Source organism: Pygocentrus nattereri, chromosome 24 (genome assembly GCF_015220715.1).
Source record: "Pygocentrus nattereri isolate fPygNat1 chromosome 24, fPygNat1.pri, whole genome shotgun sequence".
Classification (NCBI taxonomy): Eukaryota; Metazoa; Chordata; class Actinopteri; order Characiformes; family Serrasalmidae; genus Pygocentrus; species Pygocentrus nattereri.
Genome location: NC_051234.1, coordinates 11,498,140 through 11,642,318, shown reverse-complemented (window position 1 = coordinate 11,642,318; position 144,179 = coordinate 11,498,140). Strand labels below are relative to the sequence as shown.

Here is a 144,179-nt window from a genome sequence, read left to right as displayed (position 1 = left end):
TGACTTTTCTTTCAACAAAAACATGTGAACATGCTGCATTTTTTTCCTTTGGCCACATCCTATTTGGTGTTGGAAGGCAGCTCTACAAAGAGAGAATCATGTGTATGTTAATATAAAATTATCTAGTATTTCAGTTGCTTTGATGTTTTTATTCAGTTTCTTAGCCCTGGGTCTGGAGTCGCCCCTGCCTGCACACCAACTTCAACCCTTGATAAGCTTCTTAAAGAGCTGATTAGTTGAATGTGTTGGGGGCAGGAGGACCAGGGTTGGAAACCACTCCAAACATGAGAAATTGTGTAAATTTGATTTTTGAGGAAACAATTGATCTAAGTAGTTTTACTTTGCTGGACATGCTAGACACTTTGCTTTACATAATTGAACATTATAAGAAGGTTTTTGAGCTATGAGTTTTGAGGAACCTGGCTGAAATCTTTCTTCATCTGGTCTCACTGTGTGTGTGTTCAGGAGACGGTTTGATTTGCAGAATCCATCCAGAATGGATAGAAACGTAGAGATGTTCATGAATATAGAGAAAACTCTGGCTCAGGTAAGCTTTCCATTGTCTACACACCTGAAACACCACTGGGCTCCAGATTAAAAGTCTGTATGAGGGGGTTGTGCTTCAACTTTAACTTTGCTCTTTAATCTGGTTTTATCCAGAACAACTGCCTGACTCGACCTGTTGTGTACATTTCATCTGATGTGGACCAAAAGCAAGCAAGCAAACTCAAAGACATCATCAAGAGACATCAGGTTAGACAGATCAGCTCTGCTCACAGCAGTAGGTTTGGGTGTTGTCCATCAAATATTTTAGGAAATGAAAAAGCGGTTGAATTAAATTAAAACAGAATTATTTTGCACGTTACAGCTATTCGTTTTGATTTTCTGTGCATGCATAACTTTTAACAGTGTGAATTGTACTCATACCACAAACACAACAATGTACAACCTACTTTTTTGTCATTCTGTAAGGCAATATAGTTTTTTCTTACAATGTTTTTGTATAAAGTTTAGCGATCTGAACCATTTCAAGGAATCATCAGTGTCATAATCAGCAAAATTCAGACATCACCTCACATTACCCACAGATCAGCCTTCAGTTTCAGGGACAGATTTTACCATTTTAATTTCTCTAATAATCGTTCTTGTTGGGTCTTCTCCAGGGCTCAATCACTGACGATAAGTCCAAAGCAACTCACCTCATCTATCCCTCCCCGTCACAGTCTGAGGAAGGTCAGTAACACAGCTGTGCAGCTCAGCATGTCTTCTCTCTTTCAGAAAAATTTTAAAATTAGTTTGTAATTTTACGTAGTAATGAAAAAATATGAAATAAGAGAAAAATAAATCAGTACATTGTTTTTGTTTTGATGTCGTTGCAAAAGATACTTTTTTTTTTTTGTGTTCTTCTAAAATCTATAAGTGCCATTTCATTTCAACCAGACCATATGCCTTTCCAAATTGACTTGCTTCTTTGAGATTTTGTATCTAAACTGAAAATTGTTCATATGTAACAATCACATAAGTCTGTTGTTGTTGTTGTTGTTGTTGTTGTTGTTGTTGTTATTATTAGCATTGGTATATTTTGTGTTCTAATGACTTTTTATATGAGTAATTTTGTTGTGACAGTGTAGTCTTTGTCATAGTAAGGCTATGTGTCCTGTGCTATATTTTAAGTGTTGCACCACTTTTATTTATTAATGTGTTGGGATGTTCTCTGTCACAGAGGAGTGGCTGCGTCCTGTTATGCGGAAAGATAAGCAGGTGCTCGTTCACTGGGGCAATTACCCAGACAGGTGTGTGAAATTGTGTGACACATTATGTGACTTGGAAAACATATCTAGACTAAAGGGAAGCTGGACCTGCAGTCACTGGATCTGAGGGTCCTGTTTTCAACTGTTTGGTATAATTAGATTCCTTCTGTTCCCTTTTTGGTTCCTCAGTGTTTAAATCTCTCAAGTCTGTGCCATTTCATTGTTTATAGTTACGATACCTGGGTGTCCACCAGTGACGTGGATGGAGAGGTCGAGGACCCGCAGAGCTCAGAGAAACCTTGGAGGGTGAGAGTGCTCAGACCTCAGACCATTCAGATTGTGGCCATGTTTGTGCTGTGGTTTGTAAATGTGCTGGTATGGGTTTCAAGCAGTTTACTTGTGTTGGTGTAAAATGCCTGTGATAGACAGACAGATAATTGCATATAAGCAGCATAACTTGCATGTAATGAGTTAAGAGTGGAAGGGTAAGTATTATTTAATAAGAATAAAATTGTCAATTAGTTACCATACTGAGCAAAGATCTAGACTGGCCCACAGTATTAAAGACTTTATTGTCTCAGGTACATGCCAAATGGGTGTTGGACACAGATGCATTCAATGAGTGGATGAACGAGGAAGACTACGAGGTGGATGAGAACAGGAAGCCGGTGAGCTTCAGGCAGCGCATCTTCCCCAGAGAAGAGGAGGTGAGTCAGTTCACTGATCGGCCTCTTTATGGGGCATTTCACAAAGCCGGATTTCTCAGTTAGCTAGATAACTCCAGCCAAAAGTGAAGTGTGTCCACTAAAGTTGGGGTTACGCTACATGAATTGTACCCTGATTTTCTGCTGTAGTCTGCAAATTTTTGTGTCCGAGTCGACATTTGAAAAGAGAATGGAGTCGTGATCTCTGAGAAGGATTCAGCGGGTGCATCCATGAATTAAAGAAAATTGGTGCACTCATTAGAGCTGCGTGATCTAGGGGAAATTTATAATTGCAATTTTTCTGGCCAATACTGCACTTGCAATTTAAATGAATTATTTTGTGCAAATTAAGCTCCAAGCTTGTACTGGTGATGTTATATTAAACTTCAATCAAGCCTAACTACAAAGGCATTTTTGCTATTGGGCTAAAGGGTTCCTTTTAGAATGCAAGATGTTATTGTTAATAGTATACAATTAAAACGGCAGCTGTTCAACTGGTGGTCTTGATTTAAAGCCCTGGTACCCGCACTTTCGTGGCATTTTTCAAATGTCAAACTGCAGGGAGTGTTGTGATAAATGTTTTTTGGGTTTGGTTTAATTTATGAGATCAAGATGGGATTAAATGTCAGTGTAATGTGTTGAAGTAAATGTATGTTCTTCAAAAGCAGAAGATGGAGAAATAGTATGTTCCTGTGCAAGAGTGATTGTATGAAATTCACATAGCGCTATAAACAATACAGAAAACTGAGCTGATTCAAATTAAAATATACAAAATACTTCTCCATTTTCAATGCTGCATTGCGGTCATTACACTCTAGTATTTTGCTTGTGCTTTGTGTCTGTTGCAGCATATCAGGACTCTTTAAATGTGTAGTATCTCTGAAGTGATGTATGTTTTGCCATGTTTCCCACCCTTTCTGAGCTCATGCTTTGTGAAGCAGCCCCCAGACCTGTAAATGTGTTTGTCATCTGTAGATGTCCATGTTTGTTAACCCACGCTCTGTAGCTCTTCCTTCCTCGCTCCACCCTTCCTCATCCTCTGCCCCCTCCTCCCCTCTGTCCCTTCGTCAGCTCCCCGTTCCCCTCCCGGCTGTGTGTGTAACCGTTCCATTCTCTCATTCTCGCATTCTCTCGCTCTTTCTCTCATCCCTCACTCCGTCACCGTGGTTACTGATCAGTCTTCCCGTACGCCCGATCGCAAGGAGCGAAAGTCCCTGGCCGGAGGAAAGAAGAGGCGGCGCTCTCCATCCCCACCGAGCACACCCGCTGAGTCCCGCAAGAAGGGTGGCAAGAAAGGGTAAGCGCCGTCAACCAGCACCAACACCTCTTAAAGCAAAATTTCCAAAAATGTAATTTACCCAAATTTCCCTTCTTTACCCCAAATATAGGTGACCAGTCAAAACATGTTTGGTGTCTGCTGCTGCTGCTGCTCTATAGCTATGAGACTAAAGTAGATTGCATCTGTTGGTCTTCTGATGATGTTGCAGCGGTGTTGGTGTTTTCTTTGACAAAATATAAACTTTCATTACTCGTCAGCGACTTTAGCGTAGTAGCTCCAGTGTAAAATCTATAGAAGCAGACTTCCAAACATGTACTGAACGTGTCTCTACAACAATTGTGACTACAATTTGGGTTGGTTCAGATGTTCCTGGTTGTTTTATTATGTACTTTTGCTCTGTGTTTAATTTAGATTGAGTTCAGATTAAGATTTGCTCACCTTTCCTGCTCTTCGATGTCAGAAATCCAGGGCTGCACTGGAAACGCCGTGGTCACCGTGATGACGATGAGCAGGATGAAGATCTCACCAAGGACATGGAGGATCCTTCACCTGTGCCAGGAATGGAGGAGGTGTCACTGCCGAAAAACGGTGAGGTTTTTACTCTCTGTTGTGTGCTTTCCTGAACATAGAGCAACTATACAAAACGTTCAGTTAGTTTTATAATTGGCTTAAAACATTTATAAAATTTGAATTCTGCTAAATTATTTACCAATCTTTGAAGGAAGGCATGGTCTTTTTTTTTTTTTTTTTTTTTTTTCTTTTTTTCCCCTTCTTCTTCTTCTTCTCCTTCTACGCCTCATGCCTTTACCAAAGCATGTTAGCAATGCTAGGGTCATTTCCAGTAAACAACATTTTTATGGGTGATTTTGATGTGTGATTTGTGCAGGCATTTCTTGCCTTTTAATTTTTTTTTTTTTTTTTTTTTGAATGGCACATGCATCTTGGCTTTCTGCTTAAGGCTTTTGTCTTTTGTAGCTGCTCTTGGTTTTGGTCATCCCCACATCCTGCTAATGTTTGCTGTTTGCTTGCAGTGAATCAGAAAAAAGACAGTGAGAATGCACCAGTGAAGGGAGGAACTGTGGCTGATCTGGGTAAGAGCGTCCCCTGTGTGTTATTTAACAATTTTTTTAGTTTGTTTTCTTGTTTTAATATCTATCCCCCCTCCCCAATTACTTGGTTGACTTTTTTTTTTTTTTTTTTTTTGTCAATGTCTCTTAGATGAACAGGAGGATGGCTCAGTAGCGTCTGGTGGCAAGGTAAGTGTCATATTTGTGTTGTCTTTCATTTCATAAATTAAAAGATAGACAGATTATCCTACACATGAAAGATGTTCAGTTTCCGAGCTCTGTTCTGTGGCTGGAAAGTAGGGCTGGAGGATTAATCGTTTTTATATCAATCGCAATTTAAGAGGTGCAATTTCAAATCGCAAGAGTTGCAGTTTACATTGTCAACAATGTTATCTTAAGTTGTAAGTGGGAACTATGTAACACACAGCTTCTTTAACCTAATAACACACAGCTTGTGAACTATCTGTGGAGTTGGATCAGTCAGAGGCAACCGAACCTCTGACATCACAACCACAACTTACTGCCTGTCTGGTACTCTATGTTCAGGGGTCAAGCTTTAAGCTAGAAAATGAGGACATTCTAGCCTTCTTGGCAAAAAAACAAAAAGAAACTGACTCTTAATTTATATAAAATAATTGCAGTTTAAATCGCATTCACAAAATAAGTCAGAAAAATTGCAACGCCTGGTATTCGCATGGTTTACATTTCAAATGTAGAGAATGAGCTGGCTGTCACTGGCAATTTCAAGGACATTGGTGACGAAGGTGTAGGCCAGTAGCTAACACCTTAGTTAATATAATGGGTGTAATGGTTATGAAAAACAGTAAGAACGAGATTAAAACAGTTTGTGTAAATGTGAAGCCCCCATTGCTCTCTTTTGAGCATCTCTGTCTCATGGAAACCACAGTCATTGATCAAAACTAGATCTCTGAATACAACCTATCAGAATAAGGAGGAGGGGTTGTGGCAGATGTGGACGTTCCACATGATTGTTATAGGGGTTCTGATTTTGGGGTTTTATTTTGCTGAAGGAATATTTGTAAACTTTTCGAGACTATATATAAAATCTTAAATCTGAACCTGAGCGCAGATGGAATAGTTTCCATTGTGTTTCAAGACACTTAACGCGAAAATGGAATTGAATTTTGACTTGATGCTATTTCATTGTTACTTAGTATTGAAAATCACTTATGAATATATTAATACACTCCTGTCCTATGATGTTACCAGTAAATAAGTTAACTTTTAAGCTGTTACGTTGTTTATTAATGTATATTCTGCTTGTTTGACAGGATGATGAAGAACAGGGTAAAACAGAGGTGAACCGCCTGATCGACTCTAGCGAAGACAACGTGACCGAACAAACCCATCACATTGTCATCCCCAGCTACTCCGCCTGGTTTGACTACAACTCGTAAGAGCTTCTCTCATTTGGTGTTTATGGTTATTGAAATTGATTAGAGCATTAGATTTTAATTTGAGGGATTTCAAGGGAAATCCTGCTCTGCTGGTACTGAATTTGGTTAAATGTGTCTTTCTCTTTTCTCTAGTATCCATGAAATCGAAAGACGGGCATTGCCAGAGTTCTTCAACGGCAAGAACAAATCAAAATCTCCAGAGATGTAAGTTCACACCACTAGATGAATTGTACTATGCTGCAGTATTTACCAGCCTTTTCTGTTTCAGCTGAACTCAAGCTAATTCTGTTTCAAAGAGGTGGTGCCTTATGTATTTGTTAATTATATTTATTTTAATGTAGTTTAAGATGTAAGCATGGACCAGGAAATGCACATTTAAAGTTTTAGAGCTTTAATTTGGCTGAACTTTCGGTTCAAATGATTTTGGTTCCACTTTAACAAATCTATTCATCAAGCTATGTTAACATATCAAAGCTCATCAATCTTAAAACATTTTTAAATATTTTTAAATTAAATATGCATTTTATTTATATATATATATAGTGTGGTGTAAAACAAAAGCAGGAGACATGCAGAGTGAGTTGTATATGGGACATGGTCTGAGAGAACCCCAACTGGAAATTTGGCCCTGACCTGGGCCCAGCACATTTGGAAAATCTGATCCGTTTGTTTGTTTAATCATCTCTCTGTGCCGCTGTTGGAGACTGTTGAATGGTTTAAATTTGTGTTGTATTTCTAAGTACTTGCTGTGTTTTTCTGTTTGTAACTGTAACTCTGCTGTTTTCTATGCTCAGATATCTGGCTTATCGTAACTTCATGATCGATACGTACCGGCTGAACCCGCAGGAGTACCTCACCTCCACCTCCTGCAGGCGCAACCTGGCCGGAGATGTGTGTGCTGTGATGAGGTACTTGCATATGTCTGTTATTCACATTATGACGTGCTGTAATATGCATGTTTTTATCTTTAGGTATGAAATGACAGGATTGTCCAAGGCATTTGTGTATATTTTAATCCGATCACTCTGACCCTGTAAAATTGCCAGTGTAAATATTTGTGTCCTGAAAGTGAAGAAGGGCCCCCTGGAAAACCCTGAAAACAGCTTTGTTTTTTACGAGGGAGAGACTGAAGTAGTGAATGTGGGCAGTGCTTTTACTCCAGGCACAACGTCTGATCATAAGTGTTCACTGGAGACACGTTTGAGTTAATCTAGGTTTTGATTTTCTTATCGTGTGTGTGTCAGGGTGCATGCGTTTCTGGAGCAGTGGGGCCTCGTTAATTATCAGGTGGATGCAGAGAGCAGACCGCTGCCCATGGGACCCCCGCCTACGTCCCACTTCAATGTCCTGGCCGATACTCCCTCCGGCCTTGTGCCGCTTCACCACCGCCCTCCGCAGGTCAGTCTTTTTGGAACTGCTTTGCATCTGTTAACTCGAATAGTTCATTTAAATGCTTTAAATGATCACTGCCACTTTGAACCACTCTGGCGGTGGACCTGTCAGGACCAAGTGGGAGAGTTTAGACACAGGAGTTCTAACAGTGCATTTCAGACAGAGAGGGTGAATAGAGATGAACAGTATGAGAAAGATGTTGTGTCTTTTTGGAATATTGAAGCTGTAAATCATTTCTGTGAAATCAAAGTTGTGTATTTATGAAGGCTTTTTTAATCCAGTTGCTAGTTGTGTTCTGATCAAATTCCCTTTTTTGTATCCACCAGGTCCCCCCTGCTCAGCAGATGTTGAACTTTCCAGAGAAAAGCAAAGACAAGCCCACAGACCTGCAGAACTTCGGCCTGCGAACAGACATGTACTCTAAGAAGAATCCGAAAGTGAGTAACTGTCCCAGGATTCCATCTGTAGTATAAAGACACTTTATACTACTTAACTTTTATTGTTACTGCTGTGGTCTGGAGTTTTAATGAAGTGTCTGTGTGTTCTAGAGTAAAGGAGGCAGTACCAGAGAGTGGACTGAACAGGAAACACTGCTGCTGTTGGAGGTAAGACATCTGACTAGCCAGAAGGTGGGAGGTTTGTGCTTTTTGCATGGTGCTGCTGTTATTAGAACGTTAGTAAAAAAAAAAAAAATCCCATTCAACGTAACAAGAAACTGTAGAGCACAGTATTTGTCAATAATAAAGAAATTAGTTACATTAGACCAGTAAGACATTGTAATCTGTGGTGAGAGTAGAGAGCAGGTGGAAGAGAATCTGGAGAGGTGGAGGTTTACAAGGGAGAGGAGAGGAATGAAGGTCAGTAGAGACAAGACGGAATACATGTGTGTGAATGAGAGGGAGGCAGGTGGAAAGGTGAAGATGCAAGGACTAGAAGTCGTAAAGGTGGATGACTTCAAATATCTTGGGTCAACCATCCAGAGCAATGGACAGTGTAGAAAAGAGGTGAAGAGGGTGCAGGCAGGATGGAGTGGGTGGAGACTGGTGTCAGGGTTGATGTGTGACAGAAGGACAGCAGCAAGAGCAAAAGGGAAGGTTTACAAGGCAGTAGTGTGTCCTGCTATGATGTATGGTTGAGACTGTGGCTCTGTCTAAAAGACAGGAGGCTGAGCTGGAGATGGCAGAGATGAAGATGCTGAGATTTTCGTTGGGAGTGACAAGGATGGACAAGATTAGAAATGAGCAGATCAGAGGGACAGTGAAGGTAGAGCAGTTTTGAGATAAAGCCAGAGACCAGGTTGAGATGGTTTGGACATGTGTTGAGGAGGAATAGTTGGAGATGGAGCTGCTGGGCAGAAGGAGAAGAGGTAGACCTCAGAGAAGGTTTATGGATGTAGTGAAGGTGGACATGGAGATGGTTGGTGTAAAAGTAGAGGAGGCAGTGGATAGGGCAAGACGGAGGCAGATGATCCGCTGTGGCGACCCCTAAAGGGAGCAGCCGAAAGAAGGCGACCAGTAAGTTATTATCCCACTATCCCACGTCAGCTGGGAGTGGATCATATGTCCATCCCCCCAAGGACCTCTGTGATGGTTCTTCTTTGTCCTACTCGAACTTTTGTCACAGAGCTTTCATCTGTCTGCTGCTGGTGTTGCTGTTGCTGCTAGTAGTAGTGTTGTGTTTTCATTTTAAAATGCTGTGCTACCAAACTGTCCTTTTGTTGTTGCTAATTGCAACTGGCAGGGTAGAAATAACAATAACATAGATTTCCTACAATGCACCATTTAAACCAATAGCTTAATTTTTTTTGTGTTTGTTTTTTAGTTGAGTTTTATGTACTAAGTAAATATCCTACTTGATTAGTTTGTCCGTACATTCATAAATGGTCATTAACTTTCAGTGTTTGGTTTTTATTTCTTTGTTTTTGTGCAGTCACATACGATGCATTTACCTGTATCTACCCAATTTAAGCCCTAATTCAGTTTAGCCCTGCCCATTCTTGCAGAAGTTCAAATAATACTGATTTAATCCTCTGCTGTATGTACTGTAGGCTCTGGAGATGTATAAGGACGACTGGAACAAGGTTTCGGAGCATGTGGGGAGCCGCACTCAGGATGAATGTATTCTGCATTTCCTACGGCTGCCTATTGAAGACCCGTATCTAGAAAATTCAGAGACGACCCTCGGACCTCTGGCCTACCAGCCAGTCCCTTTCAGCCAATCAGGAAACCCCGTCATGAGCACTGTGGCCTTCCTCGCTTCTGTAGTGGACCCTAGAGTGGCTGCTGCCGCTGCCAAGGCTGCCTTAGGTGAGTGTGTGTCTGTGTGTTAGTTATGGGTGATGTGAGATTACCCCAAAGAATTGTCTCCGCATGTTGTGGGAGCTCAGTGCTTCCGCACTCAAACATTTTCTCGTGAAAAGAAGTTTAGAAGACTCTTAAGTATTGAAGCTGTTTAAGGTTTTTCTTTGTCTTAACTCTCCTGTTATCCTCACACATTTTACTTGGGCTTAGTTTGACCCCAGCAGCTTAAATTACCAGAAAAATGTCTGTTATATGGTATTGATATTTAGTTCTACTATATGTGTGGTTATGTTAGGGCCCTAAAGCTGAGGAAAGGTTTTGGAAGATAAGTTTGTGTTAATGTGACCTCTTTATTTTCTTGTAAAAATGTGTATACACGGATATCCCCATTGAATTAGAAAAAGTCAATAGTTGTGAAGCAGTAAACATGTCATTTAGAGTTCAAAGTTAAATCAAATGCAGTCAAATTGATCTTGAATATGGGAGGGATGAATTGAGTTTGAATTTCTGTGAGTTTCTCTAGAATGATAAGCATTAAATACGACCAAACTGACCGTAAAGATAATGGGATGGTTGATTTTTGAGTTTGACTTTCAGTGATGAAAAGTAAAGTCTCGAACGAACTAGAACATCGGTCTGAATTACTTTTTATCATAGCCATTTGTTATGCAGAAACTGGTGGAATTCCCTTTGTAATTGCAATTCACAAAAGCATTTAAATGTGTAATTAAATGTGGGACTGATGGTGTGCCATCTCCATGCAACTTGTACGTGCAGAGGAGTTTTCTCGTGTGCGTGAGGAAGTTCCAGCGGAGCTGGTGGAGGCTCATGTGAAGAAGGTGCAGGAGGCAGCCAGAAACACGGGGAAGGTGGATCCATCCTTCGGCCTGGAGAGCAGTGGCATTGCTGGCACTGCACCAGAGGAGCCAGAGAAAACAGGTAGGTATTTGCATAGGTAGGATATTTGTAGGTCCTTAATTTAAATTGGCATGGCATATTCATTTTTTTGTACTTTTTTTGAGCTTCTTTCCATAGAGCATCTTTATTCAGCACTCATAACACTTTATGCTCCTAAATGTTTTCGATAGCAAGTTTGAGACCCTAAAAAGATGAATAAAGTGAGTAAGGAGATTATATGGGGCCTTGAGGGTTTCTGCAGCATTTGCTGTACTGTCTCCAACAGAGGGCAATAGAGCAGCACTTGTGGGGATTTATTGGTGAATAAAGACAAAGTGTACAGTACATGCATACAGTAGGCCAGTGTTTAGACATGGTGGCTGAGCAGAGACATTTAGGTCTCTTAGGGTGTTTTCATATATAGTTCTTTTTGATAAAAGTTCTGTCAATGTGAACTTCAAAGGGAACCAGCTGCAAATGGCCTCAGTGCTGTTTGTATTTGGAATGCAAGCAAACGTTACAGAGGGCTCTGATTCTCTCTGGTCCTTTTCAGCACGGATGAGGTCTCGGACCTGTTCTCATTCACACCGCAGGTACTTTCGAACTCATCACTTGTGGTTTGCGTAGCACTTACCAGTTGGGTAAAAAGTTGATGACACTCTGATAAAGCTAACCTTTCAGTTGGTGAATGGAGCTACCAGACACACCACATGTTTTCCTGTTGGCCTCGCTGACACTTGGCTGAGATGATTGTATCCAAATCTATATATCCATTCAGCGTTCAGTGTGAAACCAGCTTAAAACTCAGCATCAGCCTTTAATGTGGTAAAATCACCTGGGCTTTTGCATCTCATTGCTTTAATATATCAGCTCTGCTGTCTTGTCACAAGATCTCAGGCAGTCTTTATCCTGTAATTCCTTATATGATTTTTGGTAGTCTGTTTTACATGCTAAAGTTCTGGAAGACTGCCATTTACTGAGTTCTGTTAAAGTGAACCTGAAAGGCAACCAAATACACATCACCTCAGTTCTTTTTGGGTTCAGGATGTAACTGAACTAAAGAGGTCTCTTCTTTCTGGTCCTTTGTGATCTTGGACCGCTTCTTTTTCAGACCACACCTCCATTATAACTCGGGCCCTTTTCACTTCCCTCACGGTGTGTGCAAAGCTCGTAAGTGTGCAGCGTTCTGTGATAAAACTAACCTTTCAGGTTTGTGAGAAGAACTACGAGAGACGCCTGCTGCTCTCCTATTGGCCACGCTGGAATGTTTGGCTGACATGTATCACACAAAATTGGAAAAATGACCAAGTGTCTGCCACAGTTGGTTTCGTTTTTGGCTTGAGGCACGGCCTCAGTTCGATTCGTTTACAGGGTTGTTTAGAGGGGTCTGAGTTCATTTGACATGTTCATATATGCACAGAAAACCGTGACTTGGGAGCCTCAGAGTCCACTTCAGATGCTGAAACAGCCTGAGTGCCCTTTGAGTCAGGAGCCAGGATGGAGACATTTTGGGGTCATCTCTCTTTAGGGAGACGGTCCCTTAGAGTCAAGACGGAGATATTTAGGGTCAGTCCCTTAGTCAGAGACCTAATCTAAAGGACCTCGTCACCTCATCACTCTGAAAGCTACAAATGCCCACGTGGCATGATGACCGAGGGGCAGCGTGTGGTGGACTGTTTGGATTAGAGTGGAGCTGCCAGATGGGCTGTAGGGGGGAGGGGTTGAATCTGGGTCATTTAATGTAAGCTCTGTTTGGTTTTCACTGCACTTTTACACAAACATTACCATTACTATTACTACTGAGGCTGCAGCAGCCACACGTGCACAGTTCTGTCAGACTGTCAAAATAAAACTGTTTATCACATGCATCCTCCTGCACTGGTGTCCTTGTGCCTTCTGCACCGTCATGCTGTTTAACTTGTGGTGACGGATGTGTGCTGTAGGGAAGTCATTTGTCAAAGACGCGTCAGTCAGCCTCTGTCATGTAGGGGGGGGCCATGTAGCCTTACACTTCGCCCTACCCCTCTCTCAACAAGAATCGGGACACCCTACACCCACATGAGAACATGCAGAAAAAAAGGCTAAGTGGTAAAGGTGAAATTGGACTGTGGCTTAGTATCAGATTAAATATGCACGGCTCTGTTTTCTTTTCAGTCCTTTTTCTGTCTGTTTGTGCTCAGTCTTTGTTCTGGGTCCCACACAGTGCTGTCACAGAGAGTTTATCCTCAGAAACGAGCAGCTATTAGCTGCCTGATAAACTCTTGCTTGCTCTTTATTATTCCTTTACTACCAGTATCAGTATGAATAACTGCGGCCGGTGCAGCACAGCTCTTTTTCTGGCTCAGCCTGACTGAATTGCTCACAAAGCATTATTGATTAAACGCCGGATTCTCTCTGGCACTGAACCGGCTGCTGTTTCCAGCCTTCTGCATGCTGCTGTGTCTGCTTCAGTGGTCTTTTAGCCCTCATTCACAGTTTAAGTATGAGGGCAAAAATTCATCTGTTGTCGTCTGAATGTGGCAGTTTAGCTGCATTGTTTGCAATTAGTAAGTGTAATAATCGGTTTGTGTTCATTTAGACAAAATATAAGTCTCTAAGGAAAGACCCCCGCCCCTTATAAAGCAGTGCGTTTTGTTACAGCTGTGAGTAGATGAACACAGAACCTGAACATGAAAATGTGATTTCCAGACTGAGCAGTTACTAATTAGTTAGTAACTACTAGTAGTAATTAGTAAGTAGTTACAGTGTCTGCCTGTTCCAATGTGTGTATATCAGATGTTGTGTGTGTGTGTGTGTGTGTGTGTGTGTGTAAATAAAAAGGCAGTTTTTAAAGTGTTCCTCCTGGGGACATTGTAGACAAATTTAACAGCTCTCTCTCTCTCTCTCTCTCTCTCTCTCTCTCTCTCTCTCTCTCTCTCTCTCTCTCTCTCTCTCTCTCTCTCTCTCTCTCTCTCTCTCTCTCTCTCTCTCTCTCTCTCTCTCTCTCTCTCTCTCTCTCTCTCTCTCTCTCTCTCTCTCTCTCAGATTCATATATATATTATATTAGTCATATCATGTCATAAAAACGGTCAATACATTATCATATACATGATCAGTGAGCATGTCGTGTATGTACAGTCAGTGTATATCAAGTCAATACGTGTCCATATCATAAGTGTCATACTCAATGAGCATATACATGATATATCAGTCAGTGTGTATCCCATATATTAATGCGAACATCATATGTAGCATATATACAGTTATGGGTGTATGTATCATATACACAGACAAGACTATATATGTCTCTGTGATTGTGTGATCCCTCGCTCTATTCAATTAGGCTCTCAAGGGGATCTGAAGCTCCACCAAACTGCGGCTGCTTATTAGTTTGTTGCTGGTTAATTTATCCGTAGTTCTCCTGCAAGTGTCCAGTGCCACGTGCTGAATTAGCTGAAGGCTTCTCTTTAAAATAAATTTAAATAAGAGCTGCAATCAGGTCAGAATAGGAAAATTAGTTAATACATTGTTAATTTCACGCATGCCTAAAACATGTCTTAAAAATGATTCAAAATAAAATCAAACCAAAATAATTTGTGCTGAAATTTTATGTGATGACAATTAATTGTAAGTGCTAAGGTCAGAGGTTTTCACCATTACTCTGAGGTAAAGCGTATTAATAAATCTTGCCCGTGTCAGAACAGCCACATAATGTCGGGTGCTTTTTCCGTCCTTTCTCTTTCAGAAACAACAGAACCCGAGAAGATGGACGCAGATTCAGAGGCTCAACAGCCAGATAAGGTGAGTTGGGTCTCCACTTGCTGTCTGTTTGAAGATCCATTTTCATGCAGCTACAACCTTAGCTAACATTTTTTCTTATCTTATAATAAAAGGTAATTCAGACTCTTAAGAGATTACATATATGGACACACACTTTGAGCCCTCAGTTTGTCCATCAACCTGTAGTTCATGGGGTTAAAAGTACACTGTTAAAACACTGAGGTTTTACAAAGTGAAGTCTGAAGATTTGCTTTTGTTTAGTGTAATGCTTTGTGTGCTAGGCTGAGTCAAAAGATGAGGCAGAGAAGCCAAGCGATTCAGCAGAGAAACCAGTGGAAGTAGAGAAGGTAAAAAGCGAAACGGCAGAAAAACCTGAACGCGAGGAAGAAGAGGGTGAAGGAGGAGAACCAAAGGCTGCAGGAGCTGATGCTGGTAATTACACCTTCACTATCTTAAGATATTGGAACTAGATTGTTTCCCCAATAAGGTTACATAATGTAAGATGGATGCATGGACTGCAGATTCATACTGGATGAAATTGATGCAACAGTGTTATGGCCAGACTGTAAAAGCTGCCCACACTGCAGGTTCAGGGTTAAAATCACTCTTAGTACTGTCAGACTGTAATCTACTAATAGATTAGCTTCATACTGGATCACAATGACTCCACACTTGTTGGAATCAAACTACACGTCCTGCAGATTCATACTGGATTAAAATCACTCATCTTGTTGCTTAAACTATAGAATGTACACAAATTAACCTCAAAAAGGACTTTAGAGATTAACTAGATTTAGTGATTTAGAAGATTTATGTAGGAATATCATGAATGCAGTTTGGATATTCACCAGTGTTTGTTGTTAGTGGAGTTAACATTTCTCTATTATGTTTATTTCAGAAAAAGACAAGGAGGAGGCGATGGAGGTGTCTGAGGAAGGGAAGGAAGCTGAAGACACGCCAGAGGAGAGCAGGAAGAAGTTGGAGCTAGATGTGGGAGAAGGAAACATTGCTACTGCTGCAGCCGCTGCGCTCGCCTCCGCTGCTACTAAAGCTAAGGTACTGCCAAGGGTGAAGTGTTAATGGTATAAAAGTGAATGTGATGACATGGACTTCACTCTCAACTCCAAAAACAGTGAACAGAAAGCCCTGCATGCAAGTATTCTTTATTAAATGTAATCAGTAGTTATTTTGAAAAGATTATGATCACGTTAATAAGATGCTATCAGTGAATGCCATAATTATGTAATTATCATGATTTTTTTTTTTTTTCTGTATTATGTGATCTAAGGAGTTTTAAAATCTCAATCTCTGTGTCCAGCTTGGATCTTTTTTCATATTTAACCTGTAGATTGAGGCTTTTCTCTCCTCATACTGTCTTTATATAGCGGCAGTAAATATTTATTTCATACCCTCAGCAAACTGTTTGATTATTTAAGAGTTTCTTTCTCTCTGTCTCTGTTTTAGCACCTGGCCGCTGTGGAGGAGAGAAAGATCAAGTCTCTGGTGGCTCTGCTGGTGGAGACTCAGATGAAGAAGCTGGAGATTAAACTCCGTCACTTCGAGGAACTGGAGACAATAATGGACAGAGAGAAGGAGGCGGTGAGGATTTAACCCACTCTTTCAACTCATTGTGCCCTACTTCCTCACCAGCATCGTTCAGCCTGCACAGCTCTGCAGGGAATAAGCTATATTAAACCGATTGTTCACCTAAAAATCCATTTTTAAATATGGGCAGTGAGCTAAGATGTCCAGCGTGGACATGCTGTATAGAGATGTTATTGTCCAAAATGACAGAGTATGTGTCTGTAACATTGCCTTTTTTGATTACCATTTTGTGAGTCAGAACCCCCAGCTTTAGACTTGCTGGTTTAAAAACATGTTTTTTGGGGGCACTTGATCATTAATGCAGAGCGATGCTTTGTGGAAAACCATAAATAAAAAAAACTTGCAGAAAAAAAAAATAATAATAAAGAAACGTAAACTGACCAGCTAAAGAGAAGCAGATATCCTTAAGCCTGAATTTTGTCCATGTTTATACGTAGATAACAATGTCAGAAACTACATAATCAAGTCTAATCAAGTGTTATTTAAGCATGCAGTTATTGCCATGCCAATTAGTGGGGCATAAGCTTCCACTAGCTTTGTTAACTCAAAAACTGAAGAAGCACACTTCAGAGACCAAATGTCTTTTCTAATCGACTACATTTGATTACATACATGAGCATGGTGGATAGCAGATAAGTACCGTTGTAGGCCACACTGGAGGATGCAGCCTGTACGTGCAGTCTAATGTTGGCAATAGTCTCATTGTAATTGACCATCATTTAATGCATAATTCATTCTCTTCAACATTGTCTTGAACTGTTCTTGGAGGCCAAAAGCTCACAGTGCAGATACAGCAGAAGCTATTTTGGCTCGTCACCGTGTCAGATTCTATACTGGTAGCTGCACCAGTTAAGGAGTGTTGTGTATACTTATGTCGCTCTCTGGAGAGCCGCTGTCCTGACACTTTAACTCGATGAAGTAGCGCGGGATGTTGAGGTGTTGCGGCTGGAGTAACCCAGTTTAGCAGCTGGAAATAGTGCGTGAAGAATGGGTCTTTATATAAACTGCTCACAGTCGGTATGGTAGTGGCAGTGTGCATCAGTCTCAGATAATCAACCTCTTGGCTTTATTTTGGTATCAAGTAAAGGTGGGAATCTCTAGGCATCTCATGATTAGATTTTGTTTCGAACTGCCAAGATGCATTGAAAAATGTTGTATCACATCATTATGGACTTCAACATAACGGTACTCTGGAATTCAGCTTTAGATACCATTTGAGCATTTGGTGCAATTAAGCTCTATAGAAAAAAATGCTCAGAGTCTTCAGACAGTGTGTCTCACTCTGAACACACCAGCATGGTGGGTGCAGGGGGGATTAGAAGTGTGTATCATTATGCCAGTATGTTTTGTGCGGTCAGGCTATTTGAATTAATTCTTGAATTAACACTTTCTCTACAGCTCGAGCTCCAGAGGCAGCAGCTGTTGACGGAGAGGCAGGCGTTCCACATGGAGCAGCTGAAGTACGCAGAGATGAAGGCTCGTCAGCAGATGGAGCAGCAGGCAGCAGCAGCTGCAGCAGCTCAGCAGGGTGCTGGGGGTCACCATGGAGCTCAACCTCACGGACCTTCAGGCCATGGCCCCCCACCACACGGACCACCGCCCCATGGTCCTCTGCCACACGGACCCCCACCAGGCATGCACCCGGGTCACCCTGGTCATCCTGGGCCTGGGTATCCCCCAATGCACCACCCCATGGGACCCCACCACCCTCCACAGACAGGTCAGCATACACAAACATATGAATTTTATTGATCTGAGTCAAATCATGCTTTTATTCCTGTGAATACATGGAGAATCGAATCTTTCTTTTTTTTTTTTTCAATCTTGCCTTAAAGTTTTAAAAATTGTCTTAAAATTTGTCTAAACATAGTTAAACCACTAATTCTCAATCTGAATGTGGGTGTTTTTGTGTAGGACCAATGGTTGGACCAGGTCAGCCCATGCCAGGCCGCTTGATGCCAGGGCCTCCTGCTGGTGGACCGCCACCAGGCGGGATGCCCCCTTTGATGGGCCCCAGACACCCAGGAGCCCCCAACGGCATGTGTAAGTATTCCCTACATATATATTTCTCCCCTATTGTCAGCGTAGTGAAAGGGAGTACTTAAACAGCCCATATATTAATTTTGTCCACCTTTTTATATACCCAAGTCATCATTCATTTTTATATGCCCATTTTCCAACTTTATCTGCAAAGTGAACAGGTACCCTCATTATGATGCTCAGTGTAAGCCAATGACTCACTCATTTTGGCTGCTCTGTAACATGCCTTGTTGAAAAAGCAAAGTAGAAAAGAAATTGTTGCTTTAGTCCTCCTAAAAACATTGCGCTTAAGTCTGAAAACACACAGGGATAAAAATCTCTGCAAAGTGATGTCTAAACTGCTGTAGGGTAAATGGGTCAACATATGTGCATGTGTTTTAGGGCTGTGACATCACTGAATGCAGTATGAGCTGTTGTCGCTTAGTTTAGACTTTGGACAGTTCATTTGGAAACCTTAGCGGTGGTTGCACAGCAAATTTTTGCTTAAAAAAAAAAAAGACATTTTCACAGTGCATGACTAAGATTTCTTTTTTTTTTCCCCCTGAGGTTAAATAAGTTGGGGAGGGGGAAAAAAAGAATCAGTAATGTCATCTTACATGTTTCACTGCACTAAATCCAAATAAACAGGCTTGTTTGTAATGAAACTTGCAGTTGTTCAGCATTCTAGTACTGACAGCATCAGCGATATGCTTAGAAAAACATTGTAATTTAATGTATTGGAATTCAAATGATACACACCGTACAGCTCACCCCAAATCTTAACTTGTACCTGTTTTTTTTGTTTTACAGATCCTGGACCACCTCCTCCTGCACAGCCTGATGGGATACCACCGGCTCCAGTGTCAGCACTCCCTGTTCGCCCAGCTGACAACTAAAACTGCCACCTGCAAACACACACACACACACACACACACACTCTTCTTTCAGACATCTCTTGACTTTGTGACAGCTCTTTTATCCTGATATTGACCTGCTCTCTGAAATTTCTACTGATTGGCTTTCAGCCCCAAATCCCCCACACACTGAAATTTCACATACACATGTACAACGTGCGCAATGCGGTCTGGGCACAAAGGTGGACGTACTGTTTTTCCTGCACCTGCTGCCTGCACTCTGGCCTTTTGTTTCCTTGTCTGGCCTGTAGGGGGCACTACTGTAGAAAATGGTGTTACTCAGTTCTGGAGCACCTCTGTTCTTCTCTTTCTTATTTACAAGCCCTTCTTGAGCTGAACTGGCTGTGCTGGGGAGGGGAAAAGAAAAATACTGTACAGTAGGGCTGCACGATGGACATAATACTAGATTTGCAATTAGGATATATTAAAATTCATTAAGGATTGACCTGCATTAGTTCCTTCTGAAATATTTTACTTTGGTTGGATCGAATCTGTCCTTTCATCAGTGCACCCAAAGTACACAATGTAAAACGTTGCATTTGACTAGAGGGTGAATTTGCATAATGTACCTTTCTATCAATATTGCAAAGGCAAATATCACAGTAACTTAACTATTACGAAGTGCTGTATTGTGCAGCCCTACTACACGCAGTGAATGACAGGGGCCAGGATTCAGAACCACTCCGCTAATACGATTGTTTGATTTTTGGTGGGCGGAGTCAGAGCTGCTTGCGTTCGGCTTTTCCCTGTAATGTGAGTGGACTCGTATATGTGTATATTGTGCTAAATCTGTGTAAGCTAGACGCATAGAGGTAAAGGCGGTTTTATTAGCAGCCCTCTAAGCTTTTTCGGATTCACACTGTAGCAATGAGCCAGCAAGCAGCTTTGACCCCCTGCTGAAGCTCCTCCGGTGTGCGTGTGGCAAAAATGCGTGTGGAGCAGGTCTCTGCTGGCAGTCAAGTGGAGCTTCCTTTCTTCACCCTGTCTAAGAATCTACCTCTCTGTTAAATTTAGTCTTCTGGACCTTGTGTAGGTGGGCATTTCCATAGCTTTATAATCCAGCAGCCTGTCGAAGTGTGTTTTATGGAGCTCTGCTTGGTCGCTTGTGCTTTGCCCTGTTGTGCTGAGTCTAAAGCGGTAATCGATGAGGTCTTGAGAATGGATATAACTCACAGGAGCACATGTACATTCTGAGCTGAGGCTGAGTACAAAGCAGAAACTCTTTACCGTCTTAGTGCCCATGTGCACCAACTACTGCAGAGAACATGCATACTGGAAACCCCTGTGGTGTAAATATACACTCATACATGCATTTATGCTCATGGATCTGTGGCCGATAGCGATGTGCAGCACTTGAAATGCACCCATGCATGGTGAGCAGTTAGCATCGATTCATTCAGGTGCCATTTACATCCGACACATCTGTTTGGAGTGATCATAAGTGAACGTTGAGATGTAATTTACAGTTGGCATATCTGTGGGACTTGAATACGTCTCCAGCGAGCGTTATCGAATTTACTTAATTTGTTTTTAGACAATGTCACTGTAAATATATGAGCTGTTACAAATGCATAAGAGGCCGTTTGTCGGTGCATAGACAGTTTAGCGTTCACACTACCGACGTTTTGTCATATGTTCACCTCCAAAGGTGGATTGGGTGATAGTTTATACCTGAACTATCTCCTGTCAACTTATCACACATGTGTAAACAGGGCCATATGAGATCTGTTTACATTCCATTTCAGTTCTCTGTAGAGATCGGAGGCTGAGAACGGCTGTGCTGATGCTCATCACCCCCCCCCCCCCTTTTTTTTTTTTTTTAGGTTTAGCCATTGTTAGCAGAAGTACTGTGATTTCACATGCTCATCTGTATACATGCATTTCAGCCCTCGAGGCCGTGTTTTGTGTGGAAATGTGAACGTATCACTGTTTTAGAAAAGTGCCCATGTATAATGTTCACCTGGTTAATTTTAGCTGATCTTTTTAGCCATGTACTCAACTGCATTTTGCCATTTGATGCTGATCTGCAGCCAATTATGGTGAAGAAAAATACATATGTGCTCATTCACTTGGTTAGCTTTAGCCACTCACCATGTACTGGAAACTGCTGCGGTTAAAATGTAAGCGCATTTTGCTGTGCTGATCTGAGGCCAAGTTCACTGCAGAAACAAGAAAACAGACAGCCATGTTTGGAAAGTGCCCGTGCTCTGGATTTGCTTAGCTTTAGCATCTGTGCACACGTACTTAAGACCGCTGTACAGTTTTGAGGCCATGTATCATGCAGAAACACTCGACTGTTAGAAAAGTGCCCATTCACTTGGTTAGCTTTAGCTGCCGTAGCTAGCCAGTGTACACTCATTCAATTAGCTTTAGTTGCCGTAGCTAGCCAGTGCACACTCATTCAATTAGCTTTAGCTGCCGTAGCTAGCCAGTGCCCACTCACTTGGTTAGCTTTAGCTGCCGTAGATAGCCTGTGCTCATTCAATTGGTTAGCTTTAGCTGCCGTAGATAGCCTGTGCTCATTCAATTGGTTAGCTTTAGCTGCCGTAGCTAGCCAGTACCCACTCACTCGGTTAGCTTTAGCTGCCATAGCTAGCCAGTAACCACTCACTTGGTTAGCTTCAGCTGCCTTAGCTAGCCAGTGCTCATTCAGTTGGTTAACTTTAGCTTACATTAATAGATGCACTGCAGATTCTACTGTTAAACTGCTACTCGCACTAAAGAGGTGATGGAGGGTCATTTGTTGCTTATATTCGGTAGCTGCTGCTTAGTGTTCCTCCTTTAGGTGCTTTTACTGTAGCTGACCTGCCTCACTCTACCTCTCTCTCTCGCTCTCTCTCTCTCTACTACCTCTTTCTTTCTCTTTGTCTCTCTCTCTCATTCTCTCTGCCCATATGACTGCTGCATTACTGCTGTGTGGAGGCTGTTTGTCCTCCTGTTTTTCCTCAGGTGATCCGCACCCTCAGTTCAAACATGGCCCTCTACACTACATACACAACACACACACACACACACACACACACACAAACACACATTTGTGTGTATCTTCCAAAAATGTATGGGCTGTATCTTTTCATGAGACAGGAGCTACCCCACCCCTTATATATCCTTTAAAATTGCTTCGTTATTTTAAGGTAATGTATTTTTAAGAAAATAAAGTTTGTGTAGAATCAGATTTCACTGTTCTTTGGATCTTTGGAAGTTTGTAGTTTTGTAGCTTTGTCTTCCTGGGTTTTTCTTTTTTTTTTAAAAAAAAAAATAAAGTTTTAACTGGCACATTAATGGTACTGAGGCCTAAAATAAGGTGTATGTGGTTTATTTATCTTTATTTATACCGCAGTTTGTTCCGGCCACACGAGCTGATTAGTTTAGAGGCGTTCTATTTGTGCTGTTATTTCACTATATCATCACAGGTTTTTCACAAATGCTGTATCGCTCCGCAACGACTGACAGCTGTAGGAGACGCTCAAGCCATTTTAACATTTTTACTTCTTACTTTGTCACAAACAGAAAATGGACATTTAAGATCACATTTGACCGACAGCCAATTTGGTCCAACTCTGAAGATGAGACTAAACTAAATTCCCAAACTGTCAGTTGGGCTGTGTGGAGCTGGCTGTGCAGTGAGTGGATGGAGCTTGTTACACTGATGTAGTAAGAAGCTGCTTGTTAAGGAACTGTAATTTGGAGGAAGGAACTGAGAACATTAAGTGCTGCATTCACAAACTGCTGATTCAGCCTTATTTAAGCACTCTAGAGCTCAGTGAAGTCTTATAAAATGAAATGACTTAAATGCCTCTCCAGTGGCATTTTAGTCGGTTTGTGTCCATATTTAGTTTGTGAACGCTGCCTGAGTCACTTGTGCTGTAAAGGGGCTGAAGCCTAAGAAGAATATCTAATGCATTTGAAAAACCTTGAAGTTTTTTTTTTGTTTGTTTGTTTTGTTTTTTTTTTAATGCTGGCCCAGCTAGAGTCATTTAAAGGAATCGTTACAACTCAAAACAGTGACTCATGTACAGTTGCCTGCAGAAGTTTAGGCATCCCTGATCAGACGTGTTAAATGAAATTAAGTTCCATAAATATGGCTTGTTTATTTTTTGCCTGGTCCACACAACAGCATAATTGAGTCGATTTCGAGTCTGATTTGCTCCACCTGACAATCGCAGATGGCCTCTTGATATCAGGGTGATCTTAAACCAAATTATCTTGTGCGGTCTTTACTCCTCCAATTTGCTCCTCGTCCAGTCAGGGATCTGAATGTGAATCATAAATATTAAACATATTCAATGTTTGCGACTCACGATCCTGTGGTGTGGGGTGGCTAAGTCTCTGGTGTGAAACTTGATGCCTGAAAGACCATCAACCAGTAAGAGCTGAGCTGAAGAGGAAAACATCCGTCATGTTTGTCTAAAGCCATATTAGTTTCCAAGAAACTTTCTCAAGATTGAGAATCGGCGCGTCAGACTTGGTCTTTGTGCATAATCTGAAAGTGTGTGGTGTTAAGAAAAGTAAAGAACATGCTTCTATATAGGACTATGAACATTCAAAACGCTTAGCGTGATTAAAGAGTTCTTTGCATCATGAAAGTGTTCTTCAGATTGAGTTGTTTTGCATGGTTGTATATAGAACCTTTTTGAAAAGGGTTCTTCTATTGTTACAGGCTTAACATCGTAACAATAGAAGAACCCTTTTTGGTCCATCTTTTTTTCAAACCTTCAACAGGCATATTGTCCATCAATCTGAAGAAGACTAACGATGCTAAAAACCCTTTACTCATGCAAAGGATTATTTCAATGTTTATGGTTCTATGTAGAACCGTTTTCTTTTCTGAAGAGCCCTTGAAGAACCAGGATTTTTAGGAGTAGTGTGGGGACTTTGACAAGCAAGGCCACAAAACAACAGAGATGAGATTTAATTGGGTGGTGTCTCACGTTTTTATCATCGGTTATATATTTAAAGGCCTGTCCTGTGGGCCGGTCCTGAGGGTATTGGGCAGGGGGTGAATTTTGTGCAGTATTTAAAAACTCCAGCAGCGCTGCTGTGTCTAAACCACTCAGACCAGCACAACACACACTAACACCACCACGTCAGTGTTACTGCAGTACTGAGAATGATCCACCACCCAGAGAGTACCTGCTCTGTGAGGAGTTGATCATAAAGTTATGTGCAAAAGTGTGCTCTCCATACATTTACGGTATTTGGCAGACACCCTTATCCATAGCAACCTACAGTTTAGTAATTTTACATATGTAGGTGAAGGCAGTGTTGGGAGTCTTGCCCAAGGAGGGCAGAGGTGATACCCACTACACTATACCAACCACCTACAGAATATCCACAGAAGTAGAAGTGCCTTGTACTGTAAAGGGGCAAAACATGGTTTGTTCAGTTCATAGCAACAGACCATGTTTTATGTTTTATTTATTACCTCCAATGTGTTGAATTCATCAAAGAAACCAGTGTTTCTGATTTTGCTTTAAAGTGTCTGTTCTCTGTAGAGGATTTAAGCTTATTTTCACTTTCACCTTGACCGGGGTTGCCAAAACTTTCGCATACTGTGCATCCTCATGGACATTTCCATAATTGGTCCCATGATGGCGTGTTTAGAATCACTTCTGCTCTGATTACTTGCTTATACAGATTCGCAGCACTGCAGGGGAAAAAGAAAACGTTGACATCATAAAAATAACATCCGTGTGTAACTTAATCCCTAATCCCAACATCATAATCCTGCACAGGGTGTGTTTCAGAGCTCATTTCAGGGGCAGAGATGGGGCCGTTTCAGGATCCAGAGTGTGTTGATTTCCCTGATGGATTGTAAAAGGCTGAGGGGATATTTTTGTAGATGTTCATCACTCTTTAGAGGCAGCTCACAGTTTCAGATTAAAAAATGACTGGAAATCGTGATTCACAGAGAAAAATATACTCAATGACTCAATGTAGTTGTATTTAAGTCCAAATGTTGTGAAATGTCAGTTGTTTCATCTTACAAGGAGTGGGATTTTGGAAGTACTAATCACTAAAAAAAATGAAAAAGGCACAATTTGTTGGACAACCGTACAGAGTTTACACAAAATGGTGAGGAAAAAAAAAACACTGGTAGTTCTGTAAAATCTGTCCATTTTATCAGCTCCACTTACTGTATAGGTGCAGTTTGTAGTTCTACAGTTACAGACTGTAGTCCATCTGTTTCTCTGCATGCTTTGTTAGCCCCCTTTTACCCTGTTCTTCAGTTGTCAGGACCCCCATGGACCCTCACAGAGCAGGTACTATTTGGGTGGTGGATCATTCTCAGCACTGCAGTAACACTAACGTGGCAGTGCTGCTGGAGGTTTTAAACACCTCAGCGTCACTGCTGGATGGAGAATAGTCCACCAACCAAAAATATCCTGCCAACAGCATCCCATGACCACTGATGAAGGACAAGAGGATGGCCAACACAAACTGTACAGCAGCAGATGAGCTATCGTCTCTGACTTTGTGGACAGTGAGTGGACACAGTGTTTAAAAACTTCAGCAACACTGCTGTGTCTGATCCTCTCGTACCAGCACAACGTCAGTGTTACTTCAGGGCTGAGAATGACCCACCACCCAAATAGTGACTTGCTTATTTACTTACTTAAATACCTGCTTACATACCTACATATTTGTTTAAATACCTGCATACCTAAATACCTATGTACTTACTTATCTATTTACCTACTGTTTTTTTTTTTACCTATTTACTTACTTACCTACATATTTACCTACATCTTACCTTTTTATCTACTGACCTGTTTACTATTTTTTGTACCTCTTTATCTTCTTAATTACTAATTTACCTATTAAGCTACTTTCATAATTACCTATTTATGTATTTACTTATTGACATATTACATTCTTAACTATTTACCTGTTACATGTCTATGTACCTACTTATTTACTTTCTTATCTATTCGCCTTCTTGCATACTTACCTATTTAGTCACTTAGTTACTCACTTATCTAGAGAAATGCTAGTCATCTGATTTGAACAATGACTTGAAACGATTCTGTGATGGCTGCTTTTGACCAGTCAGAGGGCTGTGCTGCTCCACCCTTCCATCAATCTGCTTAAATATCTATTTACCTACTTACTTAAATACATACTTATCTGTATTCTTACTTTTCACCTACTTAAATATCTACATACCTACTTATTTAGTTGAATACCAATATTACTTCAATACTTCTGTACCTACCTACTTTTTTAAAGAAAGTAAGTAGGTATTTAAATACCAATTTACTTACTTAAATACCTGCCTAATTAGTTCAATACCTAGGTACTTATTTACTTACCTATTTACCTACTGATTTTTACCTATTTTCATACCTATTTATTTATCTACGTACCTAATAGCCTACTTAATTTACTTACCTATTTACATATTTACTAATTTTCTACACATTTTTACCCACTTATCTATTTGCTTACTTACACACCTATTTGCCTACTTAATGACTTATTGTAGTCTATTTACTTACCTATGTGTATCTATTTACTTGCATACTTACTAATTTTCTTACCTATTTAGCTACTTACATACTTATCTAGAGAAATGCTAGTCATCTGATTTGAGTGATGATGACTATGATGACTGTTTTTGACCAGTCAGTGGTCTGCACTACTCCTATCTTCATCCATCCATCCATTTTTGTTCTTCTTGGTGTCCCTGCATGAAAGCGTGACCACATTCAGCACAGATGCTCAGGTACAGGTGAAAATGAAGGCAGGTTTTAAAGAGTGTCACTATAGTGATGTTTGCAGTGTCTTGTGTGCAATGAATTCTGCGCAGTCCAACACCCGACAGCACAAATCACAATATTAAGCTTCTCAATTAACATAACAAACAGTGGCAGCTTGTCTGTGATGTACAGATGGCTCCAGTGTCTAGAGCTGCCAGAGAGACTGTGTGTGGTTTATTTTGCTGTGGGTTTGGATTCGACTGTACCGTCGCTCCCTGTTGGTCATCTCCCAGACTGAAGCATCTTGGCATGCTTCTCTGAGCGCGTTTCCATGGAAACAGCTCTCACGGTTGTGGGCCGAGCCGGTGTGTGTATGTGTGTGTGTGGGGGTTAAATCGAGTGCTGGCGCTTAGGCTGGTCCAAAGTAGGACGCTGCTATAGTGTCTCTATCATGGAAACAGTGTTTAGATCTTTGCCAGATAATGATAGTTAAAGCTTGTTTATGTAGGCAGTGAGAGTTTAGTTTGTTGAAAGAGCATTAATATTAGGAAGAAAAACACAAATATTAACACAAACGAAGAGCTCTGTACATCAGCTTAGCAAAGTCTGTCCTGGATCAGTACATTACACTCAGGGGTGTTGCTACAGGGGGCCTTGAAGATGAGGAACCCCAGATTTCTAATCATTAAACGTTCTTAGACGCCATTGAAAATAGTTGAAAATGTAAGGTCATCATGGAGGAGCTGTTTTCTTAGATCGTCATGAATTTTTTCCATATTAAATAAATAAGAGACTGAAAAATCTTTCCCTTTGATCACTGGATGCTATCACCGTGGCAACGCTCACATGGATGGATGCCACCGTCGCTCAGGTAAAAAGGCATGGAAAGGTGTAAGCGCAGCATCCACTGTTCCTCTTAAAGGCTGAGCTGTTATAGTTTTTAGTTATTTACCAAGTTAATGAGTAGCAATAGTTGTTCGTGGTAAAGACAACAAAGTTCAGTATCATGCAATAGCAACAAGGAAAATGCATTTTCAACCACTCGCTCTGTGTATATATCTATATCTATATATATATATCTATATATATATATATATATATATATATATATATATATATATATATATATATATATATATATATGGATAATTCTACTGAACTTCCACACCCTGTGTCTGTTACCCAACATGCAACAGAACTGTGAAAGTAGGCGGGATTTCTGGAGTGTCTATGGTGTAGAATTTCAAACCCTCGGGATCCAGGGAGCCAACCTGTTGTCTGTACAGTGAAGTATTGTTGCACGTGTGCACACAGACACACAGCTGGCCTGTAAGACATTGGGCTAACACAGTTATATAGCTGGACTGATGTGAAGATTAGACCCAGCTCATACAGGACAAGTAACAGGTGTGACAGACACGACCATATAGGGATAAACAAGAATAGACAGAAGAATATTCTAAATACAGCCACAGTACAGGCACACACAATACAGAATATGTAACACAGATATAGCACAATTCAAAACAATAAATTCCTTCAGTGGTGACTTGATTTTTCATGTGAATGTAGCATCAACAACAGAAGAGCTGCAAGTTCTGATTGACTTAAATGTATTTGGCTTTATGTGAACAGTCACAGACAGCTATTCTGATCAGCTACTTAGTTAAACACCTATTTACCAACTTACTGCATACTTACTAAAATACCTACTTACTTATTATTTACTGCCTGCTTAAATACCTGCTTACTACTCACTACCTACTTAAATACCTTCTTACTTACTACTTACTGCCTACTTACCTAAATACCTTCTTACTTACTACATACTGCCTACTTACTTAAATACCTACTTACTTACTACTTACTGCCTACTTGCTTAAATACCTACTTTCTTACTTCTTACCGCCTACTTACTTAAATACCTACTTACTTACTACTTACTGCCTACTTACTTAAATACCTACTTACTTACTACTTACTGCCTACTTACTTAAATACTTACTACTTACTGCCTACTTACTTAAATACCTACAAGAAGCAACAAGAAAAACACAGTTTTCAACCATTCACTCTATATATGGATGATTCTACTGAACTGGCTCAAAGAATTAATAACATATTTGGGATTTTAGAGTAAAATCATTTTGCTCTGAGTGACTCCGTACCTTAATTATGTTTATTTGATGAACATTCCATTTAGTGTCTACCAAAACAATCCTAACTCTACCAAACTGTAGCAAATGTGTCAGTAGTGACTGTTTTAGTGACAATTTTAGCTCATTTTGAGCTCAAAAACTCAGCCAGTTCATGACCATCAAATACAGCTTTGAACAGGTGTTCACACAGAAAATCATATTTTTCATTAAAACACTAAAAGTGCTGATCTGCAGAAAATATGCCGATTCTTAATGTTACACACTGATGTTCAGACTGTGGGACACACTTCAAAACAATAGGATGTAACTGCTCACCATGTGGCCATGAGGGACAGGGATGCAGCCTCACTTCCTGCTCTAAAATACTAAAATTGTGGCTCCGCCCACATAGTAAAACTTTCAGTTTTGTGTTTTAGTAATGGAAACATGGAAATGGACATGGAAACATGGCATAGCATTTTTTGAATAAAGACTCCTGATTCACCTAAATCTTTTAACTTCAAAAGAAATCAAAAAGATCACTGAAAACTGAGTATTGTTTGAAGATATGTAAATTTAGGGGTTAGAGTTTGGGACAGACACCTCGCAATACAAAGTCCCATCTAAATGATGACTTTGTATGTGCACTATATTGCCAAAAGTGTTCCCTGATCCATTCAAATAATTCAATTCAGGTGTTCCAATCACTTCCATGGCCACAGGTGTATAAAACAAAGCACCTAGTCCTGCAGACTGCTTCTACAAACATTTGTGAAAGAATGGGTTGCTCCCTGGAGCTCAGTAAAGTCCAGCGTGATAGGATGCCACCTGTGTAACAAGTCCAGTCATGAAATTTCCTCACTACTAAACATTCCACAGCCAACTGTCAGTGGTATTATAACAAAGTGGAGCAATGCAAAGCGACGAATGCAGTGGTGTAAAGCGCCGACACTGGACTAGAGCAGTGGAGACGTTCTCTGGAATTACGAATCATGCTTCTCCTTCTTGCATTCCGATGGACGAGTCTGGCTTTGGCAGTTGACAGGAGAACGGTACTTGTCTGTCTGTATTGTCCCAAGTATAAAGTTTGGTGGAGGGGGGATTATGGTGTGGGGTTGTTTTTCAGGAGTTGGGCTCGGCCCCTTAGTTCCAGTGAGAGGACCTCTTAATGCTTCAGGATCAAGAGGTTTTGGACAATTTCATGCTCCCAACTTTGTGGGAACAGTTTGGGGACGGCCCCTTCCTGTTCCAACATGACTGCACACCAACTCACAAAGCAAGGTCCATAAAGACATGGTTGAGCGAGTTTGGCGTGGAAGAACTTCACTGGCCTGCACAGAGTCCTGATATCAACCCGACAGACTACCTTTGGGATGAATTAGAGCCAGACTGTGAGTGTTGCGTAAAATGCGCTTCTGCAAGAATGGTCAAAAATTCCCAGTTTTAAAGTGAATCATATAAGTTCTTAATTCAAAGCCTGTGATGTTAATGGAGGAGTTGCTTGGACTGTTAGCTACCTTTTTGCCTGTTAGCCAGCTGATTAGCCTAGATCTAGTTAATAAAAATAAACCCCAACCAGGTTCTTAAGTTTCTTTACGCTTGGTGGTCCATGTGAGCAGCATTACAGTCAAATATTAGAAATTAAGATATTAGAGTTCACATTAGAGTCCATTCACACCCTAATATGAAATTCTGGCTGCCTTTTACAGCACAGAGAGGGGTGTCCTCACTTCTATTAGATTCACTCACAGTCATCAGCTCAGCCAACCAGAAAGGGTCAAATTTGGGACAGAGCCATGGGCATGTCTGCAAGTGACTCCCCAATTATGCTCCCACCCTCCCCAGGGTGTCTGCACCCCTCTTCCACCGCTGCGCTATCTTCTGCCTGAGAGGACTCAGAGACCTGAGGGGGTGTGTTCAGATGGAAAGCACTGAGATCCCTCTACCTCAGAGAGTCTACACTGTAAAGAACAGAGGAGAGTAGAAACACTCAGATATATGTGCTGGTCCTCAAAGCAATAACCACTTAGGAAGAATTTGAATTATCTACCAAACACCAACTTGAGTGTCAGGTTCAAAACCTCCTTAACCACTGAGATCTTCTATATTTGCACCTGCGTTGCTGATCAACCAGCAGTCAGCACTAAATCATCCTTCAGCTCTTAGCGGATCTTCTACAATACACATTTAAAAATGATGGTCTCTTCAATGGTTCTTCAATTTTTAAAAATGGCTATATATAGAAGCATGATTTGCATGATTAAAGGGTTCTTTGCACTGCAAAACTGTTCTTGAGATTGATGGAGAATGTGCATCAGGCACCATTTAAGGTGGGATGGGAAAATTCGAACAGGAATCTGGCGAATGAGCCTCGTAAAAAGTTGAACGCTGAGAAACATTTTACAAGAAACTGTTTTACTTTGGAGGAAAAGTTTCCTGCTAGAGATGCGACAAAAGCAGCTATAGCTGAGCTACGGCTTAAAGCAGAACAAAGTGAGTCTGTGTTTTTGTTTATATTAGTTTACTTTAATTTACTAGTACATTAACACATACTGAAACATAATTACAAGATGTTGAAATGTTACTTAAGTAAAATGGACATGAAATGTTGTGGCTCCCAAGGTGGTTAGATTTTTGTCTATATAGAACCATGAACATTTAAAGATCCATTTGCATGTTTAAAGCGTTCTTTGCAAGGTAAAATGGTTTTTCAGGGTTCTGCTATTGTTACAAGCTTGACATCACAACTCTAAAATGGACATGAAATGTTGTGGCTCCCAAGGTGGTTAGCTTTTTGTTGAAACATGACAATATGGCCCTTCTTAACATGTGGGTTGTGACCTCTGGGCTATTGCTAATCATCCGTTAGTTTTTACTGAATCTTATGGATCAAAGGTAATCATCCATTAGTTTGTACTGCATCTTTTAAATAAGAGGCCCAGTGCTATTCATTCTTTAGCTCACACGGCATCATCTGGACCAGAGGTCCAAATGCTAAAGGATGATTTAGCCGTAGCCTCTGGTACAGAAGACTGAGTAAGAACTAAAGGATGATTAGAATTTCAGCCTCTGGTCCAGAGAGTTTCTCAGAAAGCTGATCCAGGATCAGTCATACACTCTCTGTTGGTGTGGAGGAGCTGCTAAGAGAGATGGTAGAAAATTGATGTGTTTGGGTTTCTGTTGTTCCTCTCTGAGGGCTGAATGCTCTTAACCCACTGCCCCACTGCTGTTCTGCTGAGCTGGCTGACTCACAGACCCAGTTTCATTCCTCTGAGCTCCAGTATGACATCCTCTGAGGCAGCAACTGATCTGGCAGTGTGGGATTTTGAGGGATTTCACCTCTTTTCTTAACAGTGAGCCACTTCCAATTTAAGAACAGAGAACTCCTGAGGGAAGTGAAGCTTGTACAACTCGTTTCTTCTTATATTTTGGATCATTTTGGTCTAAAATCAAATGCTAAAGCTCCAAAATGAGAGATGCGGTCAACAGTAAAGAAGTTCCAGGTGCTGAACCAGCACAACAGAATGAAATTAAACCCCAAAAAAGAGAATAAGAACTAAATTAACGACTTAAATTTAACTGAAGGTAAGTAGATTACTCAGAGTACATGTTAAGCTTTGGGAGACACTTTGAAATCCATCAAAAATGTACTTAGGTAAATGGAAGTCCATCCATCCATCCATCCATTTTCTAAGCCGCTTCTCCGTCAGGGTCGCGGGGGGTACATGGAAGTGAGAAAGTGTAATAAGCTATGACTCCCCTCTGTTAGACTCAGAGCACTGAAACACTAAAAAGTTGGTTCTGCAAGCGTTCTTTAATAAAGACAATGGTTCTATATAGAACCATGAACATTTAAAGATCCATTTGCATGTTTAAAGTGTTCTTTGCATGGTAAAATGGTTTTTCAGGGTTCTGCTATTGTTACAAGCTTGACATCACAACTCTTTTTGGTGCTACGTAGAGCCATATTCAAAAAACACTCTTTTTAAATGGTGTAGGATCAGCTCTTTTTCTGATTATGATTATAGGACAAATATATTTACCAAATCTATTTTTGCAATATAGGAAAATGGCCAAAATGTATTTTTATGTATGTATATTTAAAATGTATTTATTAATATTAGTTATTATCTGTGTTGAGTTGTAATGAAGTTTACAGATGTAATCAAATGTACTGACTTCTGTGATCTGCACTGTACTTTACATTAACCATGTACGTCTGCAGTGAGACTCTCACACACAATGTATTTCACATAAAAAGATATCAAATCATAACTGCATTTTCACGGAGTATCAGTACCTACAACACTCGCTTCTGTCCTGTTAAAGGATCATTTGGTCATATTTAAAATGAAGATACTGAAACACGCATTCATTTCTAAAGGTATCAGTCAGGGACGAGCATCAGACAGAATTTTGGATATTTTCATACATTTTCAGATGGATTTGATAAACACATTTCCATACCCTTGTTTTTGTATGGAACATTTCTATGCGTAATATTTCCACATCCATTTTAAAATAAATGCATTTTAAAATATGTCGCTGTTGTTGGACGAAAAACTTGTATCTCCAAAATGGTAACTTTACAGGAGAAGGAAAAAACATACTTACCTTTTAATGTAAGTCAGTGGAACCAGAATTTTTTCCAAGTCATTTTCGGCTGTTTCTTTTGGAAATTTACACACAATGTATAGACCAATAGGTATTGTCAAAAATGTAAAAACAACAATGGGAATGAGGTTTTCTTCTGACAACAGTGATATATTGGGTAATCACTCCAAAATATTCTGAGACATACTTTAGTGTTTGGAATGTATTTCATGTATATATAAAAATACATATATTTTTTTTCCTTGTGATTAAAAACACCGGTTGAACATTAGATAAATTAGGCCCAGTCTGTGCTCACAGTATTTAGTGTGCAGTGTATAAAATGCTAAATGTTGTTTGGGTCTTGGTGCCTGTCTGGGTTTGTTATGATCTCTTTTTGCCTGAACTCGCTTTGCTAATGGCATTGGCGTGTGTGAGTGAGTCTGTTTTCAGTTAGTCCTTTTGTCCTTTTTGGCCGTCTAAAGTCAAACTAATGACAAACAGACATCTTAAGGCAAGTACGTTCAACTAGGGCACTGTTGGATGTGGATTTATGTGAAAAAACATGCAAAATGTAACTTTTTTTATTGCAAACATTTGAAAAAATGCAAACCTTAAATCTGTTAGTTAGTCAAAATACACTAAATTTCAGTACATTAAGTACACAAAAGTGCAGAACTAGACTCAAAACCAATCAATAAAGAAAACAATAAATATTAAGACAGAGTCAAATGTATAAAAATGTGGGTTGTTAAAAAAAGTACAGATCCTCAGCTGTGATTAAATGAAACAGAAACAACTGTGTAGATCAGGGGTTGAAACCCACAGAAGAAGAGCTATTTTGTCAAGTTTCAACAAAAATCTAACCATCTTGGGAGCCAAAAGATTTTATGCCCATTTTTTTGAAGTAACGTTACACCATCTTGGCTGTAAATATGTCTCAGTGTGTGCTAAAGTATAGACTAAAAAATACAAATGAAAAGTCAGACTTACTTTGCTCTGCTTTAAGCTTTAGCTCAGCTATAACTACTTTTCTCACATCTCTGACAGGAAACTTTTCATCAGAATAATTTCTTGTAAAATGTCTCTCAACATTCGACTTTCAACTGACTTCAGCCTCATGGCTTTTCAGTTTCAGTTTCCTGTTCCAGATTACAGGTATCAGTAAACCAGCTGGAGTGATTATAAACACAAATAAGTCCATTAATCTCCAAATTTTCCACCCTAGACTCGAGTGCTTCTTCTGACATGAAGGTTATTAATACTGGTTTTGTCCCCTTTTGCTGCAGTAACTGGGAAGGCTTTACAAGGCTTTGGAACATTGCTGTGAGGTTTTGATTGAGCATTAGTGAGGTCAGGTACTGATGTTGGATGGTCAGTTCTAGATCACTAACTCATCCCACAGGTATTGGATGGAGCTCCATCACTCCAGAGAACATAGTTCCACTGCTCCACAGCCCTGTGATGGGGGCTTTATACCCTCTAGCCCATGGTTGGCATCAGACATGTAGACCTTAGGCTTGTATACAGCTGCTCCAGAGCATCCCATTCTATTGGTCGATGCTTTTCTATTGAGATTTTATGGATTGCTTCATCCATCCAATCTGATACCATCCAGAACACTTGTGCTAACAGTCTAAAATTCCTGGTAGAACAAAGGAAACATTTAGAAGTCCATGGAGCAAAAACAGCTCCATCAGATGATCAGGATAGCGCGTGTCAGGCTTCATAATTTGTTCTGAGGAGTTATGTCTGCATTACTGACTGTTCCATTACTTGTAACTGAGCAGTCACCAGCAAGTTCACTCCTTAGAAGGACAGTGTATGTAAACAGCAGCGTTATGCATACTGAGTGTTTTCACTGTTAGTCCTCCAGCGTTTCAGAGGGACACAGAATCTTTCCGAGTGTCCCATATGAGCTCTGCTCTGTCTGCTTCGTATCGATGTGACAGGTTGTTGTGTGCGGCTGCATTAAAGGGGGTTCATTAAAAATGGAGCCTGTGAAAGTAGGCCACTGGCTGCCCCGGGGAAGATGGGTAGAGAAAGACCCTCCATCACCCCCTCCCACCACCACCTCCACATACAAAACTAACAACACCTACCATCTCTGTCTATTCACTGCCCAGGTGAGTAATTTCAGAGAGGACAGTTCAGCCATGCCAATTTCTTATTGAAATTGTTCCGTTCCACCTTAAATGCTGCAGCAGTGTAACTCTAACTGCTCCACCATTTAAGGTGGACTGGAACAGTTCAGATAACAAGCTGACTAACAGGAAGATAAACTTTGAGAACATGTTTGAGGCAAGGGTCCTGGACCCTCTAATTAACCGCTTGGACCCCCTGAATGTCTCAAAATCTAAATTCTGGGAGTTCCCTGAACTTGACATTATGCTATCCAGATTCAATGAAGCTGACTGTTTATCTGATCTTAACTAACTAGAGCTGCAGCACTGCTCTGCCTCAGGGTGGCGCTGTAGCAGACTGGTTCACCCAGTTGGTCCTTCATAGCCTAGAAACTGTAACTCTGCCCAGATTCCTCTGAGAAACTTTACAATGTGCTGCTGCAAATCTGAAAATCTGAAAACTAGCCCAGTTTCCCAAGAGTTTGGAGTGACACTGAAGCTTCAGCGCCGCTATGAAGAGAGAGTTAGCAGCCAGCCACACTGGTTAGCACCATGCTAATTGGTGAGGTTAAAGCTTTTATTACTTATTAGCTTCTTCAGCCTTGCAGCTCCAGTGTTAAAACTTTAGACAACTTACATGGCTTGGCTGGCGGACTACATTTGGGGTAATGGGGGAGAAAACTGTCAGTTTGAGTTTTGGCCAAATTATGGCTTCATCACAAATTACATCTCTGTTTTATCAAAGCCAGATTCACATTCCCTCAATTCCCTCCCTTTGCAGAGGATAGTCTGTTACTCTGAGATTCCGTGCCAGAGGATGGAATGAGTCTAGATAAGAGCTGTATGGCTTTCCTTAAGACAGCAGATGACTCTGTTTTTCCTCTCCTCCACTGTAATAGACCTCCTCTCCCTGTATTACCATAACATCTGTATCTAAATGTTGTGCTTCTTTAAATACTGAAGCATCATCATTGCACTGGGGCAGCTTAGATTAAACCTTCTCTACCCTTAAACCTTAAGCTAAACTGCCCATTCATATGTACGGCCATTCATCTTACAAATGTTAAGCCCCGCCCATTGAGCCTACATCTGTTTAGCCCAGCCCATTTAGCCTATAGCAGTTAAGCCAGATTCAATGAAGCTGATTCATTGAGCCTACATCTGTTTAGCCCAGCCCATTTAGCCTATAGCAGTTAACCCCCGCCCATTCGACCTACAACAGTTCATATATTATATGTAGCTTATATGTTTAGATAATCAAGAAAAATATTGTGCCTTTTGTTGAATCCATAAATCTTGGTTTACAGCCAAACAGACTGTATTAAACTCTTCATCAGTGAGCTGCTTATGTCTGGCTAGAACTAACATAGGCAAACATGTTCAACAGTGGCACCACTAGCATCCTGAGCCAACCCGGTTGGCCTGTAGAGTCTGTTTAATTTGCCCCCTGATGTTTGAGTGTGGATAAAGTTTGTATATTTAGTTCAGTAAACCAGCTGTAAACAGGGCGCTGTGTGTTGATCAGAAGGCTCTTGTTCTTTCTTGGTTACTCACTGAAATTGGAAAGAAAATCAGCTCAGCCACTGCACACAGACCGGGTACAGCTGCATAATTAAACGGCTAAGATGTAAACAGAGTCGCTCAGAGTGGTTTGGTGTGAAACTCTATTCTAGAGAAACTTACCGAGTCAGAATCATTCACAGTGGTGGTGGTAGGAACCAGTTGCCCACCTCTAAAAGCTCCCTCGCAGAAAATTATTACATGAAATGGTTATGAATTCACTGCCTGATGATTGAGACACTGTTTTATGATAGTTTCATTCATGGTGGAGGGATACACAATATGCATGGTGCTGTGAGGCAAAATAGTCCCCAAAGAAAACTTATTATTTCAGATTTTCCACTATTTTCCATCATCAACATTCCATATAAACTCAGAAGACATGTGTAGGTTCACTGGTGGTTTTAGATAGTAAATAAAATCCCACTAGAATCGAACACTAGCCTAAATGTTTGTATTAGACTGCCTGTTTAGGAATTTAGAGATATATATTATGAAAATATTGTCACTGTCCAAAAAAAAACAAGCTTCTCCAAAGTATCAGCTTTACAGGAGACTTTTTTTGTAAGTTAATGTAAAAAGTTTTATTCCAAGTTATTTTGGAGTGTTTTTATTGGTCCGTTCATCATCAAATATTTACACATTGTTAATCAGGCATGTCAAACTTGAAGAGCTTCTGAGCCAAAGTGCTGCAGAGATCCGTGTTTACCCTCATCTAACACTCTGAACTCAGTTCATGAAGGCCTTGCTAATCAGCTGATGAGCTAAATCAGGTGTGTTTAATGAGGCAGTGAGCTGAAGTCTGTGGTTTTGTGGCCTGCAAGGACTGGATCCTGAGACATGTGATGTAAAGGACAACAGCTGTGTTCAAAGGGAAAAAGCGATACAAATACATGAGAAGGTGGTTGCCATGGAGATGACCTGCATTAGATGGAGATAAAGCTGTCACTTGTGTTTACGTAGTATTAACGGCAGATGACTAGACAGGCATGTTGGTAAGAATTTGAATCTTTTCTGGATGGTCAGTGTTTTGGTCTGTCTTTGTTGGTCAGTGTGTTTTGGAGTGTGTATAATGGGGTGTTTTGGTGGCTGCTGTGTTTGGGATTATGCTGTAATCTGTGTGTTGTTTTAGGATTATGAACAGCCAAGCAGCAACAACAAGTACACAATACACAAGCGTTAATACGAATTTCAGCTCTTAAACTGCAAGCACACATTTGTTTACGTTGCCTTGTGAAATGGTCCTGACCATGAGGCTGCACTGAGCAACTGGTGATGAAAAAATCTTCTATTCTGGTAAAAAGCAAAAGTTAAGAAGCACTGCAGGGGTCACAAGGATGAAAGAAAAGGACAGAGTGTGGGTGCAGCACACTCAGTAAGGATTTCACACTGGGAGTGATGAAAGCAGTGCCATCCATCTGCATCCACAAGAATATACAAAATAGATCCCAGAGGAAAACAGTTCCTTAAAAAAGATACACTATATTTCCAAAAGTATTCACTCACCCATCCAAATCATGGATTTCAGGTGTTTCAATCACTTCCATGGCCACAGCTCAAGAACAGAGTAGAGAGCTTCACGGACTGGATTTCCATGGTCGAGCAGCTGCATCCATCTTACATCACCAAGCACAATGCAAAGTGTCAAATGCAGTGGTGTAAAGCGCCGACACTGGACTCTAGAGCAGTGGAGACGTGTTCTCTGGAACAATGAATCACGCTTCTCCATCTGGCAATCCGATGGACGAGTCTGGGTTTGGTGGTTGCCAGGAGAATGATAATTGTCTCACTGCATTGTGCCAAGTGTAAAGTTTGGTAGAGGGGGGATTATGGTTGTGAAGTTGTTTTTCAGGAGTTGGGCTCGGCCCCTTAGTACCAGTGAAAGGAACTCTTAATGCTTCAGCACCAAGAGATTTTGGATAATTTCATGCTCCCAACTTTGTGGGAACAAAAAAAGTCTGGGGAAGGCCGCTTCCTGTTCCAACATGACTGTGCAAAGCAAAGCAAGGTCCATAAAGACATGGATGAGCGAGTGTGGTGTGGAAGAACTTGACTGGCCTGCACAGAGTCTTGACCTCAACCCGATAGAACACATTTTGGATGAATTAGAGAGGAGCCAGGCCTTCTCGTCCAACATCAGTGTCTGACCTTAAAATACGCTTCTGGAAGAAAGGTCAAAAATTCCCACTCTTAAACCTTGTGGAAAGCCTTTCCAGAAGAGTTGTTATTATAACCGCAAAGGGTGAGTCGATATCATATTAAACCCTATGGATTTGGAATAGGATGTCGCTCAAGTTCATATGCATGTGAAGACAGATGAGTGAATACTTTTGGAAATATAGTGTATAATAAAGCAACAAGCAATGAGCGATTTTACCATGGGGAAGGGTGTTTTTAGGCATGATGCGAAGCAGAGTAAAACCTCCTTCCCTGTGATAAAATCACCGTAACGCATGGCCTCAAGTGACTTATTGCTGTTATAAAACAGCCTCCAACATGAAATATGATAAATTATTTTGTGAAAAACGGTGTATTTTTTATTATTATTAATAATAATCGACATAAACAAGTATTCCACCGAGAAATGTAGTTCCTTTAGAGTTTGTTATCATTGGCAAGCAGCCATGGACCGCTGAATGAGGAGAATATTCAGTCACTCATTGCTGTAGACTGCAAAAAAAAATTGTATTACATAATAATGCACATATGATAAAACAGCACTGTTTAATGTAGAAACCTTTGCTTTATATGAACTTTTTGGTCACCAAATTACCACCATAAGTCTTATTTAGCACCAATCCAGCGGCGCCCTCTTCTCACACTAGGGCTAAATCTCAAACGGTGCACTACGTAGGAGTTTAAATATTGGATCCTGCAGTCCAACAGGGTAAAAGACGAAATCCCTAAAAATGGCATTTGGGACTCAGACACATCCACACTCAGTAAATGATGCACTGTTTGGCTGCAGGCTAGAACACTATTTAGGGAGTACAGAGCCATTTGGGATTGAGCCTGGGTTTGACACGACTTCTGACTGAAACATGATCATTTGATGCGTGAGAGACATTCAGGTGACATTTTTATTCTTTTATACTGCAGTTTTACAGTTAATCACACTCTAAGTGCTTTAATTCAAGCCTGTGATATTAATGATGGAGCTGTTTAGGCTGGTGGTGCTTTAAGCCTGTTAGCTAGCTGACCAGTCTAGTTAAGATCATGAACTCTCAGCCCCTCAATTTAAACAAAAAACAGGTTCTTACTTCATCAGTGCACTCACTGCTCAATGTGAGCAGCATGGGAGTCGAAGGTTATTCATCAACAGCACAATGATTTTTCATGCCATGGCACAGTGATACAGAGTTCATTCGCTGTAAGGTGGTCATAGCCAAGGTATATAGGGGAATTTACAATGGCTCAGCCAATCAGATTTTTAGGACTGAAACTATCCGTTTTATAAAAAGCCTTTATTAATATGTGACGATGTATATAAAATGTGTCAATGAATTGCAGCCTAATCAGGCCTTCATGAGGACACAAACAATGGCATATCAGTAGTGCACTAGGTACGGAGCAGGGAGCCATTTCAGATTCAGATCCAGGTTGAGAAGAGGGGCTAAATACAACTTGCGGTGGTGATGTGATATGCAATATCATATGTTCATGATACGACTAAAATGAACATATGACTAAAAAAATTAAATAGCCACAATATACAGCGATGGGCGAACATTCTCCTCATTCACCAGTCCATGGTTGCTTGGCAACGATACCATACTCTAAAGGAACTGCGTTTCTTGGTGGAATACTTGTTTATGTCAATTGCTATTAATAATAACTCAAAACTATTTTCTGTGTACTTTATCATATTTTATGTTGTTACATAAAATGATATATTTTATCACAGGGAACACTTCCCATGATAAAATCACTGTAATGCACGGCCACTTATGGCTAATTGCTTTAATATAACACAGCCCCAAAAAGGGTTCTGCCATTGTTACGATGTCAAGCTAGTAGCGAAAAACCCTTTGCAAAAAAATGTTCTATATAGAACCATATATAACATATTCTCCATTAATCTGAAGAACGATTTCACCATGCAAAGAACCATTTAAGCATGCAATAGACCCATTCCCTTTACTAAAGAACCTTTGAAGAACCATCGTTTAAAATGTGCAGTCAAAAAAGTTCAGGTTTTGAGGCGTTCACAGCAAAACCTTCCACACACGTGGAACCACCATGCTTCATTTTTAATAGGATCTCCTGCTGGGGTCTATTTTTATCCCTCGTTAAACGCCTCTCTTGTGTATTTTCAGTAACACTGAATGAAAGGAATGCTCTGTTATTTTTCCTCCTAATCTCTGTCTGCTCTATCTGTAGCGAACAATCCATTTGCACAGTCACTCCAACATGTTCCACTGAAACCCAAATCCTGTTAACTAACCTATAATAGACGTCAGTGGGCAGATACTGAACATCATCAACAAGCATTAATCAGGTGTGTAGAGCACTTTCATGAATACTTCAGTTAAAAGTGTTTGTAAATTAAGCTGTAAATCTGCATATATGGTGCTTTCAGAGATGGGACTAGTAGTTATCCAGGCGGTACAACTTACCAGCGTAAAAAAAAGATGGTTCTTTACTAAAGAAAATGGTTCTATATAGAACCATTAACATTCAAAGAACTCTTTGCACGATTAAAGGCTTCTTTGCCTCATGACAGGGTTCTTCAGATCAACGGAAACTGTGCATGAATGTGCTATAGACGGTTCTACATAGAGCCTTTTTGAAAAGGGTTCTATATAGCACCTATAAGGGTTCTTCTATTGTTACAGGCTTCATATTGTAACAATAGAAGAACAACGTAACAACATCTCAGTCATCAAGCAGTGAATTCATAACCATTTCATGTGGTAACTTTCTGTGAGGGAGCTTTTAGAGGTGGACGTCTGGTTCCTATCACCACCCCTGTGAACAGTTCTGACTCTGTAAGTTTATCTAGAACAGAGCGTTTCACACCAAACTGCTTGAACCACTCTGTTTATGTAACCTTTTGGGGCTGTAGAACCATTTACCATGCAAAAAACCATTTAATCAAGCAAAGTGTTCATGAATCTAGAAAGAGCCATTGTCTTTTCTGAAGAACCCTTGAAGAACTGTATTTTTACAGTGTACAGTCATTAGTTTAAGGTCACAATTGATTCTCACATCCCAAAATGGATCGTCGTCCTCAGACCGAAGCCTTTTCCTGCCTCTATTCAGGATTCTGCAGCGCAGGAATAATTAACAGGCTCTTATTTTTCCCGAACACACTATATAATACCCATCTTCATAATGTGGTCGTGCAAGAATCACTTAAATCCCTCCCTCTCCTCCTCATAGTTATGCTAAGCACGCTATGGAGCAGTTCAGAAACGCAGCCAGAGCTGTGAAGTCTTCTTCACACATCCACCGGCAGAAATCCACATCTACAGCTTTCCCTCCGCCGTCCTCCACATCTTTCATCAGGTTCACCGTCTTAAAGGAACACAGCATTTTTCATCCCAATCTGCTGTGTGTGTGTCACATGGTGGATCACAGTATACAATAACCTCAACACCAGGTCGTCGTGGGCCAGTTGAATGGCCGCCAAGGTCTCCCGATCTGACCCCCTTAGACTTTTATCTTTGGGGTCATCTGAAGGCAATTGTCTATGCTGTGAAGATGCGAGATGTGCAGCACCTGAAACTACGGATGCTGGAAGCCTGTGCTAGCATTTCTTCTGCGGTGTTGTTATCAGTGTGTGAAGAGTGGGAGAAGAGGGTTGCATTGACAATCCAACACAATGGGCAGCACTTTGAACACATTTTATAAGTGGTCAGAAACTTGTAAATAACTCATGAAAGAATAAAGTTGCGTTAAAACCAAGCACACCATTGTTTTTCTTGTGAAATTCCCAATAAGTTTGATGTGTCACACGACCCTCTTCCCATTGAAAAAACTAAAGTTGAATCCAAAATGGACTTCAAAATGCTCTTGACCTTCACACCATCATCAAAACTCCATTCAGGATGTTCTCCGTGTGATTTCTCTCAGATTTCTCCATGTGGACTTTATCTGCAGACTGGACCTCTCAGTTAGAGTGTCTGCATTGTCTGCTGACTGACCACTTTAATGTCCTGCTGCTTTGTTTTTCCAGCAGTGAGAGAGTTGAGGGCGGTTTTAAAGCATAATAAAATGCCCTGTCAAAGAACCCTTTGCTTGATTAAAAGGTTCTTTTCATTGTGAAAAGGTTCTTCAGACTGATGAAGAACGTGCTGTTGATGGCTCCATATGTTCTAGATAGATCCATTTGCATGCTTAAATCGTTCTTGGCATGTAGAAATGATTCTTCATATTGTTTGAGAATGTGTTGCATATAGTCCTGTATAGAACCTTTTTGAAAATGGTTCTATATAGCACCAAAAAGGGTTCTGATATAGTTGTATTTGGTGAACACTGTGATAATCACTCTTAAAAAAGAAGCTTTTTAGTAAAGACAATGGTTGTGTTTAGAACCATGAGTTCATTTGTGTGCTTGGTTCTTTGCATGGTGAAACTTCACATTGATGCAGAATATGTTGTATATGGTTCTACATAGAACCTTTTTAAAAAGCAGTCTATACAGCAGCAAAAAGGGTTCCTTTACTGTTACAAGCGTGACATCATGACAGTAGAGGAACCCTTTAAGCATGCAAATGCTTATATAGAACTACAGAACCCTTCACGAAGCATCTTTTTAAAGACTGTATCTTATCCTGTCAACAAGTATATTTGTTTTTTTTTCTTTTTTGGGAAAAATACCAATAAATAAATGAAGTAAATAATAAATGTGAAAGTAACTTGTCTAGAACATCGGAACGTGATGTGAATGCGACAGTGTGTATCGTATCGTGAAATTTCCACACCCTGAAGAACCAGATATTGTGCAGTTTTCTGTTAAATGTATATTTTCTGATTTTTTCCTAACGCTGAATAATGAGTAGATTGAAATGATGGGTGGTCTCTGACTTCTGCACAGGACAGTATCCGTTTATCCATTTCTGGGGGGCTCAGTCCTGTGGAACACGCACCGCACCGTATGTTTTCCCGAGCCTTAATGCGGTTCCCATTTATTTCCTTCGCCTGGCTTTAGCACACGGACACACAAAGGCTCTGCAAAGGCGCCTGTTGTGGCTCTTTTTCTCTCCACAATGGTGCTTAGTGGAAGAATACCGCTGACCCCCACGACCCCCCAGCCTGGAGCATTCATCTCCCCATCACTCCATCCCTCACTCCAGAGGAGTGTTTCTCACTCCCCCTCCCTCCCACCTCTCCTCGCCCTCGCTCCCTCCTTTATTGTCTCCTTGCATACCATCACTCCATTAATAAGGGAAGAGTCCAGACAAATAGCGTTAATTTTCACTTAGCCATGTTAGCATGTCAGGTCAAGCTATATTTGCACCACACTGAGGATTTATGGGTAATGTTCACCATCATTGTACGTTTTCTTAGAGGATTCCCTTCTTTCCTGTGCACGCTCTTAAAAAAGGTGGTTCTTTATAAAGAAAATGGTTCTTTGAAGAACCATGAACACTTAAAGAATTATTAAGTGGTTCTTTGCATTGTTAAATGTTCTTCAGCCTGATGGTGAATGTGTTGTTGATGGTTCTTTATATGAAAATGGGTTCTGCTACAATGTCCAGCTTGTAACAATAGAAGAATCCTTTTGGGTGCTGTTTAGAACCCTGTTCTAAACAGGTTCTATTTTGAACCATCTACAACACATTCACCTTCAATCTGAAGATCCATTTCACCACGCAGAGACCCATGTAATAATGCAAAGGGTTCTTTAAGTGTTACTGGTTCTATATACACGTTTGCTCTATTAAAGAACCCTTGAAGAACTGTCTTTTTAAAGACTGTAGTCGATCAGCCGAGACATGTTTGGTATCTGAAGTTTGCTTCTTTAGTTTCAGCGCTGAAGCTGATGTAGCTCACAAGAAATGCAAGCTTATTCATGCAAATGAGCTGTGCTAACTGCTGTAAGCAGACCGTTGGAACCATCAGTTTTTTTCCTTTCTAATGGAAATTGGATGATGGTTGCCGTTATAGACTACTAGTTTCTTCTAGGACACCTTTAGATCCCATTAGGAAACCATCAAATACATCACAACACCTGTTAAACTTTTAGAGTTGTTTCCACAACCAGCTGAAAACATAGGAACCATTAAAAGTGCCTGTTGATTCCTGCTGGTGTCCAACAGTCAGTAATGGTATTCTGTGTTTTCCTGATGGGTTCACAGTGTAAAGGACTGGTTTAGCAGGTATTCCTATACCAGACACATTTGATGGTTTCTTAATGGGATCTAAAGGTGTCCCTAATGGTAACCACCAAACCAATTCTCATTATAAAGCAAAAACAAGTTTTAATCCTGATGGTTCTTTTTTCAGCAGGGTTAAATGTATATCTGGCAACCCAGCTCACAGTCAGTGGTTGTAACGGTCCGCTCCTCCTGAGCCGGTCTCGATGTGAATGTGAAAGAAAAGCGGTTTATTTGAGTGTGAACGCGAGGCTGGGATGCAGATCTGGAGCTGAAGGATGATGGAGGAGTAGTGTGTGTGTGTTGGAGGGTGTATTATGAGGGGTAAAGGGGCAGGGCTGTGGAGGAGGAGGGGCGTTAGTGAGAAGGAGGGGGGTCAGCAGAACCGTTGTTTTGGGGACAGAAACGCATCGTGGTGCTAAAAAGCTGTAGATTTGAGCGGCACCGCGCGCTCCGGGCTGCTCTGCGCAAAAACAACCAAAAAAACGCCGCGCGCGTCTCTTTGATCTTTGCGCCGTTTTATCATCAGTAGCGGTGCCATTTATCCGTTGTTGCTGGTGACGATGGGCGCGTGAGGGAGCGACAGATTCCATCACACAGAGCCCACCGCGAGCAGAGCGGAGAGCAGTGGCGCGAGAGGAAGAAGAAAGAGGACATGAAGAGAGCGCGCGGAGGAGAAGTGCAGTAACCCCGAGGCGCGCGAGCTAGAGCTTCCTTCCACACGGAGAATAACCGCGAATCAGACGTTCTGCTCCTCTTCCTCTTCTTCCTCTTCTTCCTCTTCTCGACCGTGTGTTCCAGCGGAACGATGGGCTCGTGGTCCGGATGCTGCGGGCGCGTGGCTGCGGTGGCGGCTCTGTGCGCGCTGCTCGCGGCTGCTCACGGTGAGGAACCCGCTTTGTTTTATTTTAGGATGAGTCTGGCGCGCGGCTGCGCGAGGAAAGCTGTAAAATAGGACAGTGGGTCAGTGGGGGGGCGCTGATGCCCCTCTGCCCTGATACTGCTGCTGCTGGTGGTGGTGGGGCACGATGTGGAGCCAGAGCAGGAAAATATAGGTTAAATGATGTTTGGAGGGGAGATAATAAAATAATTAAATAAATAAATACATTTCTCATTATAAAGGTGAATATGAGAGGCAATATTCACAAATAAAATCAATAAATATTAAGAACACACATCTTGGTAGGGTGTTCAGGAGTGAGGTATTTATAATATTGCAACTATTCAAATATTTGTTTATTTATTTACTACATTTGCTCATTTTTTTGTCATAAATGCTGTATAAAATGTATTTCATATAAATGTATTTTTCATCATAAATGATAGCAAACATGTGCATCTGCAGTGTTTTCAGGTTTTATTCTTTGAAAAACGTGTGAAATGAAAAATATTACATTCACTCTTAATAAAAAAATCTAAGGTTCTGTAGTTAAAGCTTTCATGAGTGCTATCTAGACCCATCTGCGTGCTTAAATGGCTCTCTGCGCGGTGAAATGGTCCTTCAGGTTGGTGGAGGATGTGGTTCTGTACAGAACCTTTTTGAAAATGGTTCTACGAGGGACCGAATAGGGTTCTGCTATTGTGTACGAGGTCAAGCCTGTAACAATAGAAGAACCTCTTTTGGTGCTGCTGCTGCTGCTGTACTGCCCTGTGCTATAGAGCACATTCTCCATCAACCTGGAGAACCATTTCACCATGCAGAGAAGCATTCAAGTACGCAAATGGTTCTACATAGGCCTCATGGTTCTAAACAGAACCATTGCCTTTACTAAAGAACCCTTGAACAACCATCTTTTTTAAGGGTGTGTGGTTTGCACTCGTTAGCAAAGAAGTCCCTCAGCTGCACGGCGTCTGTTTGCTGTATGTGTGAAAATGTGTGCATGTCCACTGGAAGCGTCTGAGCTGCATGTGTGCAGTGTGTGCGCTGTACAGAGCTCACTGTGTGTTGTGTTGAGCATGCAAGGCTGCAGGCTGCAGGCTGCAGGTGATGGAGGTGGACAGTGGTGGCGGCCGATGCTTTACCGTGCAAACGTCCACTCACAATTAATGTGCATGATTTTTGTATTACAGCCCAAATTTGCAGTGCAGTGTGTGGTCACAATGGCTTTTGCTCAAAGGCACAGTGTGCTTGGACAGATTCACCTGAACATCATTACAGATGCCCATGCAAAAAATGTAATATTGCCATATAAACAAACCAGTTTTTGCAGTTTATTGGCAAAAAAATTCCAATATATCCCACTTTCACATGGACGGGTAGTAACAGAGCCGACCATAATCAATGGAGCTGAGTGTTCTCACTCACTGTAGTTAGAGATGCACTGGCTGAGTCACAAATGGCTCCCTACTCCCTATACTGTGCACTACATAGGTGGTGAAGTATACGTCCAATAGAGACTCAGCCGTTGTCCAGCCGATTGGATGCTCTATTTCTGCACTCCGACGCCCAGCAACAGGAAGCAGACGGAAAACGTCGTGATTTTCATCTCAGATTGCACAAAGAAGCCACGAGAAGCCATATTAAGATGTTGTCTTTTGGCGCACCTTCATCTATACTGCTTATTTTATGTGAAGATTTGTGCTGAACCTTGGTTGAAGATGGCTTTTCTGAACTGAAGCCATTATGAAACATCAGTCTGTGCTCAGTTTTCCGAGTCCAGCCACGCCGGTGTTGTGTGCAAAGATGATTTTTGATGATTAATATGATGATTCTGTCTGCCACCTTCCTGCTCCTGCTGCTGTACTACCCTGTGCTATTGTCCTGGTCTTGCGACAGTCATAAGAAGCATTTCTGCCATTTTTCATTTTAGCTGTCATCGCCTTTCCCATCAGCACACGGCCAGTGAGAATTGAAGCGCCTACTGTCGTCTCCATCATCTGCTCCTCCTCTTCTTTTAGAGAACAAAAGGAGAAGCCATTTACATCCATTATTCATCCGCTGAGCAGATCTGACGAGGTTCTTTCTCCTTGATTTGCAAAAATTCAGCAGCCTTGATGGAAAGAAAGCAGAATATTTTGGGAAATGTCAGGAATTAAAATGCCATTATCTGGCTAGTACTGTCCATTTTCTGCGCCTTAATGTCTCGCCTGTCTTCCATCTGGGCAGTTTCACCTGAGCAGGTGATCCTTAAACTTGCTGTGGCTGGATTCTCCTCTTCTCACATGCACAAAGGGTTCAGCTAATTTAGGGACTTCCTACAAATGTCTTCAATCAGCCGAGACACATTTGGTGTCTGAAGTTCGCTTCTTTAGCTTTAGTGCTTGAGCTACGAGGCTAATGTAGCTGGTGAGTAATGGAAGCTTATTTAGCTACTTAGCTGTGCTAACCCTGCTGAAAAAATGATCCGAATAATTAGGATTAAAATGTTTGCTTTCTAATGGAAATCAGCTTCATGGTTACAATTAAAGACCACCAGTTTCCTGTAGGTCACCTTTAGATCCCATTAGGAAACCATCAGATGCATCTGGAATCAGAACACCTGTTAAATCATTAGAGTCCATTACACCGTGATATCAAAAACACAGAATACCACCAGGAGCCAACAGAAACTTTTAATGGTTTCCAGCAGGGTAGCTAAGCACTAAATCATAGAAACCATTAAAACTTTCTGCTAGTTCCTAATGTTGGTTTTGTATTTTCCTGATGGGCTGATATCACATTGTAAAGGACTCTAATGGTTTAACAGGTGCTCTGATTCCAGAACTAATGGTCTCCTACAGGAAACTAGTGATAAGCATTCACATTAGAAAGCACAAATTTGAATCCTAATGGATCTAGTGGTCTTTTTTTCTTCTGGCCAGTTAGAACTAAAGTTAAAAAAACACACTAGCTAAGTGTTCTAGATAGAACTCAAGTATACCTAGCCAACCTGCTAGAACTAAAGGATGCACTACCCAAGTCTTACAGTTAGAACTCAAGTAGGTCCCATTAGGAAACCATCAGCTGCATCTGGAATCAGAACACCTGTTAAACTGAGTCCTTTACACTGTGATATTGGACACCAGTCAAAACCAACCGAAACTTTTAATGGTTTCTGTATTTTTCTCAGCAGGGAATGTTCTTCAGACTTCTCTGAAGTCTGTAAGAGATGCTGAACAACTACACATGATCTGATTTAGGCATGCAGTTAGCATAATGCTAATTGGTGGGGTATAAGCTAACATTAGCCTCATCGTTCCGGTGCTAAAACTAAAGAAGCAAACTTCACACACTAAGCGTTCCCTTACAGAACAGCCATGTTAACACATATAACGTGTGAATAACGTGGTCACAAGTGACACCCCTGCTAGAAAAACCAGCATTTCACTGCTGTCAGAACAAAACCTCATATCTCCAAAATGGGATCTTCACAGGAGAAGGAAAAGGCCTACTTTACTTTTAATAAAAGTCCATCGAACCATCATATTTTTGGGCTGTTTATTTTGGTCCATTCATCATGAAATTTCCATACAATGTAAAGATCAACAGACATTTTCAAATTATGTCCAACAATTATGTCATTTGTTCCAACAGCAGCGATGTGTTGTGATTCGATGCTGGTATTCTGATCAACCAGTATGGTGTTAAATATTATTTTACTTTATTTTACTTTATTTGCTTTTATTAACTTTGTAACTCCTTTTGCCTTTTGTGTTAATCTCATTTGCATTCGGTATGTCTCTCTTGGTTGATGTGTGGGGGCTTTGCATGTTTTCACATGTGATCACACTTTTTTCCACTTGACTTACATTTTTTTAGCACATAAAGGTGTGAGGTATCTGAACACCACATAGAATTATTCACACATGAAATTCATGCGTTCTTTTCTGTGAAGTTCTGCTGATTGACTGCATTTGGGGTAAAGGAGGTGGGGAAACTGCTAATTTTTAGTTGAACTATCGCTTTAAAACTCATGGGCTGCACTACAATTCCCAGCATGCACCGCAATGTAACGTGTACTCTGACTCTCCCACCTCAATAACAGTCTACGGGACAGCAGACACACCCCAATTCTGCACAGTTCTGCATAATTCCACACCTGTCGTCTCACCTGTCATCTGCAGTTCAGATTTTCAGATTTTTTGCCCTAATGTGACTCAGATCTGATGTTTTCAGAGCTGTGTAGACACAAACCTGAGCCACTACGTTCACATTACAAGCCTCGTTGCTCAAATCCAATTTTTTGCTCAAATCTGATCTCTGACATGATGATTCACACTCGTTTAGGTGATTCATATCTATCAAAAAGTGAACGAGCTGCGTCCTAAAATGACCCTCATATGCACATCCTACTCAATAACGTCACGTGAGTGAATCACGTGCATCATCAGCACAAACTAACGAGGAGAACAAGCTTCACTGAGAAGATCATTAACTCTGATCAGCTCTCAGCTTCATTATTAGAGCGAGACGAAGGAGAAAAAGGTGAGATGAGCTACTTTATCCACCGTTTACATTTATGGCATTTGGCTGACGCTCTTATCCAGAGTGACTTACAATTAGATCATTTTTTACACAGGAAGGCGGTGTTAGGAGTCTTGCCCAAGGACTCTTATTGGTATAGTGTAGGGCACTTGCCCTGCTAGGGGATTGAACCCCAGTCTACAGTGTAGAAGGCAAAGGTGTTAACCGCTACACTTACCAACCACAGGCTTTAACTTCTGTTTGGTGCTGTTGCCATTGTAACGCTGAATGATGGCAGAGCACAGTGGAAAAAAGGCACATCAATTCCAATCTGAGCATCACATTAAGGTCGCATGGGCACGAATCGGATACGTATCCGATGTAGGACCACATATGAAAGTGGCTCAGGTCGGATTTTAAAACGGATTTTTTGTAATGTGAACGTAGCCTTTCACATGTGGTCCCTGTCTAATTTGAGGCCATGCAACCTTAATGTGAACGCTCAGATTCAACTGCAGTTCAGCCAGTATGAAAACAGCTCAGCAGCTCAGAAATGTCTTAATGAAAGTCTTAATGAACTTGCAGCAAAGAGAGGATGGCAGGTGTCTAGTTCAAGCAAACGGGGAGAGTTAATAGACTGAGCTCCTGGGGACGTTTACATTTTGAATATTTCAGTGTTCATGTAATATTTCAAGATCTACTGCATTTTACAATGGACAGTTCAGATTACAGTGCAACATTGATTAAAAATGAAATAAAAAACATTTTTTCTCTCTGAGACTTTTGTAATATGGCCCCTTTTACTAGTTGTGTTTGACACCTCGGCCTTAAAACAAGCCCAGTGTTTATCTCAGGTTCCTCTGGTGGCCATTAATGCCAGAGTAAAACATCTGCCCAGTGCCTTAAGCCTGTAAGCTCCAGTGTTTGGCGTGTGATTGGCGGGCAATAGTGTTTTGGTTGTGCTGTTTTGGCGTTGCTATTGGAAAGCCTAACTTATGCTACACTGCCAGTCCATTTAAGGGTCTGCTGTTCTGCAGCAGAAAGAGTAATGGTGGACTGATATGGGCTGAAGATGTTTGTTCTTTCGTCTGTTCAGATCCACAGAGGTTTAAGAAATGTCAGAGCTTTGATTTCACCCCTAATCAGCTAGCTGTTATGCTGTGAGTGCATATGTATTTTAACATTATATCATCCTAAAGGTTAAAAGAGTGTAGTTCAGCCTTTTTGACTGCTGTGTGCTGGAGCCGTAAACTAAATAAAAGAGCTTGTGTGTCATTTTGGCTTCAGTAGAGCTGCTTTAACATGTTAGCGTCCAATCTGCTGAGTGACAAAGGGAACAACTGCTGAACAGGAATGGAATCAAGCAGATAAAGAGATTAGAAGTAGCTTCAATAATCTGGTTAATTTGTGCTTGGTGACCCTGTGTGACCGTTATATGAGCTTCTGCTGTGCTGGCTGTAGGGATTTCTAATGGGAATTGGCTTGATGGTTACCATTATAGACCCCTGGTTACCTATCGAATACATTAGAAACCTTTAAATGCATCAGTCACAGGTCACCTGTAATGCCATTCCCTGTTAAAAAAAGCCCATTAGACAAGTCTGGATTAAAACCTGATGGCTGGGCTTTCAGAAATGTTTTTTTCTAATTCACTTAGGCTATGTTTACACTGCCAGGCTGAAGTGGCAGAAGTAAGATTTTTTGCTCTAATGTGACTCAGATCAGTTTTCAGAGCTGTGTGGACACACAAATCTCATCTTTTCAAATCCGACCTGAGCCACTTAAGCTACGTTCACATTACAAGCCTCGTTGCTCAAATCCAATTTTTTGCTCAAATCTGGTTCACACTCGTTTAGGTAAGTAATTCAAATCTATCATTAATGTGAATGAACCAGTGTCCTGAAATGACCTGCAGAGAACATCCTCCTCTGTAATGTCACGTGAATGAATCGCATGCGTCATCAGCAGAAACTAACAAGCAGAACGAGCTTCGCTGAGAAGATGATTAACTCTGTTCAGCTCTCAGCTTCATTACTAGAGCGAGACGAAGGTGAAAAAGCTGAGATAAGCTGCTTTTCCAACATTTACAGGCTTTAACTCCTGTTCGGCGCTGCTGCCATGTTAATGCTGAATGATAGTGGAAAAAAAGCACTTGAATTCCGATCTGAGTGTCACATTAAGACTGCACAGCCACGAATTGGATACGTATCCAGTCTAGGACCACATATGAAAGTGGCTCGGGTCAGATTTGAAAAGATCAGATTTGTGTGTCCACACAGCTCTGAAAACATCAGATCTGATTTACATTAGGGCAAAAAATCTGATTTGTTCCATTTCAGCCTGGTAATTTGAAGGTTTCTACTGTGTTTTTTGTGATATGAGCCACAATGCTCCAACTAGCCAGTAGACATTGTTACAAAACCAACAGAAATATTGAAAGATTTCTATGATTTGGGGTGAAGATTGCTTCTGTACTTCTGCACTAGAGCTACGAGACTAATGTAGCTAACAAAGCTAATATGACACTGTTGTTGGACCAAAGCCTTGTATCTCCAAAATGGTAACTTTACAGGAGAAGGAAAAAACCTACTTTACTTTTAATGTAAATCAATGGAACCTCTTTTCCAAGACATTTTGGGCCATTTCTTTTATTCATTTATCAAGGTACAAACAATATAAATGTTCCCTCAAAGGTACTACAGTAGTTTTAAGGTCCATTTGTGGACCTTTTCATAACCTTAAATGTTTTAAAATAATAAAATAATGATAACTCTTTAAAAAGATGTTTCTTCAAGGGTTCTTTAGTAAGGCTCCATTTAGAGCTATGAGCTCTACATAGAACCATTTTTATGTTTACGTGGTTCTTTGCATGGTGTTACCATGTAACTGGTGTTACCGTGTAACCAAAAATCTCTTATTTTGAAATAAAAGTCACACTGATGACATCACTTGACTTCCTTTTACCTGTTTTCTGAGGACCTATGAAGAAAAGCACATGGTCCACTGTGTCTTTTCAGTTTTTCAGATTTTCTCATTTCGCTCATGATTTCATATGAAGCTTTAAGCTGAAGTCACTGGTGTGACCTGCTTTATTCTGTGGTAATTTTGAAAAAATAGAATAGAAATGGATTAAATTAAACATTTTAGTAGATGTTCCATGATTGACAACATGTGGTTTGATGTTCTGTAGCAGTTATTTTGTAAAATGCATTTTTAATTAAAAATGTCTCTGGTGTTACCTTTATTATGTGTAACACCAATGAGGATCAGTAACACCAGTGACACCTATGGAGAGATAGAAAAAGTGGATGTTTCTGTAAAATAAGCCAGGTACATTTCCCGTTCATCAAGGTACAAACAGTGTAAATGTTCCCTCAAAGGTACAACAGTGGTTTAAAGGTCTGATAGTGAACCTTAAATACGTTTTTCCAGGTGAAAAGTTTGTATTTGTACCTTTACATAATCAATTGTTTTAAAACAGAACAGTAAAATAAAAGCCTGGAGACGAGACAGGTTGTGTGGAGTCAGTACACCTTAGAAAATATCATTTCAGTGGATTATGGTACAGTTATGCTCTCTGACTAAACATACTGAGATGGAGCCATGAGGGAACCTCCCCAGTAAAGAGGCCCCCCTCTTTACTGGGGGGGGGCTGACCCAGAGACAGTTTAGTACCTTTATTTCTGAGAGTGTAACACAGCATGAAGAGTGTAAATTGGAGCAGAAATGAAAGTCAGAAATGAATAAATAATGCTAAACACTATTTTACATCACAGTGCGGCTCTAGGTGGGTATATATGAGCTGTGGATTATGCCCTGTGTGTATGTGTGTGTGTGTGTGTGTGTGTGTGTGTGTGTGTGTGTGTGTGTGTGTTTCTATGCTGTACTTCTGCTGCGAGCTGGTTTCCATGGCAACACGTCTCTCCTCCAGCCCAGCACCTGTTGATTAGACTGAGGATCCAGAGAGCAGCTCGCGCTGAACACTCATCTCCAGAATTCACCAGCACTGAGGCGCATTAACCTTTAGATCTCTGCAGATATTATCATCATTCTGCTGTTCTACTCACTTCAAAAACAATGTTCCTCAAGGATTCTTTAGTAAAAGGGAATGGTTCTGTTTAGAATCATGAGCATTTCATGCTTAAACGGTTCTTTGCATGGTGAAATGGTTCTTCAGATTAATGGGGAATATGGTGTATGTGGTTCTATACAGAACCTTTATGAAAATCATTCTCTATAGCACCAAAAAGGGTTCTTCTGTTGTTACAAGCTTGACATTGTAATGCTCACTCTTAAAAAGGATGGTTCTTCAAGGGTTCTTTACTTACGGGAATGGTTCTATTAGAACCATGAATTCTGTATAGAACCATTTCATGCTTAAATTTTTCAGATTGATGTTAAATACAATTGTATATGGTGGTGAATAGTGAGGAAACGGAACTGAACATGTGATATACAGCAGGGGGCGCTCTCACAGGCGCTCTCACAGTATTCACAGTATAGCACACTTTAGTTCTATTTGATGTTTTCCTGTATTGTCGGTTGCTAGGCAACCGACATGAAAGTTGACGTCATGTTATCGACTTTCAACTGAGATTGATACCACACTCCCTCTTGTGTTCTGTTCTAGATAAAATTACTTACAAACACAAACATGATATGAATTGAAAGCTCAGTTGTTTCAATGAGCTACAGGTTAGAGTAAATTCAGATGAAGTTGCAGCCTGTTTTGTGAGTGCTGATTGCTGCCATATCAAAGGCTAAATATCCCAGTTTCTACTATTAGCTGATGCTGAGTTACTGAAGAGCTGTTGGAGTGATTTAGCCCCTGTCATCCTTTTAGAGCAGATGAGCTGGAATATTTGCTCAGTGATCAATTTCTCAGCCCTGTGTGGCTCTGAAGAGTGAGCAGCATGTGAGACATCATTTAGTGCTGACTGTGAGAACCTGAAGTGTATTCTGTCTACAATACATGGCAAAAAGTCTATAGACGCCAGAGTTTCTTCTGAAATGAAGGATGAGGATTTGATTGCCACAAGAGTAAAAATGAGGTCAGGAGCTTCATCACTCCAATTCTTCCCAGAGGTGCTCAATGGAGCTCCATTACACTAACTCATCCCAAAGTAGCTCAATAGAGCTTCATCACTTCAGCTCATCCCAAAGGTGCTCAATAGAGGTTCATCACTCCAACTCATCCCAAAGGTGTTCAGTAGAAGCTCATCACTCCAACTCATGGAAAGGTTCTCAATGGAGGTTCATCACTCCGGCTCATCCCAAAAACTCTCAATTAAATTTCATCAGTCCATCTCATCCCACAGGTTCACAACAGAGGTTCATCAGTCCAACTCAACCCAAAGGTGCTCAGTAGAAGCTCATCACTCCAACTTATGGAAAGGTTCTCAATGGAGGTTCATCACTCCAGCTCATCCCAAAGGCTCTCAATTAAAGTTCATCAGTCCAACTCATCCCAAAGTTTCACAACAGAGGTTCATCAGTCCAACTCATCCCAAAAGTTCAGAGTGCAGCTACATCACTCCAACTCATCCCAAAGTTTCACAATAGAGGTTCATCAGTCCAACTCATCCCAAAGGTTCACAACAGAGGTTCATAAGTCCAACTCATCCCAAAAGATCAGAGTGCAGCTACATCACTCCAACTCATGCCAAACGTGTTCAGTTGAGCTTCAACATTCAAATGAATTCCAAAGGTGTTCAGTGGAGCTCTCCACAAGTTAGAAAAAGTCACATTTATGAAAGTACAGTATACATCTAATATGTCTGGACTATCTCTTACTCTCTCTCTCTCTCTCTCTCTCTCTCTCTCTCTCTCTCTCTTGCTCCCTCTCTCTCACTCGTTCTCTCTCTCTCTCTCTCTCTCTCTCTCTCTCTCTCTCTCTCTCTCTCTCTCTCTTACTTCTGGCTGGACTGATTCATCGTCCCAGTTCATGACTGTCCTCTGCTGAGCCACACTCACTTACAGCCTGGCACACTAGCAGACTGGCACACTAACAGACTGGCACACTAACAACCTGGCATTTCCCCAGACAGCCTTACACAACTTGGCTCTCCTCATCCCTCCAGGCCTGAAAGAACCCAGACCGACCCTCTTTCAACACCAAAACTCCACTTTGGATCACCCCACTCTCTCCTGTATTCAGGTGCCTCTTTGCACTTTTAACTCCTCTAACTGCAGGCTTACACTGAGTGGCCAGTTTATCAGAAACACCTGCGGTGTTGGCGCACTGTGTAAGTGTACAGTTACAGACTGTAGCTCATCTGATACTGCTCAGTTTATCAGCTACACTCTACCACACTTACCGAAGTAAAGAGACCACTGTAGGACCACTGCTGACTTGATATCATTTGGGTAGTGGAACATTTTCAGCACAGCAATGTTGTAGTTTCACCTTTTTACCTGCTAAATAATCAGAATTAGCCATTTATAAGTTCATCAGCTAATAAAGTGCAGACAGAAGACACATCTCAAAGAATACAGAAGTGTAACATCTCAGAGCTCACAAGGTGACAGTGTTGTTGACACATTGTCTTATCATTATCTTATAAGACAGAAGCAGCTCGTAAGAAACATGTCTTCAGTGTAAGATATGGTGCAGATATCAAGGTCCAACCGATATATCAGTATTCATGTTAGGTGTCAGCATAAAACTTGCTGATAATCCCGTGTTGTCTGGCTGCTAACTGCGCTCTTCCTCACTTTAAATGAGATCTTCTTTGTCTTCTCTTCTGTCTTCATTGTCACTCTTCACTCCAAGTCTTTGGAAACTGGGCGAGTTTTCAGATTCTCAGATCTGCTGCAGTACATTGTAAAGTTGTTCAGAGGAATCCGGGCAGAGTTACAGTTTCTAAGCTATGAAGGACCAACTGGGTGAACCAGTCTGCTACAGCGCCACCCTGAGGCAGAGCAGTGCTGCAGCTCTAGTTAGTTAAGATCACCAGAGACTGAAGCTGATTGCAACGAACTTCACTGAGTCTGGATTTGAGTGTCTGTTTTTCACTAACAGACAGAATAATAGAGAATTTTGATTTTGACACATTCAGGGGGTCCAAAAGGGCCTTTAGCATTAGGATATTCATAATATCCCAGATGACATTCATATTATTTTGAAAAAAAGACCATCATGTAAATCAGTAAAGCAGTGTTTACTAAAACTTGGTATTTTTAGATGTTTTATTAAGCATTTCAAGGATTTTATGCACAGAAAGTGCATAAAATGATAAGTAATATGCTGTAATTGTTTATTCCCATACATTTTTGTCCATTTGTTTTGCCTTAAAATTCAGTCTCCACTTCTGAAATAAGTTGGATTTTGGATATTAATTCTATTAGAATTTAATTGTTGATGCTTTTTCATAGCTCTGTTCTTCAGTTTTGCCTTTTTCTGCATTTTCATTTAGTCTCCTACTGACTGACTAACAGCTGTGAAGTTGTTCAGGATGATCGGATTAGAATAATTTCTAATCTATATATATACAGACATATTCAGACTGTCTGATTAAAACACTTTATAAAACCATCATATTTCAGTATCACTGTAGTATCTAACAGGGGTTTCCAGGTATTACATAACAACGGCTGACCATCCGAGAGTAATCTGAGCACAGAGGGGCCTTTGTGTCCCCTCAGAGCCTGCCGAGCTGGGGGGCCCACTTCTGTTCTTTTGTACTTGGTGCTGTCTGGGAGCCACACAATTAGTCAGTGTGGAGAACCGTGAGGGATCATGAGCCGCCTGAGATCCAGGCCAAGTCTGTTCATTTAACCCATATCATCCACACTCTTAAAAAAAGAGGGTTCTTCAAGAGTTCTTTAATAAAGACAATGGTTCTATTTCAACCAAGTTCTATATAATCTACAGAATAATGAATAATGTGTTGTACATGGTTCTGTATGGAACCTTTTTGAAAATGATTCTTTGTAGCACCAAAAATGGGAACCATTAATACTAAAAGAATCATTTGCATGCTTGAACACTTCTTTGCATGGTGAACTTGTTCTTTAGATTGATTGGAACGTGTTGTGTATGGTTCTATATAGCACCAAAAAGTTCTGCAACTTTATAGCACAAAAAAGTTCAAGCTTCTAACAATAGAGGAATGCTTTCTTATGCTATGGAGAACCATTTTCAAAAAGGTTCTATATAGAACCATATAAACCATTCTCCATCAATTTGAAGGACCACTTCACCAGGCAAAGAACCATTTAAGCATAAAATGGGGTAGAATTCCCTTTCCTAAAGAACTCTTGAAGAGCCATCATTTTCAATGTCAAGCTTGTAATAATAATAGACCCTTATTTGTGGTATAGAGACCCATTTTCAACACATTCTCCATCAATTTGAAGAACAATTTTACCTTGTAAAGAATCACTTAAGCATGAAATGGTTCTGTATAGAACTCATGGTTCTAAATAGCACCACTGCCTTTACTAAAGAAACCTTGAAGAATCATCTTTTTTAAGCGTGATCATTACAATGTCAAGCTACCCTTTTTGGGTGCTATTGAGAACCATTTTCCAAAAGATCTCTAATCTGAAAGCAGTTTGATATAAAACAAACTTTTCTCAAACTTTGCTGATATTACTGGGTGGTTTTGCTCTATTTTTGGAACTAATTGACAAAAAATCTAATTCATATTATTTTCCACCCCAAACACACCAGCTACAAGGCTTATGTAGCTAATGTAACTAACCAAAGCTGATACTGCATTTAGCACACTGTATGGGCAGAATCCAGGCTTCCAGGTGGTTGTTAAGCTATGCTAATGTATTTTAGTCTATGTTTAGTCTCAGCGGAGTGACACAGTGTTTATCTAACAGCACGGTTAGAACGCTTCTCAATCAGCTCGCATGGGCAGAACAAACGGTTGTATAATAGAGATTACTTCACACTATTTAGGCGTATATTTAGCATCATGCTAATTAGTGAGTGTGAACTTTCAATATTTGTCTTGACCGATTGATTCCATTTAGTGTTCCGGTAAATGTGATGCTCTGACCAACTATTCCTTAAAAACTCCTGACTTTGAGTCAGTGCGCCTCGTTAGTGTAAAGGTGACCTCTCTGAGTGTTAAGGATGCAGCAGCTTCGTGAATTATGCTGTTCCGTGGGTTCGAGCCAGCTGTCTTCGCTGAGGGTGAATAGTGATTGTGCATTAAGGGCGAGCTGTAATTAAATGAAGCCTCAGCCCAGATACAGCTCGGCTTTCTGGCTCCGGATAAGTGACTGCTTCGTCTCTGAAGGTGGAACTTTATAACGTGATTATGACTGAAATAGATTGGCCACTCAGAGCGCAGATGATCTGACGTGCTTTTGGTTCATCACAACAGGTACAACGGAACATCAGACAGTTACGGAGGCACTGATTTGAGTCTTTATAGTCATGTTTGATCTCATGATTAGTCTCACAAATCCACCTCCTTGTATCTCCACTCACTGTCCACTTTATCAGCCACTGACTAAATAATGTCACTGTCTAGTTCTACAATTACAGACCGTAGTCCAACTGTTACTTTGCATACTTTGTTACCTTGTTCTTCAGTGGTCAGGACCCCCATGGACCCCCACAGAGGAGGTAGTCTTTGGATGGTGAGTCATTCTCAGCTCTGTAGTAACAATGACATGGTGGTGGTGTGTTGCGCTGGACTGAGTGGATCAGACACAGAAATATCCAGCTAACAGCGACCTGTGTGTAGCATCCTGTGACCACTGATGAAGGACTAGAGGATGACCAACACAAACTGTGTAGCAGCAGATGAGCTGTCGTCTCTGACTCTATTCACTGTCTACTCTATTTGACACTCCTACCTTGTCAGTCTACCTTGTAGATGTAAAGTCATAGATGATAGCTCCTTTTGAGATGGTTGTGCACTGACTCCAAGATTATTTAGCTTTTTTACTAGGCATTTTTCACTTTTTTCTACTGGTTTCAAGCACATTTCATACAACAAGCCAAATTATCTGCCAATATAGCGAGATAATTTTACTTAATAAAATGACTGAAAACAAGTGAAAAATGTCAAGTAATTAGGTAAATAATCTTAAATTTAGTTTCATATATAACAGTAGATATAGGATATAGTAGGAGAGATATTAGATTTATTGACTATATTTAAGATAATTTTTTGCTATTTGGTGAAGTATAAGCTTCCTCGTTAGCATCATTAGTCTCATAGGACACTCAATGAGCTAAAATTATCATCAGTTATGTCTGGGTTAAGGAGAGGATCATGTCTGGTTCTCTTTCCACCAGCTTTTAAATCATTGTACTGTTTTGAGACGAGTGCAGTTGTCATGGAAAATTGCTCACTTTCCTGATTAATAAGTGTGATTTGTTTATATATTGTAAGAAGCCAGTTTTACTGCATGAAGTCAGTCTTTTTTTCCCTCTCAGTTTCTTACAGCTTATTTCCTGTATTGTGGCCGCTGCCAGATGGCTCTCGCTGATCTAATTTGTTTGACAGGCCGTGCTGCGAGAGACGGTTTTAATCGAAAGATAATTTGTTTGTCTTTGCTGGTGTTGACAAGTGTAGTCACAGGTTCTGATGTAAACCTCGAAAAAATATGCATGAGGCTGACTGGTGTGTGTTTGAGTGAAACTGGAGTAATCCAGGCCGAAGATTCTTCAGCAGAGTATAGTAGCGTCAAAACACACTTTTGACTTTTTATCAGATGTGTCACTGAAATATGATGCTAGTGATTTACTTCCACTAATGAAACCCAGACCAGGCATGTCTGGACTCTAGAGGCTCTTTTGTCGCATCCAAGAAGCTCCTAGTTTATCTGCCTTTAATTTGAAAGGAACAAAATCGGCATGGACACATTCTTGAGAGCCAGTAAGGAGCTGAAGGACCTGATGGTAGTTGTCAGAGCAGCAGGAGTGGGAGTTAGCCTAGCTGTGGAGAACAAGTCATTACCTAACAGCGCTGTGCTAGACACTTAAACATCACACAAACAGCTGTTTGGATTAGGCTTCACATGATGCCTTTTGCAGAAGTGGAGAGTGTGCGTGCTGCTGGGCCAATCAAGAAGTTCAACCTTCTTCTCCAAAAGCCAAAAACAAGCACATCTGGCACATGTGTTTTATGCACAGTGAATGCTTGATAGACAATAGGCAGTAATACTGTCCCAGACGTTTTAGCAAAATCAAAAATATCTATAAAAGGAATGCAATATCTGACCGTCTGACCAGATTTGAGTTTCTGAGACCCAGAAAATATCTTGGCAGCTCCAGCTGCTCCGGTCCAGCTGCCCTTTTTGATAAACATGAATACTCTTGGATAAAAACCAGTAGATAGACCATCAAAGCTGCTTTAAAGGGCCCATATCATGAAAAACATGGGGAATTATTAAATTAATAACATTTTTATGTAGTAAAATAAACATTACCTAACTTTCAAAAACATATTGTTCACTCTCCGGTCAGTACAGTCCACAGCTACATATCTAGCCTACAGCAGTTTAGCTCTGCCCACTCACGCTGAACTTGTGAGAGTGTTTCAGTCCAGACTAATTTTTTGAATAAGCCGTACAGTCAGAACAGAGCTCAAAACTTCATATCTCCGAAATGGTAACTTAATAAGAAAGGAAAAGCCTACTTTACTTTCAATGTAAGTCAATGGAACCAGACTTTTTCTCATGTCATTTTGGGCCATTTCTTTTGGTCCTTTCATCATGAAATTTACACACAATCTAAAGAGCAACAGTTTTTTTCAAATTATGTCAAAAACTGAGAAACGACATGGAGATGGCAGCGATATATCAAAAGCAGCGACATATCAGTAGTTGACTTCGCTGAGTAGTTTCTCAGAGGAAAGCAATACTTCGCAAGGAACCTATGCTAAAGCCCGGGCTTATATACTAACTAAACAGGTCATGTGATATACCCACAGCTGTGGAACATTAGAACTCAGGCGATCTAGATCGCTGATAGGTAGAGGAGGAAATGTCCGGAGTCATGTGATGTTGTGGAGGATTCTGGGAATTGGAGTCTGAGTCCAGAAACAGTAGCAACGGGAATAGCTCCTCTTCATGAGTCTGCAACGAATTCTGGGTAATGCAGTTTTCGTCCATATGCAGACTGGCTGCAGGCGTGACAGTACCCCCTCCAAAGAGTCCTGGCGGGCCTTGGTACGAGGGCGACCAGGATGACCACTGAGCCCCCCACGGGATGTCTGAACAGGGGCATTCCCAGAGCTGCCGAGGTGCTGGACGGACGGGCTTCAACCATAAGGATTCCTCAACCGATCTGGAAAGAAGACAGGGAACCCCTTTCGAGGGTGACCACTGGGACACGAAGTAGGCTTCTCTGGGTGCTGGCTATGGAAATCCGCTATGAGCGCAGGGTCCAATACGTCCTTAGCCAGCACCCAAAACTGCTCCTCGGGACCATAACCCTCCCAGTCCTCCAGATACTGTAGCACACCATCCATGGGGCCCCGTCTATCACCACTGGTGGAGGTGTCCAAGGTGCCAAGGGTGGTTGGTAACCTAAACAACACTGAAAAGCAGTCAAGCAAATTTCAGAACTGGTCACTGAGTTCTGTGCAAATTTCTGCCCATGCCAGAAATCGACTCCAGTACACTGGGTTTTCGTGACAAAATACACGTAAAAACCTCCCCAATTCCTGATTCATCCTTATGCATGGTCTATTAGCTTGCAGATGATACCCTGATGTTAAACTGATCGAGACTCTAATGTGTTAAAAAAAAACAGCAGACCAGACCTGGGATCTAAATTGGGGTCCTTTGTCAGAAACAATGTCCTCTGGGATTCCAAAAAGTCCAAAATGTGGTTAAATAAAGCTTCTGCTGTTTCCACGGCACTAGGAATGTTCTTAAATGGAATAAATTGGACTCTTCGAGAAAAACAATCAATAACTGTCAAGATTGTACTGAATTCCTGTGATGCAGGGAGATCAGTCATAAAGTCTATGGCATTATGAGACCATGGTCTAGCGGGAACTGGTAAAGGCATCAACTTTCCTGCAGGTAGGGTCTTTGGGGTCTTACATTGCGAGCATGTAGAGCAGGACTGAACAAAGCAATGGATGTCTTTAACCATCGTTTCCCACCAATATCTATTCAACAAGAGTTGATGGGTTCATGTTTCCCCTGGATGGCCTCTAGTGATTGAGGAGTGCACCCATGTTATTAACTGATTACAAAATGGAGAGGGAACATACAACTTTCCAGAAGGACACAGACTAGGGAACAGGGTGTTCTCTAGTGCAGCTTCAATAGCTTCATCTATTTCCCAACATATCGAAGATATGTTGACTTCAGGGGGGAGAATGCTTTTAAGTCCTTCAGTCTTAGAACTAGCACTGTCTCGCTGATAGATTCTGGACAGCGCATCCACTTTTTTTGCGAATAGAAAGCTACCGGATGAAGTTTAGGCAGATTACTGATTCTCTGCGACAGAACAGCCCCAGTCTCAGATGCATCTACTTCCACTACAAACGGTTGTTGAGGATCAGGATGTTTAAGAATGGGTGCAGTGGTGAAGACCTCCTTAAGCCTCTTTAATGCCATCTCAGACTGCTCAGTCCACCAAATTTTTTTAGGAGACCCGTTGAGCAGAGAGGTGAGGGGAGCCACAATAGTACTGAAATTCCTAATGAATCTCCTATAGAAATTAGCAAAACCTAGAAACCTCTGTAACTCCTTTACGGAAATGGGAAAGGGCCAGTTCACTACAGCATCTGCTTTATGATCGTCCATGAGTACTCCCTGCTCACAAATGATGTATCCTATTGAAATCTACAGAGTTAAGATTCACACTTTTCTCTTGTTTAACGAACAAATCGTGCTCTAGCAAATGGTTCAAGATGGTGCAGACCTGCTGCACATGAGTTTCCATATCTGGAGAGTAAATGAGAATGTCATCTAAATATGCAATCGCAAACTGTCCCAACAAGTCCTGGAGCACCTCATTAATATGGGACTGGAAGACAGAGGGCGCTATAGAGAGCCCAATGGGCATCATGGAGTACTCGTAGTGCCTCCTAGTGGTCATGAACGCCATCTTTCATTCATCTCCCTCTCTGACTCTGATTAAATTAGTAGCATTTCTGAGATCACGGTTGGTGAAGATTTTGGCCCCTTTTAGTTATTCTAAGGCTACAGGAACGAAGGGGAGAGGATAGGGATAAGGTTTAGTAATTTGATTTAAAGCACAGTAGTCTATACATGACTGTAGACCTCCATCTTTCTTCTTTATGAAGAAAAAACTGGAGGAGATGGGAGAAGTAGAAGGTCTAATGAACCCTTGAGCTAATGCTTCCTGGATATATACATCTAAGGCCTTTTGTTCCTCTTGGGTCAGAGGATATACTCGGGCTTTGGGGAATGTAAGGTTTTCTATTAAGTCTATAGCACAGTCAAACACCATTTTAAAGTCCTTAAGAAATTGAACATATGTCATACGGTGATCCGATCCCAGCTGGCTGTGGCCCATTCTATTACTTTCTCAGATAACCTCAATACAATGAACGAAATTTTAGCTTGGTCATTACTAGCGGGGGAATTATCAAAGAACACGGAACATTGCAACAGAAAGCCCTGACATTTATCTGGGTTACTGTCGAACTTATCTTGCTTACTCACTGGGAAGGGAACAAATGGACTGGATGCAGAAGCCATAGGAGGAGCGATGTTAAGATCAAGTTCAGTCAGACTTACAGTTTGTAGTTGGCTACTTAGTCCCTTGACACTGGTGACTAGCTGAGCTAGCTGTGACTGTTGTTCCACTTGCTGGTGAGCCAGTGATTCTAGTGAGTGAGTAACGCCAGAAAGAACCTGCTGATGTCTGCCAAGTAGTTGTCCTTGCTCTGTCAAAGCTTTTTGAAAAGCTTCTGGGTCCGCTGTCTGCATGATAGGCAAAGTATTCTGTGACATGAAACCAGAAAGCAGATGCTTGCAGCTTAAGAACAAAAGTGAAACTTTACTTGTGGAATCGTAGATGCAGAGAGTAGTTAGGATACATGCATGGGTCAAATCCAGGAAACACAGCAGAACAAGAAAGGCGACCATAACAGGCAAGGGCAGTCAAAGGAAGTCAAAACACAAACAAGATCAGAACAGGAATAATGGGTAATGCAATTTCCGTCCGTATGCGGACTGGCTGCAGACGTGACAGAGAGGTTGAAAAGGGTTGTGTGAAAAATGTTCAAGTAATTTTTTTGGAACATAGAACCATGATTTTTTGGAAAAATAAATTGCAAGAAAAATACAGCATGGGCCAGTAATGCAATAGGTCACAAAATAAGCACATGGTCATCACTGCATGGACCCTCAAGCTGGAGTGTGCTCTTTTTTTCAGCTGGGCTTACTAGTTTGTGTTACACTCTGTCAATTTAGGGCAGGTTGAAGCCCAGTTGGGTAAGGATGGTGTCCGTCTCCTCAGCAGATCACAGTCTGACTCCCCATGGGGAACCCTGCTGCCGCTAGCTACCCATCCCTAATCCCTAATCTCAACTCATCGCCGGCTGAGTACATTAGTAAAATTATTACACTTAATCCAAGGCTTTCTAAAGAAGCTTTGGAAAGAAATCTGAGACTTACTCTGTTGGAAGTAATAGAAACACTTCATCTAGGAGTGCTAATGTGGCTAACAATGAAGGGAGAAACATGGCAGCTTGCTAATGGGTTAGCATGGTTGCTGTTACTTGATGCTAAGGAATATTTAAGATACTTTGTATTCATAAAATTTATTTGACTGCAGTTTTTTCTGTACTCTGTAACTGATCGTTTGCAAAATTCTGACCTACATTCATTTATTACCGTTCAAAGCTTTCAGCTAGGGATGCCTGTTAGCCTAGCACATGAGCCAACAGACTGAAAGGTTAATGAGCACAGAGGACAATCCCTGGTAGCAAGAGGATAGTGGACCACTGTTGGCTCACTGATGGCAGAGCTGGTGATCCACTGGCATTTTGCTCAGCATTTTCTGGATGGCCCACCAGTGGTGATGCAGAGTAATAGACAAAATCCTACTCATCATCGCTCATTTTCCATTTACAGTCCAATTTATTTATTCATTTCTTTTGTTATAATCTGTAAATTAGTTTAGTAAGTAATTTTAATCCAGCACAGCATCAGCAACATTTTACTATAAAATCATTTTATCTTAGGCCTAGTCATTATTCTTCTCTCTCAGTTGTTTGTAAGTTTATTTTACAAAATAAAAGTCTCTGTGCATTTCAAATCTGTTTGAGGAGATTACAAACTAGTTAGAGCTTGTATGCAGGACAGTAATCTGGGTAGTCTGAGGGTGGACCAGCAGTGGCAAACAGTCAGCGGGGTGCCAACCTTATTAAGATAGCGGACCGATATAAGCCGCTATCAGAGATGTAGAATCACACAGTTGAGTGAATCACACATGTGAAAACATGCTTCATTATTATTGAAAAATAAACTGGTTTTAGAAGATGTTTCATAAATAGAGATAAATTTTGACAAAATTCTGGACAACACAGTTATATGAAGACCAGGAAAATTGTGTAGCTGCTGGACATTGAAGTTCAATAAGTTCTAGTTTTTAGTGATGGGCGGTGCCCCTTCGGATGAGCCAATGCTAGCAAAAACTAGTACTATACTGAAGAGCACATGTCATCTTTTACCTCAGATCTTTTAGCAAACTTTAATGAAGCAATATATATGATGGCAAATGTACCAGTGTGTTAATTTTTATCTTGTAATTGCAAATACAAACACTGTACAGTCTTGATTAATCAGACTGTTTTATGCAAGATAAGTTAACTTATTTAGCTGAATGGTCTTAACATTGTTATATGACTTAGCTTACCTTAAAGCTAGCATGATTCTGCCTGTTGATGGTTTCAACATTAAGCTGTACAATTGAAAACTACTAATTTTGACTTGTTCCCTCTCTTCACAGCTAACTCAGTGATGGAAAACGGTACTGAGTCAGCCAGTGCAAGTGCAATGAATAGGACCTCGCTGCTAGCAGAGGTTGAAGAGGCGAAGCTGAATGAAATGACAGAAGCTTTCAAATCGGTTGGCAATATGTTCCTTCACCTCCGAGCTGGACGTAAGCCTAGAGATGGAGGTGAGCAGGGCAGTGGTGAGCCGTTAGAGGAATTTCCAGTGGTCACTTCCGCACCTGAAGAGACCACTGCAGAAACTGTAGACATGGGAAGTCCAAAAATAAGCCAAGATTCTGCAGAAACTGACCACCTACTGCCTCATGACAACTTCATGGAAGAGGAGGAACTGAGGCCGCATGTTTTCACAGAGTCATCCTGGCATGTCCCGAAAGTAACCATGGAGACCACTGTGGAAGACCTGGACCGCCAGGAGTCCCTGACCACCCAGTCCCCTGCTGCTCCCCCTTCCAAACCTGTGACCGTGAAATTTGACATCGACTCCCGCAAGGAGCTTTTCTCACCTTCCCCTTCTGCCCATGAGTTTCAAGGTCGTGACCCCACTGCCTGGGCAATGCCGGATAACTATGACTACCTCACTCCGTACGATGATACCGTGTCTTCTCCCTCGGACGAGTACAGTACCACTGCTGAGACATACGAAGATGAACTAACCACTACGCCTCCACCCAGACCCTTCCAACCTCGCTTCCCCAGCCCCTTCAACCCCACGAAGGAAGAAGGCCCACGTGTAGGAATCTCCAGCAACGGCGCTGACTGTCGGCTCGGCTACGTTCGCATTAATGGCACCTGCAGGTCGCAGTGCGACACACTGCCTAGCTACTGCTTCAACGGAGGCCAATGCTATGTACTGGATGGCATCGGAGTTTTCTGCAGGTAAGGCCAAGTAGACACTAGGACTGCAACCTATGGTTATTTGTATAATTTATTCCTGGCTCAGCTTGAGACGAGATGTTGCGCTTTGAAATGTTTATGAAATCTTCATGAAATCAGAGCAAAATCAGATCTTACTGTGTGGGGCTCCATTAGTACCATTCTAATGAAACATTTATTGTCAAATGTACACAGTTTTCCACTCAACCCAGATGTAGTTGATCGGCTGAAACATGTTTAGAGTCAAAATTTTGCTTCTTCAGTTTAGCACTGGTGCGTTGCTAAGACACTAGAAGTCAGTAGTCACCGAAACATGCTCAGAAACACTCCAGGTCTTAAGGTGGTGCTGACTTGTTGATGTGGTTTTGGACACTTGCTTTGAGCTATAAAACCTGATAAAACTTCACAGTCTAGCTGCGATGCTGCAGGTAGCAACTTTCGAAAACAGGTGTTGATGAATCTTAGTGAAGACCTGAATGTGGGTTGAGATATGTTTTGGTTATATTTTTAAAATATTTTTCTTGAAATTTTCTTTATAATGCTAACTTGACATTATAAATACCTGATCTAAATTCCAAACATATTTGTTATATGAATATGGTGTAACACCAGTGACGGTGACTCAGTGTCATTCAGGTTAAAACTGAGGATTCTGTAAATTGGCTGACTCATTGTAAATCAGGTGACCTTGTGCAACTATTTTAAATCAGTAATAAAAATGATATTTACGTCATTATTTTGACAAAATATTAATTACCCAGCGAAAGCACAAAACATTGGTGACACAAAAGTTCTGAGCTGCCTGAAAAACAAAATTATACATTTTTATATATATATATATATATATATATATATGTATGTATGTATGTATATATATATATATATATATATATACATAATTTACATATATAACTTGAGATGTTCTCTGATGAGTCTTGACCCAAAGAAGCAGTTTAATAGAGCTAAAAATACTGTGTTAAAATGTAAAATAAGAGTCCTGATAACACCAGTGAACCTTTAAACATCTTAAAAATACTGTTTCATGTAAAAAATGGTTTGAAAACTTTGTTATGAGCTGTTTTACAGATGCAGATTGACTATGAAACAGGATGAAAAAGAAAAATCTGAGAATCATGAGGGAAAAGTGTTATTTAATCTTAGCTCAACTGTCTACAAATGTACATACCAACTTTTAGACCTGTGTCTGATATTTTAAACCTCTTTTTAAGCCCTGAAACCTTTATTGCGTGGTTTCCCTCCAAATGGATAATGACCCATGTGTTTAATCTAGCTAATCAACCATTAACCATTACGGTTTCCTTTCTCTCAGTAGCACCATCAGTCAATAATTCACAGTTCAGTCTGTGCAACAAGACAATCTCCCAAATTTCTGAACTCACACTTGACAAGTGATGAGCTTGAGCACTAATTTAACTGCAGAGGGATTTGTCACAGATAAAAAAAATTGCCTGAAATTGAAAATTTGGGGCTAAAGCCATGTAGTGAGCACTAGAGTTGGGCGGAATCCATTTCTTTCATTCAAATGGCCTCTAAATATAATGGTATAATATGGTATGAACATGGTTTTCATATATTTAACAACCAATACATGTTAAACAGTGCTGCTAACTAGGAGAGATGAGCTGAATTATCTTAGCTAACTCTACTGACCACAGAACTTGTTGGATTCTAGCTAACTGAAGCACTGACACAAGTTCAGATGATGATTCAAATCTGAGGGAGTGAAGTCGAGCAGCATTTTCATATATCTGATATGTCGTTCCAAACTGCATATGTACCCCTCAGCAGTAATGGTGACTTCACTGATGTTACCCCTGCCATTGGCACTAATACCCCCACCTCCGGCTTTTGAACATTACACTGGTAACAATCTGGTCCATTTCTTCTTAGGGCCCAGAGAACACAACGATTATTTCCATAAACAATCATAAAGGTGGACTTTTCGGACCACTGTACACAATGTGACTGAACATCAATCCATCACAGATAAATTTTAGCCCAGAGAAGTTGGCAGTGTTTCTGGACATTGTTGATATATGAGCTCCTCTGTGCATAGAGGAAGTCATATATTAACAAGGGACAGAAAAGCCTGTAAAAGAGTCCCACACGCTGTAGTACAGGTTTGTTTCTGACTAACTGTCCCTGCTGAAGCAAGTGTAGATGATAAAAGCAAATGTCTGAAAAAGCAGAAGTCGAGTGACTGCCAGACAGAAAAAATAAAGCTGTTCTTTTTGGCTAAGCTAAGCATTTTGTCTAAGCTAAAGATAGCATAGTTAGCAGGCCAAATGTGCCACACACACACCACAGAATGAGCTCTGTTCCAGCTAACCGAAGCTAAAACAAGGAAAGTGTTTATTTGGTTGTTCAGATGTGGAATAGAAACTCGACATAATATTCAAATGCTGTAAAAATGATTACCGGTGGGTAAGAAAAACCCACATGCACTGGGAAATACCAAGAGGGAACCCCGCACTTTCCCACGTAGAACTGAAAGAGTTGAGAAGATAGATGGTGGTGTGTGTCAGCAGAGCAAGAACTCGCCGTTTTGGAGACAGAAAGCGACGTTTTCATGCTGCATGTGGTCACGAGTGGGAGATTCTGGTCTTTGCACACGGACAGGCAGCCGTCGTCACAGACAGAACAGAGAGCCACATGTTTTTCTGGAAGCTTTATGGAGAAACTTTATTAGGAAACGTTCCCTCGCTGCCAGAGAGGGGTTGAGTTCTGCTGTTTGGAACTGAAGCAAGTGACCCACACGCACACTGGGCTGTTTTGTTTACATAGTTCCAGCATAACATGAACACAGTCTGTCCATTTCCAAGAGAAAAGTAATAAAAAGGAACAAGCGAGCCGATATGGTTGAGTTACAGTAATAATAATGACAATAACGGCTCGTCTATAGACTGTTGATGAGGAAAGGAGCTCTCCATCCTATCACATGGGGCTCAAACAACTTCTGCAATAAAGAGGTCAGGTGAGGATAAGCCCCTAAAACTGGGCTAAGAGCGGACAGCTATGAATTTGAGTGTGTCAGGGTGAGGATTAGGTGAAATTAGGGGAGGGATGGGGGAAGAATGTGTCCTCCAGCTGTACCCTGGAGTTCATGTTGCACGTGTTAAAACTGTCAAAATGGATTTTTGGAGAGAAGAGAATCTGCAACTCTCCTATTTCTGAAAATATGCAGTCAGATTCATGTCGGATTTCCAGCATGGAGACCTTTTCTTTATCATATCAACAGGCTTGATCTTTGCTGTCACAGGTAGAAGACAAACGACCATCTTCTAGCTAGAGAGAGGACAGCTGTAAACAGTCTGTAAATAAGGGGGAATTTCTTGTGGTCATAAAAGCTCTTTTTTCATTTGTTAACAAATTGGGTCTCACTTCATTTGGATAGTCCACTATAGCCCCCTATAGATTCTCTACAGATGTTCAAATTGTTAACAAACTATCTGCTTAAACTCAGATTCTAAACAGTGATGGAGTCGGGGTTAGGGTTTGGACCAGGGGGAGGGTTGGGTTTAGGTTTTGGGTTGAGGTTAAGGTTAAGCTTAGAGCCAGATTTAAAGAAAATTATGGACAATTTAGTAGATATTTGGTTGTAACTTGAAAGTAAAAATTAATTATCTACAAAGCAATTTTAGTTCTATTGTTCAGCTTAGTTTTAATTAAGTTTATCCTAACCTCACTCTCTTACTCAATTAACCTCTTATTTTGCTTTTAAGATTATATTTTTGAGATAGTTTAGAAACAAAATGTAATGAAATGTTATGAAACACGTTTGCTCCATGTTCTTATTTGAACATTAAGTTTTTCGAAACAAAGGGGTCAAAATCTTTAAATGCCCAACCAAAACCTGTCCTATCAGTATTGTTTTTATAATCAATTATGTATGACTATAACAACTGCCCAGAGATGTAGCAAAGGCCACCAAATGGACAGACTTACATACAAACTCATTTCAAAAAATCTTAGGACAGTAACAAAATGTAAACAAAAACAGAGAGCAATGATGTGCAAATCCATTTTAACCTGTATAAAAGAACGACATATTTAATGTTTCAACTACTTAACTTAACTTCTTTTTTTTGTATATGTAGGCTTTTTCTAAATTTGTCGCCTGCAACATGTTCCAAAACAGTTGGAACAGAGGCATGTTTACCACTGTGTTACATCATGTTTCCTCTAAACAACGTTGAGTAATTGTTTGGGAAATGGAGACACCAGTTGTAGTAGTTGTGAAAGTGGATTTTTTTCCCCATTCTTACTCAAGATAACACGTTAGCTGCTCAACAGTCCCAGGCCTCTGTTGTTGTGTATTGCATTTTCATATCACTGATAAATACGTTGTCTAGAAGACAGCATATGTCATTCCAAACTGCATATGTACCCCTCAACAGTAATGGTGACTTCGCTGCCATTAGCAATAATACCTCCCCACATCATGACAGACTCTGGCTTTTGAACTTTATACTGGTAGCAGTCTGGATGGTCCTTTTCTTCTTAGGGCCCAGAGAACATGACGATAATTTCCATATACAGAAAAGTGGACTTGTTAGACCACTATACATGGTGTCACCGAGCATTAGTCCATCTCAGATGAGCTTTAGCCCAGAGAAGTTGGTGGCATTTCTGGACATTGTTGTTGCATGACTTCCACTGTGCATGGCAGAGTCTTAACTTGCTTTTGTAGATGCAGCGACAAACTGTGTTAACTGAAAAGGGTTTTCAAATTTGGAATTAGCATGTATTTACCAAATGTTTATAAAGTAAAATATTAAATAACTCTTTGTTGGGTTTGTTATGACTTTGCTAATACTCAGTAAAAGCTAACAGCCATCAATAAGCAGTGCTAAATCATGCTAATATCTACTTTTTTAGCATTTCTATGAAGCTATTTCCTTAGTGTAGGCAGGCTGACACATCTGTCCTGGCCCTCTGCGGTGCCGAAAGACCTTCAGACATTTTAGAGCAGGTAAACTGGATGCTACACTGGGCCTCCAGGTCTGGGAACGGCTCCTAAATATATGATCAAGGTCGTGGTTTCGCCCCCTTACTCATCCTCTTCTCTACCCTGCAGCCTTTAATGAGATTCCTATAGAGATAAATCTGCCTCTCTCCCCCCTCAGCCTGACGCGTGCGGTGATCCGGATGGTGACCCTGACCTCCTGATGGTGATATACGCGCTAAAGAGCTTCCGTTTGCTTACAACGGCGATGATCCGTCTCTTGGATTGGAGATGGATTAGTCTTTGTTTTGTTCTTTGTTTTGTTTTTCATTTTTGGGGTTTGGCTAATATGCCAGTGCCCTAGCCCATATATAGGGGAGAGCTTTTACCCTTTGAATCAAAATCCAGCCTTTCTGATTGGATCACAGTGATTCGTTTACTGTCCTATCAAGGCTCAGTCTCAGTCTACACCTTCCTGTCTCAGTGTCTGGATGTACACCAATCAGGCATAACATTATGACTACCTCCTTGTTTCTATGCTCATTGTCCATTTTATCAGCTACACTTACTATATAGGTGCACTTTGTAGTTCTACATTACAGACTGTAGTCCATCTGTTTCTCTACATACTTTCTTAGCCCCCTTTTACCTTGTTCTTCAGTGGTCAGGACCCCCATGGACCCTCACAGAGCAGGTGCTATTGAGTGGTGGATCATTCTCAGCACTGCAGTAACACTGATGTGGTGGTGGTGTGTTAGTGTGTGTTGTGCTGGTCTGAGTGGATCAAACACAGCAGTGCTGCTGGAGTTTTTAAACTCCTTGGTGTCACTGCTGGACTGAGAATAGTCCTCCAGCTAAAAACATCCAGCCAACAGCGTCCTGTGAGCACTGTCCTGTGACTACTGATGAAAGACTAGAGAGTGACCAACACAAACTGTGCAGCAGCAGATGAGCTATTGTCTCTGACTTTACATCTACAAGGTGGACTGACAAGGTAGGAGTGTCTAATAGAGTGGACAGTGAGTAGACACAGTGTTTAAAAACTCCAGCAGCACTGCTGTGTCTGATCCACACGTACCAGCACAACACACACTAACACACCACCACCACATCAGTGTTACTGCAGTGCTGAGAATGATCCACCAAATAGAACCTGCTTTGTAAGGATCCATGGGGGTCCTGGCCACTAAAGAACAGGGTAAAAGTGGGCTAAGAAAGTATCAGAGAAACAGATGGACTACAGTCTGTAACTATAGAACTACAAAGTGCACCTATATAGTAAGTGGAGCTGATAAAATGGACAATGAGTGTAGAAACAAGGAGGTGGTCATAATGTTATGCCTGAATGGTGTATAACACAAGGGCTCAGCCAATTGTTAGGCTGGCTGGCATTAAGGCCAACAATATTCATCTGTACCTGCGAAAATTATGCTGATAAAGTTTCGCTGCTATTAAAGTTACTTTAGAACGGAGTAATATTATATCAATACTCTTAAAAAAGAAGGTTCTTCAAGGGCTCTTTAGTGAAATCAATGGTTCTGACTCCAAGAATTTGCATGAATAATTGGTTCTTTGCACGGTGAAATGGTTCTTCAGACTCCTAGAGAATGTGTTGTACATGGTTCTATATTGACCCTTTGTGAAAAAGGTTCTTGTGGCATGTGCCCAATCCTTGGGCCCTGACAGGCATAGGCCACAGTTCTATGTTGAACCAAAAAAGGGTTCCTCTACTGTTACAAGCTTGGCATCATAACAATAACAGAACCCTTTTTGGTGCTACATAGGACCACTTTTAAAAAATCAACCATTTAATCGTGCAAATGATTCTTTGATTGTTTATGGTTCTATACAGGATCATTTTCTTTAGTAAAGCACCCTAGAAGAACCACATTTTTGGTGTGTTAATGTGAAGCAGATCTGAGTGGTGAGTTGAATAATGGAAACTGTAATAAATTAAACATAGAATCTTTTGGAAAAGGGTTCTTGTGGCATGTGCCCATCCCTTAGGACCCGTCTGGATTATTCATGCAAAGGGTTCTTTGAGTGTTCATGGTTCTATATAGATTGAACGCTTAAAGAACTATGTGTACAAAACCTTTCTGAAAACAGCTCATCTTCTTAAAAAGGTCCCATATAGAACCATAAACAACATTTTCCATCAGACTGAAGAACCCTTACAAAGACTATTCAAAGAACCATGCAAATTGAGTGTTCGTTCTTGCTGGTTTGTTTGTCAATGGGGCCCTGGAGATGGGCGTATACTACAGTTCTATATTGTACCAGTACTACAGTACTATATTGTATCGTTACAAGCTTGGCATTGTGACAATAACAGAACCCTTTTTGGTGCTATGTGGGAACATTTTCAAAAATCAAATGGTTCTTCGCATGTTCTTGGTTATAAAGTCATTGTCTTTACTGAAGAACCCTTGGAGAACCGTATTTTTAGAGCGTATGATCAGCGTTTAGCTGAACTCATCCCAAAGGTATGGGATGGAGCTCACAGAGAACAGAGATCACTCCAGAGAACACAGTTCCGCTGCTCCGCAGCCCAATGTTGGGGGGCTTTATAACCCCCTAGCCCACACTTGGCATGGTGACCTTAGGCTCTGTTCTATTGGTCTGTGCTTTTCTATGGAGATTGCTTGCACTAACTGCACATGTAAACAAACTCAGCAGCCAGGCGGTGCAGTAGGTGGAGCTTGATTGGTTCCGTACAGAGCTGGTTAGAGATTGTTTGGGCTTATTTTGATTCCAGATGTGGCTGCGGAGCTTGTGTGGACTCGCGTGCAGCCCTGGGCTTTTCAAAGTGGGTCAGTTTGAGCACAGCACAGCTGTGGTCAGGACAGGAGCTCATTCAGATGCGGCTATTCTGGACAGAATGGTCAGTTCAGTAGAGCAATTTGATTAGAGTGTGAATGCAGAAAGCGTATGTTTATAGTTATCTCTCTCTCTCTCAGATATCCCTCCTTTATGCCTACTGATGTCCTGTTCCACTCTTAAAATAAATGTTCCTAAATGGTTCTTGGCTTGGACATGCACTCCTAGCAATAACAGGTCTTTATAGTGCCAGTGGAACGCTTTTTTGTGTGATAAAGAACCATTTTCTATGAAGATTCTCCAGGATTTCCATCATAGAGAAGAAATTTTGTTCATGTAATGAACCGCTTATGCAAATTGTTCTATGTATTGTCATGAATCTATATATAAAAAGTGCATTTGTAAAGAACCCTAGAAGAACTACACTTTTTAAAGAGTCAATACTTCCTTAATCGGAGAAGAACCTTCAGATTGTACGGGCAGTTACAGTGTTTTGTTTTAAAGAATGGCTTATTGAAAAGTTCTTTAGGGAAAGAAAAGAGGTTCATGTAAGGTGTCACTCCCAAGAACCCACCTCTATGTTTAAGAGTGTACTCCAGTAGTTGTGTTAGTTTAGGTTCTTCTTGTTCAGATGGAGAAAGGTGATGCTAATATGCTAAAACGCTGTAGAAATGAGTGCAGTTTCCTTTTGAGTCTGTTCTATTGACATGCAGATCAGTGGAAAACAAAACCGTCTGGGAACAACCAAAAGGGAAAAATGTGGAGTTTAATGAGAAAAAGAAGGAGAGTGAGTCACACTCAGCACTGCCTGCCAGCGTAGAAACACAACAGGCCAGCCAGATTCTACAACATTCAAACGAATACAAGCTCCAGCAGTTTCAGGGACAACAGTCACTGTGTTGAAACTGCTGTAACTCAGTACCTACAACAGTTCTCAGTCATAGAACCTTGTGTATTATACATCTGGCACTTAAATACAGCATCCTATCAGTATTTGAGAATACTGATACCATATGGGTGGCCAATATAAAATTTTATCCTTGTCGTGATCATTTTTTATGTTTTTCACTTCTTGTTTTGCAGAATTCCTGAAATAATACCCTTTAGTGAATAGTTATATCTATATAAAATAACAAAATAATACAATCCCAATACAAATTATTAAATACTAGAGCTATACTAGAGCCCACAGATCTGATCTCACAAGGATTTAGTTCACTTATGATCTTTCATTTTAATTCAGTGCATAAAAGCTTAAATTTTGCCACAATTCGATTTGATTATCTTGGTGTGACTTATTGTTAAAAACACACTGAATATGCAAATGTAGGTAAAGGAGCTGCAAATATAGACAAGAACAATAAATCAAGCTTTTTATCCTAGTTCTTACATTTTATTATTACATAATAGGCGGAGGATTTATTTTACATTCATACTTAATTTAATTAATTTATTCCAAAGCTGATGCAGTTAAAGCTGTTTTATGCTTCTACCGTCAGGTAGACATGCATGTTGCAGGTTGAATTCAGGAGCGACTGTTACTACAGTGTCAAACACGGCCAGCCAGTATCAGCGAGGCCTGATTGGTGCTTTTAGTGAACAGGCTTTAGCAGATCAGTGGATAGATTGATCGCTGTTGTGACAGACGCAGTGGGGTCCGATTAATGATGACCTTTAATCCTGCCTCAATCCGCTCCATATGGGGATCACCCTGCCGCAGCACAGGGGGGTCACTGCAGGACCTGATGGAGCTGTAAAAGCTGAATGAAGTGTAAAAGGAATGTGTTAAAAATTGTTAAAGATGCAGCTGAATTTCTGTTTACAGTTAACTGAGTGTGAACTTTACTGTTACACTGACAAAAAGGATCACTCTTATAACAATATACAAATATATCACTTATAATAGAGGTTAATGGTTTTATAGATAGTAGATTGATTCAGTAGAGCAGTGAATGGCTAGTAGAGTGGTGACTGGACAGCAGAGTGGTGATTGGGGCAGTAGAGCAGTGACTGGGCAGTATAATGGTTACTGGACAGTAGAGTGGTAATTGGACAGAGAGCGGTGACTGGGATAGTAGGGTGGTCACTGGGCAGTAGAGCGGTGACTGAGCAGTAGAGCGGTTATTGGGCAGTAGAGCAGTGGCTGGGCAGTAAAATGGTGATGTGCATTAGAGTGGTGACTGGGCAGTAGAGCTGTGACTGGGAAGTAGAGCAGTGACTGGGCAGTATAATGGTGACTGGGCAGTAGAGCGGTGATTGGGATAGTAGAGCGGTGACTGGGAAAGTAGAGTGGCGATTGGGCAGTAGAGCGGTGACTGGGATAGTAGAGCGGTGACTGGGATAGTAGAGTGGTGACTGGGATAGTAGAGTGGTGACTGGGATAGTAGAGCGGTGATTGGGATAGTAGAGCGTGACTGGGATAGTAGAGCGGTGACTGGGATAGTAGAGCGTGACTGGGATAGTAGAGTGGTGATTGGGATAGTAGAGTGGTGACTGGGATAGTAGAGTGGTGATTGGGCAGTAGAGCAGTGACTGGGATAGTAGAGCGGTGACTGGGATAGTAGAGTGGTGATTGGGCAGTAGAGCGGTGACTGGGATAGTAGAGCGGTGACTGGGATAGTAGAGTGGTGATTGGGCAGTAGAGCGGTGACTGGGATAGTAGAGTGGTGACTGGGCAGTAGAGCAGTGACTGGGCAGTAAAATGGTGACTGGACATTAGAGTGGTGACTGGGCAGTAGAGCTGTGAATGAGCAGTAGAGTCAGAGACAGAGATGGAGAGATAGAGAGAGAGAGAGAGAGAGAGAGAGAGAGAGAGAGAAATGACAGAAAGAGGGAGAGAAAGAGAGAGAGAGAGAGAGAGAGAGAAAGAGAGAGTGCAAGCTATTAATCTGTGAGGAAATATTTCTGAGAGAGGTGTGTGTGTAATGGAATGACGTGCCATCACTCCACCTGAATCAGTCCCTGCTGAGTGGAGTTAAACATCCACCTCTACACTTCACACTCACAAACTCGCAGCCTCAGCTGGACCATCTGTCCAGCCTCCAGCCCTGAGCCCTGTTTTCGGCAAGGTTATTGGCTCAGACTCGGCTCAACCCACTCTGCCCTGCAGCTGCTCAGAGTGACCGTTTCATCCTCTCAAAAGGACAAGGAGGAGAAACTTCTCAGCAGTTTGAAAGCACTTGAATGAATTGAAACTCACCTATCATAGCCAGGCTCCGCCCACAAGGTCAGACAAGCTTTACAGAATGCTGATAAAATTAATTTGATCCTAATAAGAAACCATAGATTTATTTTGAATAACAGGGAATGGTGACACCATTACTGTAGGTTATTTTGAGCTTTAGAAATGAATAGAAGCTTAAAATCTATCCTGAATGATACAGGCAGGCAGTGCAATTCTTTAAAAGCGGGAGTGATGTGATCTCTCTGTGTTGTTTTTGTTAGGATGTTGCTGTATTTTGTAAAGTTGTAAAGCATGTATAGTTTTCTTAGGAAGTCCAGTAAGAAGATCATTACAGTGATCAACTCTGCTGTAACAAATGCAGAGTTGTGAGAGAAAAGGCTGAACTTTTGCGATATTTCTCAAATAATAAGCTACTTTAGTGTCTGTGTTTGCATGCAGGACAAAATAGGTTTCTACTGTAGGTTTGTTATATGAAGCTAAAGAACCAAGTTTCTCATAAGTCAATTTTATAAGATAAGATAAGATAAGATAAGATAAGATAATCCTTTATTAGTCCCACAGCGGGGAAATTCACAATATTACAGCAGCAGCAGAGTAACAGGAGTAAGGCACTCAGTAATAGAAATGGGAAACAGCATAAACCTTATCAACATTATAAATAATAAAAATTAAAGCTTAAAGCTAAAGCTAAATTAAAGCTAAATCTCTAGACTAAATAATAAAAATTAAAGCTAAATCTCTAGACTAGCTAAATCTCTAGCTAAATCTCTAGACTTCATGATTTAACTGTAGAAAATTTTGCGACATCCGCTGAGAAATATATGACAGACAGCTGGTCAGTCAGTCTACAGAGTCTTGATCTTCAGAAGGAATACAAATGTATAGTTGAGTATCGTCAGCATAGCTCTGAAAATGTATGCATCCTAATGACATCACCTAGAGGTAGCTTGTACAAAGAGAAAAGCAAAGGCCCTAAGACTGAACCTTTTTGATGAATGATTTCCAAGCGAAACCATGACCTGCCTATTACTTAAATATGATTTAAACTATTCTAAAACTGGAAATCTCAACTTTATTTAGTAACTCTAAGCAAACATTTTATGCGTTATCCAGAACCATTGAGCTACACTATATCCAGCTTCTCGTCTGGCAGAATTGGATTTTTTAAGCCTCCTGTAAAGCTTGTCCAGCCTCACAATAGTAACACAGAAGAGCACATTTGTGGGTGGAGCCTGCAGGGGTATTTGATGTTCATATTTGTGTACTTTTGTGTGCCTGTAGCACAGCTGGTAGAGTATTTGAATAGCAATTACACAATACACTGTGGTGTGTATATCTCACTCTCAGGGACCATATAAATGCCTCAGTCTTAACCTGTAATTGTAATGAATTCAGTTCAGACTTTGCACTGACTACTGTTGAAATCTGGTGTTCAGGGGTATCAAGTTGTAGCATTTTACTAAAGTATTAGTATTTTGAGATTTAGAGCAAGACCACGCATACAAAACAGGGCACTTCACAGGACTCACTGGCTCTGGATTACAAAGCATCTGCTAAATGAAGTGATATTCAATCGGGAGACTCAGTGAGTCAGAAATGCACTGAGAGAAAGAGAGAAGTTATTCCTTTATTCCAGAGCAGCAGAATGGAGTGATGCACACAGTGTGAGTGAGAGAGGAGTACAATTGTAAAGGTGCTGAGAGAGAGAGAGAGAGAGAGAGAAAGAGATTGTAAGGATGAATTTGAATGTGTTCTCATCAGCAGGCCTGTCACTCTCTGTCTCTCTTTCTCTCTCTCCCAGGAGTGAATGCCCTCTCTGGCATCGTGCCAACTCCTGTAACACACACACACGCGCACACACACACACACTCACACACACACACACACACACACACACACACACACACACTCACCCCCTTGCCCCCCCTACACGTTTGTTTTACATTCCTTGTGAAGACTTCCATAGACAAATAATACTCCACTTGCACCTAAACCTAAACCTAATCTCAGCGGGCAAAAGGCAGTTCTCCTGGTTTTCCCCAGGACATTGCAAAACTGCCATGTTGTCCTATCACTGAATAGAAAGACTGGATAGAAAGACATGCACACACACACACACACACACACGTTCCTCCACAGACGCTGTTTTGTAAAGAGGTTAAGCTGCCCCTCCTCATGTTGAATGAAACCTCCTTTCATTACATACATTCACATTCATCTGTGCGTCTGTGTGTGTGTGTGTGTGTGTGTGTGTGTGTGTGTGTGTATAAAGGATCTGTGTGGGGGGTGTAGAGAGATAGAGTGAATACATTTGGGAATGAGATATTCATAATGTGTTCTTTTTCTATTTCTTGTCTGGATTGAGTAGTTTAACACACACACACACACAAACACAAACACACACACTAAAAAAAACTGTTTGACATCAAACTGCAAATCAAATCGCTTTGCTTCATGCCTAGGAACTCCCTTCCCTGTGATACAATCACTGTAATGCATAGCCTCGAGCGGCTTATTGCTTTTATAAAACAGAGGCCAACATAAAATATGATAAAATGCAACATTTTTCAGAAAATAATTTAAATTATTATTATTAATAATCAACATAATCAAGTATTCCACCAAGAAATGTAGCTCCCTCATAGTATGGTGTTGTTGCCAAGCAACCATGGACTGCTGAATGAGGAGAAGAACGTTTGGTCACCCATGGCTGTATAGTGCAGCACGGACTACTTTTTGGTCACTAAATTACCAAGGCTTATTTAGGAGCAATCCAGCGGCACCCTCTTCTCACACTGGGGCTTATTCTCAAACGGCTCCATGCTCCCTACATAGTGCACTATGTAGGAGTTTAAATACTGGATCCTGTAGTCCAACAGAGCAAAATACAGCTAAGATATAGTCATTTGGGACACAGACACATCCACACTTGATAAATGATGGACCGTAGAGGCTATTTAGGGAGTATGGAGCCGTTTTGGGATTCAGTCTGGGTTTGACTCGACTTCTAACAAACATTTGAATCGCTTAAGTCATTCAAGTGACATTTTTAGACTTTTATTCTGCTGGTTTACAGTAAATCAAACTGTAAGTGCTTTAATTCAAGCCTGTAATATTATTGATGGCACTGTTTAGCATGTTTGCAATCTTTTAGCCTGTTAGCCAAGTGACCAGCTGAGTTCTAGTTCTCAATTTAAACAAAAAATGGGTTCTTACTTCAGTGCACTCAGTACTCAATGTGAGCAGCTGATTATTAATAGGTATTAATAGGCTTCAAATTCGGCTCAGCCAATCAGATTTTAGGACCAGATCTATCCATTTTATAATACAGCGTATTGTATGGTATGATAGCTAGGGGTGTAATGATTCTGAAACTGAGACAAAAACTGCAATACGAGTATCCACGTTCTTTTAACACAGATCCACCACAAGGCTAAAATTTTTTATGATGAGGCGGACGCATGTGCGGAGGTAAGCGACTTTTATTAAGGGCAAATCCAGGGTCAATTAGCCAATACGGACAGACATGACATAAACCAGAATCAAACAACAAACAGAGACCAAGACATCCATACAAAGACCGGCAAACACAAGAGGCAAACACAGGGCTTAAATACACAGGGATAACGAGGGTCAGGTGAAAACAATCAGGGCGGAGTTACAAAACCAAAACAAACGCACATGGACAAACCAAAACAAAAAGGCACATGGAGTGGGAGGAGCCAATCGTGACAGGTACATTTTAAGGTGGTTTTAAGGTCTGATTGTGAACCTTAAATAATTTTTTCCAGGTGAAAAGTTCGTATTTGTATGTTTTCATAACCAAATGTTTTAAAACAGAACAGTAAAATAAAAAGCCTGGAGATGAGACGGGGTGTGTGGAGTCAGTACAGCTTAGTAAATAGAATTTCAGTGGATTATGGTACAGTTATGTTCCCTGACTGAAGGTACTGAGTGACAAGAGGGGAACTGACCCAGTGACAGTTTAGTACCTCTCTCTCTCTCACTCTGTCTCTCTTTCTCTCTGTCTCTGTCTCTCTCTTCCCCATCCTCTCTCTCTCTCTCTGTCTCTCTTTCTCTCTGTCTCTGTCTCTCTCTTCCCCCCCTCTCTCTCTGTCTCTCTCTCTCTCTCTCTCTCTCTCTCACACTCTGTCTCTCTTTCTCTCTGTCTCTGTCCCCCCCCCTCTCTCTCTCTCTCTCTGTCTCTCTTTCTCTCTGTCTCTGTCTCTCTTCCCCCCCTCTCTCTCTGTCTCTCTCTCTCTCTCTCACACTCTGTCTCTCTTTCTCTCTGTCTCTGTCTCTCTCCCCCCCCTCTCTCTCTCTGTCTCTCTTTCTCTCTGTCTCTGTCTCTCTATTCCCCCCCTCTCTCTCTGTCTCTCTCTCTCTCACACTCTGTCTCTCTTTCTCTCTGTCTCTGTCTCTCTCTCCCCCCCCTCTCTCTCTCTCTGTCTCTCTTTCTCTCTGTCTCTGTCTCTCTCTTCCCCCCCCCCCCCTCTCTCTCTCTCTCTCTCTCTCTCTCTCTCTCTCTCTCTCTCTCTCTCTCTCTCCCCCTCCCTGAGCATTACAGATGGAGAGATAGAGGGAGAGTCTGACATGGAGAGAAAGTTTATGCTTGTTTGTCTCCGTGGTGACGAAGCCCAGATATAAACTCTAATATTTTTTCAAGCCTTTTTTGGTTGAGAGATCTTCAGAGCATCATCGCGCAGCCTTTAGCTGCTTCGAAACCAAAATGTCAGCAGATTGGAAGAGAAGAAACCTCATCTGAGGACTGTTTACATTTGTTTGGTTGCTATACTCTGGCTAGTTCTGCTATTGTTCCGAGTTATTGGTGCTACATAGAACCGTATACAACACATTATCCATCAGTCTGAAGAGCTATTTCACCTTGAAGAGAACCGTTTAATCATGCAAAGGGTTCTTTGACTGTCTTTACTAAAGAACCCTTGAACTGTGTAGAGCAGCTTCAACAAACATGTCTCTGGTGGAGCGCAGAAATAACGATAATAACATTAGTAATGCTAATAGTATTGATCAACCTTATTTATAACACATTTTAACTCAAGTGCTTAACGGAGAGGAAAGCAATCCTAAAAGAGAGATGTATCCTCTGTGGTTCTTCCTAAACAGGGAGATGTGCGGCCTCTTTCCTGTTTTTGTCAGGATCCGTGGGGCTGTAAGTGCTATAACCCAAGACTGAATAAAAGAAAGTAAAATTTGGCTGAAAAATAAAGAACATTCCAGTTAAAAGAACAACGGGAGAGAAAGAAGAAAGAAATCCGGAGGTGAAAGACACGCTATGACCCGGATGTGGGAATAAACGCTGAAAGCGGTGAATTTTAACTTGCCCTTGGCGGAGGACGAGCTCAGAGCTCATGAATAATGCAGGTGGCACCAGAGAGCATGTGTGGAATCAAAGCACAGTTTTGGCCAGTTGGAGAGGAACTAAACTGCCGCTTTTGAAGCATCTGCTGTGTATCCCGAGGGTCCAAGGAGGCTGGGGGTGAGGCACAGTTTAGTGTAGCACTGGGTAATATGGCCAATAGTATTATCACTGTATATCTTTCTGTATAATCACACATCAATAATCAATACACATCTCCTAGTGATCAGACTTACAGCCCAATCATTAAAAATCCTTGTTTTCTTTTTAATTATAGCGCAAAAGTGTCCAGAATTCAGCTACTTTAGGGTCACCCACTGCCTTACCTCTTTAGAAAAGCACTAACCAACAGAATGAGACACTCTGGAGCAGCCTAAGGTCTCCATGCCCAGTGCCCAGCATGGGCTAGAGGGGTAAAATGCTCAAACAGCAATGTTCCAACATCTAGAAGCCTTTCCAGAAGGGTAGAGGCTATTACTGCAGCACAAACTCAATATAAACACTTTAATTTCAGAGGTTTAGTACCTCTGATTTCAAGCTAACTGCTACTAAACTATGACCAGGTTGCTTCACTACCTTCAGTGAGGGAACACAAACTGTAACATATTCCATTCAAATTATGTTTTTCAATGTTGGATTGACTCTTCAGGCCACAACACATGTACAGGCTTTTGGTTTGTTCATATTTTTCTTTTAGACTTTAATGTTTTTTGAGATTTTTCCAAAATATACATAAATATATCACTGCTGCTGGAAGAAAACCATCTCCAAAATGGTAACTTTACAGGAGAAGTAAAAAAATCTACTTTTAATGTAAGTGAATGGACCGAGAATTTTTTTCCAAGCAATTTCGGGCCATTTTTTGGTCCCTTCACCATGAAATTTACACAGAATATAAAGGCCAACAGGCATTTTCAAATTATGTACAAAAATGAAAATTGCCAAAAAATTTTGATTTTCACAAGGTTTTCTTCCAAAACAGTGATATTAGTGATAGCATATATATATATATAAAAGAACATCACAATCAGAAAAATTCCTGTGGCTGCAAACTCTTATCAAAGGAGTTTTGTCATATGATTTTTGTCCCATTGTTCAATGGAAGGTTTAAGCTTATACCAGTTTTGTGGTTTTGCTTTTTTGTTGGTTGTCAGTAGTTTCCTTATTAAATATCTGTCATCATTCATCACCGATGATGCCTCAAGAACTTAAAAGCCCAGAATGTCTGGATCTGCATCATAAGCATTTTAACCCAGGCTTTTTATTTATTACTCTCTTTTAAAACATTAGGTTATGAAAAGATAAAAATACATATCTTACTACTAGAAAAAATTTTTTAAAAAGGAATTTTTTGAAGTTCCTTCATAACCCAGTGTGTGAGATGTAAACAGATTCAGGGTGGTTTGGTGTGAAATGGTTCAGATGTTTTTACAGTGGTGGTGATAAGAACCAGGCGTCGCCATGACTACAACACAGATATAGACATTTTATTTACCTTCCAAAACAACCAGTGAACCTAGTTACCACCAGTGAACCAGTGAGTCTTCTGAGTTTATATAGAATGTTGATGATGGGACAATAGTGGAAAATCTGAAATAACAAGTTTTCTTTGGGGACTGTTTTGCCTCCCTGCTTGTATCCCTCCACCATGAATGGAGTTTAAGTTCACAAAACAATCATAAAACAGCGTCTCAGTCATCAGGCAGTGAATTTATAACCATTTCATGTAGGAACTTTCTTTGATGAGCTTTTAGAGGTGGCTGTCTGGTTCCTATCACCACCACTGTACACAGTTCTGACTCAGTAAGTTTCTCTAGAGCAGAGCGTTTCACAACAAATGACTCTGAATGACTCTGTTTACATCTTAACCATGATGGTGTTAATGATGTAGAATTAAAAAGAAATTAATGTACACAGTTTGAACTTTGTCTATTATGAATCTTTCAATATCTACTATCAAATACTCAGTAACTAATATTAAGTAATACTTTATTGATCCCACAACTGGGGAAATTCCACCTCCGCATTTAACCCATCCATGAAGTGAAACACCACATACACACTAGTGAACACACACAAAAGGGGGCAGTGAACACACTTGCCCGGAGCGGTGGGCAGCCCTATCCATGGCACCCGGGGAGCAGTTGGGGGTCTTGCTCAAGGACACCTCAGTCATGGACTGTCAGCCCTGGGGATCGAACCGGCAACCTTCTGGTTACAGGGCCAGATCCCTAACCTCCAGCCCACGACTGCCCCCTCGAATTATTATTGAATTATTCAATAACTATGACTTATTCAGTATCTGTTATGAATTATTCAGTATCTACTGTGAAACTAATCTGTAAGTTCTGAATTTAGGTCAGTAAAGGTGTTAAAGTGTGGACCCCCATACAGACCCTTAAACTTTCCTGTCCTGTATCTGTTTTTTATTCTGCTCTCAGGTGTAACATCCAGGACTACATGTGGCACAAAGGAGCGCGCTGCGAGTCGGTCATCACAGAGTTCCAGGTGATGTGCATCGCAATCGGAGCTTCAGCCCTGACCGTCCTGCTGCTCTTCATGATCATCGTCTGCTTTGCCAAGAAGCTACACGTGCTCAAGACCGAGAACAACAAACTGCGCAAACGCAGGTGAGCCTCCGGCCTATAGGGGGGGCCAGAGAAGCACAGGTACAGGTACAGAACAGGTACAGAGTCATTTATTTGCAGGAAAAAAATCAATATATGTATATTTATAAATGTTTTATGTATAGATCTTTTATAAAAGTCCTTAATAGGAATGTAACAATTTACGGGGTGCACAACTCCATTTAAGGGGTGCACAACTCCAGTCCTGGAGGGCCGGTGTCCATCACAGTTTTTAGATTTCCCTACTTAAACACACCAATTAAACCTGCCAATTAACGGATAAGCGCAATCAGGTAAATCACCAAATTATGCTGGACAGCGGACTCCAAGGACCAGAGCTGACATAATTGATACCACAAGGCCGATACTGATTGATATCAATACTAAGACCTGAGAACCTTAAAAAGAACATAAGTAGTCCTATATAATAAAAAAAATTAAACATTGTGAAATATTATGCCTCGTTATTATTATTATTATTATTATTTTAGTACTTTCTAAACAAGGTACTACATGTTTTATTTTTTCTGTTCCAACTTAGTAAATCTTAGTTAAACCAAATATTGCATTTCGCTGCTGTCGGAAACAAAATCCGTTTTTCATTCTTGTCGTTTTTCATTGTTTGCCATAATTTGAAAATGCCTGTTGTTCTTTACATTGTGTGAAAATTTCATAATGAATATATAAAAGAAACAACCCAAAATGACTTGGAAAAAAAACTTTCCACTGACTTACATTAAAAGTAAAGGTTTTTTCTTCTCCTGTAAAGTTCGGTTTTGCAGATACGAGGTTTTGCTACAACAGCAGCGACATAGTGTATCATGAAAATGTCTTGACATATCAAAATATAATATTTTTGTCATATAGCCCACCTGGTGCCATATAATCAGTATTAAACCGAGTGCTTTATTTGCTCCAGTCTGTTGAATGTGTTGGTCGCTACCTGTGCGTACTGATTTGAGAGGCTCCTATTTTACAGTGCGATACATTGTAGTTGTCATTAAATACTGCTAGGCCTTCTGTATCCAGCATGTATTGTTAAATGCCGTTGAACCCTGATAAGCTGTGACATCATGCCAGACGCGAGGTCTTTGTGAACCGCCCTCGCTGACAGAGTGTCAACAGCAGCGTCAGTGACCAGAGTAAGATGAGCAGATAGAGGAGAGGAAATTAAAAGAATGAATGAATGAAGATTAGAAATGCTCTTGGCATGAACAGTTATGATGATGGAGAGAAAACAAAAGAAATAAAGGACAACACCGCAGCAGATAGAGCTCGACAGCAGTGTTTGATATTGTTGGATGGTTAGAGGTTTGATGATTTCGAGATCTGCTGCCCTCGCTGAACCTGATGGGGCCTGAAATAAAATAGTTTCAGTCCAGAATTGGGACGATTTTTCATGGGCTTGAGTCAGGCTCACGTTTGTTTTTTAATGTTGTTGATAGACACATACTCTCTCTCTCTTTCTCTAGTAAAGTAATGTCCAGAATAGCTCTGGAGTTGGAGGAGCTGATGAAGCACTCCTAAAACAGCTTAGCAGCACATCAGTCTCAGTCACTTCATCCTTTCTGCAGTAACAGCAGTAGCATGAGGAACTTTAGCACAGCGGGGCTAACAGGTGATCAGAGAAGAGTGGATGCTGTTCTCTGTCAGGTGCGATCAGCAATTCTACAAAAATAATGTAATAATATTCACTGCTAGCGTATTACTAACACCAGTTCATTCCAGCATGATGTGTTTTGTCGCTCAACTCAAGCTCTTAGAAACAAAGTAAAGCCAGACACATCAAACATGGGGAGATGATCATTGTTTAAAATGTGAATGGAAAAGTTTGTAATGCTCAACATGATGTCTATTTGAGCTCCACTCTTCATGAAAAAGAGCCACTCAGCTTGCTGGTTATGTCATGAGTGGAGAAGGGACAACGATATTGTGGTGCTGGGGGGTGGTGCTGGGGGGTGGTGGGGGGGTGGTGGGACCTGTGCATCTGCAAGAGCCAGAACAACCAAAAAAGTTACATTTATTATTCCTGAGCCAAATGCTACAAACTGTTTCTGAGGCTTTTATCAGATTTTTTTGTGAGTTTTTGAAATAGAAATTTGACAGTTTATGGTATTTTGGTCTCCCTGTTCAGAGGGAGAGGAGTCTGGTGTTGTACGGCTGACTTTCCTATGAGGACTTCAGTAAAGCTCAGTAAAAACGTCTATGATAATCCATCTCTGTTAACTCATGAAAGCGGGTACTGATTTCAGATTTCTTAGTACTGGTCCTGCATGATTGGGCGGGTCACAAAGTCACATTTTTGAGTTTCAAATTTATCAATACCATCCAGCACAATCAGGCCTGGGCTCAAAGTCATAGGTTTGGGTTTCAAATTTAGAAGTACCAGTCTGGCGTCATTGGACCAGGTTTCAAAGTCACATGTCCGGGTTTTAAATTTAGCTCTATCAGTCTGGTTGGGCTCAACGTTACATTTCTGGGTTCCAAATTTATCAGTACCAGTTTTGCCTCATTGGCCCGAGTCTCAACGTTAAATTTTTGGATTTTAAATCTATCAGTACCAGTCTGGCCTCATTGGACCAAGTCTCAAAGTCACAGGTGTGAGTTTCAAATTCAGCAGTACCTGTCTGGATTGGACTGGGTCTCAAAGTCACATGTTCAGTTTTAAAATTTATCAGTACCAGTCTGGCAGGGTCGGGCCGGGCCTTGAAGTTAAGTTTTCGAGTTTCAGATTTATCAGTTTCAGTCTGACCTGATTAGGTCGGGTCTCAAGATCACATTTCCAGGTTTCAAATCTATCAGTACCAGTCTGGCCTCATTGGACTGGATCTCAAAGTCACATGTTAGGCTTCAATTTTATCAGTACTGGTTCAGCCCGTTAAGGCTGGGTCTCAAAGTTCACTTTGAGATTTCAACTTTGACAGAACCAGTTGGGCCAAGTCAGGTGGGGTCAGAGTCGGATCATTTCAGATTTCATACCCATGTAGACCTCTGGTGTGTGTGTGTGTGTGTGTGTGTGTGTGTGTGTGCATGTGTGTGTGTGTATGTGTGAGGTGGATAGTGTGCTAAAGGTTAGCATATAGTGCTAACACTACTGAAACAGATGATGTCACAGCAGCTCCAGCTGAAAGTAGGCCAGCATGTGTGTGTGTGCGTGTGTGTTGGGGTGACCTACTTACTGCTGAGAGAGCAGTGAAGTGTGTGTGTGTGTGTGTTTAAATCAACCCCCCCACTCCACACACACACACACACACACACACATGTGCACACTGCTCTCTACAAAGGAGGAAGATGATGGTGAAGACGTTCACAGGAGAGGGAACAGAGGATGAAAAGAAGAAGACAGAGCAGACAGAAAGAGAGAGAGAGAGGGAGAGAGAGAGAGATAGAGAGAGAGAGAAAGAGGGAGAGAGAGAGAGAGAGAGAGAGAGAGAGAAAGAGAGAGAGAGAGAGAGAGAGAGAGAGAGAGAAAGAGGGAGAAGGGAAAAGGATCTGTGTAGATGGAGTTTGGTGAATATATGCCGCCCACTCCTCCATCTGCTGGGTGTAATTGCAGTCGCTCAAGAGCTGAGAGACGAGAAGACAAGTGGGCGGATATTAAGGAGAGAGGGAGAGGTAGAGGGACAGAGAGAGAGAGAGAGAGAGAGAGAAAGAGGGTTCTAAAGCAGTGAGAGAAGTGCAGGAGGGAACACACTGTGAGGAACATCACCTACAGAGCTCATTAAAAAAGCAAAATCAAATAAAAACTGAAACACAATCACAGCTGGAACAGAAACACTGAAAGCCCTTCAGCACTGACGATGAACATCTGCGTCTTAACCCGTCTGTCTGAAACAGCTGAGATTAAAGCTGCTCACTTTATTACATTCCTACATCATTGTTTCCCAGCCTCTCTTCAGACCTTACAGTTAAACAGGCTGTTTTTCTTACTGTGTCTTTAAGACTGGTCACTATACTGAACTGGTCAGAGCTGAGAACAGACTATTACTGACTCGGGCGTAGTCCACACGTACATGGGTATTTTTAAAAACAAGTTTTTCCTCCTTCATTTTTTTGACGAAACTCCCATGCACATAAGCACTGCTTTTAAAAAATCTCCATCCGCATGACAACATCTAAACACAGTCAACAGTCGGAGGGAGAGGAGTCTGGGGTTGTACGGCTGAAATAGCCGCCGAGTGAATAGACTTTCCTCTGAGGACTTCTGTAAAGCTCAGTAAAACCGTCTGTGATAATCCATCTCTGATAACTTTTGCAAGTGGGTACTGGTTTCAAGTTTCTCAGCACTGGTCCTGCATGATTGGACTAAGTCACATTTTCAGGTTTCAAATGTAGCAGCACCAGTCCGGAACAATCTGGCCCAGTCTCAAACTCACAGGTTCGAGTTTCAAATCTATCAGTACCAGTCAGGCCTCACCGGACCAGGTCTCAAAGTCACAGGTTCGTTTTTTAAATCTATCAGTACCAGTCTGGCCTCATTGGACCAAGTCTTAAAGTGACAGGTTCAGGTTTCAAATCTATCAGTACCAGTCTGGCCTCATTGGACCAGGTCTCAAAGTCACAGGTTCGGTTTTTAAATCTATCAGTACCAGTCTGGCCTCATTGGACCAGGTCTCAAAGTCACAAGTTTGGATTTCAAATCTATCAGTACCAGTCTGGCCTCATTGGACCAGGCCTCAAAGTCACAAGTTTGGATTTCAAATCTATCAGTACCAGTCTGGCCTCATTGGACCAGGCCTCAAAGTCACAGCTTTGAGTTTCAAATTCAGCAGTACTAGTCTGGATTGGGCCAGATCTCAAAGTTACATTTTTGGCTTCTCTCTTTGCATGAAAACATAAAAACATAGTGAAGCACAAGCAAGAACATGACGACAACAACAACAGCTGACAAACTAACGTTCTTCTGCAACAATTATTTAGTTCTCAAAGTTCCACCAACTAGAGGTCCAACCGGGTATCCTCCAAAACGGGCAACAGTTGCTGGATAAAGCAGTGACCTCTGTTCTCCAGTGTAGTGTAAAAGTGACTGTATATTTATGTGTAAACACGCAATGAGTCCTGTTAACGATTTTAACACCCTGCACAAAATCACTGCACAAAATTCTTAATGTTCCACACTGACTTTCAGATTTTTGGTACACTTCAAAACAATGGCATCTAACTGGTCACCATGTGGCTATGCAGCACAAGGATGCAGCCTCACTTCTTGCTCTAAAATGAGGGGCATGTCTAAAATAAGGCTCCGCCCATATACTAAAATTCTGTGTTTCAGTAATGACATGAAAATATGGGACAGCATTTTTTACTGAAAAGTTAAGCTCATGATGAACCTAAATGTTTCAAATTCACTTCTTTAAAATCAATAATAAATCAAAAAGATCTCAAACAGCAAAGCAGCAAAAAGCTGTACTGCACTATTTGTTTTGGGTCGAGTGGAGATAAAATGACCTGCTGACAGAAACCGACAGCAGTGAGAACCGTAAATGTGAAAAGGGTTCATTAAATTTAGTCACAGTGCAGCTCGACTGATGTGTGACTTACATTCCTGTTCAAGCATTTCCTGTTCTGAAAGGTAGTTTGGAGCACAAACAGCACAAAAACTCTGAATAAGGCAACAACAGCACCGAGACATCACGTTGTTAAAGGGAAATTCCACAGATTTTTCAAAGTTTTGCACATAATTTAGTATGTGAGATGTAATCAGAGTGATTCAGAGGGGTTTGGTGTGAAATGGTACAGATTTCTTTACAGTGGTGGTGATAGGAACCAGACGTCTGATGCCTTGGATATCAGGCAGCGTGTTCATAATCATATGATATAATAACTGTGTGTGAGGAAGCTTTTAGAGGTGGACATCTGGATGCGTGTAAATCCTGGTGTTAAATGTTCATAAAGTCTGCACTGTTAATGTGTTTATGTGTGTCTGTTTAAATGTCTGTGTGCAAACCTACACTAATGTTCTCTTTCTCTCTCTGTCTCTCTCTATATGTCTCTCTCTCTGTGTCTCTATGTCTCTCTCTCTCTCTCTCTCTCTCTCTCTCTGTCTGTCTCTCACTATATGACTATTTCTCTGTCTGTTTTTCTCTTTCTCTGTCTCCTCTCTATCTGTCTCTCTCTCTCTGTCTCTCTTTCTATGTCTCTGTTTCTCTCTATATCTCTCTCTGTGCCTCTGTATATATCTCTTTGTATGTCTTTCTCTCTCTCTCTCTCTCTCTCTCTCTCTCTCCCCTTTTGTTCTCCACCTCCTCTGTCTCTTTCTTCTCCTTGTCTTCTCCTCCTCAATGCATGGTATTTCTCTATCACTCTCTCTTTTTCCTTCTTCTTGCTTTCTCTCTCTTCTTTCTCATCTTGTTGCTCTTTCTCTCTCTATCACTGTCTTCTTCTTTCTCTTTTTCTCTCTACCTCTCTCTGCCACTCGTTCCTTCACCATCTCTTTTTGCTCTCTCTCTCTCTTTCTCTTTCTCTCTCTCTCTCCTACCTCTACCTCTGTCCCACTCTTTCTTACACCTTTTCTTTTTGCTCTTTCCTCCCTCTCTCAATTTCTGTCTCACCCTCTTACACCATCTCTTTTTGCTCTTTCTTTCTCATCCCTCTACCTCTCTCCATCATTTTCTACCATCTCTTTTTGCTCTCTTTTCTACCTCTATATCTCTTTTTTATAATCTTTTTTGCTGTCTTCGTCTTTTTCTTTTCATCACCCTCTCTGTGTTTCTCCCTCTCTCTCTTTCTCTCTCTCTCTCCTTCCCTCTCTCTTGCTCTCTCTCTCCTTCTTTCTCTCTCTCTCTCTCTCTCTCTCTCTCTCTCTCTCTCTCTCTCTCTCTCTCTCTCTCTCTCTCTCCCCTGCAGCAGTAAGTATCGCCCATCCTCGGAGCAGCACAATGATAATTTCTCTCTCTCCACCATCGCTGAGGGCTCCCACCCAAACGTAAGGAAACTCTGCGACACCCCCCCTGTCCTCCCTCATGCTCGTGCTTTGGCTTACTATGATAACATTATCTGTCAGGTAACGTGCTCTCGTCTCTCTCTCTCTCTCTCTTTTCCTCCATCCCTCCATCCTTCCTCATCCCTCCTCTTCCTCTCTGCATGGGCCTGAGAGGATCTCTCACGTGGGGGGGGCTGCTGAGGGTTTTTTTTTCTCTCAGTCCAGACAGGTCTGCTCTCTCACATCAATGCGTTCGGTTACTGGGGCAACGGCTGTTGCCATAGCAACAGGGTTCACAGAGGACGAGAAAAAAAATCTTTGCTGTTGCCATGGACACACATGCATGGATGGATGTACACGGGCAGGGATGCATACATGCGCCTAGCCCACCCTTCACTTAATTTATTTTTTAAAGCCATTAAGTAGAAATTATTTATAGGAGATATTTAGTCAGAGATTAGATACAAGATAAACCACCTGCATGACATCAAAGGAAAATAAAAAGAGTTTCCAAAACTGGAGCTCAAAAACTGATTAAGAGCTGCAGAGAAAATGGGGCTTCTAACAAGCACCTGGAAGAGCTGGTCGACCCCAAAACTGCCCCCATCAGATAAACACTACTTAAAGCTTTCATCTTTGAGAGAGAGGAGAAAATCCAGCTGCTTCAGATCTGAAAACATCCACAGGTGTTTCTGTCCATCCTTCCACTGTGAGAAGACGACTCAGTGCTGTGGGTCTGAAAAGATGTGTAGCTGTCAAGAAGAACCTCCCTGAGAAAAGGAGATGGACACATCAAACAAAGAAGCTAAACAATGGACTGACCACCCCAGAGTCCAGACCTCAGCATCACTGAATGCGTTTGATTACTTCAGAAAATCATAAACCAGCTTCTAAGAACTTTGGAGGTGTGTCTGCAGATTTCTTTCCCAGCTAGCAGGGAAAATTACCATAACTCAATGGAAACACTACCTCAATCAATCAATCAACCTTTATTTAAACTCGGAATACATTGATTTGAACAATACAGAAATCAGAGACTGAGAAGTTGTGTAGTAAAAAGAAATCAAATATTATAATAAAGTAATAAAAATCATAATAGTAAACTTTAATAATAAGAAGGTGCCAATAAATTGTTAATTCAATAAACCATTAAAATTACAATGTAGTAACCTAACAAGTAATATATCATATAAGAATAAAGAATAAAAACAAAACTGTATGAAACAAAATATAATAGAAGATGTAAGAAAATAAATTTACTTTAATAAAATGAATAAAAAGAATAATAAAAAGTAAAACATACCAAAAATATATATTAAAAGTACCTACAAGTTCTAATAATGTTTAAAGAAAACCTTTTAATGTTCAAAGAACATTTTAAGGATGTTTAGCATTTCAAATAATGTTCTTAAAAGGTTACAATTTAACTAAAACATCAAATTCTGTCTGAAAGAATTAACAAAACTTGGAAAACAGGATAAACATCTGACATGCAACATCTCACTGCCACCAGTAGGTGGCGAGGGGGTGGTTAGATGCCTGGCTAATGCGTCTGCAGCATGGGTAGAGCTAACATAGTTATCTTTTGAGGGACTGCAACATTTGGAGAATGTTTTAAGGATGTTGTCATGGCAACAGATTGTGTTACATGACGGTTTTTAGGGGACCCAGAACATTCTGGGATGAATATTATGAAATGATATAACATTTCTAGACAATTTCTGAAGTTATATTTCTGTGTTAGCAGATAGTTTTGGTTGTTTCAAGTGCATTTCTTAAAATAATCTGCCAATTTTACATTTTCTTTTACCCAGAATAAGTAAAAATGGAGATAAGAATTGAAATAAGTTGAGGAATATCAGATCGATCTTGTGGATTTAAGGCCATTTCACTTGGCAAGGCCATTTTTTCAGTGACGCTGTAAAAAAGGTAAAAAGTGGAAACACTAAGAACTGAAACATCTGATATATTTAGCTGTTGAAGCTCCTGCGTAAATAAATAATCTGTACTTAGTGGCCATTCTGTTGCTGGCTCTGCTAGAGATGGCCTATAATTAATTCACTCTTCGAATATCCCTGACCACCATTTAACAGTTTCCTGTCATCACGTCCAGCCAGCAGTGAGAGAGGGTTCCTCCAGAAACCCACCATATTGATCCCTCCACTGAGAATCAATGCGCAGGCAGAATTACACAAACGCAGGACTGAGTATCCAAATTCAATACCTTAATGGTATCGACTAAATTACTTCAGTACTACTGAGTATAGAAACATTCTGTATCATTCAAACAAATGTTCAGTACCTGAATCAACCTCAGCCTCCATGAGCTAATAAACAGGCTTCCTCCAAGATCTAGAGTAGCGGCTGCACAACTTTTTAAAGTCAACAGTTGATGAAAGTTGAGTCGACATTGACTGATGACGTCATTGATGATGTCATGAATAAGAGAGATTTAGAGCACTGTAACTCTGTGACAATAAGAGTAACTAACATTAAACTGTACAGGATTACAGGGCATTATGTTCCCTCTCCAATCACACAGGACTTTTTATTGTAGTTGGAAATAACAAGTTTAATATCTGGAGAGACAGAGAAATCGGAGCACCGTAACTCAGCAATAGTAAGAGTAATTTCAATCTTTATAGGATTACAAGCCCTTATGCTTCCTCTCCAGCCACACAGTACTTTTATTGAAGTCTTCAGGAAACTGGAGATAATGCCATTCAATCTTTTGAAGCTCTGCAGATCAGCAGAGACATGATAGAATGAAGCCAAACACCCTAGGTCAGTAGAGCATCATGTGTCTTTTGACATCAAGATTAAAGTGTCTCCATAGAGCAGTAAGTCGGAATGTCTGTGCAAGTTAGGCATATTGTTGACATCAGTGCTACACTGCAGTTCTAGTGTAAGTCACACCCACTTTCTGTTTGTAATTGTAAAAATAAAATTATTGAAAAAATATTATTTAAGAATCGGTATCAAAGTCAAGAAATCAGCATCGAAAAATATTAAACAATACCAACCGTACTCATACATTTACACACAGCTTTAACCCTTTAACAGCTTTAACCAGCTTTAACAACTAAGTTATGACCATTAATAACAATAACGTGCTGTAATTTTATCCGAATTATATTCGAATTACTCATACACTCTTAAAAATGTGGGTTCTTTAAGAGTTCTTTATAAAAAATGATTCTAAATAGAACCATGAAGCCTCAAAGAAACCTTTCCATGCATCTACCTTTACACCGGTAATTTTATGATAAATGTGATGTCTGCAGACTGACCAACACAGGGAGATGTAAGACCCCTCCATGCCCCTCATCCTACCCCAAAGCACCCTGCTGCCCTCCCCCTTCTTTCCTCTGCATTACTGCATGCTGAAATGCTCACATGCGCCTTCTAGTGGTCATGCGAGCCGCTGCTGCTTGTCCGCTTTGCTGCATCTGTATATATATATCTATATTTTTGTGTTTCGTTTCACTCGTTTATCCTGGTTCAGATGGATGGCGGGGGGGTGGGGGATGGGGGATTCGTCAAATTCTGTCTGAAAGAATGGACTAAACTTGGAAAACAGGATAAACATCTGACATGCAACGTCTCACTGCCGCCAGTAGGTGGTGAGGGGGGTGGTTAGACGCCTGGCTAATGCGCCTGCAGCATGGGTAGAAGTAGAGCTAATGTAGTTCTCTTTTGTGGGATAACCATGCTAGCGTCCTTAGCAGTGCTGCTAATGTGAAATAATACAACCTATCAGGAATTCAAGGCTTCATAGAAAATTCCTGTGGTCTTCAATGCTGTTTGTGTTACTAGATCACAACAAGCTAAGTATTCTGCTTGCTAATGCCTAGTTAACGCTAAACAGCTATGCTAACCATATAACTTGTTGTCCATGACTTTAACAATTATTAATGACGTCCTTAACAGGCAATTCATGTTAAACTGAAACTTATTTTCCATGACATTAGTCCTTCCTCACACACAGTCCTTCTTCATAACTCTGCTACATTTGCATATTAGCTTGTGATGCTAAAGCTTATGGGAGATTGACGTTATGCTACATTCAACCAAACCCAGAGGTGGGAAGTCGGAGCTCGGATCTTTCCCAAAGTGGGGAAAAAAAACGAGGAGTTCTCCATGAAAGCGTGTATTGTTAGTAATAAGGTAGCTAACACTACTGACATAAATGGAAATGAACGTTCATGATGGATCTACTGTCTCAAAACAACAAACTTTAGATTTAGTGTTATGGGTTTAAACAGCTGTTTTCAGCTGTTGACTGATCTAAAGTGGGAACCAAGAATTGTGTATAAATTCTTAGGTGGGGGTGGGGGGGCTATTAGCTATTATAGCTAATATGTGTTCATTTATTAGTTATTAACTTTAGTTGAACGCAGCATTGAAAAGATACATTGGTACATCTCAGGATTTGTTCTAGTCTCACTGGGCCAGATATGATCTCATAACAAGTTTTCACATCTGGGGACAACTGGTTAAACTTTTGCCCCTGGATTGTGGGGAACCCCACCGTTAACAAGAGTAAAACCTACCCCCAAATTCCTCACGTCTGTGCTCCATCAACGTCTGGAATACAATCGATAACACACACACTTTTCAGCCGTACTAACTGATGCTACGTCAGAGACGTTAGAGGGTGTCCCCGAGTGATTCCAAAATGAATTGGTTAAGATGGAGCATTTGAGCAAAATCATAGTTGATAAATGCTTTAACATTTTTTAACATAAAGTAATACATTCATTTCCTGAACACAGAACAGCGTAAAACGTTTTAGCACCGCTGTTATATTTTTAAGCACTTTTAAGTTCGAGCCATAGGAGTTTAAAACAGCGCCTCAGGTACATTCATGACATCAGCGAGTGCTAACAGCCAATGAGCTGCTCCGCTCACCAACCAGTCAGCACTCAGTTGCAGTAATGTTAGCGTTCTGCTGCCCAAAACCTGTTTGCTGTAGAGAAAGGAATCATACAGGTGAGTTTTCTTTGTTTTTTTAGCAAAATACATCCTTCTACTTTCTAAAATTAAAGGAAAGTTCTGGGCGAGTGATTTGAAACTATTTTAACTGTCCATTTTAGCTCCATTCACTCCCATTCATTGAGGACTCACTCATGGGCACCCTCTGCTGTTTAGTAGCCATGTTTTTGATATTACAGGGGAAGTGGCCGGCTCTGGCTACATCCATGTGCTAACAACAGGCTTGTTGTCCATCAGACAATGTTGACGAGCACATCAGCACCCCCTCCTGTCAGCTCCGCTTTCATGAGCGTTAGATTAGTAAGGTGGTTGGTTAGTGTAGTGGATAACACCTCTGCCTTCTACGCTGTATAAGATATAAGAGTCCTTGGGCAAGACTTCTAACACCACCTTCACCTGCCTGTATAAAATGATCAAATTGTAAGTCGCTCTGGATAAGAGCGTCTGCCAAATGCCGTAAATGTAAAGTCGGTGATCCCCAATACTAAGCCCAAAGTGTCTCAAGCTTGTCCCAGAGGTGCTTGTTACAAGATCACACTGCAAGTCTAAATTCAGTCAAAAAGGAGCTGTAAACTTCATGTTTTTGTATGTTCTTGTTGTAGCTGCACTAAAGATTTGAGTGTGGGTTCTTTCTTCTTTTCTTGATCCTCTTCTTCTCGTCTTGATGCTGTAGTGCTAAGTGTAGATTTCCATCCTTAGTAACCGTAGTAACTGCAGCCTCTGTACCAACAGTGACGTTTACACTTACCTCAGAGAGCACTACTCATCTGCATAAAGTTAGCTGCCCTTTTCTAGGGTTCATGAAACAGAGTCCATAGCTGTATTTAGGCACTGAGCCAAAACTAAACTAACCGCCATTACTGATTTGTCTTAATACTCTCTGTCAGACATGAGCTAAAGCACGAGTTGACTGTCCCTCTCTCTCTCTCTCTCTCTCTCTCTCTTTCTCTCTCTCTCTCTCTCTCCCTCTGTCCTAATTTCTGTTTCTCGCTCTCTGTGTCAATATACACTACCGTTCAAAAGTTTAGAATCAATGTTTTTGTTTAGAATTGATATTTTCAATAATATAAAAAAAAGTGATGACAGATAAACATGTATATTTAAAAACAAATAATAAATGACACAATAAAAATTAAATAAAGAAAGAAATTATTAGGTTAATATAAGGTTAGATGTGTCCAGAATCATGAACGGAGTAGAAGATTCTAAATTGACTCATTATGTTATAATAAAATTAACATCAGAATGTCTTGTATTTCAAAAGTGATATTCACAAGTTCATAAATTTTCCAGTTTGGAGTAACTGCACCATGGCTCCTCAGTGTAACCATTAGAGGTCTTTAAATCTGGACCATCATTCCAGTTAAGGGTCCTGGATTTTACTGGTACTTAACTAAACTGTTGATGTAACTGATTGACTGTAAAATCCAGGACTGGAAACAGGATTGAAGGATCGGATTTGGAGATGTTTCCAAGCACTGGCCCAGCCATTGGGAAGTTGCCAGTTCAAGTAGTAGTTTGTGTTCTCCTTCAAGCGTGTTGAGCTCCAATGATGTTGCATTATCAGCAGTTGGAAAAGATGCAGTGGAGCTTCACGTGTCTCAGAGGAAGCTCTTGCTAGCCATCATCCCATGAGTAGCATCATGTGACAGAGAACTGGGTAATGGGTGGAATTGGACGTGACTAAATTTAGGAAAATAGAGTAAAAACAAAATTGCACTATATGAGTTATTGTATGTATAATCACAAAAATTGTCCAGTCTTTTGAATGGAAGTGTATATACAATCTCTCTCTCTGTCTGTCTTTCTGTCTCTAATTTCTTTCTCTCTGTTCTCTCATCTGCTGTCGTTCTCCCTCTGTATTTCTCTCTCTGAGTGAGGTAAATGTACATAATGAGGTATAAAATTATACTCTACTCCCTCAGAAAACCATGAGCAGATACACCTGGGAGTGTAAGACCAAAGAGGAGTCCGGCTGTGAGGTAAGAACCCCAGCCCCGCCCAAGCCCCGCCCACAGCTCCACCCCAAGAGAGTAGCTGGCCTGTCATTGTGCCGTTACCCTGCCAGTCATCCTCTCTGAGCTGTACCGACCAATCCAAACATTTCCACCATCATTATAAAGAGCAACACCAACAAAATTTACAGATGAAAAATAACATGTTTGATTTGAATTAGCTAGCATCTTTCTACTGGTTTGTTTTCCTAGCTTATGATCACAGCTAGCTATATTAGCTAATTGCTTGCTGGCCAGCTATTATTTGTACTCTCCTGTTGAAAACTCAGCTAACAATAATGCTAACTGAGCTAACAATGTTACAGTTGTCCAGACAGTCTCCATGGTTGACCTAGACATGATTCTGACATGGTGACCAGCAGCTGTTAACCAGAGCATGTGAGCGGTGCGTGACTTACTGGAATTTCTCAACGATGATAACAAAGTCCAGACATTACAAAGAGTCAATCTAGTGAGGTCTATTTTGCTGCATGAATGATAAAGAAGACGGTGTTAAAAGCGTGTGTTTGTTTAACCTCGGCGGATTTCTAATTTGTGTTTGTATAGCACGAAACCAGTTTTTCATTTAATAATGACCATAAATTATATAATTAATTAGGTAAAGTGTGTGGTGTCTTGCCCGTACATTCAAGGCGTAATATATGATAAGAATGGACCATAGAGTGATTACAGAAACACTTTGAGCGAAGAATGGAAATGAATGAGGCTTCACCCCACTCACATGCTCTGCTGTTAACCCAGAAGAAGAGTAGAGTAGGGAGGCGTGGCTAAAGGTCTGTGGTGTTCCTCTTTAACAGTTTTACCTGTACAAAGTGCCAGTCCTGCAGCAACGTGATCCATGCAAAGTTCTCAGATCTTGCGAAAACGCCAAAATGGTAGTTAGAAACAAATGATGGGACCCAAATAGAACAGCAATCTAATGTAAATATGTAATCTAAAGTCGGCGGTGGTGGGGGGGGCTAAAATTAATAAAGCTAAAAAAAATAAAGAAAGGGACACTTAAACATTTAAACGTCATGGGTCTTACGACAACCATGTGCAGTATCACCTCTAGAGGGCAGCAGTGGGAAACTTTTGTTTACTTGACCTTGAGCCTTTTCTGTCCTCGGTTAGAAATTCTCCATGTTTGCTAACACTTAGACTTCTCTAACCTCTTAGACTTCCATCCAGCACAATTTAGTGCATTCTTTAGTCCAGGTCAGGATAAAGGCAACAAGCACTATTACATGATCATTAGTTGCACCAATATAAACTAGAATGTTCTACTGGTGTGTGATTAAGATGTCTAACATCAATGATTTTTAATGATTTTAACTTTTTTTAACTTTTTAACTTTAATGATTTTAAATTATGGCACCTCCGAAAACAATTTATTTATGCTGACAAACTTTAAGATAATGTGAACTAGTTCACCGGCACTTTAGCCAGCTAGGTAACTTAGGGGTTGCTAGCAAGCTAAAACTAGCCAAGCTGAGCAGCTTGGGGTTTAGCCTGCGAGCCTGCAGCTAGATATCACTTAGTGCTCTTTGACATCAAACGTTCTTGATATGCATTATTATCAAAGGCAATTCCAATTTTCAAATGTGAACAGAGATTCAGAGTGGTTTGGTGTTTACAGTGGTGGTGATAGGAACCAGGGGTCACCATGACTACAACACAAATATGGACATTTTATTTACTATCAAAACCACCAGTGAACTCAGTCTTCTGAGTTTTATATGAAATATTGATGATGGGAAATAGTGGAAAATCTGAAATAAAAAGTTTTCTTTGGGGACTATTTTGCCTCATAACGCATTGCATGTATGCCTCCACCATGAATGGAGTTTAAGCCTAAATTGTCTCAAAACTATCAACAGTGTCTCAGTTGTCAGGCAGTGAATTCATAACTCCTCATGTAGAAACATTCTGTGAGAGAGCTTTTAGAGGTGGACGTCTGGTTCCTATCACCACCACTGTGAACGACTCTGTTTACATCTTAACCATTTAATTAAGCAGAAAATTTGGAGAAATTGATAAGAAATTCAGAAAAATATGTTCATTATATATGTAAGCTAGTTAGTGACAATTCTACAGCCATGTGTTTGCTGAACAGCTACACAGCAGCAGGGCGAGAGCAGTAAAGAAAGTTTTTGTAGGGCATTCTAAACGTTCCCTGACCTTCAGACAGCACAGGATGCTGGAATCGATCTACTCTTCCACCCACTCAGAGGCCTGGCACTCATCATTGAAGGAAAACAGAGATGTAAATAAAAAGCTGTAGTGAATAGAGGGAATCTCTCCGGACAGGAAGTGGCTGTGCATCCTCTTTAAACCCGTCAGCCAAAAGCTACTAATCAATACAAGCCTGAGCTGAAGAGCCAGGCCTATTTACACTCTGTTTAACTCAAGAAGCATCTGGTGGAGAACTAATTGTGTGCATGTGAATGGGACGTTTGGCCAACAGGTAGAAATATTTGAATAAAACAGCTTATAAATTGACCCATAAACAGGTAAAAAAAAGGCTGAGAGTGAAGCAGCTGGTCAATATTCACAGTACTTTGCATGGACTGCACTGCAGCTAAGGGCAAACCAGATGTTTGCTGATGACTACAGTTTCAAATAGCTACTCATTTTCCAAAAAACTGAGGAAAAAATATATGTTTAACATTTAATATGTTTATTTTTATAACAAATTCATACACAGGCAGTCAGCTTCACTGCTTACTATATCGCTGTTGTCGGAAGAAATCATTGTATCTCCATAATGATAACTTTATAGGAGAAGGATAAAACCTGCTTTACTTTGAATGTAAGTCTATGGAACCAGAATTTTTTCTAATTAATTTTGGGTCATTTCTTTTAGTCCGTTCATCGTGAAATTTACAAACAATCTAATAGGCATCATGTATTTTCAAATTATGTCAAAAACTGAAAAACATCAAAAATGGAGATACAAGGTTTTCTTCCAACTGCATCAATATATTTGTTTAGAAACAGTTGTCAAGCATTTTAAGCATTTACTTTTAGATCACAGTGTCTTTATGAGAAACACTTGTTTAGTCAGGTTATTTTAAAATGTGTCTCTTATGAGATCTCTCCATCATTCATCATCACCCCAATATTTGACCCCCAAATCCCTAAAACCCCAAAAAGAGAAGAAAAAATATATATAAACAAACGTTTTCCAGTTCCACGCTGGAGGAAGAAAGGATGCCCCATACCCTGTTACCACGGAGACAACGTATCCCCACGTCCTGCCTGAGGTCACTATATAGGCCATCGCAGATAAAAGGGTAAATCTACTCCCATAAAAAGGAGACACGATCGTGCCTTAGCCACCCTGGCCTATAGTCGCATATACGCCCCACGAAACAGGGAGGGGTCTGACCAACATGCTCATCTGAGAGTTTAATTCCACTCAGTGCAGCTCATTAAATCAGTAATTTGGTAAAAAAAAGACGTCGACCTCTTATCTTAACCCAAATATGATCAATCAGTCAAAACATGTTTGTAATGTGAAGTTTGCTTTTTTTAGGTTTTATGAAGCTAATTTAGCTAACAGGTCATAAGCTGGCCCTGTGTGCAAGATTTCTATCATCAGAGATAAAAATATAAAAAAAAAAAAAAAATACACCCTGTTTTTTTATTTTTATTTAATATAATCATCATGCTATTGTTTTTAAACTTTGTATAGTAGTAATTCTCTTCAGCTTTGATTGGAGTCTTAAAAGAAGTCCAACAGAAAATTATCCAATCAGGATAGTTTATTTGTGGTATCTAGGTAGAAACAGCCGACCAAGCTCTCCCATTGGTTAGGACATCAGGAGCTGGACTGAAGGCCTTACACATAATATTAACTACCAATTTAGCCAGGAAGTGACAGAGGAACCAACCAATCATGCTCTGATTTATAATAGATGTGAGAAAAAAACATTACTCTGGTTCTGGAAGTTCTAGATATGTCACTGACTGATTAGTTGTAGTCTAAGCATGTTCCAGTTTGTTGTCAGGAATGTAAAACAGTTGGCAGCAGCTCGATGTCAGAACTCTACTGAAAGAGTCGCTGTAAAACTGACACATACAAGCTCACAGGTATATGATAATGTCTGATGTAAGCTTCTGATAAAATAAATGGAATGACTTTTACAAGCTTCAAATGTTTGTGTTTGATCTAGAAAAGCCGAAATATGTTAAGGTGAAACGCCATTAGCTTAGTGCTAATATATAGAATTCCCTTACGGGAGCATTTAGCATTATTATAGGTGTGGTTTTTCTCATTTTGATAAGTTTTAACGTCTATGGCCTGGCGGAAATAGTCGTAGTTCACCACTGAAAATAACCAACCACTGAGGTGTTCTTGTGTGACATGTAGATGCAGATGAATTTCAGAACTGAGGCTACAATGAAAACGTGGGAACAGATTGGTGTGTATCGGCAAACACACGAGAATATTTAGCTTCTTAGCTACTAAATTCTTTAAAGGAAAATGTTGATGGCATGAAATTTGCTGTTCATTGACTAGATCTGTGTGTACATCAGTGGACGAAACATCTGAGGCTGAGCCTATAATGAGCTTGCCTCAGTTTAATAACACTTGCCTCAGGTTGCCAGGTTAGTATACTGCCTGCACGTGATTTCTGTATTGTATAACACAGTAGCCACGCCTAATCTGTTAAAAATCCGACTAATATCTCAATCGGAATAGAAAACGTCCACATACACACCTCATTCGGAATAGTCTAGTCCTATTGATGCCATTCCGAAAACCATTTCTATCCGATTGATTGAGGTGGGTAATTCTGTAAATAAACTGGTCTGCAGAGGAGACACATGAGTAGGTTCTCTACTCATGTGTATAATTTAGGATGTTTATCTGAGTGTTGAGTAAAGTGAGACAAACACCTCAGTCTTCATCTGTAATTACAATGTACTCAATCAGATGGGAGAAACACAGATGCTGTTAGCTATGAACACTGAAGGTGTTAGCGTAGCTAAAAACAATAGCAGCCTGAACTTTGTGTGATGCTAACTGGTCTACGTAATCTTCCATGTATGCTACATTAGCTTCATAGCTAAAGAAACACCAAACGTGTCTTGGCTGATTGACTACAAGGAGGGCGGGGGGTGGGGGGGAGCAGGTGATGGACAATGCTAACTGTACTAAAGCTGAACTATCACAGCCTAATAGATGGTCCACTTTGAAGGAAATGAATTATGATGAACTGATTATTATAATGAAGTGAATTACTTTGAGCTGCAGGAAGAGCAGAGGGAGTGTTCAGCTGTGATTAAGCTGGGTCTGATGATGGTTATTCCACAGAGAGAGTCGACTGCTGTGTATTGCGGAGGAGCTGATCTCGCTAAAGGCCTCAGAACACTGGACATGGGGCTGTATGAATGCTGGGGGTTTGCATGTATGCATGATTTTGGGGGGGAGGGTTGCTTGCCCTGGCCTTTACCCCTTCATACAGCCCATAACCAGCCAACTGGACACAATCAAAAAAACAGCATTTGCATATTTTTAGTGTAGAAGCTTCTCTCCTGCAATACGATCACATTCCATGGGCGGAGTTATGAATGTGATAGCTGCGGAGCCCACTGTTTAATTTTCAAGCACTAAAGCACACCTGGATCCCAGGTATTATAGTTGGCTCTCACATTAGCATGCCTTTGAATATGCATTATGCATTTTTTAATGTACATGAAACACTAGAATTTCCCAGTGGACAGTGGGTCAAAGCTGCAGGTAAGAAGGCAGAACTGATGTGTAGGAATTGAGGAATAATGTGAGTAAATCTGGGTTTTGATGTGCTGCAATGTGTTTAACCGAGTAGGGGGATAATAAGGGGTCAACATAGGACGTGGGTAGGCAACAGGTCAGTTTTGTTGGGCCTAAAAAGGGGGGAGGGTAGTGGGTATGAGTATAAAAGTGCATCAATGCATCATCAGAAAGTGGTGATTTAATTGCTTAATGTGATAATCAATTATAATTATATAAAGTACAGTATGCACTAATTTTTGGGCTTTTTTGCTGTACAAAAGTGTTGCACTGAAATTGTTTATTCTTAATTTCCACAATGATAAAATATATTTTGTTGCCACTGTGTAAACAGTTTCTCAAATCAGTGTGTGTATAAAAATTATTCTGAATCGCACCAAAAGTATTGAATAAAATTGAATCATGATGAAATACAATAGTTCATGATGCATTGAATTGCTTTCTAAAGAATCATAATCAAATCAGATCGTTTTAAAATTTGAGATTTGTGTGATGCATTGAATCATTTCCAAAAGTGTCCTAATCAAATCAAATTGATCTGAATCAAATCATTTTGAAATGGAAGACTTTTTAAGATGTATTAAATCAAATCACTCCTTAAAGAACCATAATCAAAATGAATGTCTGATTCAAATCAGTTTGATGTTTGAGATTACAAATGACATTGAATTGTTTCCTAAAGAATCCAAATTTAAATGATTTTAATCTAATCATTTAGAAATTTTCATTTCATGATGCACTTAATCACTTCCTAAAGAATCATAATCAAATCGAATCTATTTGAATCAGGTCAGCTTGAAATTTGAGGTTTCGTGATGCACTGAATCTTTCTACAGAATCCAATATCTTTTAGAACCAAATCCATTTAACATTTGACATTTTAATATGCATTCAATCACTTCCTAAAGAATCATAACCAAATTATCATCAAATTGACTCTATCTGAATCAATTCAGTTTGAAATCTGAGATGTCATGATGCATTGAATCACTTCCTAAAGAACTAAACCTTTAAGAATCTAAATTGAATATAAACTTTTTGAATCAAATAATTTTTCATGATCCACTGAATCGTTCCCTAAAGAATCGACCCAAACCTTTGTGAGGTCTTTATCAGGGTTTTTTTGATTTTCTCCGTCCTCAGGATGACCCGAATGCCCAGAATAAACTGGAGGATCCGGTGAAGGCCCCCCCGCCGAAGGAGGACGAGTCACTGAACATCCAAAACTCGCTCACCCCCAAGCATGAGAACCACAAGATGCTGGGGGAGGAGAACTCCTCGGAGGTAAACTCCCTGCAGAACAACATGATGTGAGAAAAACGGGAAAAATAAATAAATAAAAACAAAAATTTACAAAAAACAACATGGCTCCACCTCCATCCAGCGCACCAACACCATCACAGCCAATCACAACACAGCAGGCCCTGCCCCCTCACCCCTTACACCCAGTCACACTCCACCGCAAAGCCCCGCCCCCTTTCCCCCTCCAGTCTTTTTCCCCATCGTTGTCCTACCCTCAACACCCTCACACGCACACACACACACACACACACACACACACACACACCTTCCCCTGCCTAACTGATCTACGGCATGCGTTGGTGTATTTTGTAAAAAGGAACAAACAAAAAAAGAATAATAATACATATATGGGGTTTAAAGTATAAAATGTTGTCATAAGAAGAAGAAGAAAAAAAGCTACTGAGAGGTTTTTGATGTTTGTCTGACTAATTCAGTGAGTATGTATAAATATATGACAAAATGCTTGGATTGATATAATGAAAAAAACACAGTGTGTCTTCGTTTTCATTGATGTGATTTCTAATCCTTTGATGTACTTGTTTTTATTTTGTACTTTTTTGGGAATACAGATTATGAACAGAAAAAAAATCAGACACTTGTTGAAATAAACCTTTTTAACATGAACCGCCTCGTCCCAGAGTGTTCCTGCTCGACCTTTCACCTCTCTTTTCTCCCACTCTCTCTCTCTCTCTCTCTCTCTCTCTCTTCCTCTCTTTGCTGCAGTAGCACTGCATGGCTTTATTATACCTTTGCAATTCCCTGAACTCAAACACTGATACTACAGATACTGATGCAACTTTCACAAACAACTGCTTATATTTACTAAAGCTACATCTACTCAAACTGCCATATAAGGCCAATTTATTGGAAACACCTACCTTGTGCTTCCACTAACTGGCCACTTTATTGGAAACACCTATCTTGAACTTGAATCATTCAAGCATGTAAATGGTTCTTTTAGTATTCATGGTTCTATATAGAACCATTGTCTTTACTAAAGAACCTTTGAAGGACCGTGTTTTTAAGAGTACTCAGGAGTCAGCGCTGCTGACTGTGTTTAAATGTGTCATTTCCCTCCATCTCCGTTTCTCTGCTCGCTGATTATAAATTCATACACAGATTTCTGACTGGATCAGACCGGCCGCTATCTGAAAGGCCCTCAGGAATCATGGGTAATTTCAGTGTTCAGTGACACAGAGTGCCGGTTACAGCCGCAAGACAAACACTCCTCCTTTTTCATCCTTCCTCCTTTCTCTCTCTCTCTCTCTCTCTCTCTCTCTCTGTCTCTCTCTGTCTCTCCCTCTCTCTCACTACATCTCACTTCATCTCTCTTCTCGCTACGTCTTACGCCCCCCCCCCCCCTACTATTACTGCATTTTTCCAAATTGAATTACTTAATTCTCCTCACTGGTTGCCGTAGTAACAGTGTTAGTGAGAGTATAAACAGTGTGAGGAGAGAGGGAGCGAAGGGAAAGAGAGAAAGAGGAAGGAGGGAGATGGAGAAAGAGACAAGAAAGAGAGAATAGAGAGTAATGAAGGCTCATTCTTACATTATTCACTGAATTACAGAATAATTCTGAACTGAATCTGTTTATTTATTACTTTCATCGCTTTGGTAACAGGTGATAATCACAATTCTTGCCAACAAAGCAACTTGAAATTCTCTCTCTCCCTCTCTCACTCTCTCGCGCTCTCTCTCTCTCTTGCTCTCTCTCTCCTGTGCTCTCTCTCTCTCTCTCTCTCTCTCTCTTACTTGCTCTCTCCCACTCTCTCTTTCTCTCGTGCTCTGTCTCTCTCTCTCGTTTCTGGTGAGATGGTGACTCTCATGTAAATGCTGTGCTGGAGGTGTTGTTACTATGGAAACTCGTTCAGATACTCTGGGTCATGAAGGACACACACACACAAACACACACTCATAAACACACATGCACACACACACACACACACACACACACACTGACAGTGTAACACCAACATATTTTTTCCACTGCCTTTATATACTCTCTCTCTCTCTCTCTCTCTCTCTCTCTCTCTCTCTGTAAAGCTGACCTAAATATGCAGTGGATCTGTTTTCCAGCTGTCACAGTGAAATATTCCACAGCACAAAATAAGCTCTGATGGTTTTCACTAACGCTGAGGCTGAGCAGAGAGTGAAAGAGTGAGAGAGTGAAAGAATGAGTGTGTGAGAACTTGGAGGATGTGTGTAATGCCCCACCCTGTGCATGCTGGGAATAAGGCTTCATCTCTGCGTGGTGATTGGCTGAGGATGCGGTGGAACGATGGCAGACAGATTCTCAGATGTGCTGCTATTGGCTGCCTGAGACACACACATAAGTTTGTTTTTATACAGTGTTAGGACGTGGGGTTATGCATGCATATGCTGCACCTATATGTAATAATAATTAACAATGTACCCGATATATATTACATACATACATAAGTAAATGTAATAATATATTCCACATGTATCTCATATAAACAAGTGTGTATACACACACACACACACACACACACACACACTTACACACTGTATATATAGCCAAAAGTATTCACCCATCCAAATCACTGAATTCAGGTGTTCCAATCACTTCCACGGCCACAGGTGTAAAAAAACCAAGCACTTAGGCATGCAGACTGCTTCTACAAACATTATTGAAAGAACGGGTCGCTCTCAGGAGCTGAGTCCAAGTCCAGTCGTGAAATTTCCTCACTACTAAATATTCCACAGGAGCGACAGCCACGTAAAATGACAGATCATGGTCAGCGGATGCTGAGGTACATAACACACAGAGGTCAGCAACTTTCTGCAGAGTCAATCACTACAGATCTCCAAACTTCATGTGGACTTCAGATTAGCTCAAGAACAGTGTAGAGAGCTTCATGGAATGGGTTTCCATGGCTGAGCAGCTGCGTCCAAGCCTTACATCACCAAGCACAAAGCAAAGTGCTGAATGCAGTGTTGCAAAGCGCTGGCACTGGACTATAGAGCAGTGGAGACGTTCTCTGGAGTGACAAATCGTGCTTCTCCATCTGGCAGTCTGGGTTTGGCAGTTGCCAGGAGAACGGTACTTATCTGACTGCATTGTGCCAAGTGTAAAGTTTGGTGGAGGGGGGATTATGGTATGGGGTTGTTTTTCAGGAGTTGGGCTCGGCCCCTTAGTTCCAGTGAGAGGAACTCAATGCTTCAGCAGACCAAGAGATTTTGGACAATTTCATGCTCCCAACTTTGTGGGAACAGTTTGGGGACGGCCCCTTCCTGTTCCAACATGACTGCACACCAGTTGCACAAAGCAAGATCCATAAAGACCTGGATGAGCAAGTTTGGTGTGGAAGAACTTGACAGGCTGCACAGAGTCCTGACCTTAACCTGATAGAACACCTTTGGGATGAATTAGAGCGGAGACTGCGAGTCAGACCTTCTCGTCCAACATCAGTGTCTGACCTCACAAATGTGCTTCTGGAAGAATGGTCAGAAATTCCCAGAAACACACACCTAAACCTTGTGGAAAGCCTTCCCAGAAGAGTTAAAGCTGTTACAGCTGCAAACGGTGGGCCGACATCATATTAAACCCTATGGAATGGATGTCACTCAAGTTCATATGTATGTGAAGCCAGACAAGCAAATACTTTTGGAAATATAGCACACACACACACACACACACACATTTTCTAAGCCGCTTGTCCCTCAGGGTCGTAGTGCTGGAGCCTATCCCAGCAGTCATCGGGCGGAAGGCAGGATACACCCCGGACAGGTCGCCAGTCCATCGCAGGGCAGTGTATGTATATATATATATATATATATATATATATATATATATATATATATATATATATATATATATATATTTCTGTAGAACAGACTCATATCACATTACCTACATTTAGAGTCAAGTTATTCATTCAGCCTAATGAGAAACTGTAGAACAGACTCAGTTTATATCACAATACCTACATTTATATTCAGTTATTCATTCAACCTAATGAGAAACTGTAGAACAGACTCAGTTTATATCACAATACCTACATTTAGAGTCAGTTATTCATTCAGCCTAATGAGAAACTGTAGAACAGACTCAGTTTATATCACAACACCTACATTTAGAGTCAGTTATTCATTAGGATACTAAAGTTAGTTGAGTGTGGATGAATGTGTGCCAGTGCTGGTGTGTGTATCTCCACAGGGCCGGATGACCATCGATGTGGAGCTCCATCTGCCCAAAAGTGTGAAGATTCTGCCCCCCAGCAGTCCTCTGGTGCATTATGATGTTTACCTGTACAAAGTGCCCAAATCTCCGGCCTGTAGAAAGCTCAGGAACCGGGTCACATGGAGTGACTCTGCCTCTAGTCCACTCAGCACACGCTCACTGCCTTCACTCAACCTCAGGAGGTCACGACCTCGCACCGCCACCTGCACCCCGTGACACCTGAACTGAAACCACAAAAACATACCGAAAGTGGTTTCCCCAAACATGGCAGATCAGCCAAGACATGTTTGAGGTCTGAGGTTTGGTTCTGTGGAATCTAGCACTGGAGCTAGGAGGCTAATGAAGCTAACAAGCAGGGTAGCTGAACCTCAAGGATTAGCATTGAGTCTCAAGGAATTAGCCAAGGCGTCCCAGAACAAAATAATATTCTTGTGATTTCTAGTTATTGCAATTTGTTTTAAATAACATAAATATAATTAGAGTAAAATACTAATATTTCTGTCTTTGACAAGAAAAACACCCATAATATTAGTAGATTCTTGTTCAGCTGCTATCTGGGAAAATCCTGTAAGTTATCAAATTTGTAGCCTATAATTGAATAATTTAGCATATTATCTAGCATCTGCTTGTTAGTCTATTATTTGATAGCCTTTGATTGGTTAGCTTGTAACTGATTAACCAGTGATTGGTCAGCCTATGATTGTTTAATGTGATTGGTTAACTTGTGTGATTGGTTAGCCTATGACTGGTTATCCTATGATTGGTTAACCTGTGATTAGTTAGCTTGTGTGATTGGATAGCCTGTGATTTGTCAGCCTATGATTGTTTAATGTGATTGGTTAACTTGTGTGATTGGTTAGCCTATGACTGGTTATCCTATGATTGCTTAACCTGTGATTGGTTAGCCTATGACTTGTTATCCTATGATTGGTTAACCTGTGATTGGTTAGTCGCATCTCAACTAATCGACTACATCTGTGATAAAGACAAAGTTTAAGGAAAGTTCTTGCTGAACTTTTCCTTCAAGCACAGTCACCTGGATCTTAATGTAGAAAAGAGAAGCCATTTGGGCAAAATGAAAGATGACCAGCATTTCAGCGTGGACTGTTCGGCAGAGCGATCATGATCAAGAGCAGCAACGAAAAGTTCAGCAAACCTGAAGTGCTTTCAGAAGAACTGATCACAGGAGTCAGCATACACTACAGCGGGAGATTCATAATCAATTATTCAATTAAACATACTGAAAAGATTAAGATTAGTGGATGAATCCTGTTCAATCACTCTTATTTCCAGTATAAGTTGGTCAGAGTGGATCAGCTATCGGCAGCTCTGTCTGAACATCCACAACAGTAGCTCACATTACTGCTAAGCTACCAAAAAAGCTGACCAGCTATCCACAATCATTAGCCAGAAGAAAGAAAATAGTGTCTATATCAGCATTAGTACATTAGCTAATGTTGGCTAATGAAACACAAGTTTTAACAAGTTAAACAGGCTAGCAGTTTACATGGACGTCATGGCAACCCAAAACATTTTTCTGGAGATATTTTAACCACAGATATTACTCTTGTCTATATTCATAAATGATCCCAACAACACATGATGAAGGGCCAAATCAAGTTCTAGATTCATTTTTAAGTGAATTTTAAGTCAATTTCACAAGTTTCTTTCACATGGTAGAAAAATAGGCACATATATTTGCTCATTATAAAATATATGTGCTATACATGATGTTTTATCTGATGCTAAATATGTTTAAATATTTAAATACATGCTTATATATTTTGCCATGAATGTAATAATTATATGTCAAAAATGTGTAAATATCCCAGAAAGCAGACAGTTTTGGGCCGATTCTGGCTTTCCTATGTGAGTGTTGGTTGACTACCGGGTAGATGTTAGGCATACAAGCCAGAAAAGGGCCAGATCTTGAACAGGTTCATACTGTTTTTCCTTGTTTCTACATTTGTGGGATAATTCTAGTGTGAATATTGTGGACCAACAGTTTAGTCGGGCCTGATTTGGGCCATATCCTTTAGTTCTATTGACTTTACAGTGTGCAGGCCACATTTGGGCCGAGGACCCAGCCATATACTGGGCCAGATAAAACAAAGGATGTGGCCCACAAGTGAGACAAATTTTGCTAACTGGGATATTACAAACTTGACAAATCATTTTAAGAAATATGTAAATATATAGAGGACCATTCATCAGGAGCTTATCATCCTCCTGGATATCTAAATAAATAACATTTTTTATTCATATTAAATTAACATTGAGTACAATATCCTGTGTGTTTGTGTGTTTGGTTGTTTGTTTATCCTCCAACGTCCACTGATCCTGGTTACGGTGAGTGAGATAAAGTTGTTAATGAATAATCTTTGGCTCTAATGCTGTTGGCATGGAGCACCGAGTGTATTGATAAAGTAAAAACCTGTTTTCTGTTTAAACTGAGGGGCTGGAGACTTATGTTCTTGTCTAGAACTAGGCTGGTCAGCTAGCTAACAGGCTAAAGGATAGCAAACAGCCTAAACAGCTCCATTATTAATATCACAGGCTTGAATTAAAGCACTTACAGTACGATTAACTGCAAAACATCAGAATAAAAGTCTAAAAATGTCACTTAAATGTCTTAAACGCTTCAAATGTCTGTGTTTCAGTCAGAAGTGGCATCAAATCCAGGCTTAGTCCCAGGTCTTAGACTCCATAATCCCTAAATAGTATTCTAGATATTAAAGTTTAGAAATTATAGCTTCTACAGCCAAATAGCGCATCATTTATCTAGTGTGGATGAGTCCCAAATGACTATTTCTTAGCTGTATTTTGCTCTGTTGGAGCAGGCAGGAGGCTCCATGGACCATGATGTTTGCAGATGACATTGTAATCTATGGTGAGAGTAGAGAGCAGGTGGAAGAGAATCTGGAGTGGTGGAGGTTTGCACTGGAGAGGAGAGGAATGAAGGTCAGTAGAGACAAGACGGAATACACGTGTGTGAATGAGAGGGAGGCAGGTGGAAAGGTGAAGATGCAAGGAGTAGAGGTCGTAAAGGTGGATGACTTCAAATATCTTGGGTCAACCATCCAGAGCAATGGACAGTGTAGAAAAGAGGTGAAGAAGAGAGTGCAGGCAGGATGGAGTGGGTGGAGACGGGTGTCAGGGCTGATGTGTGACAGAAGGACAGCAGCAAGAGTGAAAGGGAAGGTTTACAAGACAGTAGTGCGTCCTGCTATGATGTATGGTTTGGAGACTGTGGCTCTGTCTAAAAGACAGGAGGCTGAGCTGGAGGTGGCAGAGATGAAGATGCTGACATTTTCGTTGGGAGTGACAAGGATGGACAAGATTAGACATGAGCAGATCAGAGGGACAGTGAAGGTGGAGCAGTTTGGAGATAAAGCCAGAGAGGCCAGGTTGAGATGGGTTGGACATGTGTTGAGGAGGAATAGTGGATATATTGGGCAAAGAATGTTGGAGATGGAGCTGCCGGGTAGAAGGAGAAGAGGTAGACCTCAGAGAAGATTTACGGATGTAGTGAAGGTGGACATAGAGATGGTTGGTGTAAAAGTAGAGGAGGCAGTAGATAGGGCAAGATGGAGGCAGATGATCCGCTGTGGCGACCCCTAAAGGGAGCAGCCAAAAGAAGAAGAGGAGCAGCAGTATCCAGTATTTAAATCCCTACGTAGCGCACTATGTAGGGAGCAGGGAGCCGTTTGAGATTCAGCCCCAGCATGAGAAGAGGCCGTCGCTGGAGTGGTGTTAAATACGACTCGTGGTTGTAATGAGATGACCAAAAGGTTCTTATAAAGCGAAAGTTTCTGTACCAGAAGTGCTGTGATATCACATGTTCATTGTTATGAGACAAATTTTTTTTAAAAATCATGAAATGACCACAACATACAGCAATGGGCTACTGAACGTTCTTTTCCCCATTCAATGGTCCATGGTTGCTTGGCAACAACACCATACTCTAAAGGAAGTACATTTCTTGGCAGAATACTTGTTTATGTAGATTATTATTTATAATAACTTGAATCATTTCCCTGTGATACCATGGCAGTAACACATGGCCTCTCGTGGATTATTGCTTTATTACACCACTTTAGCTTCTTAATTAGATTCTACTGTGCTGTGTTCATCTCTGTATTTACAAAGAAAAACATGGTCTTTATTTTGTCTTATATTTGTTCTGAACCCTGCGTAGTAGATGTACAGCTGAAAATTAAAAGGCAATCACGCCAATTTTTCTAAATTCCTGCTACCTATTTCAGTGGTTGTGGTTTGGTGTGAAATGGGTCACTTCAACTGTAATTCTGTTGCTGACCTCTAGTGGTTCAGATTTATAATGCACTCGTGGAAGGAAGGCACTTCCACTAACTAGCTATTTTATCAGAAACACCAAGCATTGTGCTTCTACTAACTGGCCACTTTATCAGAAACATCTACCTCGTGCTTCCACTATCTGGCCACTTTATCAGAAACACTTACCAAGTGCTTCCACTATCTGGCCACTTTATCAGAAACATCTACCCTGGGCTTCCACTAACTGGCCACTTTATCAGAAACATCTACCTTGTGCTTCCACTATCTGGCCACTTTATCAGAAACACTTACCTAGTGCTTCCACTATCTGGCCACTTTATCAGAAACATCTACCTTATGCTTTCACTATCTGGCCACTTTACCAGAAACATCTACCTTGTGCTTCCACTATCTGGTCACTTTATCAGAAACATCTACCTTGTGCTTCCACTATCTGGCCACTTTATCAGAAACACTTACCTAGTGCTTCCACTATCTGGCCACTTTATCAGAAACATCTACCCTGGGCTTCCACTAACTGGCCACTTTATCAGAAACATCTACCTTGTGCTTCTACTATCTGGCCACTTTATTAGAAACACCTACCTTGCACTTCCACTAAGTGGCCACTTTATTAGAAACAACCACCTTATACTTCCACTAACTGGCCACTTTATTAGAAACACCCACTTTGTACTTCCGCTAACTGATCACTTTATTTAAAAAACCCACCTTGTACTTCCACTTTATTGGAAACACCTACCTTGTGCTTGCACTAACACGTTGACCACTTTATTGGAAACACCTACCATGTGCTTCCACTAACTGGCCACATAATTTAAAAAAACGCCTTGTACTTCCACTTTATCAGAAACATCTTCACTGGGCTTCCACTTACTGGCCACTTTATTAGAAACACCACCTTGCACTTCCACTTACTGGCCATTTTATTAGAAATTCATACTTTGTACTTCCACACACTGACCACTTTATTAGAAACACCTACCTTGTACTTCCACACACTGACCACTTTATTGGAAACATCTACCTTGCATTTCTACTCCCTGGCCACTTTACAAGAAACGCCTATAGTGTGTGATTTGGTGTCTCCAGAGCAGCAGGGGGCGATAATGAGCAATTTCCTCGGAACTGCAGAAGCAGAAGGAGACGCTGCAGTAGCGGAGCCGTGTGAAACACCTCAGTAACAGGTACAAATATTTATTACTTTATTTTTATTATAAATGTTTACGAATTTTTCACCTTATAAACATTTGAGTCAGTGGCGAGGCTGAGGTCCTATTCGCCAGCTTCTTTTTCGAATTTCCCGTTCCACCTTAAAAGGTGCAGCAGTGACACTCTCTGGCGCCTTTAACTGCTGCGCCATTTAAGGTGGAACGGGAAAGTTCTAAAAAAAAAAAAATGCAAACTTGAAACTTTTATAGACCAAATGCTATAAACTCAATGAAAAAAGGTAATATTTATATTTTTCATTAAAAAAAAGAATATTAAATAGCAAAAATGGCCTCATGGATTAATTGTAGAACTTAAATTATGTATAGAGGGTTTTTGTCTTTTTTTTGCCACCAACAGATATATTGGGAGGTTTTGCAGATGCGTTTTACACAAATTAACCCATATAGAGCATTTGTACTGTTTTTTTCTTCCTCTTTTCCTTTTGTTCTGAGTGAAAGTGCTGTGTGTTTCCTCCTGATAAAAGAGATAAAGACTGACACTTTATCAGAGGACTCCCATATAACCGCTCTGCTCACACGCCCTCTACTCATTTACCCCAAACACTCACATATGTTACATCTTAATCTGCACAGCTATAAGACAGAGAAGTTGTGTTTCATTCATTCTCTAGTCAAAGTACAATTTATTCATTTTTCAGTGTCCGGGAAAAAAAACAGAGAACACATTTTAAGGGAAAATCACACAACAACTAAATCTACTCTCAGCTGTGTGAGGGTCAGTGAATCACTGTTTCCCTTTATTCCAGCTTCCATTCTTTTCAGGAGACTCACTTTCAGCTCCTTAAAGAGTCTGCAGACACACCTCCAAAGTTCAGTCTTAGAAGCTGGTTGATCATTTTCTGCTTCTCAGAATTAAGTGTTTAAGATGTAAACAGAGCGAGTCAGAATAGTTCACAGTGGTGGTGATGGGAACCAGACGTCCACCTCTAAAAGCTCCCTTGCAGAAAGTTATTACATGAAATGGTTATGAATTCACTGCCTGATGAATGAGACACTGTTTTATGATAGTTTTGAGAACTTCAACTCCATTCATGGTGGAGGGATACATGCAGGGAGCTGTGGGGCAAAATCATCATCATCATCATTGTTGACCGCTTAATCCAGATAGGGTCGCGGTAGGCAAAATAGTCCCTAAAGAAAACGTATTATTTCAGATTTTCCACTATTTTCTATCATCAACATTCATATAAACTCAGAAGACTCGGGTAGGTTTGTGTCTAAATTTGTGTTGTAGTCATGGCAACCTCTAGTTCCCATCACCACCACTGTAAAGACATCTGAGTCTGTTTTTGTGGTTCAACAATTTGGTTAAAATATCTAATTGTGTTTTTTTACTAATATTGCAACTGCAATTTAAATTGTGGTTGATTTTGTTGTTTTTTTTTGGGGGGGGGGTTGAGACTTGACCCCTGAAGATTGCCAGAAAGTTGTGGTTTTGATGTCACAACACATGGAGGTTTGGCTGGATCTGATTGGTCTGACTCATCTACAAGCTGTTCACGAGCTCTGTGTTACGAGGTTGAATTTCCTCAACTTAATGTGAGCTCTAACAGTCAAATTGCAACTCTGGCTATTTGAAACCACTTTGAATGACTTGATTCACATCTCAAACACTGAATTATGCATAGAATTCCCCTTTAAGTGCTGGTTATCTGATGGGGACAGTGTTGCAGATGGCCGATCTCATTTTCTCTCCAGTTTTTCAGTTTCCAGGAATTCTTTTCTTTATTTGATTTATTTATTTATTTATTTTATCCCCCCCCCCCACCCCCTGTTTGACTCCCGCCTCCCGCCTCCCCTATGTGAGTGGATTATGTGATATCTAATCAGAAATATCTCCTTTAGCCATTTTAGCTGCTCGAGAGACAAATGTATGAATTGTGATGAGTTTGACTTGCTGTTTTGCATGAATGTTAGTGTCTTTTTAAACATAATGTCAGTGAGATCTTTGGGAAGATTTTGTTGGAGGACACATCTGGAACTGGTTAGGTTTAAGATTGGAAGAGTTAATGTGTGAATCGAGTGGGCAGAATTAAATAGTGGAGAAATAAATACTGATAGATTTAATATAAAATTTATTCATTGAGGCCTCTGTCCTGATCGTGAGATAGTCTTGTCCTGATGGAGCTCTCTGTCTTCACTCTGATGTGTTTTAATCGTGTTGATTCTTTGTGTTTGCAGGTGTGTGTGAGCGTGAGCTGAATGCAGAAGACGGTGGCTGTCCTGGGGGGTGGTATCGGGGGTCTGTCCACCTGCTACCATCTCAGCAAGAGCATACAGGTGTCTAAGGTAAACAGAGCTGTAGAGATGATGGAGCTTCATTTATATCCATTTTATCCGTTTTTGGCTCTGTAGGATGCTTAAAGTGATAGTTCACAGAAAATCGGATTACCCCTTCACCACCACTACCACCTACCCCAACCGAGACATGTTTGTGTCTGAAGAGCTATGCAGCCAATATCTTAGGGTTTCAGTTACATGATTTTTCTTTTGTGGCTGCCAATTTCTGGCTTTGCTGCTCCACAGGAGAGGTGAAAGATGGCCAAAATTACTCTGCTTACTTTGGAAGAGAAAAACGTTACCTCATTAAAATAGGCTGAGATCCTTATACATTTCCCCCCTGAATGCCTGGTCCCACTTAAACTGGTAGAAAGCTACCAAATTTGTGTTTTCCTGACATCTATATTTATCTTATACTCAGCCCCTCTCTCTGTTCTGGAGAGTCCTCCAAGCATTTAAGCTCTTTATGTCAGGGTGGGTGAAGGACTCATGGTGTTGCCTAAAGAGGAGGAAAACTCTGTGATCATAGGAGGGTAACGACATCGGCTAATTAACACAGATGAGAACTTTAGCTAATGTTATCAGCCAAGAGATAAACAGTCATCCCCCTAACGGAGCTGCAAACAGCTGGTATACTTCACTCTGTTTCTGGCGATTTAAATGACGTTTGAATTTAGAAACATTAACTTTAAATTTCGGACTGAATGTCGTGGGTCAGAAAACTCTGTCATGTTTCTACAGACGTGACTCTGTAAGTTTGCTAGTGCAGTTAGTTCAGGGTTCAGCTCCAGTGCTGCAACCCCTGCAATGCATAACTGTGGTTTCCTGGTTAAAATACCTGATATTATTAGCTACTTAATCCCTTGAGCTGAACGAGGTGAGAACCACAGAGAGAAACACTAAACTATACCATGCAGGGGCTCCAAGCCTGGAGTGAAGGTCCAGGTCTATGTGTCTCTCGTCTTTCGGCTTCTGTGGAGTCTTGCGTGTCAATCATTCACAAAGCACAGCAAGTTAAAGGTATCGTGCAGCTCAGTCACTCCCTGATTCGGTCCTCAAAATGGCGGTGTCTAGACAGCGTTACATGCGAAAGACAAGAATAGCTTACAAGTAGTGGAGGCTTATATCCCACCAATTAGCATGGTGCTAACTGCATGCCTGAATCATCTCTCTGTGTGGAGTGGTTCAGTATCTCTAATGGACTTCACTTTGGGTGAATTTCTTCTGTGTTCCTTTAGGTGGTGCTGTTGGAGGCGAGTGGGCGCTGTGGTGGCTGGGTGAGCACCACACGGAGAGAGGATGGAGCTGTGTTTGAACATGGACCCCGGGGGGTCCGACCGGCCGGGACCACGGGGAAATACATCCTAAACATGGTATTTATCATGCTGCATTTACACTGCAGTGTTTATATTGATGTTTATTTGAAAATGTGTACTAAAAATGTATTTAAACCGAGTTCATAAAGTACTGTGCAAAAACAGACCCTTTATTTACTTAATTTACAGCCAAAACGGCTTTTAAGTACAAGTTATCAATTTTCCAGGAGGTGTTTGTGAGGAGATTACATAAAATAATCCACTTGCATGAAGAAGGAGAAAGTCAAAGTGAAAAAACAGCAGTTCAAGAAATGATTTACAGAGAAAATGTGAGTCCTTACAACCACCTGGAAAAGCTGGTAGACCCCAAAACTGCCCCCATCAGATTAACAGCACTTAAAGCTTTCATCTTTGAAGAAGCTGAACGATGGACTGACCACCCCAGAGTCCAGACCTCAACACTGCTGAATGTGTTTGTTTACTTCAGAAAATCATCAACCCGTTTCTGAACTTTGGAGGTGTGTCTGTAGATTCTTTGGAGAGCTGAAAATGAGTCTCCTGAAAAGAATGGAAGCTGGAATGAAGGTGAAGAGAGACTCATTGTTAAATTTTTTGTTAAAAAAAATTTTTCCTGACACTGACAAATGAATAACTGGTAATGATGGTGGTTTTGACTCAAAATTAATCAAATAAATGGTCGCTGACTTTTGCACAATACTGTAAACAAATATCTTTTATTATTTAAACAGGAAGTGGTAAGATATTACATTTTAAAGCATTTATTGTTGCTATTTTGTTGCCCTATTTAAGTGCAATTATATCATTTTTATATTTGTAATTACATAAATTATTTACACTTGCTTTCCACAGTTTTCTTTCCACAAAACAGGACTGCACACACAATAATAACAACTTTTTATCAGTTCAAAAATCCCCTCTTCTACTTGTTTCAATGAGCTATGAGAAATAATCAGTGGTGGACAGTAACTAAGTAAATATAATTAGTTTTCATGTATCTGTACTGAAGTTTTTCCATTTTTGCTTTCACTCCACCACATTTCAAAGTCAAATATCTTACTTTTTACTCCACCACATTATGAGAAATCTGTCCTTCCTTTTGGTTTATGTGTGTATAAAAATGTAACATGTCAAAACAAAAGATGTGCGAAGCAAGAGCACCAATCAGGGCGCAACTTTGTTTTGAGCTTGTTTTGACCTGTTGGTCATACCGACCCAGTGCAGCACACGGTTCAACGTCAGTGCAGCAGTGTAACATTTTGGGAGAGTCTACCAACTTTGTGTAAATAGTCCACAATATAGAAATATGTCCACACATGCAGTCGTGACTGACGTGTCTTTTTTCTGAATTTAAACAAACACTATTTCATTTTATAGTAAATTAGTTTGGGCTGGTTTATGTTTATGAACAGAGGCCTACAGATCAACATAGTAAAGGAGCTCATTTGTGATCCTGAGTTTAAAGCAAGTTTTTATTAAACTTGTAACTAAGTTGCAAATAAATCTTAAACTGACACTTTGCTTGTTTGTAAAAAGTGATTTCAGAGCCACTCGGTTCTCCCTGATGGAAACTGTTTACCTTCAGTGTTTTGTGCTTATGATCATTTTTAATAGACGTCAGCGTCACTAATTAATGACGTTCTATTAAAAGACTGGTTTACCAAGAGAGACGCTGGAGGATTTTCACCTAAAATGAGTTAATGAAGCAAGTGTTTTTACATAAATGATAATAAGACATTAGAGCCATAATTAATCTTTCAGTACTTTTACTTTTGATACTTAAGTACATTTGAGGGAAAATACTTTTGTACTTTTACTAAAATGGAGGCCTGAAGGGAGGAACTTCTACTTTTACTGGAACTTTTACTTTTACCTTGGCTATGTCTACTTTAACAAGTACATGATTTGTGTACTTTGTCCACCACTGGAAATAATTTCTGTTGAAATTCTGCTTTTTTATCCCTAATGTTCTCTTCTGTGCTGTGCAGCTGACTGAACTGGGTTTGGAGAGTGAGATTCTGCCCGTTCCTCATCACCACGTGGCATCTAAAAACCGTTTCCTCTACGTAAAAGGACAGTTGCACAAGATGCCGTCCGGACTCGGGTACAGACAGTCCTCTCAATCCTTCATCTCTCCAAATATCTACACTATCTGTCCTACTGAGAGAGTTCAGCTGTTTTAAGGTCACCCACTGCTGGCCCAGCTTGTATAATGTCCATAGGAAAGCACTGATCAATATACTGAGACACTAGAGCAGCTACGCATAAGTCTAAAAGCCACTGATCACTGGATGCACCATCCAAATGTTTAAACCCACTGTTTTTAATGGAGGTTCACGTGCTGGCACTTAAGCACTGTTCATTTTGCCAATTAAATTACAGCCATGTTGAGAGCATGAGAGCACATAGAGACAGTAGATCACATGAGGCTTGAAATTTACACAAAGACAGCCAAATAGATAACAGATGCTGATGGTAAGTTAGCTCAGCTAACATTACTAGTCTAGCCTTGGTCAACTAGGCACAGTTCTTTTATTGAAGATCAAGTCTTTCCAAATCCACACTTTTTATACTCTTTTTGGGAAAAGATGAGTCAACACAGGCTCCTCCTTGCTCTTCCCAAATATTTCTAACTTTCTGACTTAAAGACCTTTTATCTCCAAAGTCTGTATTTTTACCACCCTTACTTCCAAATCAAGTAGTAAAATTTTTTTGAAATTGCGGCAGACCCAGGCTGCTCTCAGGCCCAAGCCTTCATGCTTTATTTGCTTCCCAGCACTGAGCTGTGGAGCAGTGGAACTGTGTTTTCTGGAGTGATGAAGCTCCATCCAGTACCTTTGAGATCAGTTGGAGTGACCCAGAACTGACCATCCAACATCAGCACCTGACCTCACTAATGCTCAATCAAATCCTCACAGCAATATTCCAACTTCCAGTGTAAAGTTTTCCTAGAAGAGTAGAGGATGTTACTGCAGCATAAACTCACAATTAATACCCTTCGTTTTAGAAGAAACGCTGAAGTCTACAGACTTTTGGACGTTAAAGGACCCATATCCTGTTATTTCTAGTATATTAAAAGAATTAGATTTTTTTCCAACTGGTGTCAGTGGAATTGACCATGATATATTTTGTTTTTCATTTGAGTTTGTGACCAAATAGTAAGTCAAAATATTCAGTAACTGCATGAAATAAATGTACATTTTTATTTTATTTTATTATTTATGTATATGTTCCCTTCAAATGAACATAGTGTTTTATGATCATCCATATTGCTATATGCTTACTGCTGAAAGCCAAAAATCTCAGACGCTCTTTGTATTATTTTATAAAAATATTTTTTACAGAGCAGATGACTGAAGAGACGCCGTCTGTTTATAGTTAATAGCCCAGATTTGTGGAAAAATGGGTCGACTTTCAGTAGAAAAAACATTGGGAGTTCATCTTCTTTTATTATAAGGGTTTAAAATTACATCACCATCTATTTGACTGGAAAGAACACAGTTACAGCCTCATACAACACTCACCTTTTGAATGTAGCTCATGAAATATGAAAGTTATGAAAAATATGACAGTGCGTTTTGGAACAGCCGGTGGTCCCAAGGAGTTGAAGAGGTTAATGAATAAACAGCCATATTTTATTTCTACATGACCAATTTCCAACCTCTCCTTATCCAATGCTGTTTTTGTTACTATGCCTTTAAGATATATGTAAATGAGCTGTGTTCTGATTGGCTGCCCTGTATTATTCCGCAAACAGAAAGCAGTCCAGGCTGAAGCACTCCCTATAATGTCAGCCTGAGTGAGCGAAGCTAAACAGCTATAGGTTGATATGGAAATGTGTTGATTTTCGTGTCATCACAATAACAATGAATTGAAAATAGGCTGATTTTGTAGGAATTAATGGACTCAAACTACACCAGACTAGATTTTCATGGTATATGGTCTTTAATTTTACCTCCTGAATGTGTTCCAGTGGGGTTGTGCGCACCATCCCTCCCTTCTCCAGTCCCATAATGCTCAGCGTGCTGAAGGAAGTTTTGGTCAGCAAGGGGACACAGGAGGATGAGTCCGTTCATGCGTTTGTGTCCAGAAGACTGGGCTCTGAGGTGAGTAAGGGTCATTAAAGGGATAGTTTAGCAAAAAAAAAAAAAAACTCTTTCCACAAAGTGAGTTGATCAGTCACGTCCCATTTGGTGTCTGATGTTTGCTTCTTTAGTTTTAGCAATGAAGATAATGTAGGCGACGCACAATGGAAGCATACACCCCACCAGTTAGCATGGTGTTAACTGCATGACTAAATTGTCACACACTTGCTTCAAAGCATGTAGAATGTCAATGCATTGTTTAATATCTCCAACAGGCTTGATTGTGGTTTCAGACACTGTAGCTGTGTCCCAATTCAGGGCCTGCATCCTTTAAAGGAAACAATCTATGAAGGCGTGTCCTTTGAAGGCTGTGTAGACCCCCAAAGGCTGAACTGAAATGCAGCCTGATCTACAGCGGATTTCCAGCACAGCTGTTCCTGCCCTTACTGCTGCATCACAAATATTATTACCGAATAGCCGAATATTTTGCATCAATAATTTCAAACTTTCTGCATAATTCAGTGGTTGAGACTTAAACAGAGATTCAGTGTGGCTTGGTGTGAAATGGTTCAGATTTCTTTACAGTGATAGTGATACAAATATACACAAATATAGACAGTGAATCTACAGTCTTCTGAGTTTATATGGAATGTTGATGATGGGGAATTTCTAAAATGGAAAGAAGTGGAAAATCTAAAATAAAAATTTCTTTGGAGAATATTTTGGATATTCTCAAAACTATCATGAACTATCATCACTTGGAAGTTCTCAAAACTATCATGAAACAGTGTCTCAGTCATCAGACAGTGATTTCATAACCACTTCATGTAGGAACTTTCTGTAAGGGAACTTTTAGAGGTGGACGTCTGGTTCCTATCACCACCACTGTGAAGAATTCTGATTCGGTAAGTTTATCTAGAACAGAGCATTTCACACCGAACCACTCTGACTACATCTTAACTGTAATTATGCAGACATTTTTGGTGGAGTTTCCCTTTGAGAGATTATTTGTGGTGTATGTTGTGTGTGTTCAGTTAGCAGATATAGCGATCGATGCTCTGTGTCGTGGTGTGTTCGCGGGGGACTCCAGGAAGCTTAGTGTACGCTCGTGTTTCCCACCGCTCTACAGTGCAGAAAAGGCCCGGGGGTCCATCCTGCTGGGGATGCTGATGGGTTACGGTGAGTGGACCTTTCACAGAGGAGTTGATAGACTGTACTGTTGTTAAGCTGTGGGTGGGTGTGAACATTGTGCTTGTATTAAAGGGCCCTACAGCCCTCTACAGCGAACTAGAAAAGCCTGTTTATTTCTCTGTTAAATGTCTGATGTTGCAGAAAAGCGCCCCCCGGTGGTCCGTTCAGCACTGTTGCAACGGGCTCAGAAGGAGCGGTGGGCTCAGTGGAGTCTCAGACGGGGCATGCAGGCACTTCCCGAGGCTCTAGAGGAGACACTGAGGGGGCATGAGAGGGTGGAGGTCCATTACAATGCCCCCGTCAGGAGGCTGGACAACACAGCAGCCGGCTGGGAGGTGAGACACATGCATTAAAGAGATAGTCTGGCCAGAAATCATATTTACACATCTTACCTAACTGTAAATACAGTCAGACAGGACAAGTTAGCTTTTTAATTTTAAACTGAAGCTCTGAGGCTAATATAGCTAACAAATGGGAGGTTATGTACACTAATTAGCATGGTGCTAACTGCAGTGCGTAATCTCTAATAGACTTGATTATGTGGTTTCTGACACTGGATGACACACTTATCTATAATCATAATCTAGCGTATGTCGGTGTGAGGCATACAGTTGTTACCATGCTAATTGGTGGGGTTTTAGCTTGCTCCAGATTAAAGGATCAAACTACAGACACCAAGCAGGTCTTGGCTGGTGCTACATTCAGGATAAGAGGGGGAAATAAAACAGTATTGTGTGAATTTTTGTTGTTGATTTCTCAAACAGATCAAGCTGGAGGATGGAAGCACGTTGAAAGCTGATCATGTGATTTCTGCTGTACCTGCAGCAGGTAAATGCTCAGATAGCACTGCTGTCATGCATGCAGTGTTGGGGCTGCATAATATAATAATATGCGATTTATCACATATCACTGTCCAAAAAAAGATCTCCAAAGTAGTAAATTAACAGAAGAAGGAAAAATGTATTTGTTAATTGTTACGGAACTGGCCATTGCCATACTTTTGATGTACTGATATGAGCCTCTAACCAATCACAGACACTCCTGATGGGTAATCTGTAGATATTGTGGTCATATACAAAAGTTTTAATGCCTCTGGTTAAGTCCTGTAAAGAGAACACACTTAAACATAGCACTTTTCTGCCGACCAGGCATAACGTTATGACCACCTCCTTGTTTCTGTGCTCATTGTCCATTTTATCAGCTCCACTTACTATATAGGTGCACTTAGTCCATCTGTTTCTCTGCATACTTTGTTAGCCCCCTTTTACCCTGTTCTTCAGTGGTCAGGACCCCCATGGACCATCGCAGAGCAGGTACTATTTGGATGGTGGATCATTCTCAGCACTACAGTAACACTGACACAGTGGTGGTGTGTTACTGTGTTGTACTAGTACGAGTGGATCAGACACAGCAGTGCTGCTGGAGTTTTTAAACACCTCAGTGTCACTGCTGGACTGAGAATAGTCCACCAACCAAAAATATCCAGCCAACAGCGTCCTGTGGGCAGCGTCCTGTGACCACTGATGAAGAACTAGAGGGTGACCAACATGAACTGTGCAGCAGCAGATGAGCTATCGTCTCTGACTTTACATCTACAGGGTGGACTGACAAGGTAGGAGTGTCTAATAGAGTGGACAGTGAGTGGACACAGTGTTCAGAAACTCCAGCAGGACTGTTGTGCCTGATCCACTATGACATTAATACAGACTGAACTAGAGAACCTGAACACAATACACCATCATTAACATAATAAAAACTGCATGTATATGTGTCCAAACCTATACATTAGCATGAGAACCTAAAATACATAACATATAACAAAAGCAGCTCCACGAAGAGAACTGACAAAAAATGAGAAAAATAAGATTTAATTAGCAAAAACAAAACCACAGAGAATCCTGGGTAGCCCCACCCCCAGTGCTGCAATATTTATATTAGTCTGTGAGTTTCTGCTGTTTATTGCAGTTTAAGAAGTGACCAATGACAATTAACAATAATATCCATCAGTAAAGCAACATTTAACTGAAACTATAACACTATGAATTATTCAAAACATGTTACATCAGCCCATATTATCAGTAATTGTATTTTTTAGCTCTATTAAACTGATATCAGTGTCAACCACAATGTTTCATATCCATTTTCATATCCATCCAGTGTTCATAAATCATATTTTGTCAAAATTATAAAGGCCTTCATCAAGTTGTTTTCAATATATTACAAGGAATATCATAATCACCATATATAGCAAATACAATTGTAATACTGTACTTTGTCAGGATCATTCAGCCCTGTACAAGATGAAGATAAGAAATTCTGTTTTCTTTTTGTGTATATGTGCAGCTTTGGCCGCAGTGCTGCCCCCTGCTGCCCAGCCTCTGTCACAACAGCTGCGAGGGATTCCCACAGCGACCGTAGGGATGGTCAACCTGGAGTTCAGCGGCTCTGTGCTGCCAGTAACGGTCAGTAGAATCACCACTATACATCATAATGCTAGAAAATGAAAGGGGAGGGTCACAAAATGTATTTTCACCCAACCTATATCATTACACTCACCACTGTTTGCAAAGCAACGGCAGTTGTTGCATTACTCTAAAGGCTGCGTCCCGATGCTCAGGGCCAAAAATTCACATTGTTTTTCATGAAGATATAATGAAGACACCGATTTCCAGAAGCATCAGCCTAAATGTTTGAGTCTCAGCAGCACAGAATTGTGACAAATGTCGAGTTGAACTGACGTGAAAGCTGCAATCTGGGTTTTCAGACTCAGCCACACTGCCGTAGATCGGATATGTATCTGATTTCAGTACCACATATGAAAGCGTCTCAAGTTGGAATTGAAAATATCAGATTCAGTGTGTTTATCTGTTCACACAGACACACAGTCAACTCTGTGTGTGAACAAAGCCTTAAATAAACAGATGCTGATGGTAAATTACCTTAGCTAATGTTTCTAGCGTATCGTTTTTTAGCTTGTATCTTTCAGCTCAAAAACAGCCAGTGTGTGAAGAGGCAGTAAACTGATACCAAACATGGTAAACTGTTTTTTTTTAATTTATTTTTTTTATTGCATTTATACGAGTAGAGCATGAACCTGGTGTTTAATGACTGCCAGCATTCTATAGGAAGATTCGATGGTGCTATATGATACTGCACTGCGCAACACAGCATGTGTGGTATGTGCAACCTTAAGCTGCTGATATTGGAAACACACGTTTGAAACAGTGTTCTTACATCTTTTCAAATACAAAATTATATTAAAATTGTAAGGTAAAGCTGTAGAGCATGGTGGGTTATGGTGAACTGTACATAACTGTGATGACTTACTCTATATATATATACACACACATACATACATACATACATACATACATATGAGACACACACACACAGTAGTGCTTGAAAGTTTGTGAACCCTTTAGAATTTTCTAAAAACCTGAAGTCCTAAAAGTAGATAAAGTGAACCCAGTTAAACAAATGACACAAAAACATTATACTTGCTCATTTGTTTCTTGAGGAAAATGATCCAATATTACATATTTGTGATTGGCAAAAGTATATGAAACTTTACTTTCAGTATCTGGTTTGACCCCCCTGTGCAGCAATAACTGCAACTAAACGTTTCCAGTCACTGTTGATCACTCCTGCACACAGGCTTGGAGAAATTTTAGCCCATTACTCCATACAGAACAGCTTCAACTCTGGGATGTTGGTGGGTTTCCTCACATTAGCTGCTCGCTTCAGGTTGTTTGGTAGAACGACTTGTGTGCTTAGGGTCATTGTCTTGCTGCATGACCCACCTTCTCTTGAAATTCAGTTCATGGACAGATGTCCTGACATTTTCCTTTAGAATTCTCTGATATCATTCAGAATTTATTGTTCCATCAATGATGACAAGCTGTCCTGGCCAAGATGCAGCAAAACGAGCCCAAACCATGATACTACCACCACCATGTTTTACAGATGGGATAAGGTTCTTATGCAAGAATGCAGTGTTTTCCTTTCTCCAAACATAACGCTTTTCATTTAAACCAAAATGTTCAATTTTGGTCTCATCCTTCCACAAAACATTCTTCCAATAGCCTTCTGGCTTGTCCACATGATCTTTAGCAAACTGCAGATGAGCAGTAATGTTCTTTTTGGAGAGCAATGGCTTTCTCCTTGCAACCCTGCCATGCACACCATTGTTGTTCATTGTTCTCCTGATGGTGGACTCATGAACATTAACATTAGCCAATGTGAAAGAGGCCTTCAGTTGCTTAGAAGTTACCCTGGGGTTCTTTTGTGACCTCGCCGACTTTTACATGCCTTGCTCTTGGAGTGACCTTTGTTGGTCGACCACTCCTGGGGAGGGAATCAATGGTCTTGAATTTCTCCATTTGTGCATAATCTGTCTGACTGTAGATTGGTGGAGTCCAAACTCTTTAGAGATGGTTTTGTAACCTTTTCCAGCCTGATGAGCATCAACTGCTCTTTTTCTGAGGTCATCAGGATCGGGCCATGATACACGTCCATAAACATGTTGTGAAGAGCAGACTTTGATAGATCCCTGTTCTTTAAATAAAACAGGGTGCCCACTCACACCTGATTGTCATCCCATTGATTGAAAACACCCGACTCTAATTTCACCTTCAAAACTGCTAATCCTACAGGTTCACATACTTTTGCCACTCACAAATATGTAATATTGGATCATTTTTTTCAATAAACAAATGACAAAGTATATTTTTGTGTCATGTGTTTAACTGAGTTCACTTTTAGGACTTGAAAATCTGATGATGTTTTAGGTCATATTTATGCAGAAATATAGAAAATTCTAAAGGGTTCACAAACTTTCAAGCACCAGTGTGTGTGTGTGTGTGTATATGTATATGTATATGTGTGTGTGTGTGTATATATATATATATATATATATATATATATATACATAGTTTTATGTATATGTTTGTGTGAATATGTGCATATATAGTACATATAACATGCATATACTTACATCGAATGTAATGTATGTTTTTTCTGTAAAGTTAACATTTTGGAGATACGAGGTTTTGTTCCGACAGCAGCGATATATAAAATATATAAAACCTTCTATCTCCATTTTTGTTCTTTTCCACTTTTTGGCATAATTTGAAAATGCCAAATGTTGCCCTTTACGTTGTGTATAAATTCCATGAATAATGGGCCAAAAAAAAAAAAAACAACCAAAAATTACTTGGAGAAAGTCTTTTTCCCTTGACTACCTTTAAAAGTAAAGTATGTTTTTTCCTTCCCCTGTAAAGTTACCATTTTGGAGATATGGGGTTTTCTTCCCACAACAGCAATATGTACATTTTCTCATTGTAGCAAACAAACACTGATGAAATTGACATTTAATGAAACTTAATTTGGAACTGAATCTTTCATATATTGTTCTGCTCATATGTGAGTTTGTGTGTTCTTTGTGTTTTCAGGGTTTTGGTCACTTGGTCCCCTCCTCTGAGGATCGGGGGCTGTTGGGGGTGGTCTATGACTCCGTCCCGTTTCCAGAGCACAACCGTGCAGGAGAACCTACAACCAGACTGACAGTGAGACAATAAACATTACACAGAGAGTCACTGGCCACTTTATCAGAAACACCTTCCATACAGGTTTACAATTCTGTAGCTCATCATTACTACACAATGTTTACAAAATCCAGGAACAGACGCTGGATTCGAGGACTAAATTTGAAGACCTCTGGACTACACTCTTAAGGGTTCTTTAGTAAAGAAAATGGCTCTGTATAGAACAATAAACACTCAGTGACCCTTTGCATGACTAAAGAGTTCTTTGCATCATGAAAGATTGATGGAGAATGTGTTGTAGACGGTTTTACATAGTATGCTTTTGGTTTCTTTATACATTTTTGGAGCCCTTTATAGCACCGAAAGAGTCCTTCTATTGCTACAAGCTTGACATTGTTGCAATAGAGGAACCCTTTATGGTGCTATATAGAACCAACTGCAGCACGTTCTCCATCAGAACTATTTCATGATGATATATTTTATGTGTCTATATAGAACTTCCCTTTCTAAAGAACCCTTGAAGAACCATCTTTTTGAAAGTGTAGAGAGCAGGCAATCTAGTCTCTAACTGTACACCAGCAAGGAGGAGCTACAAGGCTGGTGTTTCTGATAAAGTGGCCAGTCAATGTACAGCAGACTTTAGTGCACAGTTTCTATTTATTTGTCAGGGGCACTCAACTGTATGTGTAGATAAGCTCTGTTTTGATTGGCTGCCCTGTAATGTGCCTCGTTCAAAACACTCGGCTCTGTATATGTTTGGAGTGAGTGGGTGGGGCTAAACTGCTGTGAGCTTAATAGAGGTTATATTTAAATATGATGATTTGGTGATACATTATATATCAATATTTCACAATATGCATTTCTGAGTTACTGAACACTAAACGGCTGCATGATTCATTACAGAGAGGGCATAAAGTCACTAAGTGTGTTTACATGCACTCAGTAATCTGATCATAATCGGATTTCTGTAGTTATTTCATTATTTAAATGGTCTGTAAACAGCACACTCTGATTTCTTAGAGTCTAGAAATCTTATGAAATCTGATAAAGAGGCTAGATTTGAGCTCAGTAATCAGATTTTTCAGTGTATGTAAACTCTTTCTCTGATTTCTTTCGGGTTTCTCAGTCTGCACATGTGAAAACAGATGGCACTGATTACTGTCTGACTCCTGTAGACCTGGAGTTTCCCCATTATGTAAACGTGTTGATCAGATTACTGACAAAATCAGGGGGGTTGGGGGGGGGGGTGAGCACACATTACGTTGCAGTGCTTCCTGGGAACTGTAGTGCAGCTCATTGTGGAATGGGCTAATATTAATAGAAAATCACTTGCGTGACCCACGGGCCTAATGTTTGACACACAGGTCATATATCAAATGATTCTTTAAGTGTCTTGATTTTTCATTTTCCCACCTCTGACTGCAAAGGCTTTGTCTTTGCAGTAGCTCTCATTAAAGACAGGCGTAGTAAGAAATAATGCATGCTATTGTTGTAAATCTTCACCCGCACTGTCACAAACTCTCAGACTCAGCCTCTCTACCTCTGTCCCAGTCCATTTGTTAACAGAAGGAAATGCGTTAAACAAATGTTCCGCTCAACTCTGGCCATTAGGAAAAACATGAACAGAGCAGAAATAGCCTGCAGCACCACTACAACCACACAAAACCCTGAATAATTCACTCCTGCTCCACTTAAATCATGATTAATGGAGGAGGAAAACGCTGAGAACGGCCTTTTTCCTCCTGCAGAAAACAGGAGTCAGACTGGAGGGGCAGCGCAGTCACTCAGAGACTCTACACTGCCAACCTGCCAGACATTATCAACCGCTTATTAGTTATTGAGATTATAAATCATGAGAATATGGATGATGCTTTTAATAATCCTTTTATCTTTCTTTGATTCTTTTCGTTCATGCAGTTCAGGAATTAAAAAAAGCGATGAACGTTTCAGCTTCACAGCGTCCTCACCTTCAGATTCACTGAAGTTGATACACATGCATAATTGCATATAATAAGGAATGGTAATATAGACATTCCTTTAATAATCCCACAAGCTATTTTTGTCATTTTAGTGTGTAAAATTATATCAGCATGTTTTCTTATTTGCTTGTGCAGTCTGCTAATTTTCTCCACCCAGTTATCTAAGAAAATCATTTTAATAAACTCTGTGTTTGTTTGTTTTGAGATAATGATGGGAGGCTCTTGGTTTGAGGAGGTTTTCGGCCAGCCAGACCACGTGACGGAGCAGGAGCTGCTGGATCGGGCCGCTGAGGCGCTGAAGACACACCTGGGCATCACTGACGCACCTTTATGGAGTAAAGCAGCTGTGCTGAAGGTTAGTCTGTCTTTTACCTGCTGAAAACCAAAGCAAGATTTCTCAGTTAACCAGATAGCATAATCCCAAACTCAGACCTGTCCAGTAGGAGAGGAGGTAGGGAACGTTCCCATTGGCCCGTTCTCACTTGGAGCTTAAATTATCCAGCTGAGAAACCCTGCTCTGTGCATCTCCAGTCAGAAGTGCAAACATGCATATCACTGCTGTCAGAACAAAGTGACGTATGTTTAAAAAAGCAAGTTCACAATGGACGCTAAAACTGTTTCAACTTTCAGTGTAATTTAATGTAAGAAGACTTTATACTGATAATTCATGTTGTTCTAACTAGTGGTATCAGTCAGTCAGACAGTGACTGAGTTACAGAAATGGACTCTTGTAGGCTGATCCATTAAAAATAAATGTGGCAAAAATAAAGTGACACTGATTTTGACTCAAAACTCATAAACATAAAGCAAAGTTTACCATAACAGATAATAAATCATGCAATTATTGAGTGTATTTATATGCACTTAATATTTTGATAACTGCAGATAATCAGATTTTGTCAGTAATCCGATCAACACGTTTACGTGATCTTGACTAGATGATGGGGAAACTCTGGGTCTTCATGAGTCAGACAGAAATCAGATTTCTGCTTTAGAACCAGCCAGTAAACTCACAGAAGACGACGTGATGTAAACTCAATGTAAAACTCAAACTTCATGCTGCAGCTCTTTAAAAAAAAAACTTGGAAATATGAACATACATTATCTAGAAGATAAAGAATATTTAAATACTTCTTTTCATCAAGCATGTATTTGGTTTCAGCGTCGCTATAAAAGGTTTGGCTGCATCTCGCAGCGATGCTGCTCACTTATTTCCAGTGCCGCCATCTGTTTTCACACATGCTCAGACTGAGAAATCCAAAAAAAATTGGAGTAAGAGTTTTCAGCACGGAGAAATCTCATTACTGAGCTAAAATCCAGCCTCTTCTAGACCTTACTCCAATCTAAGAAATCAGAGTGAGGTGTTTACATGACCATTTGAATAATCAGATAAATGCAGAAATCCAGCTATGATGGATTATTGAGTGCATGTAAACACACTCATTGTTTTAGATTTTTTTGCAGTGCCTCTCACTTTTTAAAAGCTTTTTACATTTTTAAAGGTTATAAATAGATAAATATGAACATTTCTACTGAAATGAAGGTGTTAATAGTGAGTTTGTGCTGCAATAACAGCCTCTACTCTTCTGGGAAGGCCTTACACTAAATGTTGGACTACATTGGTACTACATTGCTGTGAGGATTTGATTGAGCATTAGTGAGATCAGGTACTGACGTTGGATGGTCAGTTATGGATCACTCCAACTCATCCCAGAGGTATTGGATGGATCTCCATCACTCCATGGCTCCACTACTCCATAGCCCAATGCTTCCTCTGTTAACACACATATAGCTAAAGGCCAATGGTCTCTACTATAGCAGTAAGATTGTGATAGTTTGTCCCTGTTTGCTTCATCCATTAATTTAATCTGAAGTCGTAGTTCCTCTGCTGGCCACCTGGTGCCCTCAGCTACATCTCACTGAGGTACTACTGTTCCTCTTCTGCTCTCCTTCTCTGCCCTGCTGCTCAGTGGTCCCCCCACGTCCCTCTGGAAGCAGCCTGAGCCAGAAACCCCTGATCTGCTCATGAACCTGAGCAGATGGCCGGAGACCCGCTCGGTTTGCCCATGTGCCGTCCTCTCCTCAGCTCATATTAGAGCTCCAGGGGTCAGCACACACTCAGCCTCTGCATCAGAGATGGGGACGACTCTCAGGAGTGAGCAGTCATTATTGAATGGCGTGAAGGACAAAGGGAAATAAAATACCATGTTGATATATAAGCTGAGTAATGTGCACAACTCTCAGTGGGGATGATAGGCTCAGTCTTATTCAAATATACTGCATTATTCAGTGTGTGAGATGTAAACAGAGTGATTCAGAGTGGTTTAGTGTGAAAAGGTTGATTGTAGAGTGGTGGTGATGGGAACCAGGAATTGCCATGACTACAACACAAAGAAAGACATTTTATTTTGTGCAGAGAGTGCTGTAAAATCACAAAATGTCTGCCTGAGAGTTCTTGGAGCAGTTGGATCAATCATAAATAGCCTGGATAATGTCAGCCTGGACCTCATGTTTATTCAGGAATCAGGCTAAGTGACCATTACAATCAAACCATGCTGTTTACATCATATTAATATCTTACACTTGCAGTCTCTCTTTGGGGGTTGATGTTCCTCAATTTTTCTTTCTAATTTAGTTTAACTAGGTCTTCTTCTATCACATGATGGTACCAAGCTGGGAGGCTGGTCCCTAGCATGTGCTTCTTCTGGGACACGTGCAGCTCCACCACATCATCTCAAACCTACACCAAGGCGATGACTTATAGAGCATTGCTAACTGGTAATTTTATTAAACCAGCTAAGAGTCACTCATGTTGGAAAACGTGACCAAAGCAAAAGAAGAGTTATGCTGTCTGGGACTCTTGGTTATGGGTGGCTGGGTCATCACTGAGGATCAGATTCACAGCCTCCCAGTGAAAGAGCTAGTGCTAGTAGAGATCTTCAATTCTGGACCTTTTTCAAGTCCTGGAATTTGCAGTCGCTGCCAACCAGTCAGTTACATTAATAGTTCAGTTAACTATCTGTAAAATCCAGGACCAGAAACTGGATTTAAGGTCAGTCTTTGATGACATAATGCAGCACTAACGCAAAGCAGCTCAACATGCTTGAAGAAGAATGCTAACTGCTAATTCCGTTTACGTCAGCAGACATGATGCATCACTCTAAATGTTGGGTGATGGGGCAAGAGGCAGGACCACCCTACCCACTCTGAGAGTGAGGGACCTGTTATGCTCTCTTGGACTCCTAGTTATGGATGGCTGTGGCAACACTGAGTGCGTTTTCATGCACTCAGTAATCTGACCATAATCAGATTTCTACAGTTATCTGATTATTCAAATGGTCATATAAACACTCCGATCTAGAAATCTGATTAAGAAATCTGATAAAGAGGCTGGATTTTAGCTTAGTTATAAGATTTCTCAGTGCTGTACACCGTTACTCTAATCTCCTTTTGATTTCTCAGTCTACGCTTGAGTGGAAACAGACGGTGGTACTGGAAATAAGCAAGCAGCATTGCCACGAGACTCAACAAAACACGTTTGGAGCGACGCTGAAGCCAAATACATGCATGACAAAATTAAGGATTTTAAATATTCTCCATCTTCTTGAAAAAGAAAAGCTGCGGCATGAAGTTTAATTTTCGTTTCCATCACTATTGATGACTTTCACAACTCAAAACTGGATTCAAGAACTCAAAACAACTCAAGACCTTGGGAGAACAGCTAATTCTGTAACGTCACACAGGATGCATCACGCTGAGTGATGGGTGATGGGGGAAGGTGCAGGACCATCCTACCCACCCAGAGAGAAAGGACAGTTTAACTCACTTGTACTCCTGGCTGTGGCATCACTGCAGCATTAGCAGGAATCAGACGTACGTCTCCCGAAGACGCATAGACAGTTGCACCACTTGGGAGAACACCAGCAGTCTTAAGCTGTAGTCACATAGAATGTGAGGAAAAAAAAGTAATGAGGCAATAAAAGCTATTCGACTACTAATGGCGCCCCCTTGGGGAGTTCTGTGAGGTGCTTCATTCTAAACAGTCAGGATTGAACAGCCTTTTCTATTGTGTTTTCAGTCAGGCTTAAACAAATATGTGTAATTTTATTTTCAATATAGGCCTACAAAAATTATTAAATCTATATTTAATTCCTTAAAAAGCTCTTTATGGTGATGTACGTTTGTTGTAGCAGTAGCTAATACTGCTTCATACAGTCTAAGAGTGAGTACAAATCTAAGAGTGAGAGTGGCCATTTAATGTCATCGTGGCCCTGAATGTTGTATTTATTCTGGAAACTCATATTGCGATAACGATAAAAATATGATGGATCTTGCAGGTTTAAAATGTAAATGCTGTAAGGTTCCTTCTAGAGTTTCTGCACCCAGCTTTCTGTTTGGCCTAGTTTGAACTCCACTCTCCTTGAGGTGAAGAATGGCAGACACTTGGATGCTCCACGGCGTCTGTCTCTAAAAAAAAATTGTGACCTCCGCAAAGGCCGGTGGGGTCGTCCCACTGGAGACGAGGAGGAGGAAAACAAGCTGTTCATCTTTCACACTCCAGCTGACTCACCCTTGTAGTACACAAACGCCCACAGACACCGATGCATTTCTGCTCGGATCATCGATTTTTGACTCAGCAATCTGCTTTGCTCCTGAACCTACATGGCCAAGAGTTTGGGGACACCTTGCTACTTGTTATAAGAGTTAAACACAGGGCAAGTTTTGAGTATACCCAGTCCATATATAGACAATAAACAAAATCAGCCTGTTTTTAATGCACTGTTTTTGTGGTGTGGACCACAAGTGCATTTAAATCTGTCTGCCTGTTTGGGCGGCACAGAGACGCGATGGCCAGTCGGACAGGGTAAATTGCCCAAGGTGTGAGTGTGAGAGTGAGTGTGTATGTCTGTCTGTCTGCCCTGTGATGGACCTGCGACCTGTCCAGGGTGTATCCTGCCTTCCGCCTGATGACTGCTAGGATAGGCTCCAGCATCCCCGTGACCTACAAGGAGAAGGGGTGTGTGTGTGTGTGTGTGTGTGTGTGTGTGTCTGCCTGTTCTGCCCACAGCAGTTTAGCCCCACCTACTCATACAGAAGTTATAAGGAGTGTTTCAGCCCATTCGTGAGGTGCAATACAGTGCAGCCAATCAGAGTCCTTTCAAAAGTTTGGGGACACCTCACAACAGACGTGTGTGTGTGTGTCTCTGTTTTTGTTTGTTTTTCAGTTTTTGACATAATTTGAAAATGCTTGTTGTCCTTTAAATTGTATGTAAATTACATGATGAATGGACCAATTTTTTATTTTTTTTGGTGATGTGACAAAAATCAAAAATGACTTTAAAATGGACTGTTTTTGCAGTTTGGATTGTATGGGGAGTGAACAGCACACTTTGAAACTTTACCGTTATTTACACATTACATTAAAGTTAAATTTAAAAATTTTAACTTACAGTAAAAATATTTTTCCATAATATGGATCCTTTAGGCATGGTGGCGTGGTGGGTAGCGCTGTCGCCTCACAGCGAGGAGGGCCTGGGTTCAATTCCCCGGCCGGGTGACCGGGGTCCTCTCTGTGTGGAGTTTGCATGTTCTCCCTGTGTCTGTGTGGGTTTCCCCCGGGTTCTCCGGTTTACTCCCACAGTCCAAGGACATGCAGGCACTGTCACTGTGTGTCTGTCTGCCCTGCGATGGACTGGCGACCTGTCCAGGGTGTATCCTGCCTTCCGCCTGGTGACCGCTGGGATAGGCTCCAGCACCCTCCCGTGACCCTGAGGCTTAGAAAATGGATGGATGGATGGGATCCTTTAGAAGAGTTTGAAAATCTCCCAGTCCTCACACTTCTACTATGCTGTGTGTGTGTGTGTGTCAGTGTTTGTGTGTTATGTACATACATTGATAGAACCAGTTCCGTGCGTCCACTCGTGTTGATGTTCAGAAAGCTGCTCTTGCTGGATGTTTTTACCTGCAGGATGATTCAGTGTGGGTGCTGTGGGTTTGGAAATGCTGCTGTGTGTGAGTAATTCCAGTCCCAGTGTGATCTCAAAGAAGCTGTTTAAGCTCAGAAAGCTGTGCTGAAACAGACACAGCTGTACTGAATCGTGGACAGAGCTGTGTTGAAACAGGGACAGAGCTGTGGTCTAACAAAAACTGTGCTGTAAGAGCTCTGTTGGAACAGATACAGGACTGTACTGTAACACAGACAAAGCCCTGGAGTAAAAGACAGAGCTTTGCTGTAAGAGACACATAGCTGTGCTGAAACAAAGGCAGAGCTGTGCTGAAACAGAGGTGGAGCTGTGCTGAAACGGAGGTGGAGCTGTGCTATAACAGAAACAGAGTGTTGTTATATTTTTCAAGTTTGATTTTGATTTCCTGTTCTATGTTTTTATCTTTTTTAGAACTGCATCCCGCAGTATCATCTGGGACACTGGAAACGGCTTGGTAAGCTCACTTTAACTAAACTGTGCATTAATAACTAATATTAACAATATTAGTTAGCACTTACTTAAACAAATTAACACTGCTACTAATGCAGCTGTGTAAAAGATCTACACAGCATAATTATGATTATTGCATATATACGTACACAATTTATTAAATATTATAATGCTGTAATTATGCTGTATTTTTGTTACAGCTACTCACAGTTCGGTTAGATTTATTAGTGGTGTTGACGCTACTATATAACATACTAATGCTTTATTAGCTGATATTATTTAATTCGTCACCCATCACACACATATGTATCAATATTAATGCTTACATCTAAAAAATTTTTTTTAAATCATATTTTTTCTCTTGCTATTGCTTATTCTCTATCCATCTCTTCTTTCGTATTCTACTTTAAAAATGTAGTTATTACAGTATGCTGTTGTTGAGCTGCTGTTAGGATAGAAAATGAGCTTGCTTGGTCAGTAAAGCAGTTTTGATTGTTCTCAGAAACAATGAGGCAGTACATCAGTGACGCCAGCCTGCCGCTCTCTCTGGCTGGAGCTTCCTATGACGGCGTCTCCATCAGTGATGTCATATCCAGTGGTCGACAGGCAGCAGAGAGACTTTTGGGAAAAGTCTGAGCTGACCAAATGTGGCTTTAAAGGAACTCTAGTGAGCTCACTTTACATAGACTGATTGTGATATTGTGAAATTGTGATCTGCAGATGAATGAGTTTAAAGGAACACTTCAGCTTTATTATTTGCTTATTTAACCTAATCCCTGCCTGCTGTTCTTTTGATTAGCACAGACAGTCATCTTAACACGTTTTCCTCAACTTAGAAGAGAATAAAAAACACACTAAACAGGTGCTGAAGCAGCTGCCCATTGACTTCCATTATAAGTCTGTTGCTGTAAGTGAGTCAATGTGTTTTCTGTTCTTTACTTGTAAAAATAACTGTCTGTGCTAATCGACTGTACGCTACAGTAGTAGTGAGAGATACAACGTTTCATCCTTCACAGCAGTTGAAACTCTTTAAAGGTGTTAGTTTTATCATTAATGTTGTACCAGTATGTAAATAAAAGCAGATAATGTGACATACAAACAGGTCACAACACACTGACTAACAGGTCACAACACACTCCCTCACCTCTCAGTTAGTCCTGTTTATGGTCAAAGGAGTGACATCAGTTCCTAATAAGTCAGTGAGTTAATGGGGAAAGAGATCAGAATGAAAAGCTGGTCTCTTGGGGTTAGCTGTTAACCATTAGCCTAGCATGTAGACTAGCTGGCTCTCTGTGCACTCTGCCTATAGCTCCTCACTTGGCCAGCTGCTTCAGGCGACACCTGAGTTTCTCAGCTAAAACTAATAGAGTGAACAGGTGTAATATTTGAGTGACCCTTGTAGATTAAAGCTCAAGTGTGAGAGACAAATGAGACAAACCTACATTCAGCAACGTTTAGAGGAGCTGCTGTGGGCTTTACACACACTCCCCTTCATCTCGTTAGCATCAGAAAGAAATACTGACATCTGACTGTGTATTGTTAATTTCTGTTTCGGTCAAAAAAAAATTGATTTACTTCAGTTGTTAAATATGACTCTTGTTAAAAGTGAAGAATCACCCGGTATGCTGCATTCAGGTGCTCATCATATAGTTGTATATATCAGGTGGTTAACTAGTAAATATGATGTTTTGGTGCGCTCAGTTCGGGTGCTCTTTCATAGATACGCCCAGCACATAGGAAAGAAGCATGGAGGTCTGGAGAACAGAATTCTGCTTTTTATTCGCTGATAAAAAGCAGACAGATCAATAGAAGAATTTTTTTTTTTCACATTCGTTTGCAAGTTTAGTGTCTTTCACTCATGGAAAATATTACATCCTATGAATTATAATCTAGAATCCTAAATTGACCAGTTTAAATACTACTTTTTTAGCCGTTCAAGCAAAAAGTTGGAAAACGTTTCTGACACTCGAATGCAGCATAACATGCCATGTTAATCTGTAAAAAAAAAGGTTTACTTAAGCATTCAAAGTGGTTTTAAATGAATAAAAAAATAAATAAATAAATAAATAAATAAATAGTAGATCATAGACTGTCATAAATATGTAATCTGAATTATACAGTAATATAATTTTTTTTCAGATACAGCAAATAGAGAGGTTTAATAGTATTGGGTTAAAAAAGCTGAAGTTTTACTTTAAAAACTTTCATATGTCAGTAACACCAAGTATTTAAATTACATGCCAATATTATAAACGTAATATTTATCCTGAATTAAAGCTATTTTTGCGAGTGAAATATTAGTTAAAAAGCAAAACACTGGTGTGGTATATACCTAAATATTGTTTTGCTACTGCTATGCATCAATGAATTGTAACATGCCTGTATTTAGTTTCATTCTGAGCTTATTTGTAGCTGTGGAAGGTTTATAGACGCTCAATCATCAGTTTACAATTTGACTTCACCAAGAATACAATTAGAAATTCTTTGAGTAAGTATTCAGTAGAAAATTTTATTTGTTTTAACCTCAAAAACCTAATTCTAATTCTGTTCTTGGCAGGAACTTTAGGCTCAGGGAAAGTTTAAAGGGGAATCCACTGTTTTGTTTTGTTTTGTTTTTTTTCTTTTCCATAATTCAGTGTGTGAGATGTAACAGAGAGATTCAGAGTGGTTTGGTGTGAAATGGTTCAGATGTCTTTACAGTGGTGATTATAGGAACCAGGGGTCACCATGACAACAACACAAATATAGACATTTTATTTACTATCAAAACCACCAGTGAGGGTTCTGTGAGGGAGCTTTAAGAGGTGGATGTCTGGTTCCTGTCACCACCACTGTGAACAATTTTGACTCTAAGTTTCTCTAGAAGAGAGCATTTCACACCAAACCACTCTG

General features: G+C 40.6%; 3 protein-coding genes across 11 annotated transcripts in view; all 3 read left to right on the top strand.

Moving 5' to 3' along the window:
- The window catches only part of smarcc1a (SWI/SNF related, matrix associated, actin dependent regulator of chromatin, subfamily c, member 1a), a 27,303-nt gene extending 4,898 nt beyond the window's left edge, over positions 1-22,405 (top strand). Inside the window, exons 4-28 of one of the 2 annotated variants that reach the window (XM_017714467.2) lie at positions 466-547; positions 661-753; positions 1,164-1,233; positions 1,724-1,793; positions 1,982-2,057; positions 2,333-2,458; positions 3,658-3,752; positions 4,195-4,322; positions 4,766-4,825; positions 4,953-4,990; positions 6,094-6,215; positions 6,352-6,423; positions 7,014-7,127; positions 7,464-7,617; positions 7,938-8,048; positions 8,160-8,216; positions 9,659-9,917; positions 10,689-10,850; positions 14,533-14,588; positions 14,849-14,999; positions 15,466-15,623; positions 16,032-16,166; positions 17,571-17,892; positions 18,087-18,215; positions 19,002-22,405. In XM_017714467.2, the coding sequence (XP_017569956.2) occupies positions 466-547; positions 661-753; positions 1,164-1,233; positions 1,724-1,793; positions 1,982-2,057; positions 2,333-2,458; positions 3,658-3,752; positions 4,195-4,322; positions 4,766-4,825; positions 4,953-4,990; positions 6,094-6,215; positions 6,352-6,423; positions 7,014-7,127; positions 7,464-7,617; positions 7,938-8,048; positions 8,160-8,216; positions 9,659-9,917; positions 10,689-10,850; positions 14,533-14,588; positions 14,849-14,999; positions 15,466-15,623; positions 16,032-16,166; positions 17,571-17,892; positions 18,087-18,215; positions 19,002-19,087 (2,926 nt within the window). In that variant the 3' untranslated portion in view covers positions 19,088-22,405. Of the gene's footprint in view, positions 1-465; positions 548-660; positions 754-1,163; positions 1,234-1,723; positions 1,794-1,981; positions 2,058-2,332; positions 2,459-3,633; positions 3,753-4,194; positions 4,323-4,765; positions 4,826-4,952; positions 4,991-6,093; positions 6,216-6,351; positions 6,424-7,013; positions 7,128-7,463; positions 7,618-7,937; positions 8,049-8,159; positions 8,217-9,658; positions 9,918-10,688; positions 10,851-14,532; positions 14,589-14,848; positions 15,000-15,465; positions 15,624-16,031; positions 16,167-17,570; positions 17,893-18,086; positions 18,216-19,001 lie in introns of both variants that reach the window. The other variant, XM_017714465.2, reaches the window with a different exon arrangement.
- Positions 22,406-45,933: 23,528 nt separating this feature from the next.
- Positions 45,934-109,311, top strand: cspg5a (chondroitin sulfate proteoglycan 5a). Of its 8 annotated transcripts, none has more exons than XM_037534065.1 (6): positions 45,934-46,424; positions 67,836-68,718; positions 87,507-87,695; positions 94,542-94,695; positions 101,535-101,591; positions 108,529-109,311. In XM_037534065.1, exons 1-6 carry the CDS (start codon positions 46,349-46,351, stop codon positions 108,697-108,699), a joined length of 1,530 nt encoding a protein of 509 aa, XP_037389962.1. In that variant the 5' UTR covers positions 45,934-46,348; the 3' UTR covers positions 108,700-109,311. The 8 variants fall into 8 exon arrangements, with proteins under 8 accessions (XP_037389962.1, XP_017569950.1, XP_017569953.1 ...); XM_017714464.2 differs by having other exon boundaries at positions 45,935-46,424; positions 94,542-94,617; XM_037534064.1 differs by having other exon boundaries at positions 45,935-46,424; positions 94,539-94,695.
- Positions 109,312-118,309: 8,998 nt separating this feature from the next.
- ppox (protoporphyrinogen oxidase) lies at positions 118,310-143,986 on the top strand. The gene is made up of 13 exons (XM_017714459.2): positions 118,310-118,396; positions 120,623-120,730; positions 121,960-122,094; positions 124,044-124,159; positions 126,029-126,161; positions 127,175-127,319; positions 127,473-127,666; positions 128,096-128,159; positions 129,675-129,793; positions 132,782-132,895; positions 135,059-135,208; positions 141,249-141,291; positions 141,790-143,986. The coding sequence occupies exons 2-13, from the start codon at positions 120,644-120,646 to the stop codon at positions 141,921-141,923; spliced, it is 1,434 nt and encodes a 477-aa protein (XP_017569948.1). The 5' UTR covers positions 118,310-118,396; positions 120,623-120,643; the 3' UTR covers positions 141,924-143,986.
- The last annotated feature ends 193 nt before the right edge of the window (positions 143,987-144,179 follow it).

Bases quoted from the DNA above. Each gene is read 5' to 3' on its own strand.
- cspg5a (XM_037534064.1), top strand. From the start codon at position 46,349: ATGGGCTCGTGGTCCGGATGCTGCGGGCGCGTGGCTGCGGTGGCGGCT. The intron at 94,696-101,534 runs GTAACGTGCTCT...CTACTCCCTCAG, and splicing joins ATGATAACATTATCTGTCAG to AAAACCATGAGCAGATACAC. The intron at 101,592-108,528 runs GTAAGAACCCCA...CTCCGTCCTCAG, and splicing joins AAGAGGAGTCCGGCTGTGAG to GATGACCCGAATGCCCAGAA.
- ppox (XM_017714459.2), top strand. From the start codon at position 120,644: ATGCAGAAGACGGTGGCTGTCCTGGGGGGTGGTATCGGGGGTCTGTCC. The intron at 129,794-132,781 runs GTCAGTAGAATC...TTGTGTTTTCAG, and splicing joins GCTCTGTGCTGCCAGTAACG to GGTTTTGGTCACTTGGTCCC. The intron at 135,209-141,248 runs GTTAGTCTGTCT...TATCTTTTTTAG, and splicing joins GTAAAGCAGCTGTGCTGAAG to AACTGCATCCCGCAGTATCA.